A 121,896-nucleotide genomic window follows, 5' to 3' on the forward strand; every position below is an offset into this window, starting at 1 on the left:
AAGAGCTGGTTGAAGGGCAAGTTTGTTTACTGCTAGTCTGCCTTTTAGTAAACAGGAAAACGTACGCTCTGTCAAGCCAACATGTTCATTAAGCTAAAATCCCGTCTGGGGGATTTCCTGCTCTTGCTTTGCCAAGTAGCAAAGCGAGACAACGCTGGGAGGAAAGGAGGGAAGGACGGAGTGGGCCGCAAGCCCAGCATCAGATTCGTCCAACTTAGTGCCATACAGGTCCCCGAGCCCCTGTCACTCCCTCACCCAGACTGGATGCTCCGGCCAAGTTTCCGCCTCGGCCCCAAAAACCAAGAGCCTCAATTTGGCACTTAAACTGAAATAGAAATGTCATTTCCTCAATCATTCGTACAGAAATGTGGTTTTCAAACAGACATAAGGGTGCCACTGCTGTCATTTGAATGAATGAACATTCAAAGTCCAACGTCCAAGCTTTAAAGTGTCAAGAGACTTCTCTGTAGATGATATGTAAAAAAGCCCAGACTCATAAATGTTGACAGCTAGTGCATGATGCAATGGTTAAAGTGTAGCCTTCACTTTTTCATACGGACTGGAAAGTGACAAGCAGGGGGGCTGTGGAACTTCATGGAGGTACTTTTAATATTGCTAGACTAGTATTCAAATATGGGTTTCTGCATTAAAAGAGAATCTGTAATATGTCTGCAACGAATAAACACTTTTGTTGACTTAATACCTTCCAGAGCCGTGTGATTAAATCAAATTTCTTAATCAGCTTGCAAACCTTCAGTTTTGTCAGGGCGCCATCTATGACGTACGCCACCCGCCATGGCCTGTGATCGTTAATCTTCCTCACATTGCTCATTCAAACATCGTGGCACGTGTTGTCCAATAAAGAATGAAGTGTGGTGTAGTTAATCCCGGATCATTGCATCCACGGTTTGTGTTGAGTCAGAGAGCAGCTGTGCGAGTGCAAACAATACTTCTGTCTCAGCCCTGCTCCATCCATGTCAGTCATGTTATGAACATGATTAGATTTTTGGTGCATTATAAGTCTTAAGGTGACATATAGCTCGAGGGGAAAAAACTTCAATATACAATATCAATATATCAAAAGGCCATTGATCATACCTTGGAACATTCCAACCTTTATAGAGTGGAGCCTCTTCAAAACAAGTCTTGCATTAATAGTTTAGCAAACAACATTAAGACTGATACTGTATTGCAAAAAATGGATGAGCTTCAACAAAGCTTTTTTTTTTTTTTTTTGCTTTATGACTTCATGTACGCCCATGTCTGAAAGTAGCAGCTGCTCTTATCATGTTTGGTGGTGGGTGGGTGCGGGGGGTTTGGTGATAAAGTCTTTACTGTGAGGTGCTACTGAGCTTCTGCAGTTCCAGCAGCCAACTGAACACATCCCCTTGTCTAGCCTCTCCTTCCCCTCATGGACCAACATTACAATCATTTACCTTTGGCTAGCCTACATGACATCCTCTTGATCTTGTCTACGTTCAGCCTCTGTCGTCTCTGTACCTTACCTACTGCTCACAGTCGACTCATCTGTTTATATTGAATACAGAGTAGAGGCTATATTGTTATTGTGTATTTGTTCACAGTGGGGACAAAAGATGAATTGTTGGATGTGTCTGCCTGACTTCCTGTTGATGTCTTCTCTCGGTCCACAGTCTAATTTACCATTGAACGGCCAAGTTGGAATGATTAGCAATGGCATTTTTGGCATTTTCATCTTGGGGGCATTTATAGTAAAATGGAATTATAATAGAATACAAAGCATTCATTGCCATTTTTGGGCATAACTATTTACATTTTTTTGTAAATTTAATCAGTCAGCATGTTTAGAAAGTAAGTGAAAAAAATGAAGCAAGATGAAAGTGAACACATTTACTCACCAGCACAGAATTACTGTAGTGCAGGAAAAGTAAAACCATGGCTTATAAAGTGTATCCCCGAACCCACTCTGCCTCACTACACTGATGAACGCATAGTTTAAAGATCTGCCTGGAATGCATATGTATGCAAAACAGTCCATTATAAAGTCTCTTGCTACATCTTGTTCTTCAGCACATATATCATACTCACCTCCTAAATGAAGGCTTCAGCTTTTGACATGACAGATAGAGTGCTACAAGTGGAACTGATACCAGAAGAAGAGGGCTTTGCACGGATGTGTCATATAGAGAGGGAAAAAAAATGTTTTTTTCTTGGTCGGAAGACCATATCCTGGAAATCCATTTCAGGCACATGACCGAATGCCTACTGAAACAGCTGCTGCGGCCTCTGAACCAATAAAAGAGGAGAGCAGCGAGAGAAGCAAAATCTCCACAAGAATGGCCTCATCGCGGCAAAGCAAAATGCAGACCTCTGCGACAATGCCAAGAAGAGATGATAGGCCTCAGTAAAACCAATCTGAGGCATCTTATTTAAGGGACTGTGATGGCTCGCTAAATACTGAGAGGGAACAAAGAGGACCTCTGCATCCTGACATGGAAACTGTCTATTGGGAGTCACAGCCAGTGAAAACAAACATGAAAATAACCCATCTTGCATCGTTGTGCGATGGCTATCATTACTATTTGTATCGCAATGATGAAAGTGTTTGAGTGGCACTGCATGAGGCAAGCTGTCATATAAGCCCCGCCTCTAATGACAAGAGTTGAGCCAAGTCACTATCATTATTATTCACTCTCCCGTGTCCCCAAAACACAGGGGACTGTGTTTGATAATTTCAAAACACATTAAGGTAGGACGGAGCAGCATGGCTCATCATTGGTGGAGTGGCCTGGAAATGTTTTTCCATATTTCTGTATATATCTTGAGTCCCATAATGACCCCATTTTTATATGCCTAGCTGGAAATGGACCAAACAAACTTACTCTTCCCTACTCTGGCTCCCTGTAGTGTGCAAGTCGATTTTCTTGGCGACCTGGCTTGCAGAGGACAATGATAGGAAAGAAAATGAGGTAGAAAAGTGGTTGACCAGGTGATCGTGTTGGGTGATTTTTTGTTTTTTTTTAAACAAGACAACCGTTAAGAGTTGTGGTTCTGACAAGTTCAGCTGCAGGGCTAGGTCAGCTCAAAGACCCACGTAAAATAAGGGCCAAAGCATTTCTGTGTGTGTGTTTGAGTGTGGAAAGTTCCAACTGTTATTTGTCAGGCTGGAAGAAAATCTGAAAAAAAAAAAGAGTTTCACTGGCGACACAGCATAAGAGGTATTCATCATCATTATAGGACTGTTTCATATTATTGAAGTATTTTCAGACACACAAATTTCCTGCTGCTTCTCTGCCTCTGTCGTAGTGGGTGCTTATTTATCGACCTATGAATGAGCCCATGAGGTGACTTCCTCTTCCTGGTTGCTCTCTGTCTTGGGCCATGGCTCCATTAGCACCTAGTTTGTCTTTCAGACATCCTCATGGGATTAGCACATTCTTGTGGGGGTGTTTATGATTGCGCCCATGAAATCTACCAAGCAATAATCAGCCAGTGTGCTAAAGAACAAGGTATGTCTTTTGGGGTTTCTCTATTTTCCTTGCAGTCTTTCAGTTTTACACAAATATTAATTTAGGATATTTCTACAGGGTGAACTGTCTGTGGATTGCACCACATTCAGATAACCGTAAAAGCCAAATCCCCTCCTCGCGTTTTTAACATGATCATTTGGGAGTCTAACCTTGGTGCCAGAGTGTGTTGACCTGATTCTGCACTTACTCGGTGTATCTAATCTGCAAGCCTTCTCTATCTGCAGGCTATCGTTGAACGGTGGGCTGCTTAAGTATTGGCTCCATGCTCATATTTAGACTTGATTAGATTTGCATACACTGCCCGTATTGTTGCTGTCAGGATTCTTGGAACAGGATCACACTACGTTAATAATCACAGTCTGGATATGGCAATTATACATATGCACGCACATTTCTCTCATTAAAGAACAAAGCTTTGGCACAGCTTGTCATTTCTTCATCATGAGTGATTCATGTTTTTCTTGCTCAAACCATGAATGAAAGGCAAGCAGCAGTTTTCAGAAGTGAATGTGTTGGTGTTAATGGCCTGTTGTAAATGTCAGCAGAGTAAATGTTGCTGTATAAAGTGGAATGTGGGTCAATGAGATGATGGCCTTTATGTCACCCTCACTCTCTTGCTGACCACTGAAGCAGTGCAAGGCTTTATTAGATCACTGCTTTCTGGTCACGGGTTGAGGCTTATGGGTCACAGAAGCAGCCAATGTGTCTGTGAATGTGTGTGTTGTGGTGGCACACTGGATAGTCTACAAACACTATAGAGTACGTTCGAACTATAGCGACAGTAAGATATATTACATAAGCGAATTATTTTTTATTTTTATTTAAACTGCCTACCCTACCCACCGCAACATGTGGCGGCCAGCCGGCTAACCGGCTACTAGTCACGTGTATAGGTTCCCGTGTTCCCGTCTCCAAGTGGCTCCCTTTTGCAGTTATGACATAAAACTTCATTTTGTCCTTTTCTAGTTTAAAATGACCCCATATATATTCATGACATTGAAGTCACCATTGACTGGTCTGAGTCTGTCTGCAACAAATGTGGTAAACGCCGGAATACGGTTAGAAAATGATATATTATAGTTTTGAGGCAGAAATTTGTGTCGATCAACACAGTTATCCGACACTTTTTCGCCAGCCCTAAATCAAATTTAAGTATCTCTCATGTAGTTTAGCTACTTTTGTCATTTTATTGTAGCTTAGCTCGCTACACTTCCCAAGCAGCTTGCTGGGATGGCTTACCCACACATACGCACACACACACATGCACACATGCTCCCCCTTCAAGTTTCCTTTGAGGAGTGTAGTGATGGGAAAGATAAAATGCCTCGTTTGGATGATGAAGACGCCACTGACAACTGGCCAACTGGACAGGCCTTGACATGCTATTTGAGGGCATAACACAACCTAACACACTACTTTATCTCACATTCACCCCACCCCCTCAAAAAAGTAAAAAAAAATGTTACTGAATAGGACAATGGAATATGATACGTATATATTACATTCTAAAAATAGATACATTTTACTGGGTAGAATTTGTTAATGAATTAACGCTAAATTTCCCAAAGTGCTTGGTAGAGTTTATTAAAACCTTTTTTGAGCCACTCCACGCCAGCGTGCTCACTGTTTATCCGCATTTGTCACTTGCCATTGGTGCTCCGAGCGCTGATTTGCTAGCTAGCAGCCAATCAGAGTGACCAAATGTGACGACTGGCGACGCCGATTCAACATGCGTCAACGCCCCCAAGATGCTTACTGACGGGTTACGACACTACGACGGTGGTCACTACACCAATCAGACAACGCATTCGGACGCCACGGCGCTTCACGACCTCCGACGTCGGTTTGATCTATCTACTCCTTTACACACAGCAAGCTATTTTTATCGCAGCTCCATCTGCAGAATCTGTTGGGTTACTTCCTCACTTGGCCCCAATGCAAGTAGACCGTAACACAAAATTAAGAATATAAATGGCTTTATCCACACCACTATACAGATCAGGACTGAAATGGGTTATTTGTTTCCCATGGACCACTCCGCGACAAAATTACGCAGAAATTGTAAATTGTAAAATTGAAATTGGAGGTTTTGCCTAATTCTCCTAGCCAGTTAACACTAAAGAGGGATCAGAACATTACATCTTTCCTTGGCATCAGTGACAACTGATTGAAACTGATACTTGATGTTGAGTTTGTTAATGACAGACAAGTGGCACTGCTTGGAGGCTGTTGCCAGTGCAAATTCTTCTTTTCCCTGGAGCAGCCTGTGGTTGTCTGGTGGGTAGAGGAGGGGAAACGGTTGTAGGATGTACACAAGCCCAAACCAAGGACCCCTGGAGGAACAGTGGCTCTTTCTGTTCATGGAAGAGGAGTCGAAAAGGGGCGTCTTCCAGAACCCATTCGCCTCCCTCACCCCCTTACTATTGGCTGTAACTCTACCTCAGAGATAACTATCTCACCTTGGGCTCTTGATGTGCCCCACCTGCCCCTCGTGGCCTCCCTCGGCTCAAGGGTCACTGAAAGGGGTGGGGGCAACAGTTTCACATCAACGCAGGCCTGTCTGGAGGCCTCGCATAGCTGTGCTGGAGCCGATAACTGACTCACAACTTTACACCGCCTTTGTTTTAAAGCCATGTCTGCCACGCCTGATTCGTGTCTAAAGCCGGATACTGCCGCATCTGTTAATATGAGGAATTAATAGCTTGCTCAGACAGCGTTCATCAATGTAATTGTACGACTGCAATGTAGATATAGAAATCTGAAGACAATTTTTAATGCAGTTTTCAGTTATGTGTTTGTGACATTAAAGGATGGAGTTTATTGGGCTGTTGTCGGTATTAGGACAGTGGATGTTTGCATCAACTGGGGACTTTGTGGCTCCAAATCTAAACATTTGCCTGATCTGGCCCTCGGTATACATCAGAGAGGAGCTTTTTTCCAAAAGTAACACACTGTCTAAATATATATTAGGTGCATTAATGTGGTTGGTAGAGCACTTTAGAGTTGAGTGGTTCTCTACTCACGCTGAGCTAAGCTGAGTGTGACAATGCTGCTCCCTGCAAAAATATAAACATCAAATGAAACACTGACTGGCAAGCAGAGAGGCGTCCTCAGCACAAGGAATCCTGATGTTTATCTCGGTAAAAGGCCAGAGACAAACCTACAACCGCCACACAGTAGGATATGGCCCACACTCTGAAGTAATTTTTCATTTTAGATTCTTTGATAAATGATTGCTTGTGTATTGCACTCTGTGATCACAGCAAAATAGTGGTTTATTGCTTAATTCGATGACTCAAATCATTTGCCAAAATATCGTTATGGAAGTCTGAGCCTTTAAATTCAGTCATATGATCATATTAATTCTCCAATTGGCATAAAATGGCATTTGAAAAGTATTAAACGGACTGCAGGCAGACAGAGGCAGACAAAAAAAAAAGCCAAAAATGGACCTCCCACAACACACAGCACAGATATAGTATACAGTACAACCATATCATAATGTTCTGATGAAAAAAGTCAAAGCTACGTACCGGTAGGTAATGGAGAAGCAAGTACAGTACATACCGAATGTTTGACTTCCCACAACATTCGTTTTGCATTTGCATGGACACACACACATGCAGGCACCATGTTGTTTATTCTACAACTACTAATTATTTTAGTTCCCTACCATAAAGGCAATAAAGTCTTATCTCTAGTTGAATACAGGTGACACTTTGATAATGAGAAGTGCTGTAAATATTTCCCAATTATCTATAATCCGGCGGGGTGGTGTCCTTCATGGCCTATTTGCACATGGCATCATAAAGCTAAATTGTAGTTGCTCAGAAACAATAGATAGTGGCCTGGCATATCAATGGCATACATTTGAGAATTACACAATTTTGTATTACAACAAATGTGATGTGCAGCCGGAGAATAAAACTGTGTATTTAGTTGAATTTAATGTCAGGTATACCAACGGCCATCCATGGTACTACGACTCATTAAAAAAAAAATCTACTTCAGCCTCTATAAACTCTGTAAGTGCTTATTAGGATGTCAGTCACTGCTTAAAAGTTCCTGGCAATGAGAAAATGTTAGCGACCTCTTTTTCCATATGTTCTGATGTATTCTGCTTTGGTTACATTGAAGTGAGGTAAAGATCAACGTGCCACAGGGGGCCTATACAAATCATGTCCAAAATGATGGAATATGTCAAAAAGTAATCACAAAAATGTGTCTGTTGTTGTTTTACCTCCTCACAAATGTGCTGTATAAACACAAGGTAATGAGGGAAAATGCATGAATTTGCTCTCAAATGCTTTTAAAACATTGTCAGACATTTGGAGCCTGGATTTGTATTGCGACTCCCACAATTACTGGCTAAAGCAAACAGAAAGCAATTATTATTGAGGCATATCTGGCCTCCACCTTCTCATAAAAGCCGGTGAAGACAATTTGTGCTGATAAAAACACCTTTTTGTTTTTGCATTAAACTTGACTTCATGCATCATTGACTCCTTGAAGGTCCTGCTGCAGTTTGAGATCCATTCGCTCATACAAGCAGGATAGTGGTTTACAGTAATTGCTTTGTGATTCACGCTTGTTTTACATTCCCATTAGAGAAGTCAAGTGAGCGTTACTTTCCAAGCCTATAACCCCTTAGGCATCACTTGTGATGTCTACCTCAGGAACAACATCATTGGAAGTGTTTTTATTCTATTCTCACCATACAAGAGAAGGTGTCAAGCAACTGCCATTGGTAATTACAGATAATTACCCCAACCGGTAGTCAGAGGTAATCATCAACTGTGGCGTTTGTCTGCCAGTTGTGGCATGTTCTTATGTTATTCACGGTGCCCGCCTCATGAAGAAAAAAGCAACTGTGTGAAAAATGGCATTGTTTTCAAAACTAAGACACCTGCACAATTAAGCGACACGCAAAATACTGTAAGCGTCATAATAAATGTCACCTTTACAAAGATAATACAGTCAGTCTGTTTTTATTCAGGAAGAAAAATTGTCCAGATCTTCTAAACCCCTGTAGATCATGACTAGAATTATGAATATATTGCTGAATTCTTTCCAAAAGCTCACATTTTTAGACGTTTGCTTTTCGATCCCTCAAATCCAATTCAGTAAGTAAGATGTGTATAAATAAGTTAACCACTGTGTAATAAAACTCAATTAAAATAAAATGACTCACCCTCAGCATATTTAACCTCTTTAACTATATGTTTAAAAAGATTAGCTTTTCACGTGGAAGCCAAGCATATATATATATATATATATATATATATATATATATATATATATATATATATATATATATATATACACACATATATATATATATATATATATATATACACATATATATTGAGAACGGACTTATCGGTAGCACGTCACACGCAGATGCCACACTCCTGATACGCAGCCCAAAAAAATAAAAAAAATAAAAATAAAACTGTGTTGTATATCTTTCCCACTGGTTTTTATAACGTGCCCCATATTGTTTTTATTTCATCGGTCACCACGCTGTGCATGTGTGTGTGTGTGTGTGTGTCTGTTGTTATTATTTGGTATTTTACTTTAGTTGACGGTGTGTCTAATTGGCTGTCGCCAACGAGGGGTGGACTGGGACCACATTGGTTGGCCGTAAATACAGACAGGAACTTAGTGACGTATAGACGATGCCTCCTCTGTATGTATGTACACACACACATATATATATATTTATACACACACACACACACACACACACCAATGCATCTCCTGCACAGACAGTTGAACAATGAATGACAATGAACAATGAGCAACATAATGAGGCTCACGCAGACATCCAGCTGACTCCAGCAACAGACTGAGGGGCCAGGGCCCGTGGTTGTGTTGGTGCCTGGAGGCCTGCTGGGTGTGTTTGTGGTTTGTTTGCAGGCGGGGTGTGGGCACGAGAGGTTTACCCTCGCAGCACTCCCTGGCACCAGTCTGTCCCAGAGGAAAGGACGGGAGAAAAAAAAAAAAAAAACTCTGTTCATGTTGCCACTTTGGGATGTGGCGGCAAAGATATGTGAGAGGAATATTGCAAGGGTTAATGAGTTGATGTGTTGGTTCATTAGAAAAAGGACCTTTTCTTCTAAAAATACGTTATATGAATATTTTATTGGGATATTGTTGAATACGTGACTGAAGTACAATGTCTGCTTTTGTTTAAGATACTTTATTATTTTTAACATTTTTTTAGGCAACACGGTGGAAGGGTGGTCAGCTTCTTGTGTGGAGTTTTCATGTTCTCCTTAAATGGGATTTTCTCCAGCAACTCCAACCTCACTACCAAAAACATGCAGTGTGAATGCAAGAGTGATTGTTCTGTGCTCTGCGAGTGACTGGCAACTAGGGCGGGGTGTAGCTATCTCTTAGGCAAAGTCAACTGGGATGGACTCCAACAACATAATGTGTGAATGTTAAGAACGTTCAATATTTACACAGAAAAATCAGGTTGCGTTTGATCACGTAAGAATTCCGGTTTTGGGGATGAGAGTATTAATGTTATACTGTAGGTTGTTAAATATCTGGCACCTTGTGTTGGTGATATTGAGTTGAGAGCGGTAATAAATGTTTTATTGTCATGTCCAGACTCCAGAGTCTCTTATGTTTGAAAATCATTTGCCATGTACATTCTATACCGCAATATTTACATTTGGCGTTCCAGCTTTGCACGCAAGCATTATGTTGTTTCAACTTCACACAATTCCCTTTCATGGTCATGATGAGAGGAAAACTTCAGTGTGCACAAATACGAGGTTTATTTACCCTAAAACACGATCTCAAGTGGGCTTGTTAAAGGGGTAAACAAAATGATGTGAACAAAAGGCACATATAGAAAACTGTGAAATGCAACACTGCTGAACAAGGGATCCAAACTCAGTTGGTAGTTCTATGCAGACAAAAGTAAAGCTCACAAAGTAGAGGGGACATTTTTTTTTTTTTAAATGACTTATGAGGTGCACAGAAGGCAGGAAAAGCTGCTTCCTTCCTCTGCTCCATCAGGATCACACAGGGTCCACTGGACCTCGAGCAGTGTCAGTATTTTTAGCTCTCACAGCAGAGGAAATGCCACCTTGGGGTCCTTAGGGGTCACCAGAGAAACAGTCTTGTGATTCCTGACCCGTCCAGACTGTGACATAGTGGAAAACGAACGAAAAAAACATTTCTGAAGCATACACTAAATACTTACTGTAACTCTGAGGAATAGTTCATAATCTTACTCAACTATCCATCTCGGCCTACATTTTAAACCATGATTTCCAATGTGCATGGAATCTCACTTTAACTATGAGCAGCCAAATTATGCCTCATCAATCTGTTTACGGGTTGAATAAACTTTAATTCAGATATGTAAAATTAGAGACAGACTGCCTATCTTGGTCAGTTGCCCCTAACAAAAGAATCCCACTTCCAGTTCCCCTGGTAAGAAAAAATGTTCAGTGGTCAAGCCTTACTTCCTTTCATTATTCTTATCCCACTAGTGGTGGAGACAGTAGGATCGGGAACATGCAGACTTTGCCCGCAGTGCTATGGGGGGATTATGAATATACACATTGTGCAGGTGCAAACAAAATACCAGAGCATGTTAAATACTGCTGGCTTGTTTTACTGTATGCGCTATTCTAATGCTGGGATGCGAGGCTCAGCTGTGAAATTAATCTGGTTAGGTGGGATGTCCGGAGCATCTCACACATTCATGCACACATAGTGGTCATGACTTCAGATATTAGTATCAAGCCTCAAAGATCCCGCTGTCTAGCATCACCAGCTAATTAGATTGACGTGTGTAGGGTTGTTTGCCATCTGTGGCCTGTGCATTGCATGGCCCGCCACTTGCCCAAAACAAGCCAAGACAGGCTCCAGCTCACCAAGATGAGAAAAAAAAAAAATGGTACGGCACCATTATCTTGGGTGTTTGCCATGAAACAGGTCTGCTTGTAAGTTATGTATTACTGAAGTTGCGCAGGGTATAATATATTGCAGAATAAGTATTGATTTATATTACTGTATTACAGTTGAAAGCGATAATTTCTGTAATAGGGTCGCTTTTGTAAAATATGACTACTTATGCTGGTGATAAGACGGCTTTGCAAAGAGAAACTCTTAAATCCCTCACAGTCTTGTTTTAAGTTGAAAGAGGTATTAAAACCGATGAGATACGTTGTTTGGACATTATAGATCAGAGAGGGCAATCCAAAAGATAAACAGTCTGGAATGTCTCATCCAAATGTGGAGTGGAGGCAAAAAAAGCAAGTTAACGTAATCAAAGTGGACTTATAAATTAGTAAGCACTCACCAGAACTGTTAACCTCCAGTTGACATCGTGAGCATTATAAAATGTCTCGCATTTAACCAGAAGAGCTTTCTTCATTTTATGTGTTTATGTTGGGTGTTGGTGTACGCATGTCTGTGTAAACACACAAGTCTACTTCAGTGAGCTTTAAAACTGGCTTAAGGGGTCACAGTGACTCTTCCTTGTCGCCTGTAATTTTTTATTTTTTTTTATTTGTGTGTGTCAAATGGTGCCTAGTAAAAACCTACAAAAGATCTGTGACCACTCACGTAATGAAGTATCTCTCACTGCAGCTTTTGTGCTGTCGCACAATGCTTCGTGTGATATGGATCGCACGAAATGGTCACCTTTTGTGAGAGCAGGACACGCTGAATCTGAGGCGTCTCTCTCCTCAGTGTAGCGAGAGCAATTATGAGATATGTTTTCTTCAGCATTTCAGCAAGTCTTCTCACTTTACTCAAAGGGGCTGGAATTGGGTAGGAGGTAGTTTCTGAATACAATCTCCTGAGGCTTGCGTCAAAACGTTTCCTAGAAATTCCATATATGAATATAACTTGATGTTAATACACTCTAATTAGTGTATATCGTCGCTGTCCTGTGAAAAACACTTATCTCCTTTTTTTTTTTTTTCATTTTTCTTATGTTTACATGAATGGTGGTTCCGTGTTACAGACATTGCATTAATGTGAAAATTTAAAAAAAAATTCCTAAATTGGACATACGTGTTTTTCACAGGACAGCGACGATATGTGCATTATAAATGTACGTCCTCTTCTGTCCGGTTGCATTTTCAATAAACAGCACAATATACTGCACACAAACACAGAGGTAGTATTTCCAGCATAAAAAAAGCCTACAGGTCCACCAATATTATTTCATGTAGTCGGGGACTCCCCGTCGTCATTTCTGCGCATACTGATGCACAATGGGAGAATAAGAAACCTGATATGTTTATAGAAGAAAGCGTCCAAGCGTTAGCAACATCATACAGTCGCAGATATGAGTTAAGTCACAGTGGGTGGGAAAATGTGTTTCATAAATCAGCCCCCAACTACAGCAGGAGGCAATTGTTTGGTCCCCAATGGCAGCTGCTGTCATTTACAGCCAATAAAGAGTCTTTCAGCTGCGTTTGGCTGCTGGGAATGTTGTTTGCTTGCATAGAATGTCACCTAATCTGACCGCAAGTAAAGATATGACTCACACAAACGTGACACCATACCACGATTGAGACATGATCTGAGATGACTGTTAGCTACTGTTTCCACGCAAAGTTGAGTGTTATAAATAACAGAGACCGTGAGACAACAGACGGCTGTTAATTTTAAGTTTGTGTTGTTATTGTAACCATGAAAACTAAACCACAGTGATCCTGTAAGACCCCTCAATTTCTTACAAATGTAATAACTTATTTGACGTTAGATGGAAACCCTTTATACTGCAGTGGTCCCTAACCTTTCTCGTACCATGGACCAGTGGCAACTCACCATCAAATGTACAAATCCATAAGCATGGAAAAACATTTAAAGACATGAAATTTCATGATTCAGGTGTAACTTGAAATACTGGGAAATTGAAACCTTCAAATGCGAAACATTAATTGGTTTTATTAAAACTACTTTTTTGACTTTTAAAATGAATTCCCGCAAGGTGGTGTTCATTTGCCGGACTCCCACACATGCGGCGTTGGTTCAGCTACCACTCAGTGATAGTGTGAATGTGAGTGTCAATTGTTGTCTGTTGCTATGTGCCCAGTGATTGACTGGCAAACAGCCCAGAGTGTATTCTGCCTTCTGCCGGAAGTCAGCTGGAATAAGCTCCAGATCACTGCAACATTTACACACGCGAACAAACACACGTTCACATATACATACATATATGTACACGTATACCTGCTTACATACAGTATATATGTACACTTCATACATATGCACGTACATACAGTATATACACGCACGAGCAGTATATACATACTGTATATACATACATATTGTATACATAGCTATACATATACATAAACACGCGTACATATCGTCGCTGTCCTGTGAAAAACACGAATGTCAATTTTTACAATTTTTTTTATTTTTACTTCATAGTGTTTCCGCGTTACGGACATACCATTAACATGAACATTTTTTTAAATGATGAAATTGGACCCACATGTTTTTAACAGGACAGCACCGATATTCTATATATACATATATATAGATATACATGCACATATATACATATTGGATTTAAAGATTGCATTTAAATATCGATGCTGGAAGAAAAAATGCATACTTTTTAAAGCGAGGTATGTGGTATCTATTTTCACTCACTTTAAATAAACAAATATGGTTCCAGACAGTACGAGACAACAACACTCTTTCTCCAATAAATTGTGCTTAATCCCCAAATAAAATACAGAAATAACCGCACTAAGATATAACTTGCATCAGAGTAAAAAATGTGTATTGCTAAATATCCTGGTGTATTTCAGTTGTGTCAATATTGCTGTTATTAAATAAACAGTCGAACTGTTCCCAGAAGTTGCATGAACTAGAAATATAGCGAACCATTGTGCTTCATAAGATGTTATTAATGGCTCTGGTGTGCAAACTGATCCCGTCCAAAATACTTTTCCCAACAGTGACTAAAAATAATATCATTAGCGTGCCTTGTTGACACCCACATGCGCTGCTGGTCACACAGTTTCGACACAAGAGCGAGAACAAGCCGCCTGCAGCCAACACACTGTTTAGACTGTTTACACAATAGTTGATCTTTGTGATGGACTGATAACCAGGATGCCGTCCTGTCTCCATCGCGTTCCCCACCAGACAGAAAACTGTGTCACAGCGTTTTGCATAAAACAGAGTAATGTGTTGTTACATCAAAAGCAGCCACATCTCAGGCCCATGTGACCTCCCTATTGGGTGCGTGCGTGCATGCGTGCGTGTGCGTGTGTGTGTGCAATGACGAAATCGTGGAGACGTGTTTACCCAAAGCAGGCGGGCGACAGTGCACATGATAGCCGTTCTCTGAAGTTTTGCGTCAACACGGAACGCGAGAGCGCCAGTCTATTGATCGCATCCGCGGGTAGAGATAAGCTGCCGCCACTCATGAAGTCATTTCATAGGTTACAATCGGGGACTTGAAGGGAGTCCAGGTGGACTTGTTCTCTGACAAAAAGGCGAATGGCAAAATTCACAACAGGTGTTGTTTTTGTTATATATTACATTGTGCAAAAAGCACAGAAAAGTATTGAAACATTGAGCAGTTTGCATGCGTTTAAAAGCTTTGGTACGGTGGTCGACTGGTTAGCACATCCGCCTCCCCTTCAGAGGTCGTGGGTTCGATCCCGGCCCCGGCCTTCCTGTGTGGAGTTTCTTCGGGGACTCCGGTTACCTCCTACATTCCAAAAAACATGCATGGTAGGTTGATTGGACGCTCTAAATTGCTTTGTTTGATTCAACAATTTGTCTTTTCAGACAGGCAGATGGCAAAAAAAGAAGATACTGGATCAGTAAACTGAGCAATATTATATGGAATTTATAACACTTAAGGTAAGGTTTAGAATATTTTAGCTCAAAATTGGACTACATTAGGTTTGCACGGTTTTAAAAATATAGGTCAATTCAAACAACAACAAAAAAACATAAGTATTTCAATTTAAGTACGGGTAAAAAGAGATGACAAATGTTATATAATTTTTACGTCCATGCGGCCATGGTCTGTAATCACCAGTCGAGTTGAGTCAGTGGCGAGTGAAAATCCATCTATGGATTTCGGAGTCCCGTTGCTTGGCCCCCATAACGCTGTCCCCACTCCTGTATCTTTGCTTGCCAAATCAATGCTTTGTAGGGACTTTATTGACTCAGGTAAAAGGTTGTGATCCAGCAGTCAATGTGTGCGTCTGCACATTTAGAAAAGACCTCCACCACACATTTACACACACGCCCAACATAGTGGATTCATGTCATGTCCGTGAACATTATGTGACTTCAATCAGCCTACATGCACATACGTTTATGTTTAGTGTGTCAGGCATCTTTACGGGAGCTGAAGAGGCAGATTTGAGCCTCAGGGTGCAAGGGGGCTGCAGACATCGATTATCAGTGGAGACACTGGTCTGTCTCCACTGGTGGGAGCAAAGCTTGCTGTATGAAACCGTGGCGCTTGTGAAGCTGGAGGCTACGCGGGGAGCCAGACCGGGGGGTTAAATGGTGACGGGGCTTGAGAAGTGGCAGTCACTTTGGCAGGGGGGGGCTTCCTGCTTCTTTAATGATTAAAGGAGGATGCGACACCCTCCCTGGGGTCACACGAGTCAAGAATCCACCCTTAGGTGCTTTACTGCCACTGTTCTCCATTGTCACTGTGCTGATATGCTGTTAGACTTCTGGTGCCGTGAAGAATGTCTTGATCACACCTGAAGAGACGAGAGTATGTCTGGACTGAATATCAAAGTGCTCTTTCACTTCTTTTATGGAAAGACGTCCCGAATCTTGTGGGAACTACAGGTCCACTAATGTTACTGGAGTTTCTCTCATTCACATTCAACTTCCTGTTTATGTTTCCCACATTTGATGTACAGATCACCAGCCCTATCCACGTAAACCTGCAAAATAAATAAATAAATTCAATAAATTGTGGAAAATATTGCAATATTCATGCCAGATGCCAAAATACATGCGAGTGCCCACTTGAGACTGTATTTTTTTCAGATTTGAATTGGTAGATGCTGTCTTGAAGGGTAACTGGAATTATGGATTGAAATTCTGGTGATCAATCACAGTCGGCTTGTAAAGAAGCAGCCAACTACTTTTACCTGTTTTCATTAAGTCGTGTCATTTTAATTAATTATGCCCCATTTTTTTAACTGCAACTTATTGATACAAGAACACAATACCCCATCATGCTAAATTTTTCTCTACCTATCATGTTATGCCTATTTCGAGAATGAATTATTGCATCTCTATTAAGATGTTTCAATCTGGAGGGGTGAATGCTCAGCATCTAGCATCCATCAAATGAGTCAAAATATATTTAAAATAAAATTTAAAGGGCAAGATAGTTCTAAAAATGTCTTAGTTGATTTCTCTCCTTCGAATTTTAACGGATCGCAAAAAAATAAAAAAAATTCTATTACAAATGCCGCAAGTGATCTGCTTGATGAAACCCGTTGAAGTCAACCAAATGTGATTAAATGTGTGTTTCCTCTATAAAGTCATGGTATAAGGCTGCTGTGAAGAAGGAGTAGTCCTAATAGGAAGCTGATGACAGGAAGTGAGGCTGTACTGGCTGAGCCTGCCTGTGGCCTGGTCTTGGTGCCAGCCTCCCACCATTTGTCCTATGATCAATAGTGGCCCGACTGCCTCCCATAACCATTTTGTATTCTGCTCTAACCCCTTGCAGAACTGGTGCCTCATTAAAAATACATCACATCCAAATTACATTGATTCCCTTTATGTACTTTTCATTTATGTGCACTAAATATCGGACTCCGTCTCCTCTGATTCTCCTATTCTACCGTGTCATCATGAGAATTAACGGAGCAGATGTCTTAGTCGCAATCAATGCATGGCATCGCTTTAATTTTGTGGTGCTTCAGCCTAACCCAACAATTAAAAAAACAATTATTTGTAATCATTCAATTAATAGGTAAATAAAAATATTATGCATTACCGATCATGTAAGTGGCTTCGTCATTTTCCTAAAAAAACATCTCAAAAGGCAGTTTTTTAAACATGTTTATATAATGAGGTAGTGCTCAGGGCTATTTTTGTTATAAAATTGATAGTGTTATGACTGGTGTGTGTCCCTGCCAAGCAATTGGATGAAAAACATCGAGTAAATATGACGTACTGACACCCAGCAACCCCAAAGCTCGGAACGAGGTAGACATGCCAACCACTATTTTACCATGCTGTTCCATCTTAATAATTATGTAAAAAAACGAAATAATAATAACAAATATTTGATTGTGACTATTAACTTATTTTTGTCAGGACTGTCTCTTCACCTACAAAACGAATAATAGCTTGCTGCTGTTGTAAGCCATGTTTTGGGGTTAACTGTTGACATTTGATTGTTCTACATTGATACCATTTATGGTGACGTTTAAATAGTTATGACTGTAGGGTCTGGTTGCTTTGGGAACCCGTCAGTCAGTTGAACTATATCAGTACTAGCCTCGCTTCCAATTATGGCTTCCTCTGGCCAAAACACCCAACCTGGTGCTAAAAAAAGACAGTCTGCCACCATTCACTTGCTTCTGTCACTATTTATGTCCAAAAGAGCCCAAAGGAAATGTTTTGCATACAGTTTTTTTCAGATTAGACTTAACTAAGCAAATATGTGTTTTGGGCCAAGTACAAAGAAAATGGAGGCACTGGCAGCTGAGCTATCAGACCTTTAGCGAGCCCTGCAAGAAAAAAAAACAGTATTTGACTCTGAAATAAGTCATCCCAAAGGGATCAATAAAGTCAAGTCTAAGTCTAAATTCATGTGGCATTGAAAATATTATTCGCAATGTATGACATTTTTCAATCAATATCTAAAATTAAAATTAAATTAGAAACATTGGGATTTTCTTGAAGTATGGCTGGAAGCTATGAACTCACAACTCAGCAGAGGGAGCCCTTGGGTGTGTGCGTGTGGGTGTGTGTGTGTGTGTGGGTGTGTGCGAGCGTGTGTCTAAATGATGGCTGTCCCCAGATGGTCATGAAATTATTGGAGTGGGTTTGAAGTACTTGAAAAAAGTGTCTGTTTACACACTGGAGCACATTTTTTAATTGTGCAATTTTTGCGTCTGTATTTATTTGACTCTGCCCCACTGCGGTTGGATGAGTTTGAAACTTGAAATCCCTGACCTCAACACCCGTCAAATTCCTTTGGGTTGAACCAGAACAGATATTGCGAGCCAGGCCCTTTTCGTCCATCGTGAATGACACACACGATTCATAAAGTCAGCCTCGCTCACTGTGGGAGGGTTCGTCAGGAGGTGATGAGGGGAGGGGGTTTCCATGGCGACAGTAATGAGTGAATGAGGTCGAGTTCAAGGACCCGGGGCTGCGATGCGCTTTGTGCCTCTCTTTGTCCCCATAACAGTGGAAATTAAGGGATGCAGGAGCAAACGGTTTGAGTACACATGAGCTAATGAGGGTCCAGTGAGGGAATGTGGGTGGGAGGAGGTGGGCAGACGTCCGATGCAGTGAGCAGAGAGTTTGAACGTTTTCATATTTTAAAGATGTGGCAAGACACTATAAAAAAAACACAACTCGTATTTTTGTTTTTGTTTTTACCTCAAACACTCATTTCACTCATTCACTTCCTTTGACGAATTTACTTGTCTTTTCACAGTCCAGCCATTCAATCCCAGGAACATATGTATATTCTTTTCAAATTCTTTCAAACGTTAGTGTAAAAGAGGGTCTGAAAATGTCTGGCAGTGAATTTAGAAATTTAGAAGATAAATTATTGACATTTATGGTGACAATTTTAGCCGTGTAACGAAGCAAGCAAGTTGTGAAATGCAGGATAGAATAGCCCAATTTAAAACGTTATCAAAGCTTGCTGCCTTGAAATTTTGAGTTCACCCAACATTTTTTCACACTGCAGCTTACTTTCTATCAGTTTAAATTGCTCGATAAATAAAGTTTCGTCCATTTATAATGTGGTCAACCTTTTTATTGTTTGAATATCTTGTCGCGCTCCCTTGTTCCCTAGCTCTCCCTTCACTCCTCCTCTTTTCTCTTTGCTTTCTACGCTGACTGCCTTGACTCGATGTGACAGCGGCTCTCATTAAATACGAAACACCGGTCACATGCAAAATTGACCCTGCAAGTGTTTTGGCTCACCCCAACCTTCCCTGTGCACCGTGCATGACTCCCTGGTGTAGAACGACCGAAGCCCTTGAGGTGTCAGGTGTAGAGAGCGCTGTGGATTCTTTTTATCGTTTTGTCAAATAAGATTATCCGCATGTACTTTTTTTAAAATAGCAATCTGCATTGAAGGGGTAAATCGATGTTCTTAGTCTTGAAGGTAGTTTTCAAGACGTTTTAATAATTGATTGCTAATGTGCAGCGTGGGAGACGCCAGGTCAGATGAGGTATGACAGGCATGGTAGTTTTGAATGGATTTGATGTGAAAAATACAATTGACATGAACATTGACGGAAAAGTGGTAATTAATATTGTGCCATTAATCCTCTGGAAAATTGCATAGGGGTGAAGTTTTGGCATATTTTACATTGACCCATTTAAGATTCCTGTTACCTTTGCTTCTCAGGAACAGCAATCATATCCCTGAAGCAAGTTGACGTGGGACAGGTTTAATTATTCAAAATGGCAGAAAATTGAAAATATGGGATGATTTTATTGTATATGTGGATGTTGGCATATTCATTGTATTGTTTTAACTTTAAAATTGGTCACTTTTAACTGTACCATAAAACTATAGTTAAAGGGTATTACACAGACTCTTTTCTATACTAGGATAGAATAAATGCTCGTGCATATTCTCAATGCTTCCATGTGCTAATCGGCGTATTTTATGGAGCACTGACTTTTATGAATTTTGAAGGCCAAACTAATCATTGGTTCATATACACTTTGTCTGCGTGGAGACTTAATCGCTGGCATGTGCTTGCATGCAATTCTGTGGGCCTGCTTCGGTCTTATCTTCCAAGATTATATCTGTCAGAAAGCAGTAAATTACAGTCGTCTGTCCCAGGGCCTGTTTTTATTGTGTGTTCCACAGCACCATACAAATCTAGGTAAAAAGGCATGTAAATATATCTCTGGAATAGCCAGTCTCTTTGGAAGCTTTTGAAAGCATTTTAAATGGCTGTGAGCAAAGTTCCTCGGTCTGTGGATATTCTAACTGGGTTTACATATTTATTTTTGCCTGTTTTTTGAAAATCTTGCAGATTATTTCTGTCAATAAAGAAAGCAATTGTGTTTTTGATGGTTTGTTTGTTGTTAGTTAGCAGGATTAGACAAAAACTATGCAAACAATATTCTAAAAACGGTGTTGGGGATTAGTGCACAGGCAGAGAAAAAAAACTATTCATCTTAGTCAAGGATTTGGATGTTCTCCAGGAAACAGAACATTACGAATATATGTCAGGTTGTTGAGGGTTTTTGTAATGATGGTTGTAAAAAGGTGGAACCAAGTACAGGGAAAGCAGGGAGTTAAGAAAGAAGACTTCCGCTTTAATGAACGTGCAAGTGTGTCTGCTGTAATTGCTGCTGCTACTGCTGCTATAATAGTTCAACAATACAATATAACAATTAATGCATGTGGTGGAAGTTGGGAAATTTTGTCAAATGCTGACCTCTATTTTGTATGAAAATGTTTTAAATGTCTATCTTTCTTAGTCTATACATTTTTTGAAGAGATTATTAATCTAAATGTGTAAATTTCCCCTGATTTTTTCTTTATGAAAGCAGTCGTTTTAAACCCGATTGGCCAGTGACACTGTGGACCTTTGCAGCTCAACAAGGAGTACAGTGTGTATGTCCATCTGTCTCCTTCACTCACATCGGACAGACGAGGGGCAGCTGCTGTGTTATTGCATTTGGCCGTCTCTGACAACTTAATGGGATGTTTGATTTCCATGTTCGACTTCCTGCGCGACCGGTGCTTGACTCTTGGGCCTTTGATATTTTGGCTTCCCCTACTCACTTCTTCAAACTCAAAACAAACACGCACACACACACACGCTCACGCACATACACACGCATTCATACATATCCAAACACACAAACACAACCTTTCGTCGCCCGTGAAACTCGTAAAATTGCGTTTGCTCAACCATAAGCACGCAACTTGTTAATGGTGGTCATTCACTTGTCAGGAGGTCATTCGCATAGTCCAATTAAAGGTTACGTTTCAGGTTGAAAAAAAAAAAAAAGTGGCAAAAATGTCATCACTTGCAGGCCACAAGGACAGCTCAGCAGTATCACTTCAAGCCACTGATGGCTATCTCGCTTTCAGCCGTGTCTGCTCTCTATCTCCACGACATACGATGATAAAAGACGCTTCTTATGAAGTAATGACTTAAGGTTAGGGGCCGGACTGACCTTTCTGATGTATCTTTTTTGGATGGAATGTTGTGTGTAGGAGGTACAGAATGGGAATGTTTCCATATCACGGAACAACCAGCATCTGTATTTGTGGTTCACCGAGAGTGCTTTATATTTTGCGATATTTTGTATAAATAGCGGCGCAAGCCACGTGATGATGGCCAACCAGGTGGGACTAAAGAGAAGTTGGCTGGAAATACAAAATAAACACGGTTGTTACCTGGAGGATCGTGCACTGACATATAAATAGAAGAACAGATATAAATAGAAACTCATAATATTATGAAGTGCAGATATCTCAAATTGATCCTACCTTATCTGAATTATTTGCACTCACCGGTCAATCAAACGATTTAAAAAATCTTAACAAAGGTGGCATTGCTTGAACAGTTTTGTATATACGCTATGTACAATGTACATATTACATAAATCGACAAACAGTGGTGTTTCAACAAAATCTCAGAAATGTCAGAAAAAGGATAGTGAAGTCTGACTTAGTAAGAAAACAGCCACTGGAGGTCATTTTGAATTGATTGGATGTACATAACGAGATCTGACATGGCTGTTGGCGGATGCCTGCTAATTACATCTTGTTGTGTCACTGGTCCTATGGAACAATCTGCTGATTGTTGTGCGAGAAAACTGGTCGGACAAGCGGCAGATAGTTTTACCCCCAATTATCTCCATTTAGTCACTCTTCTACGAGCTACCAGGAAGAAGAAAACGGGGGGAAAGGGGAGAAAACAAAGGACGGTAAGATGATAAAAAAAAGAATATACCGCACACATGCTAACAGGTTCATGCACTGCAAAAAGCGTCATTTTGAGTGAAGTAAGCGATGGTGCTAATGAGCTCTACCGACAACAACTTCACCGCTACCCCTCTTCCGCAGAAGGGGTGGGGGGTGGGGGGGCGAGAGCAAAAGGGGTGATTATGAATTGAGTTAATGAGCCTGGATGGGTGGGGGTGGGCAGACAAGGACGGCCTTAGAGTTCACCCTCTTGTCCTTTCCTTGTAGAAACAAACCAACATTGCCGGTCTAAAAGTAAATGCTTCACAATGATGGATTTCTTGGATCCCCGTTCCTCATGACTTCCTTTTGTGACATTTCATCACGATGTTGAATACATACAGAATGTGAAATGCCCTCTTGCGTAAGAACAGTAAGTTTTATTTTTAGTCCGATACCGGGCGGATGGGCAATTTCCCATTTCCCAATTTTCATCGCGAGTGGGGTAATGCCAATCTGTGTATAATGTTTATTTGTTTACGTCTGTGTTGTTGCCGTCCATGTTTCTGTACAGGCTTGTAATGTGCGTGTTCATGCAGATCATTCCAGGTGTTCATTGTATGTAAGCAAAGTTCATATCAGATATGACCGTAAATAGAAGAGCACTGGATCCGAAACCCAACCAGCATAAGACGTGTGGGTATGAATGGAGCTGTCACAAAGTTGAACCAGAACTGTTTGTTGCTGCTTATCGGACTCCTTCCGTCCATCCATCCGTGCTGGTGTGATGAGGGGGGGAAGGCTGAAGGTCGCGGCAAACTAGAGGGACGGTGGAAGGGCAGAGGTGGGTCATAGTGGGGGGTGAGGTGTGTTTATGTATGAAGGCTTGGCCTACTTAGACTCATTTCAGCCCAGCCTGAGCTCCTGCGCGTCGCCCGCAGAGTTCGCCTCAACACCCCTGACTTGATCAGTCAACCATGTGACTCGAGCCTGGAGCCAACGACAGACGGACAGACAGGAAGACGCGATGCATGGGAGACAGCGGGAAAAACACAGACATGAGCCACAATATTGCACTCATTTATTAATTTGATTTCCAGTCAAATAGAAGGCTAGAGATCTGTATCAAAGCACTTATCTGCACAATTTATCAGGCGCCCTCAAAGGTTACGCTTATTACTTTGGCCCATGGCGATGACGAAGGGTCAACAGCAACAGACAAAAACACTCCTTTTTTGAATTTGACCTTTTCTAAACCAGGCTCAACTTTTCCATGACAGATAATGGCAAACTGCTGATCTGCAGCTCGGTATCAAGAGAAAGTCGCTTCCCACACTGAGGCCTGTCTCTTTCCCACAGACGACTCGAAATGTTCAGAGATAGCTGTCAGTATTAGCCACAGCAAAGTTTATCAGCCCGTTTCTGATGCAGCTCTCACAGGGCTCCTTTCATTTCGTGGTTTTCGCTCTCCTTCGCCCCAGATGATATGTGAACTGTTGCTGCAACGACGGGGCAAAAGACACTCTGAACAAAAGCGCTTTTTGTGTGTTATTCGGTCCCTGATTTCAGTAAACAAAGTATATTCATAAAAGGCCTACTGTGCTTTCGATTCACTGCAGTCATTTACAAATCCCCTCGCATTGCTGTTGTCTGGAATGACATAAACAGGAACTTTGTCCAAAATCTGCGCACCTCTGCTTGTTGCATGTGGGCTTTCATGCACCTCAGGGGCCACACTGTGGCTTTATTGTTCCGAGGAAATGAACATGAGCGACAAATGGGCGGAAGAGGGTCTTCCCAAACTGGAGACAGCAGCAACACACTGTGACCTTTCAGCTTTAGATAGGACTCTGTGTGCCTGTTTGCGTGTGTTGTTTATGTCACAAAAGACCAAACACTGATGGCCGCTGATGTCTCCTCATCCGTCTGTCTCCATGGCTGTGCTGATCCACGACCATGACTGCATGAAGGCTGGCGCTCAAACGGTTATTAATCCCTTGGCGCATTGTTTTTCACGGACATTGAATTTGAAATGACGAAGTGGCTGAAAAGAACACAATAAATGTGTCTTTGATTTCTTTTCCCAGTTTTCAAGGATAGAGCAGTTTTTGAATGAAAGTCAAAGTAATCCCCGCATCGTTGGCTTGCTGACATTTCATCATCAAACACTTTTGGCACCGCGCTGCTTATGTTTTTGTATAAGTTATCAGTATAGGTTTTACATAATAATAATAGTATAGACTGAATAATGTACAGAAACATTGGATGACTTTAAAATCAGGGCTGGATACTTTTTATTAGCCCTAAAAAGTGACCAGGTTGAAAGGAGGATAACTGGGCAGAAGTTAACTTTTTGTTTAGTTCTGGCTACTTTTTACTTGTATCGATCAGTGTGAGCCCGCTGTAAGAGAATGGTATTGATAAAATTATTTTATCATTGACTGACATAATCATCAAAATCAATAGGCATGAAGGTAAAGCATGCGCAGTCCTTCACTAATCATCAAAACTTTGTACTAAATTATTGATCAGCATTGGGTTTTATCTCTGAGGGCAAAGGTCGGTTGCTGCTTCGTGATGTGTCAGAACAAAGTTCATTGTTCAGGTAATCGCTCAAAGGCTAGACCTCAATCAAATGATGGGATTGCAAAAATCACCTTGCACAGTAGAAGTTGCTGTGTGGCGTTGAGTAATGAATTGATGGCAGACTTAAATGTGCCAAACCCTCAATGCTTATGGAAGAGGCAGGAAAATGCGCCATGTCTAACACAACTTAAATGTCATGGTAGCAGACTTCTGTCTTTTTGCAAAGCAATCAATGTTCTCAGATTGATATACATTTTCCTGAGCCACTTCCCACATGCAGACAGTGGCCAATCTTTTGGTTTTAGCAATTCATCAAAAACATGATCATTCCTATTTTTCTTCACCATAAACCATTCGTGAGACGGGAGGAAAGAAACTGCTGTGCTGCCAAAAACGACAAATGAATTAATTCGGACCGTTTCAGGTTTTGTAACTTTGCTCACAAAATGTCGGACAAAACTTATACATAACATGAGGTGGGGGACCACTCTAGTTTTCCTTTCCACAAACAATTTATTGTTTGCTTAATTGTGAGCACTGGATTGCGACTGCAAAAAAGAGTGAGGTGAGGCTGTTATCCCGGTTTTAGACTGGGTCAAGCCTTGCCCTTGTTTCAACTTGTCCACACGTCATCGCCTTGTGCCCAACCAATTCTCAATAATTATTCCTGGCATTTAGCAACACTGACAAAAGAACTGCCACCTTCAGCTCTTTATTTGAAAGCCAACACGACGGGTAGAACAACGGAAATTCATGCACAGCGCAAAAAAAAATTATTTGTTTTTAACATCCGAGCTCATATACTTACAGTAGGGATATATTGAAACCTTTAGACTACCATGAATTATTTTTACTCAAAAGTAGCATATTCTTTTTTTCCTTCCAAAAAAAACTCCATAGGCTTGTCTTGTGTTGCCGACTGGGAATGTGATTGAAGCAGAATCTCACCTCGCAGTTATGAGTGAGTATCATAGATGAACAGCAAAGCAAGTCCACTATTGTTGATATAATCTGACAATAAATATCATGCCTAAAATACTGTAATAGCCAACTCACAGCACAACACAATACAGCATATATTTTGTAATGTAATTTATGTTGTTAACTGTATATGTTAGCAACTTGTGTATAACAATTAACAAATCAACTTTTTAGGTTGTTGTTTGTTTTCCGAAATGTATTTAAAACAAGATTTAATGGAGTTTTTCATATCAAATACATGAACATACATGTTGGTTTGTCGTTTACTGGACAGCTTTCCACATTGTGTCCTGTTCTATATTACATTTTTTTTTGACCGACGACAACTCACATCATATTATTTTTTGCTCGTCATATGTTTGCATAGCTGTGGGGGTAACGTGTAAAATTTGCAATGTACAACATACATGTAGTGTATATCTTAAATCATTCACTACGAGACCCATTATGCGGGACGGTGCAGATGTTTCTGTTCCCCTTGTTATCACAGATCTATGAGTCCGCCTGCTACTGGTTATCCAAAAAGGGGGGTTTAATCATTACAAAGATTCCAGACACATTCCCATGCTGTAACTTACCTAACTGTCATTTTTTATCCACGAGTGACTGGAACGAACTTTACGGCCACAGCTACTTCACTTAATCATGTTTTATGGCTCCTCTGACTCTCCTCTTGCAGAGAGGGGATGGCAAAGCATGGCGACCAGGGGCCTTGCACTAATAATTATAAACCGCCCTGCACTGTTTAGCAGACAGCCACTTCCTGGCAAAATGTACAAAAGTGAGGTTGGTTGCTTTCGAGCGCACACTATTTAGCATGATTAGAAAATAAAGTCAACTGATAACAGCAATTTCTGTTGACTTAGCCATTTTCCCCAGTAAAACGGAATTTGTTTACAAAGATGGAAACTTCGTGATGCAAATCAAAACTCAAGGTCAGCAAATAGGCAAACATGTATAATTTTAACTGATGTTTCTAATGTAATGTGTAAGACTATGACTCCTCCGTCACTGATGTAATGTGTCCTGGAAGGCCTTCATGTTGTCCTGACCTGGTGGATTTCCTCACCACATTTAATTGCATTTTGGGCTATGCCCACCTCAGAATTCTGTCACTCAAAGTGGATTTGGCTCTTTGCTGCGGTTTGCTTCAATTTGTTTTGCATAGAGCTAAATGGCAATGACAAAACCCATTGGTATGACTTCCCAAAAAGAGTTTTCATGCACAATTCATGCACGAATAAAACCACATAAATTCATTGGCATCTACATTTTTCCACGGTATTAGGTAAGGTGCATTTAAATGATATAAATCCGATATAAATATAGAATATACATTTTGAGCTCAATGTTTCTTTTAAGCATTTTAAGGGTGTAAATAAAACTCCGTGATATGCATAATTGCCCTAAGATATAAAACATTTCATTGGCATTGTAGTTGCTACACCGTTGGTAGGTGTCATACTTTGATTAATATTGACAGCACAATGACAACGATATATTTAAATCTGTAACAGCATTTCAGCTCCTATTTGAAATGCATGTTTGGGACTGTGAAACAAAGCAGGAGTGTGCAGAGAATCCCCAGATTAAAAAAAAGAAATAAACATATTACTTCCTATTAGAGTGATATATCATACATGTATTGAATTGAAACTGACATATATGTGACCCAAATCAGAGGTGACACACTTGCCCCTGAACTACACTCAGCTCCCACAGTCTAACCGAGGAGCCATTTTATGATCTGTTTATGTTGGTTAAAGAAGTTGCCATTTTCCAGCCCTCTTTCAATTCTCCTGCTTTAACCTCTCCCATCGGACACATCAGGAAAGTCTTTATCCAGCAGCGTGGGAACCGTGAAACGGACAAGGGAGGCTGGAAAGAAAATGTTTCGCTCACACGTACTCATCCGCCATAAGGTTATACATCGGCAGACACGCGGTTACACAAAAACCCTCACACAACCATGCTACTCCCTACGCTGTCCTCACCTGCAGAAGCAACTTTGACACATCATTAAAAGAAGTCGGGAAAAATGGGCGCCGTTTCTATATTCGCCTCAGGACTGAGGAAACACCTCTTGCCATCTTTTTAGTATTTGGCTTTGAGGCCCGCATACTACACCAGACCAGCACAACCACTTCTTTGTTCACGCGTTTCTAATGTTTCAGCACTCCGATTCCACAGTACACGTATTATTGTCTCATACATTATGCAAGGTGGAAAAGGCTCTCAGACCTCGGTCAAACACTTGTTATGAAGATAAAAATGAGTCAAAGGGCATGTCATAGCCAATCTGGAATGAGGGAAAGCAGTGGTGGCCACGGTTCCCTTGCACATGAAAACAGTGCTGTCTTTGTAATCATTTCATTTAGTTTACCTTTCGTGTCGTATTCCCAAGTAGCTCGAGGGTGGATACATGGGTTAAAACCAAACTTTCCGAGGTTCATGGTTAGTGAGCTATCACTATAACTTCTATGACTTACTTTTGTTCCATGTAGAGCGCTTTGTATACAGCGGCGGTTGTCTTAAGGGGTTTATAAATACAGTCGAGTTGAGTAAATGTACATGTACATGGTTTGCCAGACAAAATTGTCCTGGCATACAGTGCGCAGCCTTCAAACTGTCATTATTAAGTAAGTAGTAACATTGCAGGTTGGGACCGGGTTCAAAAGGTAGCATTCATGCCTGTAATTACGATCTGTTCTTTGCCGCTACCTGTTCTCGTTTAAATGCCGTCTTTAATGTGTTCTACTTCAATTTCCAGTTACATCCTTAAATGATGAAGGAGGCCAAATTAAGCAGCCACGGTGACAATCTGTTTCGTATTTGAGGATGTTAAAAGATTGAAAATGAAAAAGCAAAAGAACAGAGGGAGAGAAGCGAGTGGGCTGCTGCCTACCACCATGGAGATGCTAAACATTTCCATGTGTCTGTGTGTCTTTGGTCAATCCCCCACCCTGACTTCGCTTTATGTTTCTTTCCAGGCCGTCCTACTGCTTCTTCCTCCCATAATACCAGCTATAAAGAGCGTACAATTATAGTGGGTTGGACTAAACTGGGTGCAGGCACTTCAGGCAGCCAACCACACTCTTCCTCCCCGAACTGCAGCAACCCTCTGATTGGCCACAATGGTTGCACAGATGTTCCGTCTTTAATGATTTTTGCAACCATTAAGTTAATAGTTGTTTATGGCAGAGAGATGCTGGAATGCGGGGGAAGTGGAGGAAGCTGATGGATAAGAAATGCAGGGCGGGCACTGCGAGGGGAAGGCAAGACTGTGGGCCAACTGTGGTGGAGACTGTGGGCTAACACTACTGGTCGGATGGAGACAGGGGCTTCACACGCCATGCAAAGACACACTCACGCACTTAAACGCAACCACATTAAAGCTCCAATGTGAGTAAGTCTGGTCATGATTTTGATGATTTGCAACTTACCTGAAAATAAATGATAACTTGAACATTTTGTTTTATTTCTTGCCTTTCCGACGTCTCCTGGACTACAGACTGAGTAGAAATTAATGAAATGTTCTGCGCTGTCCGCAGACCATTCCTCGCTATAAAGTCATGAATGGTGGTGGTTGGTTTTACCTCCTCGACAGCTGAGTGTCCCTCCCCCCCGTTTCTATCCACACACCAGCCCGTCCGTCATCGGGAAATTAACCCCGGTTTACCTGTAATTTGAAACAGCCTTTGGCCTCCACCAACAGCAATTCTCATTCACACACAAGTCACACACGCACACACTTGTTCTCGTGTTGTTTAAAAATATGCCCTAATGCTTGGGATGGGAGTGAGGATGAAGTCATCAACACACATGCAAGAACTTGGATAGGGATGCACGTACATTCCCGCACATGAGCCCCCCCCCACACACACACAGGCAGTATTTTCACCACTAACTGGCTGCTGGAGACAGCAGTGTTATGGCTTCATTCTGGGCAGACATACAGCTGGGAATGTGGAGCATGCAGGCTTGAATACCTTGAAGAGTCAGAGAGAAATGCAGCATTGACAGGAAGGTATGGCTAGGAAACAGCAAGTATACGTGTGTGTAAGAGAGTGTTTGGGGGTATATGTTGGCATGATCGTTTTTTCAAAAAAAAAAAAAAAGATCAATTGCGCTGTATTACTCCATTGTATGTCCTCAAGAAATGCAAATCCTGTTGGTCCAAGTCAGTCCCTGTCGATCAATCATTTAATTAACACACCCTTAAGATTCAAATTGATTACCGCCACCAAGAAGGTTTTGTATGTCTTGGCGTGATTTGTTCCGTGGGGCCGGGTTTATTTGATTTGGTGCAACGCCCTGTCTTAAATCAAATCTAATCCCGATTGGAGCCAGGCTGTGTATTTGGCAGCAATTAAATATTGAAATATGTGCAATAAATGTCAAATCTCCTCAGATGCAGGAAGTCATTTCATTTTATGACAAATTATAACATCATTACAAATTCTTATCACCCAAGATTTATTTGCAAGTTTTAAAGCATAATGATTGCATTTACTGTTTAACATAGGATCAATATTGGAATGCCGATACATGAAAAGCAGAGAAAACACATGCTAGCCTATCATTCATTTTTGAGACCACATGCAAACCCACCCATCATGATATTTTCTAAGTCTTTAGAATATTAAGGTAAAGTGTCATTTCAAAGTGACCGCAGAGTTTCATTAATCTAGTTTTGATTCCAATCACCACTCACCAAGTCATTAGTGACCTAACGTAATCAAAAATTGTAGTCTGAAATGTAGCCAAACAATTATTGTGGGGTTAATTTTTTTTAAAACATAGACTGACAAGATTCCTTCCTTTTAAACACATTCAACACATTAAAAAAAAAAAAACTTGGGTACTTGTTCATTCAGGCAGAATTGAATGCGAACTGGCTCTATTGGCTATTAAGCTCAGAGCACTTCAAACGAAGGAGCAGAGAAGGAGCAGATGTTGCTGATTTACTAACACAACAAGGAAACTGCTAATGGTATCTACTTTATTTATTTTGGCTAATTACAAAGGTTCATTCTTGGAAAGCCTCTTCCAGCAGTGACAGTTCAGCTTTTTGGCTCCTGTTCTGTTCTCACATTGGCCACCACAGTGCCACACATTCTATATTCAGGTATATTTTGTCCATGGATTAAAAAAAAAAAAAAAAAATCCTGTTCCACACTCTCAAGCTTGTTAAAACCGTGGGTAGAAACCTCTGAAAAAAAGAAAACCATTTTCCAGTATAACTTATTTATTTTATAAAGGATTTTTCGACACTGAATTAAACATTTCTATATTTTGCGCTACAGGCACTATTACATCATCTCATTCGTTTTTCCCTGGTCTATAGGAACTTTTTGACAAACACTTTGCCGTCTGTAGGAAGAGCCATTTCTACTGGATTGTTGTTGTGTAAACGTCCCCTACCCGGTGGCTCAGATTCCAAGTCAACCACAGACACATGAATGAAAGAGAAGTGACCACCGCATTAAAGGTGGAGCCTAATTAATTCCTTTGAAAGTCTCTTCAAGACACACGCAGCCGCAGAAGATCTACTTCTGGGTCGCATCATCATCTTTGCCACAACCACTCCAGAATTTCCGAATTAAACGCCACATCCTGACCACTCACATAAACAACTTCAACAAAACGTTTAATCCAATATGTAGTCAAACTCCGATGACAATGCAATGTGTCCCTTGCATCTCTTTAGTGCTGAAAGCCTGTTGAAAAGGTGTTTTTGCATTTAACGAGTTCCATTCATTCATTTTCTGTAACAGCCGCGGACGACTGTGGCGCATTACGTGCTACGCTAGGAATAGCATTACAATTTATATGGTTGGTTGAACATTTGACTGTATTATTTCGGTTTGTAGCACTTATCTATTTTTTCATGTGTCACTAAAATATATTCAAAGTGTTTGGAAGGAGTGAAACTATTTAAAAAGTCTTGTGTCAATATCCCAGGTTTTCATCGCTGATGGTCTCCCGCTCTGGTCACCGTACATTATACATGATGAGTCCAATGATGCAAAAATGTTACAAACAGGTCAGTGCATGCAGTGATGGACGGACGGTAAATGTCTCAAGGGGAAAGGGTGCATCGGGTAGGAGGAGGCAAAAAGATGTTGGGTGAAAATTGCAAGAGCGGGATTATGGAGGATTACCGCACAGGAGCAGGATGTAGGGGAGCCAGAGGGAGTTAGCTTTCATCTGGTGGTACAAGACAAAGGAGCTGCCAGTAACAAACCCTAATTCCCCTACAGCCATGCTAAAAGTTGGAATAAAAGTGAGTGTGTTTGGTGGGTGTGAGGTTCAAATGGGGATTTTGCTGCATGGATGAACTAATGGAAGAGATGCAATTTAAATACATCCCCAAAATGCGAAGATTTACTGAGATTATTGCTCTTGAGAAAATATGTCCGAAATTCTTTTTAGAAGGTTCACAAACAAAAGCAGATTATATGATGTTTCCTTATGAGTGAGTCACATGGCAGTTGAGTTGTGTTGAAGTCAAAACGGATGCAAACAATGTTGTTTCGATCCACCGTTTCAATGGCAACCACAGTTTAGAACCTGTAAACCCTTATAAAATTAGCTTCACGTACACTATAGTGTATTCAGCGTTGCTCTCTTGTGGTGCTTACATTCAGTATGCATACATTTCAGTACAATTTGGCTTTTTTTTTGGTGCATCGTAACTACTGTACATCTCAAAATTATTGCAGTTTTACTCTCTAAACTGTCTGGTCAGGCAGGCATCTGCACACAAATATAAATGGTGGATTTGTTTTCACATCCGTACACTGAAATTCTGCAAGAATTTGTGGCCCTAATTTAAGTGCTGTTCTTGGCTAACCTCATCCACTGGCGGAGCTAGGGGACACCCCACGTGCCAGACCAGGTTTTGGGGTATTTTCAGATTTTTTTACAGGATTTATTTCACATGTCCCCCTGTCCCCAATAGGGAACATATCATGGATTTATTTCTCCACCTTTCCTGAATATTTTTGGGGCTTTGTAAAAAAAATATAGAGCGATATCCTTGGTGGCCTTATGGTCATCCCAAGGGAAAGAATCCTACTGCCCTCGTGACATGTATAGCTTCCATAAATGAAAATATACTGTGCATAAAACATTTCAATACAATGTATTCTGAACCCATGCTGACTGTACCAAAGTCATGCCACTAAACTATCAGTGATACTATTGGTATTGGCACCACCCATGATAATAATATGGATTCATGTTGTTTGTTTGGTATTGAAATGGGAAATTCAGGCAGTGATGAGTAATGTGAAGATATCCATACAGATGCCGTCCCACCCTCAGGCCCATTCCCTTCCATGCAATGCAGACTTAGTGCTGTTGCTCAGGTATCTCTCAGTTAAGACTTTAATCTCAGCCAGAAACCAGAGCCACACATCTCACTAATGGCCCATTATGCCTGACAAAAACACGTGGAACTACCTGTAGGGCCTCTCCGGTTTTTCGCAATCTTTTAATTCCCTTGTCCCAGGCCGTGCCCTCAGTCGGCCTTCCTTGAGCAATTTTCTTCTTTTTGGTAACGTTCTCCATCTCCTTTACTCCTGTGGTCTTACATCCTCCCTTGAGCATGTCTGTCAACAACATTGAATTCTATGGGCGCATATAGCCTTGTGTGTGTCTGGAGCGTTGTTTTGAGACCTGTTGACCCCTCCACTTAACAGATGTATCAAGTGTGTGGCAAGGTTATAACCCAGGTGTGTGGAACTGTCACTGTGACTAATTGGGTGGGTTTTATAATGCCTGCAATCATAAATCTGAAGGCCTTTCTGTCCTGGCTTCCATCAGCGTCAAGGAGAATCTCTATTTCTCCCCCCCCCCTATTGCAGAAGCACGGGAATTCAAGGGGAAAAGATTCTAGGGTTTCATAAACCTGGACTGGTAGGAAGCCACATCAGAAGGAAGCCACTCCTCCTTTGAAAAGAAAATCACTCAACAATCTCCAAAAACATAAGCCAGAAGAAGTGTGAGACTGTTCATTCGTGTGTTTATTTTCTTAGTTCTGCAGCTTCCATTGCTGTGTGCAATTGTGGACCAGGAATTTGCAGATCGTGGGACCGAGTGCCCTCACAGAGCAAACATTATTCAAGCATTCCTTGACAACGCTCACTTGACACCATCTCATTTTAGGCCAGTGTGGAGAAATCATTTACATTCTCAAGCCACAGCCTAAATCTCTCCGACAGGATATTTTATGCCAAAATAGAGGGAGCGGAAATAACGAAGGGCTGCAGATTAATTGAAGGCAAATGATATTTTTTAAATCTCTTGTGCTTTGTAACCCTCAACCTTCCATTCTTTCATTTCCACCCTCGCTCCCTCTGTCCCTCTAAACTATAATCTTAGTTTGGGCTCCAGCATCTACCTCCTACCCTTCAATCTCACGCAGCCATAATTATGGCCACACCAAGATGGAGCGACTTCTAAATCATTCAGAAAGGGGTTTGGCTTCCTGACTGTTATTCCCCATCACCCCCCTTATTCAGCTTCGTAAATAAAGCGGGGCTTGTTCTGAAGGCTAAATTATAACTGTGTGGATGTGTTTCTCTTTTGCTTTTGATATTTTATCTTGCACTATTTGGAGAGAGGGGGGATTATGGGCCGGGGCGGCTTCAGTTTGATATATCAAGCTGCAACATGATCTTAGGAGAATTGAGTAGAAATTGTATGAAAAGTAAAAGGAATGACATCCGTTTTAATGTATTGTATGTACATACTCTCACCCTTTTTGGGTAACGACTTGCTGGATGATTTTTTTTCATATTATCTGTTATTAAATGACTAAAATAAATGTAATCATATTTAAAAGTAAAGGTTTTGTTAAGTATCCCCAAGTCTATGCTCATTTACAATAAAAGTGATGCATATACTACCCTAATTAATACATTAATTAATTATGTTATTAACACCGATTGTTAATCATTACATTTTCAAATTAATATTTAAGTTAGCCCCCGAAAATTATGTACAATATTATATTCTATGCAACCCCACTAGTCTAACCACGGCCTTCTGATTGATATTGTGTTTGTGGATTATGAGTTAAGTAGTAACGGTCAGCGGCCATTTTGTCACTTGCTGTCAACTAAAAATGACATCACAGTTGCTCAGGGCTCAGGTGATGACCAATCGTGGCTCACCTTCAGAAAACAGGTGAACGATAATGACATTTAATTCACGTATACACACGTGAGTTGAAATTTTGAAGGAGAATCAATTTGACTAAAATGTCTCCCAGAAAAATGGAAGCGAAATCCTGCTGTGAACTTCACACATTCAAAACAGCAAAGGAAAGAAAGATGGAGGCGGACTGATTGAATAAAGAGAGGAATGGAAAGAGGCAAAGTAGGCGGAGGTGGGCGGCTGACATGAAACAAATCCTCCCTGTTTTCCATCCTTTGTCTATCAGTTTGTCATCTTCTGTAAATATATTTCATAGAAGTTTATTTGCCTAGAGTGATTCCCTGCAAAGGGAAGAAAAACAAAGTTCAAACGCCACTAATGTGATTATGGTGAGATCAGAGAGCCTATCTCTCCCCCCACCGCTTCAAAAACACAGTCGCTCCACGAACTCCACAATGCAACGCTGACGTACAACAGCAAAGCATTCGACGCCATGGTGTAAGGAATCCAGACACGACCAAGAGAGATAGTGTGTGTGTGCTGATTGGGTCAAAGGTAACGGATCTTTATTTTTTTTCTGCAATGCAAAGGACAGTGGAACACTCTCACAATTTGATTTTGCATGGAAACTGATCAGCCACGTCCTTAATGCTGTCCGGTTTAGATTCACGCATTCATATATAAAGCCCTCCATTAACATGGTTTCTTGTAAATGTCACTCAATGAGAGGAACATCAACACTGCATCATCAAATATCGAATGGAAATGTCTAAGAAGACGAGGCTTTATGGAGCTCTTCCGGCCGCTGGCACACGCTTGGCTCCCTCACACGTCTGCCATTCAGAAGTCAGCACAGCATGTGAAGGGGAGGAAAGCGAACGGGATGAGAGTAAAGGGAGGCTTGTTTCGAAGTCTTTTTTATTCAATTAGTGTCCATTCATGAGTCGGAAGGGAGGAACGTGCCAACAGTTGGCAGAAAGGTTTTCGCGCTAGATTGCTAGCCAGCGTTTATGGCCTGTGTTAATGCTTTAACAGGGTATATGACCTTGGGAACACAATACGGGTAAAAAAAATGTGGAAAACATCAAAACATAACTCCAGTAGAACGGTTATGTAAACGCATCCTGCTCACACAGTTGGATAATGGTTACAGGTTGTAGGTGAACACCATGTCATGTTACACGGGAAGTGGAACAACTCCGATTGACCTGTCCAGAAGAATTATGAGTAGTATTTTAGCACAAGTCTTTAAAAAGTTGGATGATCTCTATTACTTGACCTCGTCTGGGTTGTAGGGGAACTGGAGCCTGTTCCATTTGGAACGTTTTTTTTGTTTGTTTTTTTTTTTTGCTGAACTGAAATTTGTGAGGTACACTTTTGGTCAAAATTCGAATTATGACCTAAGGGTCGTTGGAATTTAAGGCTACATTGACACCGCAGGGAATGATCCCCAATTCATTTTTTTTTGTTAAAACCAATTAGGGGAGCAACAATTTATTTAACTAATAGATTATTAATCGATCATTGTTTTTGATAATCAGTTGATCATAATTGTCCAAATCATCTCAACAGGAAATATTCTCTGATTTCTGTAGTCCTTGATGAAGCAGATGATTATCTTTGTGTTGCATGCAATGATCTGAATTTTTGCCAACATGTTGTGGACCCAACTAGTAACTAAATCATAAATAATATATGTTTATATAATATATTGTCGCTGTCCTGTGAAAAACACTTATGTCCAATTTTGGAAAAAAAATGTAATTTTCACATTAATGCGGAAACACCATTCACGTAAAAAAAAGACATTTGAAAAAAATGGACATAACAGTTTTTCACATGACAGCGACGATATATAATGCAAAACATGACGCCGCGTTTCCGAAAGTAAATATGGCCAGCATGTCGGGCCTCATCTCATTTCCCTATTTACAACTTTCAAGGTCCTCGCTCCTCTGCGTACATGCTAACACACACTTAAATATAACACCATATTGGATGTTTGCGCTTTGGCTGACTACTTCTAAAATTGTGTTGTGCCATGTCTTATCTTATCTTAACTTATCTACTCATCCACTCATCTGAATGTCAAAAATGTTCAATGCTTGTTTATGTTGACACAAAACATTATACATGCCTTCTTCCTGTCACACACATGCATACACACATATAAACACACACGAGAGTTAATGAATGAATAAATAGTGTGGCCACTGCTATATCCTCAGCAGTGCAGGTGCATTGGGGTTAAGGTCAAAGGGAGGGAGATAGGATGCCTGTCTGCATCTGACCAAGGTTACTGATGATAGATGGTGTGTGTGTGTGCGTGAGCGCAAACAGATAGGAGCCCAGTGTGCGCAGACGTGCACCACCTGCTGCATGCAGCCGCTTATCTCTCATCTGGCCTCTGGAGGACAGACAGACAACAGGAGGCACCTGACTCGCGCAGACATCCCAGAGAAAAGGTTGGGAGGGGGTCAGGTGATGGAGGGCTGGATGGTGCAGACAGTGAGACTGACTCCGGACACATGGAGCCAGTTTGCCTCACTAAAAGCTAGTGTCATGTCTGCAGCCTCGCTGTACCTTGTCATTATCTGTCCCCGAATGCACTCATTTCAGTCCCCACGGCTTCACGCATCGAGTATACCTATAATGATGGCATAGAGGAGGGACGATGTCAGTGGAATATGCCCTGGGGCCAACAATGAGGGTTAGTCACCGTCCAAAAACGAGGGCTGAACATGCAACCCTAGCTGGACTTTAGGATAGAAAAGTGGCATGAAATGACACAAATACAGACTCTTCGAGAAGTCTACTGTGCTCTAATTGGCCAAGGATGGTGCCTGTTGTGTTTGAGGCCTCGCAGCCCACTTGCGGAGGTAAGTCGGGATGTGGTAGCGAGCGGTGCGTGTGTGAAACGAGCTTCTGAAGCTTGTGTAACTGCCGCACTAATTCAAAGCTCTGCTGGACCGAGCATCCCGCCAGGCACTGCACTTTAATGTCAAGGGGGCATGAACAGAGCCGAGGGTGCCCTTTGCAATTATCAAGCATGATGGGACACTGAGAGACGAGAACATCTGGCACGAGTGGAAGTTGGGGAAGAGGGGGGGGGGGGTACCTCCAACCTCCTTCCTCCTCCTCTTCTGCACAGGAGACGCTGCGCTTTGATCTCCAGCTGGAGCTGTCTGCTGTGCCTCTCCAGATCAATCACGCCGGCTTGAGTTCTGTTTTGCCATCAGTGTCGTCAAACTGTAACTACAGTCGCTATCTCGGAACAGAAACCGCACATTCAGGGTTCAGCCAAAAGGTTTTCTTTGCTTGAGGGTAAAGGTTGGGTTGCGTGTTCAACACACACCCACGCACACTGTGCACTTATCATAATCAATAATGACATAGCTATTAGATTTAGCGAATGTCAAAGCATGAGCGGACCCACAAAAATATCTCACTGTCTGTTTACATGGCAAATCACAGATGGTTACTGGGTGTGAAACAGGCTCAAAGCATGACAGCTGGGCAATGATCGCCATCTTGTCACGTTTAGGACAACATGTGGCCTCATATTCCTGACTCGCGGGCACACTGTCTTTTGTCCAATTAGAGATGTTGCGGAGAGTAAGTAATGCAATGCACATGTCCTTTTTAAAAAGGAACAAAAAAAAAATAAACCAACAACAAAAAATGGCTTGATTAGAAAGCTAAACAAAAAAGGATTTGTACCAAACTGGGATGTCGAGTCTAGACAAGTGACAACATTAAATGAAACAAGAAGAGACCTTTTTGTTCCAAACAGCCACAACTATGTTCACGTCTCTGTTTCTTGTTTTCTAAATATGGCTTTGGAATACTCTCGGCTGTCATCAACTCGCTTGAGGCATATTAAAAGATTGTTACATGCTGCCGTCACTCCCCACCTGGAAGTAAATCTCCAAAGAACACCGTTTATGTCATCTCTTAGCCCGGTGATACGGAGGTGAGAGGCTTGCCGGGTCTTGAAGGAGGAAATGTGCTTTAACTCTGTGGCGTGTGGTGAGTTTTGGACCTGGGACGTTTCAGCTCCTTCCACAGATGCTCAATAGGATTCTCAAGACTAACGTACTAGCGAACTTTAAGGTGCATCTCAATCGTGAGATCATCACTCATACAGAAAATAAAGTAACTTAAATCTTGTTAATTCCCGTCGAACGATTTGGAAAAACATGTTGGTAAAATGACAAATTGTCAAATGTGTTTAAAAAATAGACTGTAACCCGATATATTTTTCCCCACAAACTAGAGATCATTTGTGCGTTGCATTGTTGTTAGGTCATATCAGTCTGCATAGTTGTTTTTCGACAGTGGCTAAGACTAATTACACACCTACAGGGCAGTTGGGCGGAGAGGCGCCAAGTTGAGTTTTGAGTCAGTTTATGTAATGAAGAAGAATGCAAAGAATGACAAAACTCTGCGACAGACAATACAAAGAAGGTAACCTCATCATTATTGGCAGGAACAGGTTGAGTGAAGTGAAAAATGGTTTCTATCAACAGTAGCGGCTCATCCCCAAGGTCCGGACCGGGGACACCAGCCTGGTAAAGCTCAGTCCAGTTACAGTGCTGTCCATCGGACCCCAACATGCAAACAAAGCATTCATTGAAAGACCGCAAGCGAGGGAAGACAGTTTCTCAGGAGGAGGACAATGGGCGTTCTCCTCCATTTGGCTCACCCTTTCATCCTCGGACACCCACAAGGGACACAATTGTTTGGACACAATGCGATATGGGACATAGCTTTAGAAGACGCATCGTTTCTAATTAACTGTTGGTAATGATCTCATTATCGGGAGTGAGTGGGCCCAGCGTTGCGCGCAGAGAGGTGAGTCTGAGGTCATCGTTCTCAAGGGTTAACCGACAAAACATGGGCGGGTTTCCCATGCCAACACGTGACGATGGATGAATTCGCTTTTAGTTTTGAAAAGAAAGCCAATTGTGCCTTGTATCCCGTAAACATTTCATCGTTTACTGGAAAAATATGGAAGAGACTAAAGTTATTAAATGAAACGTGTCTGTTGGGGAACGTATATGGCATTTAAATGTCCTAATATAAAAATACACCATGTGATGCATTTATGGTTCTTCTCTTACCTTATGAGACGTCAGAAATTTGGTGTAACCTTCTGTGAACTACTAATCTAGAAAAGTCAAAACTTCAATGTTGTTTTGGTTACCATGAGCTTCTCCAGGTATATGGTTAACGTAATGACCAGGCTAACGTGTGGTAGCTAACTTCGCCCCGACACAAATCTACAATTATACCACTGAAGTATATTAAATATATCAAATCAAAACAGATCGGGGAAAAAAAACACATTCAAAACTCTAACCACTAACTTTTTGAATACTTTCATAAATAATCCATGCACTCATCATCCATTCATCTTCTTCCACTTAGCAGGAAAGTCCAGACATTGATATTTCAATAAAAAATCATATTATAATGGCAACAATATTTAGACATTCCGTTTGCATATGACCACTGCTCCATCGCTCTTAAAATGCAACTACTTCCAGAGAGTTCCAATACGTCATCACCGTCGCTATCATACCATATAATTACACCGTTGATATATTTTTTTTTTTTCAATGTGACTCACCCTCACACTCCTGAAAATTATTGGTTGTCCTGTGAGAACACTCTAGAATCCCACCTCCATCTCTCTCCTTCATGCTCTCTCTGTATCTGCTCTCTCTCTCTCTTCTCGTAAAGTTATATTATGTTGTCTGAGCCAACGAGCACAAATGAAAATGGGAATTTTTTGAAGAGCGTGAGAGCCCTTATCTTCAGACGGAGACAAGGGATTAACCGTCAAACCCTCCTAACAGATAAAAAAAAACCAATTAAACAATATAAGACTGAGTTGCAGTATGCGCTTGTGTATTATTTCCAGCGTCACTAAATTTACATGACAATGTATTGACTTTTTGGGTAATTTTATCACATAAACTTGGTCTACACTGGACAAACGTACTGGGACAGACACGCACAAAGAAACCGAAGGCAATATATGTAGTTGGGTGCCCATTTTCAAGTGTGTTTTCATCCATTTGTCCATAATACCTGTGGATCAATTAAGAGTTAAAACCTAAACTATTCTCAATATATCTAGTATTGTTTCATCTATATTAAGATATCAAATTATAGTAAAGACAGAAAGCTACTTCCTTCTGTTTCAAACTGTCTGAATGAAGCAGACAAATGCCTTGGGCTTGACACAACTAATCCACTTCAAGGCACTTACGTGATTCTTTCAGCCCACACAGCGCTTTCTATTAGGGCAACGGAGATGAGTAGCTTCATCACTTGTTTGTACGTGGATATACAGGGGCGACTACCATGGTTGATTTGTGGCGCATTCTTGACATAAACGGTATGTTGCACATGACTGTAAAGACTAAATATGAGCATTGCAACAGTGAGGCTCTAAGTGGATCCATATAGGAAACAGCGGCAATAAAGTCAGAGCAGAAGAAGCGCTGGAAGGCATACTCGGGCTTCAAAGAAAGGGTGTGTCCTGCACTTTTTAAGACTAAACACATTGAGAGCACGCAACATGCCGCATGTGTGTTTAGAGTACCTGAGGGCTTCAGATTGCGTTTTTCAATGTGTATTTGTGTGTGTGTTTGTGAGCCGATGAGTCAGTCGCTTTAACAAAAACATCAAAATCCAAACACGGTGCAGTCGGCCCCCTTCCGATTCAGGGAGGAAGCAAGAAGATTTCCTGATGTCGGTAAGATTAAAACTAATTGAGCCCAGTGTCCATCTAAGTAAGTAAGTAAAACTTTATACATCACAATTCCAAAACGGCTGATCAACAATGCGTTCCAAGAATGTGAAGAATACTGGAGTGTTTTAAAAAAAAAAACAACAACAACAACCTATCAATGAAACATCCATAAAATTGTCAGTTTCAAAAGTCTCACCACCTCATCCAATAATGTGAGGCTATTCCCTTCTAGCTCCGTTCTCAATAGCAGCAGCTGATTGTTGCCTGTTTTGTCGTGCCAACAACAACAGCAACAACTGCTGGAATTATAACCAGAGCATACAAAGAGAAAAAACTGCACTCTGATGTCAAAATGTGCCCTGAGGCGATGACATGACTCGTCCTTGAGCCTCTTTGTTCCTGTTTTTCCTCAAACGTTGGCTCCCGTTCACTCGTTCATTGGCCGCTTCCGGCTTCAGGGTGCCTTTGGTTACACACTGAACATTGTTTGTCTTATTGTGTCAATTGCTAGGTTGTGTTTTTGCGCACTTGAAGGTAATGACAGTTGAGTGTAAATGCAGTAGGAGGTTCGAACACAACAAGCCCTGACAGTTAGTCACACCTCAACAATCTCATGAGATGCAAGACCAAATTCCACCATACTCCAAATTGTGCCTCTCATGCTTCATTTTGATTTCATTATTGAGGTTTTGGTTTGCTTTGCCCCCACCTCTCAGGTCAGCTGGAATAGTCTCTATGGAACTTTATCAGCAAACACATTTGTAAACCATGTCAATAAAAAAACAAGGTCGAAGAATAGAAAAAAGAAGACATAGCCAAGTTAGGCTAACTGTTAGCTTATCTGGTAACAACAATATGGTGGCGAATGACTACAAACGCTCAACACGAACTGTTTGAAAATTATCTTGGACAGTCACCCAATACCCTTTGCTTACTTTGATTGAGGCAGGGAATCGGGCTCACATTTGGCCCAATTAGCTCTGTGTTTACATAGTTTAAGAATGTTGCATAAGAAATGCTGGCTCTACTGTTAAGTCAATGACGACCAAGGTCTAAACCTCCCTTTTAGTGCTCTAAATGGACAACGCAGTTATTGTTTCACCTGAAAACATCATTCACAGACACAATAATATGAAAGACGACATACATCTCAACACCTCCGTCCACCCAGCAACTGCACCCCCAACCGCCTCGTCATTAGCTGAGCGTTTGTACACAAGCTACTGTCTGCTAATTGAGCGCCCTCACCCTACTCCAAACATCCCTCACCTTTCATTAAGCACACTTCCTGGGGAGTCAACACTGGTAAATATTTGTTCCTTATCTCCTTGTGTCTTCTCACAAGCTGATGCTGGTCTTTTTTTTTCTGTTGTACCCCTCCACCCCACGCCGGCCCCACCGACCAAAACGATTTCAGTCTGTTTCTTCCCTTCTGCAAACAGAGAATGAAGGCGAGGGGGCGGCATGGACAAACAAAACGCTGTAGTTAACATTTAAAGAGCTGCTAGTTAAGCGGACATACATGTCACGCACGCAGATGTACTGTCAGTGACACACACACAAACACACACTGAGCATTGTCAACAGCTGCACGACATTTGTTTATGACATAAGAACACTCACTTATTGTCTGACTCAGGCTTTTTTTAAAGGCCAAAACATCAAAAACAGGCTTTTCTCGCATCAGAGTTGAAAAATGAATGACGCTTAAAAGCATCACGATTGTTCAATAAAATGGCTAAATGCTGTTAGTTCATTTACTTTTTGCTGGTTGTTAAAATCTGGTTGGATTGCACACACTTTTTTTCGGAGATATATTGCTGCTCTTTGCAGTGGTGACCTGTCAGTCGAAAGTCTATGAACCCTAAAGAGACGCGTTTTTTTTTTTTTTTTTGCTGGATTGTCTCTATCGACCTCTGAAGTTGAATGCCCCACAGCTTGAACGACTCGGGATTTCAGCCACAATTTTCCTGTGAGAGAATTCTCTCTACAGTCATTCAAAATGTCAGAGTTTGAACTGCCATTGTGTGACACCATGCAAGATCTCAGTGTCCACACTAGATTAAATTTCAGTAACCACAGGATTTACTCAGCGTGTTTAGCTTTTAGTTCCTTTTTTGCAACCATTCCAAAAGAAGGATCAGCCTCAACAAGGGTGTTAAGAAAAGAACTATTCATGCATGTCATGTGATGTTTTTATTTATACTCTTTACTAGTATTAACTGTGGTTAACAGTGACCACTATGTGACTACGACCCGTATGCACAGCTATTATAATATTATTTTTTCCTTTCCATTCCTCAGTAGGAAATAAGTCAACACTGATGAGATGGCTATCTGAAAAGCAATTCAATATTTCTACTGCACATTGCTACATCACTTGACCAGCATCGCATTCACTTTCTGCAGCATGAATCGAACGTCCCAACTAAATATGAAGTCACATGTCACCCATCAGGAAGTGTTAATGTGACTCTGTGTTTAAGTGTCAGATCCAACATGTGCTTCAGGGGGTATAATTGATTTCAAAGATTTAATGCTTCTGCTTCGCACCTCAGGGTGACATCATCCCCACTCTGCTGGAATGGAAAGAGTGAGTTTATATGGGCACACGTCAGCGGCCGCAACACACCAACATGTCCTACGGAGTGACTAACTGGCATCTACATGGCATGTCACTCTCTGACGTGACATTAATGCGTTATGCAGCGGAATTGTGGCTTTGGTAATCGAGAAAACAGAGCCCCGTGCCTGAAGGAATCAAAGAGTCAACATAGCCTGTAGTCATGATGCATTGCCAGAGCCCCTGAGAGAGAGGTCAAGAAGTAGTTGGACAATGACAGTTTTTTTATCAAAAAAAAAAAAGCCTCCAATGTTCTTCAGATTCTTTGCACATATTGATCTAACATCAATTTGTGATGGAATGATGGGATGATCAGTGTACTTGCTACATTGAACTTAATGATGTGCTCTTATCCTGACACTTTAAATATCAAGGCTATCTTTAGTGGCACACAGAAGCATTGGGATGAATCTTGGAAAGAATGAGTGATGTATAAAGGAAGAAAGATGAGAGGTTTGCAGGGGTAGAAGGAGCACAAATGACAGGGTGACGCCACACGCAAATGCTCGCCCTGACACACTCAAAGTCGGCAAGCAGTCGCAGAGGAGAAATGTGAGTCTTTGTTATTCTATTTTGAAGTTTTGTATTCAACAATCACCACTGCGGGGATAGAAAAAATATTTCTGTTGGTTTTCCACAGATATTTTTCCAATCTGACACATCTGCCTTAAATTCCCGACACAAGCGACCTGATGCTTGGTGAAAAGTACATTTTTACTGTTGCCCCTCATCAGACTCATTCAAATTTGTATAGAGGCACCAGTTGGCTCCAGACATGAAGTGATGCCACAAATCCAGGTTGTAAAGCAATCATTTAAAAATGTATTCCTCCTTCAACAGAGGAATGGGAGGGCTAAAAACGTTTGAATGTTCAACTCTGCTCATTCATCATTCTGTAGTCAGACTCGCGGGTCAAAGTGAACTAACAAGCAAAACGTGTTTTGACTAGACTCGATGGTGACTTGACAAGTTTAAAAATATATGAACTAAGATACTACCATAGTAGTAAAATAGTTTTAGCTGAAAATAGACAAAGTCCAACTTGCCCAATGCGACCCAGCAGTTCGACCCTACGCTACAAGCACATTTTAGCATGTGATATGATATGTTAAGATATTTTTGGATGGATGGATGAAAACAAACCATTACAACCTATATAATCCACTCTTATCACACTTGAATTTTGTTTGAAAGGGTCTTGGGTGTCAAACATTGGACTCTAGCTACTCTTCCTTTAAAGTGGAAATCAACCCAGACATATTTTTTTCAAGAATATGTTCTATGCAGGCCCACTAGTTGAAACAAGGCATCTTGATAAATATTTCATTTGCGGAATAAGAGTTAATCCACTCGTTTTTAACCATTTCTCGGGGCGGCCATTTTGCCACTTCCGTCGACTGAAAATGACATCGCAGTTGCTCAAGGCTCAATGCGCAATGAGCCCTGAGCATCTGTGATGTCATTTTTAGTCGACAGAAGTGACAACATGGCCGTCCTCTGAGATGGCTAAAAACGGGTGGATTTTGCTGCTTAAATCATATTCCACAAACGCGATATTAATCAGAATGCCGTTTTTCCAATAGTGGGCCTGATGGGAACATATTCTTGAAAAAAATATGTTTGGGTTGATTTCCTCTTTAAGCATCGCCATTAAAACAAGAGCCAAGGCGACCTTCCTTGTGCAACATTCTCTTTAACCCTTTGAGTTGTAGCAGCATATTGCATGTAAAACAACAGAAAAGTCAAAACAGAAATAAGAACGTGTTAAAATAATGGTGTGACAAGTCAGGATGTTGGAATTCCCATCATGACAAGAGTCATACAAGAATCAAGAAAATGAGGCCACAAATGTATTTACTGTTACGGCGTCCATAAGCAACAGCTTGAGTTTTCTTTTCTCTGTAAGAACTTTTCCAGCAAGTACCATTTAAGGAGTTCGCTTAAGAGGATGTTGAGCCAGATGATCTATTGTAGATATTCAGACAGAACGCAAACACGCTTTGCAATTTGCCTGACTTATTATACATGCTGCAGTAAATCATATCAAAAATGAGCACTATTTGTGTAAATGGCGCTCAAGGGCTGTTCATAAAACACTGCTGCTATGCCTGAAAACATCATCATCAAAGAAAAAAAAAACTTTTCTAAAGAAAATAATTTTTTTATTCAGAAAGGTCATTTTTTTAATGTTTTCACATGCTGGACATTCCATTTTATTCAAAAACCCAAACCGGACTTTACTGAAGTATATATTATATATTATAAAAAGACAATATAAGAGCTTCATTAAATGCGAGGGAGCTTGCGTGTGCGTGTGTGTGTGTGTGTGTGCGTGTACTTATATACTGTCTTTGTGTGATGAGAATCATTTATATTCCTGTCGCCAAATCATCCACTGTGCCAATTATTCTCATAAACGAGAGCGCTTTTATACTTCAGCATGGCGTCTGTGGTAACAAATGAGGGGAGGAGGAATGGAATTTATTCTAATTCCAAATAAGTGCACGGACCAACACACACTATAAAAGTTCCTTCCCAACGTATGGTTTGTCATAAAGTTGTTGGGGTTTTAGCCTTTGAACAGTTCTTGCTTTAAATGTTTTGAAAGGAGCAGAAAGAGTGATGCTTTCTTTGACTCACTGCTTTAGGCCATTCTAGCTATTAATATGTCAGTTTAAGTTTCTATGCACATGTTTTTGTCCATAGTCAGTGTTTTTTTTTTTTTTTTTTTTTTTTTTTTTTTCAAAACGAAAGATGGCGTGTCTGCTGCTTAAAAAAAAAAAACAAAAAAAAACGCTGCATCTGGTTTAGGCTTTTTTACTGCATTCTTTGACCAGCCATTTTGCATGTCATGTCTGGAAAACACTGCCTTTTATCATTTGGTCAGAAAAAAAAACAAACAAAAAAAAAAAACAGCTTTCCTGTGGCTCGCTTCCTCTGCAGCAGGAAGTTGAGCAAACTGCAACCAAACCGATGCGTCTGTCCCCAAGTGCGCCCATCTTTGATGAGCATTGCTGAGTTGCAAGGGAAACCGACAGGTCAGGCTCCGACTGTGATGTCCAATCATCACGCGGGGGGGGGGGGGGGGGGGGGGGCGAAAAGAAAAAAGGAGAAAGAAAAACATACCCTTTTAAACCTTTAATCTGTTTCTCATCATATTTTCTTTGAATGTTTGCAGGGCTGCATGCGTCCCTTGTAGAAGGAAGCACAGGGAGGGGAAAGGAGTGAGATTGTAATGTTAACTAAACTGTAAGTGGTAGGCTGCTTCGGGCGGTAACAGGATATCATAATGAGTGAGCCCTCCCACTGGGCATCTCTTCCTGTCTCTGCTCTGCCTCAGAGAGGCTACCACAAGCACTTTGTTTGCCTTCCTCTTACTTTATTTCAACATTTTGCTTGGTATGTAATTCATTTTCTGTATTTTATTTCAGTGTAACCAAGCACATGGCGTAAAAAGATGTCACAGACAAACTGGTACAGTAACGATACATTTCTGTGGCGTCATCTACGCTAATGTACCCCGCGCGACTGATGAATTGACTCTTAAGTAACTTTTATAGGTCCAAAAAGGTGGACATATTCCTGAAATGTACAATCTGCACAAAACAAGATACAAGTGTGAGACTACTATTTGAATGGACAAAACATTTTAGCCTTGGAGAAAGGACAAACGAAAAGTAATTGAACAAAATTTAGGGTAAAGCACTTCGTTTTCTATGCTAATGTTTCCAACACTTGTATTGCTCCAAATAAATTGATATTATGTATAAAGTACAGTGACTATAAGGTGAAGACATGTACGAATGCATATCATAAGCGATACATATATTAATCCCTTTGCAGGGCTCAAAGTATCCTCAGCCAAGGCAAAAACATTGACCAGGCCTTGATGAAAACAGAGATTGAACATTAATGTTACTTTCTTCTCGTAAGATTTTACGCCACTGGCCAAGGGACAAAAAATCACTCAGTAAAATAAAAAATAACTAAATCAGTTGTTTAGTACAGTTTATCTTTGAGACATAATAGAAGTGAATAAAATTGTTTTGAGTGATGCAATGGGAAGAGCAGTGTAATGCTAAAACATTTTTTTTTACGCATCAACAATGACAACAATGTTGTCAAAAACAATCCCTGTCCACACATACATCCCAAAATGGCTGCAACATACATGCCTTCCATGTTGATGTATACTATATTTTAAAGTATACGGATTGATGGATTGAAGACAAATGGCCCAAATGGTTTATCTGTTTGTGTATACGGCCATTAAAGTTGTGCATGCAACATTATATCACTCCACTTGGAGCAAAAATGAAAATATATGCATATGAGAAAGCCAGTAGAAGCTGTGACGTGTTGTTTGGCGGTCGACCTGGGGGTTGAGTCTCGCCGGGGTGTTTGGGGGGGGGGGGGTTCTCTGGTGGATTGGTGGGGCTAATGCTACCGTGGAGACAGACATGCAGGGGAATGAGTTTCATTAGCTGAGCACTCAGCAGGCCCCTTGTCAGTTACTCTGCTACTGGTGCAGAACGAGACGTAGCGGACAAACACGGGGGAGCCTAATCAACAACGCAGCAAGAAAAACAAGCTTCAAAGTCAACGTGCACATTCACCACTTTCAGCCACTTCAGTGGGAGACTTGCGGAGGAGCTACATGGAGTCGCATTAGACAGAAAGTCCTCTGTCCTCTTAGCGTCCAATTTTCTGCCGAACCCCCATTGACATGAATTAGATCTTAAATCAGCAAACGACCTTTGCTGATTATGCGCCATAAGATCTGAGCGGCAGGTCATGAGAGTCATCATATCCTGGCTGAGCTCACGCTTGCATCTCAAAATCGAACGAATTGGGAGCCGGCTCTGCGGGAGCAGCCGGCCGGCGGACCGGCCGGCCAAGCACTTTGGACCACACTCCTGCGCCCCTCTTTGTGAAACTGCTGCACCATTCAGAGAATGCAGCAACCTCGCTGTAACAAGGTCATGGGAACTGCGCGGAAAAAAGTGGAAATTGATCCAGAATGTGGTCATGAATGCGATGTTTCATTTTGGCAATTTGCTGACGCTCGTATAGTGAGCTCAAATGAAGGGAAACACCATTGGCTTTAGGATACTACTTCGTAGAATATACTTCCCTTCCGATCGAAAGACTTCCTCATTTCTCCGAATATGATCCTCATTGTGGAGATCAGATACAGATGAAGTCTTTTAAGGGGTAGCTCAGATCTGAGGTGAGACCGCATAGCACTTCCTCTCTCCTTGGAAACACAGAAGGAAGCCTGTCTGTCAGCTTGTCCGTGTTAATCACACCTCATCTGGTTCCTGTTTGCAGCTTTATAGAGCTGCTACAATGTCCCACGCACTTTTCCTCCCACACCCCTCACCCCCATACACACATTAATTTGCCTGCACACCCATGCATTCTCATTAGAACGCCACAAGAGGACGCGGGGCCGTCACGGAGTTAAAGCTTTCCACCATCTTGCAGCCAAAGCAAACGCGCACAGACAACCTCAAGACAATGCGGTCTCCATCGAGTTCAAATGCAAACAGATGAGATGTTAATGACGCTCATTATGGAGTTCATCACACACATCTAAAGTCCAGAGGCAAAAAAACAAAGACAAGTTTTTAGAAGTGTATTGTTTCTCTCAAGAAGCTAAAATGAAGTGAACACAATATTTGGAAAGCTTCTTTCAGCTGTTTATTGACCGATACAGACAAACACCCAAATGCAATATGAGAAAAATGGACAATAAGCAAAATTCATCGACAAAAGTTTACATGTTCATGACATCACTTGCTTGGGCACGCCTCCTGAAATGCACACAGCGCCAGTGCATATCTGTTGTGACTTACCAACATACCGTAATTACTCGGGCTATGATCAAATTGGATTTTTCATTTTTTTGGACTATGACATGTTTATCAGCAAAAATACTATTAGTAACCTATTTCAGTTGATTCGGAACCTGTACACTATTTTTAATACAAATAGCGAACGCGGATTTTGGGTGTGCGTCCGTGCTCTATTTATTAGGCCTGCGCACAAATCGGTGGCGATTCGAATGGGAATTTGAGTGGGCATGAAAAAGCGAGCATTGAATTCAAATTTTTGGGGTGTTTTTCCAGGGGTAAGCCAGTTTGTCAATCATGTCATCCAGAAATTAGTTAGCCAGCTCATGAGCTTTAAATCAGCGGGTCTGCACTCAACCAAGTACAAATTTTGTTATCTAGCTAGTAAGGGTGGGGACGATAATGTTTTTTTTTCGATTCTGAACCGATTCATAGGTATTAATAATCGATATTTAAAGTTTAACTAAAAAAACTAAAAGCATGCGCAAGCGATTGCAAATATAAATCTTTGCCCTTCCTTGAGTTTTTGTTTTAAGGTACCAGTGTTTTACATGGACTATAAAATGTAAGCCAATGTAGTGATGCATCGGAATCGCAATCGAATCGAATCATAGGCCTCTGAATCGGAATTAAATCGAATCGTGGGCCTCTAAATCGGGATTGGATCGAATCTTGAGGTACCCATAGATTCCCACCCCAACTTGCTAGGATGGAATTTTTTGACGCAGCTTTTTGTATTGGCTAGCACTGAACTGTACAAGTCTAGCAGATGTGTGTACAAGAAATATCATAGTGTTGAAAATGTATGAACGTGACCGCAATCTGTCAGTCATAATAACTGAGAAGCAGGTGACTGAAAATTCCTGGACTGTTGCTGAGCGAAATGTATTACGTATGGAGTGTGAAAAGGCACACTTGTCTTTTTCATATGCTCACAAGTTTTCCCTTGCAGAGTGCTCAAACGCACACTGTATGAGCTGACTGAATGATGAATGTGCTTCTTCAGTTTTTAGGCCCTTTGTGCATTTTCTATACTTCCATTGATAAACATAAAATCACCAAGCAAGGAAGTTAAAGAGGAGGAAACATCACATCACGCTTAAGGTTGTCAACTGGGAAGCATTTATACGAACCTCCATTAACAAAGCTCCACTTACATTCACAAACCGGGTTTTATACAACCTCAGTGCCCCTGACGCCGAAATGACCCCCGAGTCTTTGGATTGGATTCACCTCAGGTTGTAATAGCAGTATTTTAATTTAGTGGGACTGTATTCTCCCCTACACGCCATATTAAACACAGAGGTGGTTTAATAGGCTTTACTTTTTTCTGTCACAGAATTAAAAAAAAAAAAAAAAAAAAAACTTACAGACTCCAGCCTGTTCGACATCCAGATCACATGGTCCTAAAGTATGAACAAGAACTTCACTGATAAAATCCCCCACCCACCACAACACTAAGTCAACCTTAAAGAAAACATTATCTGGCATTGCACATGTTCAGAAAATATAAGGATATCGTGGGGGGGGGGGGATATTAGTGAGGAGTTAAGTCCCATTAGGTCTGAGCTATAAGCTATGCCATTCCAGGCTAGGCCATGCGGGCCTCCTGTCATCTAAATGGAACGGGATTTAATCCAGTGCTTCCTGTCAGACTGCAGGGCTCTCAGGTTCCACCTCTGGTCCAAATTACGTCTGTCCGTCCCAGACTGCCACACCAACCGTCACCCTCTCACTCACCCCCCTTCCCAACGTTGCCTTCATCCCCAACCAGTTACAATGCCCCTAAAGAGTACCAGATACCCCACTCACTGAGATACTGAAACATTTGGGATAATTTCCCACAGTGGAGGTAAAAAGATAAACATCGACGAACAACCATTCATATATGACAACATAACTATATACTCAGTATTGTAGTACATATTTATAATCTAAAAACAGTTGAGTTAAAATAACACCATTTTGGGTCAGAGAGGGACAGATTCACTACTTGGGTCATTTTGACCCAACTTTCTGAAATGGGTAGTTTTGTATTAAACGTCCCCCCAAAAATGGGCTGTTTTGTACAAAACGACACAAGAAGGTGGGTCAAATTGACCCAATTAATGGATCGGTCCATTTTCGACCCCAAATTGTATAAGTATACTCTAAAAACTTTTGGGTTAAAAATAACTCAATTTTGGGTAAAAAATGAACCAATCTGCAAATTGGGTCAATTTGACCCACCTTCTTGCATTGTTTTGTACAAACCCCATTTCGGTGGGTTGTTTTGTACAAAATTACCCATTTTATGCTGTTGTTTTTGCAGAAAACAAACCAGAACGTTGGGCCAAATTGACCCAAGTAGTGGATCCGTCCTTTTTTGACCCAAAATTGTGTTATTTTGAACACAACTGTTTTTAGAGTGAATTACATGTTATATTGTGTTATATACAATACACGTATGTATATTTTGTATTGTAGTGCATTGTGCCTTTTTAGACCCTTAGAGGATTATAGATTACGATGCTGTATTTCACCAAAACATCAACATATGGTCTCATTTACAATAATTATTTAAATGTGTTAACACAATCCATCCTTTTTTCACATAAATGTGTGCAAAAACCATAGGTTACGACACATTGAAGTTTTCAGCTTACAGGGCAGAAAAATGTTTAACATAGAGAATTTATGTCAAGTGTTAAAAAAATATCCTTGGTCAAAGGAGGAATGTAAATGTCGTTTCTTCTACCATGGCCTCAACCCCCCCCCCCCCCCCCCCACCCCGGTCCTGACTGCAGACAGCAGAGGTCTGCCCAACGTTGAGGAGACAGCTTTAATTTGCTTCTCGTTCTAATGCTCCACAGATGAAGGACGCCACAGTCGCCTTAACCACACAGGACGTTCCTGGCTCCTGAAATGAGCGAGTCTGCGGTGCAAAAAAAAAGTTTCAATTTGACAATGTTGAGAGGACAAAAGTGACGGCTTGAGAAACTATAAGTAGAGGCCGCAGTAAAAGCATTTTCCTGTCCACAGGGGAGTTAAGCGAGTAGAGAGTTGGGGGGAAATTATCACAAAGATCTCTTTAATGGGGGAGCGAGGAGAATTAAAAAAAAAATGAAAAAATAAAAAGTCGTCAGAGCGGCCACAAAAACCCCACAGTGGGGGGAAAAAAACAACAAATCAAACCCAAAGCTGTCTTCCCCAACTCACATGTTAAAGAATGGTACAAAATAGCCACTATGTGATGCTTGCTTAATCATATCTAGAGGGCAAATGAAGTGACATTTAAGCTACATTCAGCATAAACAAGCCCAAAGAGCTCAAACAGCTACACGAGATGGATAACAAAGCATGGCGTATGTCTTATCTGAAAGCTCTTAAGGACTTTAAATGCGCTTTTGTGGCTTGAACTTCACAATCTGATAAAGGCGCTGTTTTTTTTTTTAGTCCGAGGGGCCCAGTTCGAGATGATCACCGTACACGTGGTGTGTGTGTGTGTGTGTGCGTTGGAACAACAATGGCTCTTCTTAGAGAGCCTGTAACCACGTGTCTGAGACCTTGACCCCCGGCAGTAAACAATGTTGCCACCTGATGACGAATAGCAGATCAAGCCCCCGCCTGGATCTATTTCTCGCGGGCTTCTAACTCCATAGTGTTAAAGAGTTGACTGGAACTGCTCCAAAATGATCACATGCCAGTTAGTAAAATGTCCTAGTTGTAAACAAGACAGAATTGACTCCTCTTTTTTGGGGCTTTTTTTGTCTGCCGCCCAAGTAAGAGACGATTTATTGCCATGGCATCATTTACTAATTTGACCTGTCATACAGTACGTTCATTGTTTGTTAAGATCACGTTGCCATTTCCAGTTCAGCGGGGCCACAGCAAAGAGCGCGGAGAGGAAGCACTCTGTTTGTTTTCGCTCGACCTGCTCAGATGAAATCATCCGAGATAAGTCTTCGCCTTAACATATTTACATCTGGAAGTCAACTTGCAAACGTCTCAGGACAGGAGAAGAGGCTCTCCGGGGATTTCATTCAAGAGCTTTTTAATATGATTGGCCCCTCATCCAGTCGGTCTCTATCATCCACTCCTTTCCTTTCCTCTTTTTGGGCGAGGTTTACATTTTTACATTTTAACTCGTGTTTTTCACGCCTCTCGCCTAAAGTCAGCTGGGATAAGCTCCAGCTCACCCGTGATTCAAATGAGGACAAGTGATTTTAAAAATAGTACATTTTCAAAACAAAGTTTCATTTGATGGCAATAAAGTTGGGAAAGTATCAGATGTTAATTTAGGCCCACTGCTTTATGATTATTGGTATTTTTGGCAAAGAAAAAAAAAAAAATCACCACTGTCGGTAGTCACTTAGCAGACTAGCATCCCTTCAACAATTACTTTTCGGACTGTAAATCACACTTTTGTCATAGTTTTCCTTCTCCTGTTCTTGGTCTCGTTTTTTTTTTTTTCTTGTTTAAATTTTTCATTCATGATGCATTTTTTGACAGGTGTGACTTATACAGTAGTTGCAATTTGTCATTTGCCTGCTGCAAGACCGGCCCTTCTGTTCCAAAGCTCGAGTCCTTACACTTGAGCTAGCGCTGCGCCCCAAAATATCTTTGCAACTATGTGAGGAACAAACTCACAAACTTCAGATTATGAGACCTACTGCAATAACAACTTTGCACCCAACAGTAGTTGTTTATGTCCATTTTGAAATTTGTGCATGGAGAATAAATAAATGTGCATGTACAATATTTCAATTGGGGGAATACTGTGTGTGGTAGTAATTTTTTTTTTTTTTTTTTGTGACACCATGTCTTGTGGCGTGCTGTGCGCGTAGGACGATGTTAATACGTATCAGGTAGTTCCCAAAGGGAGCCATGTTTATCCTGACAGACAGTTGGCTGACGCTGTTGTCTGTATCTCTTATTTCCCGGTGAAATACACATTCAACAGAAGCGCACATCTAACATACAAAAATAAAACCTAATAAACCTAATAAAACACGTCTGTTTATTTTCCACGCATTCTGCTTCGGTTATTTGTCACGAGAAACTAGAAAATCCTCCCCAATTTCTCATGGCCATCGAGACATTTTCCCCAAAACATTCCCAGGGAAATGTCATAAACTGCTCCGAGGAGTAATTACCAAACGTTGCCTAACATACAGCAGCTCCTACATGCGATTTGACAAAGGCCCTGGGCACTACACTGAACATGTGGTTGCTGTGTCACTAAACGAAGGCTTGAACATAAACAAATAGATCCATTCATTTTGTCAGGAGGAGGGAACTTTAGTGCTCCGCTTGCTTTTATCAAATACAAACTCCTTTGGCAGCATGAAGTAATAGGTCTTCTCTGGCAAAATACGTCAACATGGTGTATGGCTTGATTCGACAAAGCCAGAATAAACACCAGATGAAGCGGGGGCTATAAAGTACGTAGAAACTGCAGTCAGGCTTTACTATTTAGTCTGTGGGGTTCTTTTAGTCAAATTTACCAGAGTTGCACTGCAGGAGATAACCGGGGCTCGTAAATACTCGGCTGTCGTCATCTCTGCTCTTGGAAATTGGATCTGTTGCTACCTTCTGACCTCTTTAGATGAAAAATTAGTAAGGCAAGAACATGGCATAGAAATACATGCGGCAATGAATTACGCCATTTTTAACTCAAACCATACTCAACCTCCTCAACGCTTTCAGTGACGACTGACAAGCTTTTTTTTTTCAAGAATATGTTCTATGCAAGCCCACTAGTTGAAACAGGGCATTCTGATAAATATTGCATTTGTGGAATAAGTGTTAATCCACTTGTTTTTAGCCATCTCTGGGGGTGGCCATTTTGTCTTCTGTCGACTGAAAATGACATCACAACTCCTCACAATGACCAATCGCGGCTCAGATTCAGAAAACAGGTCCGTCGGGATTGGTCGTTGTGAGCAGTTGTGATGTCATTTTCAGTCGACAGAAGACAAAATGGCCGCCCCCGGAGATGGCTAAAAAATGAGTGCATTTTGCTGCTTAACTTATGTTCCGCAAATGCAAAATTAATCAGAATGCCCTGTTTCAACTAGTGGGCCTGCTGGGACCATATTCTTGAAAACAATATGTTTGGGTTGACTTCCACTTTAATCACATTGTTCTTTTTGAACTAAACGGATATCTGTTTCATTGTAAAACGTCATTAAATTTACAGTGAAATTTCATCATCTCAATTATCCTACGAATGGAAAAATAAGTTACGTTTATTTTCATCCCACTAAAAACAGCATAAAGTGGAAATTTGTAGTGTTTGAACTCTCTCCCGTCTCAGCAGGGTTGCACGTCACTGACGTAATCATCACGCGTCGCATGAAATGATAAAATTGACCAAAACATTACATTATATACATAAATTTATTACATTATAACATACGAGGCATTGCAATGAAAAACATTTTCACTAAGATATTTTGTGGGAAACTCTTTCATTGCATGCATATGCAGATTCATCACTCTAAACCGGTGGGAGGTGCCTCCACTTACATGGCGTGTAAACAGTGGAGCGTTAACGCCCTCGTGATCGTGACATTACTTGTTGTGCATTAAATTAAAACAACAACAACAATAAAAGACTCATTAAAGAAAGCGGGCATGTAACTGACGATTCATTTTGGATTGCCAACATTCGCCGGTGTCCGGGTCATGACGTCATGCGCTTCTGCTGATTGTGCTGAGGTAAGGTTAAATACCGACCACTCGTACATCCGTCTTTTGTTTGATTTCGTTCTGGGGCCACATCATGGTGTATTTCGACTTGTATTGCTTGCCATGACCATTTATATAAATGATACGTGACGTTAGAGGCAGCTGGGTTCCCAAGACGCGCTACGACTAAAAACAAGCGCAAGAGTCCTACAACGCACATCGTCTACTAATCACTCATTTTCATAAACTTCGACTACAAATGTCACCTTTTGGCTGACGGGAAATAAAAATAAAGGCCTCAAGAAAGGTATTTTTTGGAAAATTCTCAAAATCGATTTTTCGAACAATTTTTCAATAACTCTTAATTAACCTCTGTTTTGCTTGTAAAATGGGAAAAACAACAAAACAACATGTCTTAACTAAACTCAATATATGATCCTTAGCATTAACATAACTAAATTCAAATGGACCGCACTTTAGTATTGGAAGTAATCCCCACAAACCAAACGGTGTTTTATCATGCATCAAAATGTATCTTGAGGCTTGTGTATGGAGGGATAAGAGCCTCTTTGCTTCAGGCCCAGTAATCCCGGGGATCTACAGCCACAATGAACACACATCAGAGTGAACAGGCAAGTATCCAGTCCCAAGGCTAGGCTGTCAGCTCAAGGTGCATATCTCCATTCCATAGAAAGACACACTGGCCTTCTGCCAAGCCAAATGGCTTTGTGCAAGCTATTACCATCGGCCTCCAGCACGCACACCAGCTTTGGGAGGTCACCACACCTCTGGGTGCCCTTCATACTGCTCGTGATGTATGTTTATCAAATTTACAGCATTCGGTCGCCATGGTACCTTTTAGTTTGTAGATGTTGTTGCTAAGTATCAGGCAGAAAAATGTGCTTAAAATCTTAACTATGTTCTCACTAGATCATTCTCCCAGAATAACAAAGCCATTTTACACTTGTAAATGCATGTATTCCTCTACTTACAACTTTTCGGTTTAGAAACATATTGTTGAATTAACAGGTTTCTGACAGCGCCAATTAAACCTGAGTACAATGAAGCCATCCATTTTCTATGCTGCTTATCAGGGGTGCAGGGGGAGGTGGAGCCTTTTCCGGCTGGTTTGGATCGCAAGGCGGACAGCAACCCTGGACCGGTCGCAGGTCAATGACAGTGCACGTATAGAACACACACATTCACACTCACATTTGGACATTAGCAGCGTGGGAACAAAACTCACGCTGTCAGATGAGTTGGCCACAAGTTCAGTATTAGTATCTTTAGAAATGTAAAATGTTTGATACAGCTTGTATTGGATGTCATTATACTGAAACGTTTTGCTTGAAGAGTTTACTTGACCAGTAAACATTCCCAATATTTTTCTTTTTCTTTTGGGGCATAATTTATATCTCACTGCTAACAGCATTCTGGGGTAAATGTTTAGATGAGGGGGATGAGGTAAATGAGGATGTGCACTGAAGAGTCACTTTTATCCATTGGAAGGAAGTGAATTAGCTAAATATTTAGAACACATCCTCTTTTAGTGGGTGTCTTTTTTGGGCAGGGGAAGATTTATTTCTGCAGGCATGCAATTTTGACAAAAGAATAAGTACTTTTTGTTCCCTAGAATTACAATCTGTTTATTTCCATGAATTCTTTATTTGTTTGTAACTCGGAATGGCTAAACAGCCCTCGAGTATCCGTGATATTATTTATGCCACAGATACTTCACACGAAGGCCTCAATAGAACACAACTATTGTACCAAATTAGTTTGGAGGTTTATAAATGATATGTCAAAAGCTGGAAAGAATGCACAAACGACCTCTCCCAGTTCCGTTGAACTCAACAACCCCAACTTACTTAAGATATGAAAACAACAACAGTTTTACACACTAATGTAGGATGGGTAATGCAACCATGACAGCGGTTGTAAACTGGCATACAATTTCTCATGAATTTTTTTGGAAAGCCTTCAGGAAAATCGCCATGTGAAGCAGTGGGGAGATTTTGCTAATTATTGACTTTTTATGCCATTTTTACTTCAGAAGGGATACACGGTGCTTCTGGATTTGCATGGACTGAGGGTACACACAATGTCCATTTCTGTTTTACAAGATAGAAGAGACTCTAATATACCATATTGTAGAAATCACTATATGCTAAGGTAACTGTTTGTATTTTTGAAACTTTCAGGTCAGGTCAAAAGAAGAATGGCTGCGCCTACAGTGGGCGGTGTCCACCCATATGTAAGTGTTAACTGCTTCCATGTGTGTTTACACCTCATATACTCTTCCAACATGGAACTGCAGTCAAAGTGGGTATACGGCCTCTCCTTGGCTCCAAATGCAAACTGCTGCATGATGTTCATGAAATATACAGTAGTTTAATGAAACACTACCCTTGTGAGCTAAAAGGACACCCCCAAAGGTGGAGACAAATTGAGTCACTGAAAGCTATAGAGCGGGTTGTCTCCATTTTAATCATTTTAAAGTACTAAAAAGAATAGAGAAAAAGCAAATCTTCCAGATGAATATTTGTCAATTCAATGCAAAAATTGGGGTAACTCCCATTTCCAAGATGGCCGCAACCATGAAACCAGGCTTCACCTCCTGCAAAAAACATCCCAGACAGTGAGTTTGACAGAAGAGTCAGAAAGTAAGTCGTGCTTTAGCCTGGGTGCCAATGCATCTGGATGTTAGTAGAAGTGAATGTTATTTATAATCGTTCCTGAAATATTGATAGATCTGACAGATGTTTGGAATCAGCTAAAATCTGAGGGAAACCACAGTTTCTGGAGAAAAAAACATCCAAGAAGTAATCATTGCCATATAAATCAGCAAGATATAAATAGCCGAGATCTTAATGCAGCCGTTAGGCCTCTTTGGCACATAACTAGATAGCTCACTTGAGCTAGGTTACCCGTTACCTTTCTACTTGGTTCTACTTGGCCTTCCCTGTCTGTGGTACTCTTTGGCACAGTTAATTGTTGAATCCAGTTAAGACGGTGGAGTAATACGGTTCTTATATGGCCTAGACGAAATCACCCCACTGCCTGTGTGTGGGAGCAACTAAGATTATAACAACTACCAGGGCTGGGCATTTTATTGAAAATTGAGCGTCCGTTATTCGTCGTCCGTCTGCAGCGTGGGTATCTTTCCGTCGTCCGTCATTCGCCTTTTTTTCCGGGGGGAAAAACAACCGTCCGTCAGCATCCAATAAATGGTTCAACAGTCTTCTGTTTTCAGTTTCCAAAGATACAGTCTTGTGGTAGTTAATATTGCGAGCATTAAAGATGAAATGACTGGCAGAACTTTTCACATCCGTAACACTGAAAATTACTCTCTCGCAAAATGACAATTGAGTTGGCTCGGTTGGAGTTTGGAGTTTGAAATCTACATCAATGCAAATCCAGTAAGCAGTAAGTGACGTGCTGCTAGTGGTGGGGCGCAGCAGTGTCGCTTCGAAACAAATTGGGGCTCTTTTGACCGCAGCCGGTCGGCTACCTCATTAAATTTGCATGTGAATACAAACAGCTTGACTGCCTAGTGTTGCACAAAATGGCCGATGCTAATGACCTTGCTGTGGCTGCTGGCTTCGGCAATTGTCACGACCCAAATGACTGCTGGAAGTCGGTGGGAGAAGGGTGTGTGTGCGTGCGTGTGTGTGCGTCTAGTGATCTATGTGGAGGGTGTAACTAACACAAAACCAAGTGTATGTCAATATCATCGGATATTAGGGATGAAACGATATCCAAACATTCCGATACGCTAGTATCACGATATGAACCTCACGATACAATATTAGCACGATAAAGTGGATAGGTTCGCGATATAACAAATCTCACGATATTGTATAAAAATGTACGATATTAAAAAAAAAAAAAAAAAAAGAAGTGGTTGACCCTTTGAGCTGCACACAAATTATTTAACAGCACAAGGATTTTCCCCAGAAATTAACTGAAGAAAAACTTTTTAAGATTGTCGGCTGTAAGTGAAACTTTTCAAATACACAAAAAGAAAAATACGTTTGTTTTAATTGTTATGTAAATACCGCCCCCCCCCCACCCCCCCCCCAAGGTAGACACGCTCATTGTCTCGTCTCAGTGCCACCTAACTTTGAGCCAGCAAAGTGGACTGAGCCTAAAGCAAACAGCAGTCACATTAGGCAGGCCGAGCAGAGGACATTGTTATGATTGCATGTGTAATAGTCCTGGGGGAGGCCCCCGACTATAGCCTGAGCCCCCTGCTAATGCAAGCTGCCGCTAAGTGGTTAGCTGCTAATAGAGTTTTCCTGTCCTAATGGAAAGAAACAAGGATCAGCTCAGCGCTTAGAAAAACTATTCAGTGAGACACAACACTAAATGACCGACGAACTTTCTATTGTGAACGACAGATCCTTAGGTTTTTTTTTTTCCAATTAATTAAACTACTCTGTATAGTACATTGACAGAAATAAAGTCAATTTCTGTTCGTCATGGTACATGGACGATGGCTAGACTTAAAGTTAGGATTTTTAACAGTTTTTCCGGCAGATATTGCAATAGCAGGGACAGTGCTGCCTGTCTGGCCAGTAGACAGGCCAACACATATCTACCAACACCAGGAGAACTCTTAAGCAGTGCGCAAGGAAAAACTAATGATCTCTGAGAAGAAGCAAAGAGACTGTAGTAGGAGTAGCTCAACCACAACACAAGGCCTTACTGTTCAGTTACCCCCCCCCCCCCCCCACACACATACAGATGATCCTGCTAGGCACACCTTTGCATCCTGCATTACACACATCTTGACCTGCCAAAATATGTCCAAAGCTACAAGAATACACTTTAAGGAATAAGCTACAAGACAAAAAAACTCCATTAAGTCAAATAAATAAAAAGTCACTTTTAATGAAGTCTTTCACGCTCACAATCAAGCTTATAGTCTGATCACACAGAGCAATGCAAACATTCATCTAAAACAAGACACACGGGTCAGTTTTGAATCAGACAAAAATATATATATTTTTTAAATCTTTACAATAAGCTTGAATGTACACAGAGGAGTGTGCGCACCTACAGTCATTTTTTTTAACTCCTCAAACAAGTTCTTGTACCCTGGTGTCAGTGTAAAAGTTGTTTTTTTTTTCAGCAACAACATTTTTTTTTTTTTCATACAAATGTGCAAAATTCGGATTGATGTGGAATCCTTCAGCGCTCAGTGTACAAGTCCAGGATCCTCGGGTGCTCTCACTGCACCTCACAGTCCCGCCCGTTTAAACACGGCTCCTCGCTGCTTTGCCTTTTCATTTTTCAAGTAAAGTGCTCCTCTAGCAAAAACCACACGGCATGAGATCAGTCTCGTATTTTTTTTGCCACTGGTAAAAATAAATGAAAACACAGACGCAACAGTCCAATGGCAGAAAAATATGGGAATGTTTTTTTCCAGAGTAAAAAAAAAAAAAATAAAAAAACAAGTCTGCAACACTTGAGGGCCACTCCTGGACAGGAAGTCATACAAACTCCAGTTTGCCGTGGCCACTGTACATCCCCCAGTGGACAAGGGATAATATCTTATCATTGCTCAGGTCCGCCTGTCTCATCTTATCACATGTCAGACAGCAGTTTTCATGACCTGTGACTGGCACCATGCATTCCAGGTCCAGCTTGGCCACGTGGCCCTTCTTGGTGTGGTGGCCGTGGAAGCTGTAGTGAAGCCGCGACAGCATCTGCTGCCGCTGGTCCTGCAGCCGCTTGTTCTCGCTGCGCAGCATACGGAGCGCCAACATGATGAGCAGCACCAATATGAGGCCACCCGCGATGGGCACTGCGATGACGGCGGCTCGGAACCACACTTCCTTGGCCGAAGCTAGCTCCTGAACTCGCGTCACCAGGTTTCTGTTGTTGCTCTCTGGCTGGTACCGGTTATGATCTGCATACAGAGATTGAAAATTAGTAAGGTAAACACCCATTTCCTACTCGATTAAAGCTTTTATGGGGACATCTCTGCTTTCCAATACTTAAGCCAGTGGCGAACAACCCCCACCCCCCCATTTACACAGGGACATTTATGAAATCAATCCTATTACATATTACAATCATTTGTGTAAATGTTTGTTTTTAGATTTGCACGGTGGGCTGGGTCAAATGCACTCGACAGGCTTCGCGTTACCCACCCCTTGAGGGGGAAAAAAAACAGGAGCAGGGGCAAAAACAAATGAGTCACCTTGTCCCTACTAACAGCCAAAATTAATTCGACTTGATACAAATGGGTCAAAAAAAAAAAAGAAAAATCCTACATGCAGACCGTCTCAGTGGGAAAATTACAACAAGAACATGAGTTGAAAAATCCAAGTGCTTGAACTGATCATTTCCCTCCTCCTCACATGCAAAGGTTTATTCTGTCAAAAAACAAAGTTCTGTAAAGCTTGGGAGCAGAGAAATAGTAAGAGGGGAGGGCAAAGCTGGGCAATGAGAACATAAACAAAAAAATGTTTGAAGAAACCAACAGTTTAACTTACTGCTTCGGGCACAGGAAGGCAGAAAAAAAGAAATCATAAAATTCCCCCAGAGAGATCACGTTCGAATTCACTTGGAGAGCTTTTTAAATGTTTAATTCCCCCTGAAAGGCAAATAAACATTTTCTAACAGTGAGTGTTTCTACTCCTCTTACCTGTAGAGTCCCTTGTGTGTGCCAGGTCATGCAGGCCCCTGTAGTTACACATGTCGTCATGGCAACAGTCCAGCGTGGCGGCACCAGCGAGGGCGTCTGCGCCCCTCTGGTTGCTACAGATGTCGCCGGCATTGGCGATGGGCTCTAAACACCCGTGTGTGAGGGGAGAGTTTGAGCTGAGTGGGTCCAACACCTTGGTGAAGCAGGCGTTCAGCTCAGACTTGCACATGTAGCCTGTGGCCACACAGTGCGGCGCGTCACAGTAACACCTTATTTCTCCTGGTGGGTGACAGAAAAGTGAGAGGATGGTTAGTTGAGGATGGATATGTCGCCACTTTAACACTTGTCAGGATTCTTGAGCCATATGGTCCTCCAAAATCATATCATTTCAAGTTGTGCCTGTCGGGCGCCTTTTGTGAGATTTTTGTTTGGTCGTCTCTCTTGACACTTTCTCAAATGTAAAATATGTGCCTTGGCGCAATAAAGATTTGGAAACACTGCTCTAATACAATCCTATTGACATCACTCCATCTTATATCGCATTTCTGCATCAGTTAAGCTTCATGTGCCATTTTTACTAAACAGGAACTTGGTAGCATATAATTAGTGGTTTGTCCACTAAAGTCAATTTCTTTCAACTCAAATGGAAACTCATAAAGCGGGAGTTGGGGGGTTCTGAGTGGCGGCAGAGGCTCCTTTTCCCATTTGCACGCAACCAAGCTTCAGTTGTGGCTTCCTTGCCGACGAGGAGGCGGGGGGCGTGGGGGGTTAGACTGACACACCGATGTCCCGACTTCAAGAGTGTGCAGCTACCTTATCATTACGACTGCCTGCTGCTTCAAAACCAGACCCAGTCATTACTTCATCCGTGACCTCTTCTCTTTTACAGCATAGGCTCGCAAGTCACATTAGTGTTTCTACACCAGTGTTTTTCAAACTTTATTGATCTAAGGCACATTTTTCTATTAGAAAAAAATCTCATAGCACATAACCATACAGATATGTCACAAAAAGTGTATACATAGTTTAATTATGTAATGCCTGCAATCTAGTGTATCAGCATCTGCCTGTCACAGTTAGTGATGTAAGATCTTTACTACATAGCTATTTTTTTTTTTATTGGATCATTTCCCTATGCTAAACCTACACTATTTACACTACACTATTAAATGAAATACTATACTGTAGATATGCCACTGCACCAATGTTAGCGATAACTTCTTAGCAGAAGTTTACACTGTAATAAATCTGACAGTGTTTTTGCATTTTTTGATAGTTCTTGTATTTAACCTCAACGGATTATTACAGATTGTGATCTTCTGTTGTTAACAAGGGAGGGAGAAAAAAAATAATCATTGTATCTCCGTGCCAGTTCTCTCCTCTTTGAATGCAACAAATTTCAGTGCAGGAGCACATTCATTAGATCAGTGTTTTGCCTGGGAATGATTGGAGCAGCAGGGCCCGGCAGGTCATTTGGAGAATATTTCATTAGAGAGGAGAGGCCCCTTTGTGGGCTGAAGCGGGGTGAGAGAGGAGGGGGGGTCGACCTGAGCACGGAAGCTTTTTGGCTCCGTTCACTTTTTATTTGAATGGCAGCTTTAAAATTGAGTTACACTGACAGTATCCTTGGGGAGACAATGCAACTAAATACGTCATTGACTCTTTATTATGAAACACAATGCGTTAACGTAGAAAAGTGCACGGAATTAAGAGTGCAACAACTATCTTTTAGACTATGAAAATAACATTAGGACGACACATTTTAAAGACCATTTGCTGTAATGTTTTGTTAGTGTTTGTATTCGGGAGAATGCTGCAATTTGTCAACATTTAAGCATTTGTGGATTTCTGACATTTTTTGTCGGAAACGGCAACTAAGTAACGTGGCACAGAGACCCAGCGCAAAATGTATACCTTTCGTGAGAAGAATAGCCATGGCGCAGAGTTCCAGTTGCAGCCAAATCGAAATTAGACTGAAGTGACGATCCATTGACGCCAACGTTGATGCGCAACACGCGCTTGTGTGTCCACAACTAGACGCACTGACGTCCCTGAGCCAAGAGCTGGCCGTGAAAAAAAAGAAAAAACGAACACGCTTTACATGGAGCTACGGAGAAAAATTGGCCATTCCTACTCAAAAACAAAAAGTAGACATAAGTAGAAAAAGACTCCGCGATGCTTCCTCAAAGCATACAAAAGTTGCTTTTAAAAACGGCCCCACATTACAAGAGAGTCAAAAAGCACTGTGTCTACTTCAAGTCCAAAGAGGGGGGAAAAAAAGAAGATATAGTCCTGTTGTGAAGCGTGTCAAATTATACAGCTGAAACACTGGTCCGTCGTTTAGGCTTTCTTTCTCTGTTACCGATTATGTTGAAGCATCATCTAAGTATTCCTGGAAGGAGAATTTGTTGAAAATGAGGGACAATTCCGTTTTGTCAGACAGTACGAGCGTACTCGAAGTAGTCAAGATATAACAGAAGAAATAGCTGTGGTCTGCTAGAACTCCGCCCCTTCCAGCTGATTGGTCAGCCTGTCTGGAAAGTTTGTGACAATCATCTACCCGATGTCCTTCATTTCAAAATAAAGTAATTTTATTAATGAATGTGGGTGGGTCCTATACCGAGATGCTCAATACCCGCCCCCCTCTAACAACACCAATAGTAATCATAATAATAATAAAAATAAAATATGATTTCATTGTATTGAAAAAACACCCAGAGTCAGGACACCTGGAACGTTTGTGAATATCTTGTTGCCGGTTCATTCCTTTCAAAATAAAGTCATTTATTTGATTCTGGTACTGTGCTGTGTGTTTTCTATTCAATTGATGACAAAACCTCGCTTTAAAAAATTGCAGGGTCCATAAAATTACGTGATAAAAAGAAATTGATAATCTGATGTAAAGATTTATTCAAGGGGCTGTACAGTGTTGCCTGTATGAGGTTATATATTCAAATTTCGGCTTTGGTCTTCCTTTATGTTTCCACATTCTCTCCTTGCTTGCTTTGGTTCTCTCTGGATACACCACCTTGATCCCACATTCCACAAACATACATGTTAAGTTCATGAAGACTATAAATTGTCCATGAAAGTGAGTGTGAATGGCTTTTTGTCTCAAAGTGCCCCTGTTTGAAATGAAATGACTGTATTTAATATATCTTGTCACCCCTGACAACAATAACAAAAGATGTAATTTCACTTTGTTTTTGTCTTTGTGGACATTTTATTCAAACAATGCATGCTGGCATGTTTTTTTTTTCAAGGGCAAGCTGTGAAACCAATTGCTGAATTGAATAGTTACAATTTCCTTGACTGCATATTCCCTATGGTAGGGAGATGTGGTTAATGCTCAGTTTACGACTTCATTTCCATAGTTGATTAAAGAATAAAACTTTAAGTGATAGTTGAAGTAAACACATGTTAAAATGCTACATTAATTTCAATTATTTGCCAGTGTTTATGCATCAATGATGGCCCTCTACCATAAATACTGACATCCCTCTGTGAACAAACATTCTCCGTAGAGCATTTTTCATCATTGGTGTACTTATTTAATTGCAAAGGAAAACCTTGGCTCTTTTGGGATGTATGTTTTAGGTCATCACTGGGTTGAGTCACTTTACTTTACTCTACCTTGTCACGAAAGTGTGGCCAGTGTTTGTACCTGCAGCGTCATCCCTATTTCGGTAGCCAGGTTGACGCCGGACTGAACCTTCAAGCCTTCAGGCGACTATGGCTGCTATTGCCACTTTAGGGAGGAGCGGACAGTCGTTAAAAGAAATTAGCAATCCAAAAAGGCTCATGGCGCCACTGAGACGACAGCACACACGCGCGCGCGCACGCATTCGCACTGACATGTCACAATCTGCAATGCAAAAATCGAAGACACGGATTTAGCAGTAAAAATGCATTCTAATTTCTTTAAAATATTTGTTCAACTTCAAATGAGTTAAAAGTGATTTACATGCACTATGACTAAAGCAAGTTAAATGGCTGCAATAAGTGAAGCCTTGACGCGTTTCTGCATGAAGCCAACCGCCATCTGAAAATGAGGATGCAACTTTAGTGAAAAAATACACATGACAATTACAGCAATTATCTGCAATTCAGAGAGGCGCCAGTCCGGGGCTGTGTCAGCTATGCAAGGAAACTGCTGCATATAGAAATGTCTGGAGTCCACCAAGTACTGCTTTCTGTCTTAAAACTGTCATTTCAAGTGTATTATTCCTTCTTATAATTGATCTTAACGTAGTAGAACGTGCTCATTTGCACAACGTGGACAGCGAATTCGCTGTATTGTAGTTGCTTTCTGTTTTAGTCTGCAATGTTATTTTGCCATCTAGTGGTGAGAAGTGGTAGAAGCACCATCAGTGTGCGTAACCACTAATTTGATTCACTAATTCAACTGTACTACATATTATCTATGTACCTTAAATAATTTGACACTAAATCTGTCGATGCTGTCACATAAATAATGTTTAAAAATAGTTGTAGTGATTAGTAGTGTCGGCAGCATGGCAGCCTCTTAGGTTGCATGTTCTCCTCGTGCTTGTATGGATTTTCTCCGAGCAATCCGACTTACTTCGACAATCCAAAAAGATGCTTCTTGGGTTAATTGAAGATTCTAAATTCAATTGTCAATAGATGTGAATGTGTGCCCCGCCTTTGGGCCAAAGCCAGCTGGAATAGACGACAGCTCAGTTTATTTGCAGGATGACGCTACATCAGCGCTAGGGGGTGCTATGGCCCCGTCAGCTCCAGCATATTATTTTCTCTTTTATCGCTATAGTTGGGTGGCATGACTACAATTGTAGCACTTTGAAGCATAAAATAAACAACAACAGCTTACTCACAAAGTGTATCTGTTTTTTTTCCCCAGCTGAGAGGATGAGTGTTAACAAGCTTTAGGCACTGGGGGGTTATTGATGCATTGCAAATGACCTTTTCTGTGCCTAGTTTCACACATGGTGGGGGGCGGGGGGGTGGCTTTGTTCGACAAAAGCCACCCCTGCTGCTTAGTGTCTGTTGACATGATGGGTGTGGGTCTGCAGGTAACATCTACCTATGAGCAAAGCAAAAACACACCCCAAAACAACCCCCTAAAGAAACCCCTTGGCTTACATAAATCATAATGGACTAAAAGTGGCCATATTTTGATTAATATCTCCACTTTGAAAATGTGGAGACACACCAGAGCAGACAAACATCCTCTAACACCTCTTTGGCTTCCACTCCTCGCTTTGATGTGAGCCATATCAAGGATGGAGCAGGAGACAGGCAGACTGTCTCCACGCTCCTCGTGATAATGGACTGAATATTCCTTGCATTAGACCCCACACTCCATGCAAACAGTTTGAGGTGCAGGAAGATGGTTCACAGCAGCTTTGATGATAAAGACTGACTTTTAGGTTCCGCATCCCAAAGCCTTGATGCAGACTTTATCTTGAGTCAGCTTTGAGAGAGAGGTAACTGATGGCATTCACTGCTGTGTTTACGTTTATGGAAGGAAGGGAGGCTTTTGTAGGTAGCTGTGTTGGATCGTCGGGAGGGAGTGAGCTGTTAAAGTGGCACGGTATATTGAGATTGTGTCATTTGTGATCTCTATCTTTGAAATTGAATGAAATGTCCGCATTGTAAAATTCAATGCAAGTTGGAAGGTACTTCAACGTCTTCCTCTCAATAAGTGCGCACTGAAGCTCCCATTGAACGGTATACAACAGTGACACTTTTTTGACCATGTATATAGTAATGTGTTTTTTGGGGTGGGAAATGACCACGTATAGTTAGGCGTAAAAATGTCTTACCATACATTGTCTTTTTTTTTTTTTTTTTAGAAAAACACCTTCTTAGAATACAATTCAACCCTTACCATCAAAGCATCTTAAAACAACTGAATTTAAAATGTGTGACTGTGTGTGTGTATGTTTTGTTTTTGACTGAAGCAGACAAGAAGTCACTTTCTTTATTAAAGCACTTTATTCACAATCACCAATAAAGCAACGTAACAAACGTACACTGACTCTTTGTCGTTTTCCTCTTCAATTTCAAACCAAGTTGACATAGCTAACTTCATGATGTCATCCATCAGGAATGAGTTTGCAATTTGCAAACACTGGTGGGATGGGATTATTTGTTTTATTTGAGTGTTGTCAATTTAGTTCACGGGGGACGTTAGCGGTGTAAATGACCGCGTCAAGACGGATGCCAAACATTTCAACTGTTTGGATGTCTGCAAATACGCACCAAAAAAAATTCGAGATTTCTCCATCAAGATGGCAAAATGGTATAAGATTCGGCATGTGGTTCCGGCGATACGGGTTCGATCCTCACTTTGGGTTCCATTTACAAATTAAATGGTGAACGAAGCAAGAATCGAACCGGAGTCTCCAGAACACCAACTAACGTCATTATCCATTGGGCCAAATCGGATGTTAACGAACTCTTTGATTGTTCTTATTTAAGGTTTGACGCATGGGTGTCACCATAAATACAACCCAAAATTTCGAAATTCCTCCGTCGAGATGGTAAAATGGTATAAGTCGTGGCATGTGGTTCCGGCGACCCGGGTTCGATCCTCATTCAGTGTTCCACTTACAAATTAAATGGAGAATGAAGTGAGATTCGAACCCGAGTGTCCAGATCACCAAACGTTGTCATTATCCATTGGACCAAATCGGATATTTGGGAACTCTTTGATTGTTTGTATTCAAGGTTTGACGCATGGGCATTACCATAAATACACACCAAAATTTCGAAATTTCTCCGTCAAGATGGTAAAATGGTATAAGGCATGGCATGTGCTTCCGGCGACCCGGGTTCGATCCTCATTCAGCGTTCCACTTACAAATTAAATGGAGCATGAAGTGAGATTCGAACCCGAGTATCCAGATCACCAAACTTTGTCATTATCCATTGGACCAAATCGGATATTTGGGAACTCTTTGATTGTTTGTATTTAAGGTTTGACGCATGGGCATTACCATAAAAACACCCCAAAATTTCGAAATTTCTCCGTCAAGATGGTAAAATGGTATAAGACATGGCATGTGCTTCCGGCGACCCGGGTTCGATCCTCATTCAGCGTTCCACTTACAAATTAAATGGAGAATGAAGTGAGATTCGAACCCGAGTATCCAGATCACCAAACATTGTCATTATCCATTGGACCAAATCGGATATTCGGGAAATCTTTGATTGTTTGTATTTAAGGTTTGACGCATGGGCATTACGATAAATACACCCCAAAATTTCGAAATTTCTCCGTCAGGATGGTAAAATGGTACAAGACTTGGCGTGTGGTTCCGGCGACGCGGGTTCGATCCTCACTCAGTGTTCCGTTTACAAATTAAATGGCGAACAAAGAAAGAATCGAACCAGAGTCTCCAGAACACTACGTATTGTCAGTAACCACTTGGCCAAATTGGATTCTGAGCACCACTTTCTTTGGGTGTATATATATCTACATATTTTGAACATTCCCACTAAAATATTTGATGAATATGACTAAGAGACCCGGTGTTTGCACATGAGCAATGGTAGAGTGGTAAGCGAGTTGACGTGTCATCCGTTGCGAAGCGGGTTCGAATCCCGTTGGTGTGAGGTTGCTCATCCCGAAACATACTGTTCCCGTTTTTTTTTTCCATGTCATGTTACTCCTTTGCAATCTGCTTTCTGTGTTAAGTGATTTTTTTTTTTTTCAGGAAATGACGTCATCATCGGAAACCTATTTAAGTAAGGGCAAACGGGCTAATCATTCTTTCTCACCTCCGACAGGCTCTGGTCGTCCACGTCCTTCTGCTCCTCCGCACGCAGCTCCACAAGATCATCCAAAACTGAGACAAGGTGAGTGTGTCATGCATTAAAAGCCTTTTAAAACGCCCACACCCTGAACGTAAAGTAACACTTTTGGCTTTGTTTTTTAAGCAGTAACATGCTAAGGTAAAACGTTTGCTCTGGCGTTGGCAATTAACGTCTTCTATGCGTGCATGCTGATTACATTGATGAACGCAATAATTTCAGCATTTAACCAAAGGTAAGTTCACTTTTGTTCAACAGTAATGCAGGCACTTTGTGGGACGATGACTAACCAAGCATTTGCAACTTTTTTTTCCCCCCCAGCATCGATCTGGACGAAAGCGCCGTTTTGGGCTGTCCACGGGTCCAAAAAATAAAATGGACCCTAAAACGCCCGACTTCCAGTGCGTTCTCATCTGGATTCAGAAGTAAGCAATTTTAATCAAGTGTATCTAATTGTTTCGTTTTTTTGTCCACAGAACAGAACTGCCAGATTGCCAGCATCCCCTATTTTTAATGTAAGATATCATTATTAAACAGACGAAATCGAGTATTTTTTTTTTAATTTTTTTAACAGTCTCACATCTTGAATACATTGGCTCACTTAAAGTCAGGTTGCTCAGCCACTAGCTTGCAAGGCTGAACATTTAACAGTAGCATGCTTGTTACCATGTCTTTCAGGCCACCGTGCTGTTGAAGAGACGTCCAGCTTTGCTCTCCTCACTGGTAAAACACGTGCAGAAATTTTGACTAATTAATTCAGCAGGTGCTGGCCAGGGGGCCTCCTCTGACACAATCAGCAGAGGTGTGTCAAATGCAGGTACAGAAAGTAAAAACCCTACCACAGTTTGGATTTAGCCACAGGTGCTTCTACTTAACCAGGTCCGGGGAGCTCGTTACCTGCTGGTTGAGTAGAAACACCTGTGGCTAAAGCCAAACTGTGGCAGGGTTTTTGCTTTCTAGGCCTGGATTTGATACACCTGAGTCATGCACTCAATGACAACACTAATTGTTTATTTGTTTTTTTTTAAACGCGTTTCGCTGCAGGAAGAAGGCCGAGCCAAAATTCTGGATCAGACTGAGGGAGGGTGAGGAGACCTGGTGACTTTCCAGAAGCATCCATTGCCAACTTTTTTTTTTTCCCCTCCTTTTTCTGCAGTCATGGAGCTTCACTGAGAGCTGTGATGTATGAACAGTCCTGTCCACCTGGTGGCGCTGAAGAACCTGATCCATTCAGCATGGATCAACTTGTGACCTCCTCTTTAAGGTTCGGACCTGTTGCCAAAACTTGATGAATCCAAGTAGTTGACTTGGTCTCGGTGGTGCTGGTGCAGGCCATCAGGAAACATGGCATCATGATCAACATGCTGACAGGTGAGACAAGCTACCAAAAACTCTGTTTTAAGAGGATTCATCTGCTCTTTCTTTGACTTTGCATGCAGTGTAGCTTCCAGTAAGAGTGCCGCCAGGGACTCTGCCAGTGAGGCCCTCGACCTGCCGGGCGAAGAGACAAATGCTACATAAACATGTGGAAGGTCCTCAAATATGCCTACATTTTCAGTGTTGAGACATGCAAATAAAAATTCTAAATAGCAGCTTGACTGGTCTCGTTTTTTTATCCATCCTGGAGAAGTCTCCTCACCAGTCCAGTTTCAGGAGCTCTGCCTGTTCAATGTTCATCGCGCTCGACCAGCTGCTGCAGGAGAAAGTTCAAGTCTACAGTGAAGTCAACCAAAATGAGTCGCCATGTTCCTTGTCATTACAGGTACAACACTACATTCATGCCATGACAGTTGCTGATGCTACAAGCTTTGACTCACGTGTCTTTGTCCACATGCTGGTCGGTGCGCTCCTTGCTGGCCAACTGTCAACTTCACATCATCCAACTTGAATGGTGCGCAGCAAGAATCTTGCCATGGTGTTCACGATGACTGCATTAATGAAGAGCTCCTGCAGAAGCGTACAGTCAGACGTAACTGCGTTTCTGGTAAGTCATAATTGGTGTCTACTCACATGTTGTCATGCAGATGGAGCCACTGGAGTGCTCCAAGGTGAAACGTGACCCAGTGCGTCTGCATGAGGATGAGCCCACTGCTGGTAAGAAAAAGGTAGTGTTCCAGTTGTCTCGACAAAGTTGAATTTTTGTTCTTGTGTCCAGTGTGGCGCACGATCAAGTACCTCCTCACAGCCCGAGACCAGCGCAGAGCTGCATTCCAGCAACACTTTAGCTTTTCTTGTTGCTTCCTCATCCACAAGGTGCTGAAGCCAAACTTTGGGGCAGCCTGTGAAGTGGGAGACATTTACACTTAGACGTTATGCTCTTTAAATGCTTTCCATTGCACAATCCTCATGACAACTTTTTTCTTCCCCTTTCTAGGCAGCGAGGAACATGATCAGCTTCCACCATAAAGCAGCTGTGAACACTTGTCTGGATTGCTGGTAGGCTACAAGCCCAAAACGTATTTTTCTGCACCATACGTTGACTTAACTTTTGACTGACGGATGTCTTTTTGTCTTAGGTCCACACGCTTGTCCAGGTTCCTCTCGCTGGCCGACCACTTCACCAAGCAAGGTCCCGACGCTTGTCTTCGTTCTTCTGGCTGGCCGACCACTTCACCAAGCGGCAACAAGCAGACTGTCATCCAACTTGCAACTTGTTTTTTATGCTTTGTGATTGTCTACTCTGCAAAATAAATAAAGCTTGATTTACAAACAACACTTTAACTCTCAACTCCATTCTTAAACACATCATAAAAATCTAACTTTATGAATCTTAAATTAAAAAAACAAAAACCTAAAAAAAAAAAAAATCCAGAAATTTTTTTTTTCTAAATTTTTTTTTTTTCTAAATTTTTTTTTCGTAGGTTTTTTTGGAAAGAAAGACTGGAAAGTGGGCGTGGCCAGGCGGGCATGAAGCTCCCTGATTCGCTGATGGCTCTGGAAGTGGGTGGAGCAATTGAGATACAACGCTCTGATTGGTCGAAAAGTGGGCGTGGTTATGCAAATGAGCAGCGGCGTGATTGGTGGGATTCGGAGTGGGCGTGGCCATGTGCATTTTGAAGCGCTGTGATTGGTCGGTTTTGTAAAAGTGGGCGTGGCTATGCAAATTAATGCATTCTGATTGGTTATGCAAATTCGAGCTGCTCCACGATTGGTTGAAGCAAAATTGGACGGAGTTGGGAGGCGGTCCTAGCAGCAGATAGGTTTTCGGTGGCACTTTTGAGTCTTCAGGTCAAAGTTGCACTTCAGTCACTACATGGGACACAAGTCTTTTACTGTTCCCCTCCATCTCACATGACTCAAAGCTCGATGAATTTAAAGATTTCTCGAGTTTTGAGTCATGAGGAGACAAACAGGAGTAGTAATGTTACACTTGGGTCCACAGTAGCAGTGACTGATGTGCAACTCTCACCTCAAGACTTCAAGCAGCCTTTGAAGAGTTTTCCACCGCAGTGACCAGCATGCATGAAAGGCTTTAAATGAGGACAGATTTACAAGTAAAAAACAAAGACTCATATTCAAGTTGAACAATTTATTGTGCACAAAAGCTAACATAATTTAAAAGCATTTTACAGTCAATGTTTGTGTGGGCTAACTCAGGTTGCACACACAAACATTGACGACAAGCAGTTTAAGTTTTGTGTGCTCGACAAGCTCATGTGTGATGTCACTTACTTCTAACGACACACGCAAACTTAGTAGATGTGGCGCCAAGGGGGACGGGAGCACATCTGACATCTCTCACAGGGACAAAAACTAAGTGCCAGCTACTGCACAACATTATCATCACACACTTCTGGACATGTTTTAAAATGACACTCATATGAACCAGGTTAGTTAAAAAAAAAAAAAATTACATTATTCTTTCAACTGACTTGGCCCACATCATTGTCATTTAAAAACATGTCCAGAAGTGTCTGACGATGTTCGACATAGACAACCTATGTGTGGGCAGAAGCTTAAGTTGAGTGAGAGAGAGGTCGGCGCACTCACATCCACCTTGTGGTGCAAGGTGACATCACACATTAGCTCCTCAAGCACACAACACTGCTTAATACTCACACGGGCCGAAATGCAGGTTGATGTCCCTTCCGCATGTCCCACAAGTCTGTCGGCTGCACCTTTGAGCCCCAAGCCTCCTCCATCCGGTCAGCCTGAAAACAAAAGCAGTGAGTAACACTCTTCTGCACAGAAAAAAAGATTTAAAAAAAATAATAATCTTAAGATTAAAGTCGTACTATTAGGAAAATAAAGTGGTGTAGTTTCACTTTGAACACATACATTTTCAAATGTGCCCACACAAGTAATGCATCTGTGTGAGCAATCAGCAGCTGGCTTTCTCTCCTCACCTGACTTCCAATGAGCAATTCATGCTCCTTTCAATCAACTGGTCAACCAGGGCTTCAAAGTCCACCCACTGAAAAAACTCAGTTTACATGCTAAAATATTGAGTAGTTCAATATTGTTCAACTGTACACAAAAAGTCAAATTACTACAACCGCCAACAAACTGCTCCTCTATCATATCCTTGACCTCCCCTTGTGAAGATATCACTTTACTCTTGTCATTTTACAACACTACATTATCTAAAAAGTCTATGACTTTCTATTTTATCAAAAGTATACAATTTCTTAAGTTGACAATGTAAAATGACAACTTCAAATCTCGTAGCACAATTATTTTGTTTGTATTCAAATGTGGAACTATTCATTTAGGAAATAACAGATTCAATTGTCCGTGAATACAGTCTTGGACTCTAATGTTTGATTTTTTTTCAGGATCAATGTATACATTTCATGACATTCTGAATAATTTAAAGTTGTTTTATTTATTTTATCTTTTCTTTTATATATATATATATATATATATATATATATTTTTTTTTTTTAATGTAATGGCTTTTCTATTTAATGACAAGGCCAAATAAAGAGCCTCCATACCCCAGCACAAAAAAAACTACCATTGGTCACCAACCTATCATCAAGGCACCTCTCAGTGAAGATGCACTTCTACACCACATACTCGAAGGTTTGGCACATTTGTTTTATACAGATAAAACAAATTTGAAGTTCGGCTGTCAGCTCTCCTTTCACTGCTTTTTAATGATGTTTTAAGTTTTTGCCATGGTATCGCTTCCTTATTTTGTCTCCTTTTAAAGTTTTATAAAATAATTGACCTGATTTGTCAGCCCTTGCTTGTTACCAGTGCAAAGGTTACTGTCGAGCCCTGCAATTGAAGGGAGGAGAAAGGTGGTGACAATAAGTCATTCAAAAAGTTGTTCAATTAATTAGTAAAAGGCAAGTTGTTGTTTTTTTTACTATGGTACTGGACGGGATGGGAGGGGAGTGAAAATATACTCCCGTGTCACCCTCTAATGCAGGGGTGTCAAAGTCAATGGACGGAGGGCCAAATAAATTTAGCTACAAGCCCAGGACCGGACTGATCGAATGTTCATTGAAATTTTTTTAAATGTCCAGATTGGATCGGGTCCTCCATGCCTGCTGATGAAGGCCTTCATGATATATTTCTGTAATATATTTCTTTGCCTAAAATTGAATATCCACAAATCCAAATTTAGTCACGCAAAACCTCTCCGAAATTTTCGATGCAGAAACCAGACAGTATATAAATTCTATCCTGGATTCTAAAAATATGAAAGATTAAGACTGTTGCTTTATGTTATTTATTTAGAATTTTTGTTTAAAATCCCCCTAACTTGCTACTCGATTATTATTTTTACTCAGTTTAAGTTTTATTTTATTTTGCAAAAAAGTTGCCAAATTGGCAACACTGAGTAACCTTAGATATAGTCACAAAGCTGTCAAGGTAACTAAAAACCTTTTTGACACCTGAGAATGCGTTTGAATTGAAGAAAATTCATGTTTCCTTTAATACGGCTAAACCACATTTATTAAATTTTAAACGTTAAATTTTTGTAAATTAGTGTAAATATTTACATGATAACAAATATACTCTATAATTTGAGTAACTTAAATATTTTCTCAAAAAGGTCTTAATAGACACGATTTACTAAAGGCATATTTAGAAAATAACATTGCGTCTCATTAGACCGTGCTGTTGTACCTCATGTTTTGACCGGCTGAAGAAATGGAAGAAAAAGCAGCATGCAGTACCTTTGAAGAAGATGTTGACGGTGACATGTGCAGGTAGACTCCCAGCAGCAGGTTGGGAAGCCATCAGTCTTCCATTGTGGACATCAGCTTTGGTGTGGAAAACATATACAACCAGATCCAAGTCAAACGCTTTCCTTGATTGACAGCTAAGTGCTACTGGTGGGCGTCCTAGCTACCTGGCCACCTTTGTTGATATTGTTGTGCTAGGGAACTTCCAGTGACGTAGCGAGCAACAATAAACAAACTAGAGGGCCTAAGTGACGTAATTATGCTCCTTAATGGTGTACATATACATTTATATTAAAACGGCAAATAGACTGTCTAAAATTTTTAAATTACTCACTGAAACAGCTAGTAGTCACTGGAATATCTTCTCATTGAACCGGATGTATAGCCTTCTTCTTCTTCTTCTACTAATTCTTCTTCAAAGTTTTTGGCGGATTACATCTTCTTGGTGCGTGTCGCCACCTACTGTACAAGAGATCGCAAAGGCATTTGGCAAGCAGACGTTATCCTCTGATGTTATCTACCGTAGGTAGGTCAAAGACAAAGTGATGTGTGTCGTAACTGAGAAAGATCAACTCCAATAGAAACAAAAGGGAATGTTTGAGAAAAATTGCCTTAATTGCAACGTCTCTTGCTTTCCAACACTGCATCGTGTATACAACATTAACACAGTTATGAATAATAATAATTTTCTGCGCCTTTTGGTGTTGGAAGATTAAACAAAAACAAAAAACAAAAACAAACAAAACAAATAATAATAATAATAATGATAATAATAATAATAATAATAATAATAATAATACATACATACATACATACATACATACCTGGAGCCTATACACCTCCATAGTTTGTTCTAGTGTCCAATGTTTTGTCAAAATTGGCATCACTTTGAGACTTCCACTTGCCATTCTCACTTCAGTGAGAGATAAGTGGTTGTGTTTCATTATTTCTTCTCATTTAAAACAAGCAAAACCTGTTGTTTTCTCAAACATTTTGGTCATTTTTATTTTTGTTTAGTTGTCTTGTTTTGTTTTTCAATCCACTATATCTGTTTTGAGGTTTAACCTTGACACATCAGATGCCGCTCCTTACCTTTCCACTCTAAATATCTTTTTTCTTTTTTCTTTTTTTTTAACGGACAGCCGCAGAATGGGTGTTATATATTTAAATGTAACATCTCTTGAATTAAAAATGGCTGTCATTACTCACGTTAAATTACATGAAGTTCCGGTCACGCCCATTCAGCGAATCACAGATGCCAGCAGGCAGGCGTGTTGTTTGTTCGAACAAGCTCGGTTGTTGACAGACGCACTCAACATTAGCAACGAAGATACAAGATATACTGTGGTCATGCCTAATGTGAGTTGAGTTATTCTCGCGACGCGTTAAGTCAATACAGTTTGCGAATCTGTACATTTCCACCGGAGCCAAACGGCTTCGAGATAAAAATAATAATCGACCCCAAAAACCCTGATCGCTTAAAGTTATGGTGCAGCTGTCTGAAGCTATGAATACAAAATCCAAGGAGACGTCGTCGGTTGGGCGTTCTGGAGTCATGCAATTGTCAAAAATTGGATCAGGATGAAAATGACTTTAACACTTAAATTGTCTCACCCAAGCAAATCGCATAAAAGCCTACTTGCATGACAAAAAGACTAACACAAGTAGTTTGTTGTTGTTGTTGTTGTTTTTTTTTCATTTTTAGCAAGAAAGGGGTTAAAGGAGGTTTTTCGGGTTTTCGCGAAGTTGTTCTTTTAGTTTTAAAGACGAGTTGTTGTTATCCTTTCGGCTTTTCCACTAGACTATGGGTAATATTTTTTTATGTTTTGAGTTTGGAGATATTGTTTGAAAATTCGACCCCCTAGCACCAACTATGAATAATATGGATAGTACATGTTGCGGAACATTTCTGTTTGGAGTGATATACTTGACAGTTTAGAATGGCCATGTAGAGTAAGGCATTTTGGGGGGAAAAAAACGACCATGTATACTAAGGTGTTTTTTTTGGAAAAGAAATGACCATGTATAGTAAGGCGTTTTTGTGGCAAAAAGCGACGATGTATAGTAAGGGTAAGGCGTTTTTTTTGCTAAAAAAAAAAACGACCATGTATAGTAACGGTATAGTAAATTTTTGGGGGGCCGGGGGGAACGACCATGTATATAGTAAGGAGTTTTTTTGGGTGGGAAATGACCATGTATAGTAAGGCGTAAAAATGTCTTATCACAGCATCTTAAAATAACTGAATTTAACATTTGTGACTGTGTGTGTGGATGTTTTGTTTTTGACTGAAGCAGACAAGAAGACACTTGATTTATTCAAGCACTTTATTCACAATCACCAATAAAGCAAAGTAACAATCATTCGATGACTCTTTGTCATTTTTGTCTTCAATTCCAAACCAAGTTGAATTTGCTAAATCTTTCCTGATGGGTGACATCATGAATTTAGCAATTTGCAAACACTGGTGGGATTATTTTTAGATTTTAGTGGTGTGATTTAGTCCAGCAGGGGACAGTGCAAATGACCACTTCAAGAGGGATGCCAACCATCTCTCCAAATGTATTTCCTTTTTTCGAAACTGCTTGGAGACCTGCAAGGAATTTGCTGTTGAGCATTGTACGATAAATACGATCAAAATTTTTGAAAGTCCTCCGTCAAGATGGCAAAATGGTCTAAGACTTGGAGTGGGACTCGGGCGACACGGGTTCGATCCTCACTCTGTGTTCCATTTACGATTTAAACGGAGAACAAAGTAAGATTCGAACCCGAGTCTCCCGAAGACTAATCCTTGTCATTAACCATTGGACCAAGCTGGATACTTTGTAATGCGTTGGTTAGTCGTAATTATTAGTTCGAACATTGGGCATATACGATGAATACATCCCAAAATTTTGCAATTTTTCCATCGGAATGGCAAAACGGTATAAGACTTGCGCTGTGGTTCCGGCGACTCGGGTTCGATCCTCACTCTGTGTTCCATTTACGAATTAAACGGAGAACATAGTAAGATTCGAATCCGAGTCTCCCGAAGACTAATCCTTGTCATTAACCATTGGACCAAACTGGATACTTTGGAATTTGGTGGTTAGTTGTAATTATTGGCACGAACAGTGGGCATATACGATAAATACATCCAAAAATTTTGCAATTTTTCCATCAGAATGGCAAAATGGTATAAGACTTGCACTGTGGTTCCGGGGACTCGGGTTCGATCCTCACTCTGTGGTCCATTTACAAATTAAATTACGGGCTGCACAAGGACCGAATCCGGGTCTCCAGAACACTACGTGTTGTCACTAACCATTGTACCAAATTGGATATTGAACGTAGCCTCGGTTTTCTGTATTTATACCTTAATCTGAACATTATTCTCCCACTGCTTGAACTCGTTGATGACTATGACTAAGAGACCAAACGAGTGCAAGGGTGCGATAGTAGAGTGGTAAACGACTTGACGTCTCCTACATTGCAAAGTGGGTTCGAATCCCTTTGATGTCAGGTTACTTGAATTGTGTTATGTCCTCCCGTTTTTTTCATGTCAAACTCCTCCTTGGCAATCTGCTTTCTGCATAAAGTAAAAGTTTTCTTTTTCATTTTTTTTTTCGGGAAGTGACGTAATCACCGGAAACCTATTTAAGTCAGGACAAACGCGCTAATCATTCTTTCTCACCTCTGACAGGCTCCGGTTGTGCTTGTCCTTCTGCTCCTCCGCACGCATCTCCACAAGATCATCGAAAACTTAAGACAAGGTGAGTGTACTGTTCATGCATTAAAAGCCTTTTCAAACGGCTTCACTGCTTTTGCACACCTTGGACGTAAAGTAACACTTTTGGCTTTTTTTTTTAAGCACTAACATGCTAAGCTAAAACGTCTAGCGTTGGCAATTATCGTCTTCTACGACCCTAAATAAATTGCACTAAAACTCATTTTATGGGCGTACATGCTGATTAAATTATTGAACGCAATAATTTACGTTTTTAACCGTGGTTAAGTTCATGTTTGTTCAACAGCATTGCAGGCACTTCGTGGGACGATGACTATCGAAGCATTTGCAAACATTTTTTCCCCCAGCATCGATCTGGATGAAAGCGCCGTTTTGGGCTGTCCACTGGTGCAAAAAATAAAATAAAATGGACCGTAAAAAGGCCGACTTCCTGTACGTTTTTATGTGGATTCAGAAGTAACCCATTTTAATCAAGTGTATCTAATTGTCTCGTTTTTTTTTGTCCACAGGTTTGCATTTCAAACAGAACGGCCAGATTGACAGCAGAATGGCAGAATCCTGTGTTTTTAATATACAAGATATCATTTTTAAACAGACGAAATTGAGTATCTGTGAGTATTTCTTTCTACGAGCTCACATCTTTAACACAGTGGCCCTAATTAATAACACTTAGAATGGCTCACTTGAAAAGGCAGGTTGCTAAGCCACTAGCTTACAAGCCTGAACATTTAAAAGTAGCATGCTTGTTACCATGTCTTTCAGGCCACCATGCTGTTGAAGAGACGTCCAGCTCTGCTCTCCTCACTGGTAAAACACACATGCTTTTATACATGTACGAATGTTTATTTCAGCAGGCGCTAACCATGATTGATACAATCAATCAGCAGAGGTGTGTCAAATCCAGGTACAGAAAGTCAAAACCCTACCACAGTTTGGATTTAGCCACATGTGCTTCTACTCAACCAGTTCCGGGGAGCTCGTTACCTGCTGGTTGAGTAGAAACACCTGTGGCTAAAGCCAAACTGTGGCAGGGGTTTTGCTTTCTAGACCTGGATTTGATACACCCGAGTCATGCACTCAATGACACTTTGTTTTTTGGGGGGGGGGGACTTGTATTGCTGCAGGAAGAAGCCCCAGCCAAGATTCTGGATGAGGCTGAAGGAGGGTGAGGAGACCTGGTGACTTTCCAGCAGCATCAATTGCCAACTTTTTTTCACTCTTTTTCTGCAGTCATGGTGGAGCTTCACTGAGAGCTGTGAATCAAGACTGTGATGTATGAACTGTCCTGCTCCTGTCCGCCTGGTGGCGCTGAAGAACCTGATCCATTCAGCATGGATCAACTTGTGACCTCCTCTTATAAGGTTCGGACGTGTTGCCAAAACTGAATCACAGTACTTGGTCTCGGTGGTGCTGCTGCAGGCAATCAGGAAACATAGCATCAAGATCAACATGCTACAAAAAACTGATGTTTTAAGAGGATTCACCTGCTTTTTCTTTGACTTTGCATGCAGTGCAGCTTGCAGTAAGAGTGCCACCTGGGACTCTCGACCTGCTGGGCAAAGAGACAAATGCTACAGAAACGTGTGGAAGCTCCTCAAAGCTGCCTACATTGTCAGTGTTGAGACGTGCAAATAAATATTCTAAATGGCAGCTTGACTGGTCTCGTTTTTTTTATCCATCCTGGAGAAGTCTCCTCACCAGTCCAGTTTCAGGAGCTCTGCCTGCTCTTCAATGTTCATCGCGCTCGACCAGCTGCTGCAGGAGAAAGGTGAAGTCAACCAAAATGAGTCGCCATGTTCCTTGTCATTACAGGTACAACACTACATTCATGCCATGGCAGTTGCTGATGCTACAAGCTTTGACTCTCATGTCTTTTGGCTTAGGGCCACACACTAGCCGGTGCGCTCCTTGCTGGCCAACTGTCGACTTCACATCATCCAACTTGAATGGTGCGCAGCAAGAATCTTGCCATGGTGTTCACGATGACTGCATTAATGAAGAGCTCCTGCAGAAGCGTACAGTCAGACGTAACTGCGTTTCTGGTAAGTCATAATTGGTGTCTACTCACATGTTGTCATGCAGATGGAGCCACTGGAGTGCTCCAAGGTGAAACGTGACCCAGTGCGTCTGCATGAGGATGAGCCCACTGCTGGTAAGAAAAAGGTAGTGTTCCAGTTGTCTCGACAAAGTTGAATTTTTGTTCTTGTGTCCAGTGTGGCGCACGATCAAGTACCTCCTCACAGCCCGAGACCAGCGCAGAGCTGCATTCCAGCAACACTTTAGCTTTTCTTGTTGCTTCCTCATCCACAAGGTGCTGAAGCCAAACTTTGGGGCAGCCTGTGAAGTGGGAGACATTTACACTTAGACGGTATGCTCTTTAAATGCTTTCCATTGCACAATCCTCATGACAACTTTTTTGATCAAATTGTTTTTTTTTCTTCCCCTTTCTAGGCAGCGAGGAACATGATCAGCTTCCACCATAAAGCAGCTGTGAACACTTGTCTGGATTGCTGGTAGGCTACAAGCCCAAAACGTATTTTTCTGCACCATACGTTGACTTAACTTTTGACTGACGGATGTCTTTTTGTCTTAGGTCCACACGCTTGTCCAGGTTCCTCTCGCTGGCCGACCACTTCACCAAGCAAGGTCCCGACGCTTGTCTTCGTTCTTCTGGCTGGCCGACCACTTCACCAAGCGGCAACAAGCAGATTGTCATCCAACTTGCAACTTGTTTTTTATGCTTTGTGATTGTCTACTCTGCAAAATAAATAAAGCTTGATTTACAAACAACACTTTAACTCTCAACTCCATTCTTAAACACATCATAAAAATCTAACTTTATGAATCTTAAATTAAAAAAACAAAAACCTAAAAAAAAAATTCTACATTTTTTTTTTCCAGAATTTTTTTGCCCCAGAATTTTTTTGCCCCAGAATTTTTTTTCTGTAAATTTTTTTTCAAAAGATTTTGGGGGAAGAAATACTAGAAAGTGGGCGCGGCTAGGCTGGAATGAAGCTCCCTGATTCGCTGATGGCTCTTGAAGTGGGTGGAGCAATGGGGATCAAATGCTGTGATTGGTTGAAAAGTGGGCGTGTGTATGCAAATGAGAAGCGCTGTGATTGGATGGATCCAAAGTGGGCGTGGCCATGTATGTTACGGAGCTCTCTGATTGGTCGGTTTAGCAAAAGTGGGCGTGGCTATGCAAATTACTACATTCTGATTGGTTATGCAAATTTGAGCCACACCACGATTGGTGGGAGCAAAATTGGGCGGAGTTGGGAGGCGGTCCTAGCAGCAGATAGGTTTTCGGCGGCACTTTTGAGTCTTCAGGTCAAAGTTGCACTTCAGTCACTACATGGGACACAAGTCTTTTACTGTTCCCCTCCATCTCACATGACTCAAAGCTCGATGAATTTAAAGATTTCTCGAGTTTTGAGTCATGAGGAGACAAACAGGAATAGTGATGTTACACTTGTGTCCACAGTAGCAGTGACTGATGTGCAACTCTCACCTCAAGACTTCAAGCAGCCTTTGAAGAGTTTTCCACTGCAGTGACCAGCATGCATGAAAGGCTTCAAATGAGGGCAGATTTACCAATAAAACCCAAAGACTCATATTCAAATTGAACAATTTATTGTACTGAAAAGCTAACATGGCAATTTAAAAGCATTTTACAGTCAATGTTTGTGTGGGCTAACTCAAGTTGCACACACAAACATTGACAACAGGCCGTTGATGGAAGCAGTTTAAGTGTTGTGTGCTTGACGAGCTCATGTGTGATGTCACTTACTTCGAATGACACGCAAATTTAGTAGATGTGGCACCAAGGGGGACGGGAGCACATCTGACATCTCTCACTGTGACAAAAACTAAGTGCCGCCTACTGCACATCATCATCATCACACATTTCTGGGCATGTTTTGAAATAACACTCATGTCAACCAAGTTAGTAAAAAATATACTTTTAGAAAAATATTCCATTATTTTTTCAACTGACTTGGCCCACACCATTGTCATTTAAAAACATGTCCAGAAGTGTCTGACGATGTTCGTGTTGTCTATGTGTGAGGCATAAGCTTAAGTTGAGTGAGAGAGAGGTCGGCGCACTCACATCCACCTTGTGGTGCAATGTGACATAACACATCAGCTCCTCAAGCACACAACACTGCTTAATACTCACACGGGCCGAAATGCAGGTTGATGTCCCTTCCGCATGTCCCACAAGTCTGTCGGCTGCACCTCTGAGCCCCAAGCCTCCTCCATCTGGTCAGCCTGAAAACAAATACAAAAGCGGGGTACATAAAAAGTTGACCTTTTTTTAAGATCCAAGTCATATTATGATTAAAATAAAGTGGTATAGTTTCACTTTTAACACGTACATTTCCAAATGTGCCCACACAAGTCATGCATCTGTGTGAGTAGTCAGCTGGTGGCTTTCTCTCCACACCCGACTTCCAATGAACAATTCATGCTGCATTCAATCAACTGGTCAACCAGGGCTTCAAAGTCCTCCCACTGAAAATACTGCGTTTACGTGCTAAAATATTGAGTAGCTCAACAATGTTCAACCGTGCACAAAAAGTAAAAATACTACAACCGGCAACAACTGCTCTTCATGTCATTCCTTTCCTTATACATTTGTGCATCCGAAAACGCGAAAATCACGGATATATTTATGTGAATAATTTTGAGACAAATTTCTCCCCATATGAGAAGCCATCACCCCTCTATTGTGGACATCAGCTTTAGTGTAGAAAACATACAAAACAGCATTGAAACCAAACGTTGTCCTTGATTGAGCAACCTTTGTTATTGTTTTACGATAGCTAGCGTGCTTCCAGTGACGTAGCGAGTAATAATAAACAAACTAGGGCCTAAATGTCGTAGCTATGCTCCATACGTGCATACATACATTTATATATAAACAGCAAATACAGTTTTAAAATGTTTAAATTACTCACCTAAAACACGGCTGGTAGTCACTGGAAGACCTGCTAATTGAACCGGATATGTACCCTGCTTCTTCGTTTTTGTATATCGCCACCTACTGTACAGGAACTCGCAAGGGCATTTAGCAAGCATTGTTATCTTATACTGTATTGTCTTCCGTCGGTCAAACACAAAGTAATGTGCATCTTAACTGAGAGGAAAAAAATTAAAATGGAAACACATATATGAGACAATAAAGTCTGTACACGAGTTTTTGTGGCCACCCTGCATTTTGCAAGTGATCATAATGTGGCTTGCTGGCCTATTGATAAATGAAGCTCATCAAGAAGGCAAGACGCCATGACCCTTGAGAGACATATTTTATTACATCTGTCATATACTTCAGGAAACAATATACAAAGCAAGGATGTAGTCACCTTTACTGAATGTGTGGTGGAGTGGAGTTCTAGGCTTGAAGATGACAGCATGGTGGAATAAAATTTTGCAGCTTGGGGACCCTGTGATTTAACAGTGGAGGGCAAACAATAACAAAGATGGGACATGCTTGTTGAATATCTTACTTTATTTTCTTGTCGTTTTATTTAGTCAAACAGAAGGTCAAAAAAGCCAACAGGAGAGGGATGTGTAGGCGAATGAGACTTTCAACAAGGCACTAGCATCATATCAAACCAAACCCAACACTCCAATAAAATAATCCGGGCTCTCTTTAGTTTAACATGTTAACTATCATACATACAATTCACATTTTAACCTTGTGACCATACATACACCTCTGCCCAAACCTGCCTGTTTGCTTCTTGTCCCTTCCTACAGAGTGCAAATCAAAAGTGTAAATCTCTACAACTCTTTATAAATAAACCCTTTGAATGTTGTCCACTTTGTTGACTGTACAATGGAATGAACCTGCATCTCGAAAGGGAAAAAAAAAAAAATATATATATATATATAAACAAAACAAAAACCTATGGAACTTGAGGATGTGGCAGGACCAGGCTGAAGCCAGTCAATGGGTGTGGGAATGATTCAAAGCCAACTTCCCATCTATTATTTTTATCGTTTGGAATCACACGCAACCACACCACCAGGCACTAGTTTATCAAGACTGGGAGATGCAGGGCCACCAGAAGCTGCAAATACAGCACCCAACCATTAGGAGCAGTTGTGTTGGGACCTTTGCTGGAAGGGTGATGCTTCATCATGCCTGAGTGCACTTCACCCCAAGAGGGCTAAGAAGGGAAGAGTTGAGAGTTTGTTGAGGTTTGTGGAGGAAAAGACAGATTATACCAGTGTTCTTCTGTATAGCTAGGCTTCTGTGTACGTCATTGACTAAAAAAAAAAAAAAAAAAAAACAACCTTGTGTGATCTATGAACTGACAACAGGAAGCTGCAAACGAGCGCACATGAAGGAAAAGGCTAGCTAAAGGGTGTAGCCGCCTCGGCGCTGATTAGTTTGGATGTCAAAAGCTTTGATAGACATGGCTTTCCATGGCTTCATTCTACAAAACATATTTACAACAGATAACATCTACAAGAAATCTACATTTATTTTTTTGAAATCTTTTTTTTTTTTTTTTTTTTTTTTTTACAAAGCAGAATTGTAAATCACCCCTCCTCTCTAAACAGCTCTTCCTTCTTTCTTGGCTCTTTGCCGCCCAAACGGTCCAAAGCTAAACAAACAACCGCTCCTGTGTGCGTGTTTAAAGAAGGGGCTCGAGAGAAACTCAACAACTGCTCTGCCTCTGGCTTCCAGCTATGTGCAATGGGTTTCCCTCCACCTGTACCCTTTTTTTTCTTTTTCTTTAACCCTCCTCGAACGCCCGCTTCGACTTGAGACAAGAAGTTCTCAGACCATGAAAGAATTCTGGTTCTTCAACTTTTCAAGTTCTTTGATTTGCTGTCTTAGAAACAGTATCCTGTGGGGGAAAATAAATCAAGAAGAGAAAATATTGTCTCTCTATTTGGACGACAACAGACTCGTTGCTTGTGTGCGAAAGCATTCTTACCTTTGCTCGCGCAATGTGGCTTGTATTTCACTGACTCGGACCAAAGAACGCAGGTTTTTCAGCTCGGTGCAGTTCTCCGACATGCAAATGCTGCCCATCGTGTGAGCCTCTTCGCGTAATCTTGAAGCCTGTACCACAAATGGTTTGACAAATGCATAAAATACACTAATTGTCGTAATTCGGAGATAGGGCCAGTCTTTAGACCACAGAGGGCTTCCTCTTGCATAAACACACGCACCTGACCTAGGTGTGTTGTTAACTGACAAAAGTGACTGTTTTGCCTACCAATTAACTGATAATCCTAGCAGAACATAAATAAATGGAATGAGTAGAAATAAGACGCACATCCACTGTTCAAATGCCAGGTTTCTGTCATATATTAATTACAAATAATGTACCTTTTAAAAATTATAATTGCTAAGGAAGATTGTTCGATAGAAGTTCAGATCATGACTTATGGTTGCAGAAGCCCTGTGTCACAAGACCGATGTTTCTAGGTACTCAATGACATTCTTCTTCCTAATATCAATTTAATTAATGCTATTTACGCAACTGGTACAAACCTGTTTCTCTGCGTGCTCAGCAGGCCAACCTTGGACATGCTTGATAAGATTCTCGTTGAAGTGAGCAGCAAGGGTGGGTGTGAAGGAGCAGGAGGGCCGAGATGTCGAGGAGGTGGGCGTGGCAGAGGCAGATGTTGGGGCATTGCTGCTGCTGCCAGGTGCGACGTGGTTGGGACCTGGGGAGGGACTCCTCTGACTGCTGCGGTCGACAACAGAAGCACAGCAAAGTGCATGAGGTTAGAACAGCCTCAAAGTAGGTGCAGTTTTGAATGCTCTGTTCTGTATTTAGAATTATCTGCCACCTTTTGCCAAGATTTTAGGGTAAAAATGTAAAATATATTTTGGGGGGGAAATCTATATACCGACTCAAAGTAAAAGCAACAGTAGCTGTAAAAAGTAAAAAAAAAAAAAAAAAAAAAAAGACAAGGTCACAGGGATTATGTAAACTGTTCAACAATGTCCAATATGGCGGGGTGCAGGGTACGTCATTATTTTGATAATTAATCGGCTAAAAATATTTTTTTCAGGGAATCAGATGTCAATGATATTCACACTACCTCTATTTACTCACACTGCCTAATATGGAAAATAAATCTTCAGGGGCGTGTTACTTTAAATTTTTGACTACTTTCTTTTGCTAGCCACTTGATATTGTCTACACCCAATTATGTCAAAATATGTCTACAAACCCAGGACACTGGCCAAGTTAACCATACATTACTATGCATCAGTCCGCAATTTAAATACGCTGCACACATATATTTTCACTTATGAATGAGCCGTAGTGAGTTCATAACTTCATTTCAAAACTTTTATCTCATGTTCAGAAAATGAGCCACAAAATACAGACTAAATTAATGAGTCCAATACATTTCCTCTATTGACCAGCAGATGGCGACATAACCCCGCATTGTCTTACGACAATCAGCATCTTTATGAGCCAACAGTATTCACAAAATGTGAAAACCAGGGCCTTCTCACGTTTCCATAATGGTCATAACAGAACAGATTACAGTTCACATGACTGTGACATCAAAAACGTACTGTTTCTGTCATAACATTTTAACATGCGTGCCTCTTACATCACAGGCAACAAAAGAACACGGCTACAATTACTCTGTATGGCATCTGCGAGTGTTTCTGTCGATTTGCTCTTACCCTTGGCGCTGGAGGGTCCGCGGTGACGCTGTGGTGGCATCATGAGTGTGCTGCTTATCGCTGGGGAGGGGCTGATGGGACGTCTGCTGGGGATGAGATGACTGCTTGACCGCTGGCGTGCTCGCCTATAAAAGAATCACCAGCCATGCAGCGATGATAGAATCCTCGTGTGTCATTTTAAAAATCGGGGCTTTAACATAGATAGAGACCATCGTGGGACTCCCCGTTCAACACGGCAGCCACTCAGAGCGAAGGCTATGTGTACAGGTATCCATGCAGAGGCCACCTGCTTGAAACATACATGTTTTTGCTTCCTTTTTCTACACGATCTTGAGCCCCTTGTAACATTTCAAAATCGTCGCCGTCATGTGAAAAACACTTATGTCCATTTTTTAAAATGTTCTTATTTTTACGTGAATGGTGTTCCCGCGTTAGACATCGCATTAACGTGAAAATTATTTTTTTCTCTCCAAAATTCGACAAAAGTGTTTTTCACAGGACAGCGCCAAAATGTTTTGTGCAGCTTGGCAAATTGTTGTGTTGTTGGGTGTTTGAACAAACAAACATGGGGGAAAAAAGCCCTTGGATCAACACGGATGAATGGGATGAAGTGTGGAACACAAGTATGTCAGCAATAAAAAATATTCAAGAATAGTAATTGAAAAAAAAAATCTGCTCATTTACTGACCGCACAGGCATGAGTAGATGAAAAATTTACTTGCACTGTCTCAAATTTTAGGAGCAAAACGCTGCCATTTAGCCCTTCATCAGTATTTCCCAAAAGAGTTGACCAAGGTAGGAACAAATAGCGCAAGAGCTGAGTGAAGTATCAAGTCCATAAGTAATTTAGTTCACTAGTGTAGTTGTTAGTACCATTACCACTCACTTGGGTTATCAAAATCTGAATTCTCACATATCTTACTTGCCTACCTTTGACAGTGAGATGACCGGCTGTGTGCTGAGTAGAGGTTTGAGTGGACCAGCATTGGCTTGCGGTGTGCTGATGCGAGGAGAAACATATGATCTGGGTGATGATGCATCTGACGTTAAGGACATTGGTGACTGGTTTGACTGCTGAGCTGCGAACGCCAAAACAAAAAAAAGAAGACGATATGAAGACCAAGTATAATATACGAACGATATTAAGTGGCAGAAAAAGCTATGTTATTTGTACAGCTTTCTCTTACCTTGGCTGGAGAGTTGAGCCGCTTGAGAGAGAATAGTCGTAATATTGAAAGCTGATGGTCCAGCAGTAAGGATCTTATGAAGCATCGACTGTAATGAAGCTTGTGTGACGGCAGCGGTCAGAACTAAACAAAGGAAAGCAAGCTAAAACAAGCGGCCTGCTAGCACACACAGCTTGACATGCAGCATTTGTGTACGTACTGTCTACTACCAAAAAAAATAAATAAATAAATAAAAAAAAAACATGTACAAGTGACCCAGTTTACGACAGTTATGTTCAATCGCTGAAAGTACATACATCGAGTGCACGCACCTTCGTTGATTTTTGCCATGTCCATACTGGCATTATTGAGCTGCAGGGCCGTCTGAAGTGCAGGGAGAAGCTGGCGAAGCAAAGTGGGGTCTTGGAGAAGTGGAGGGGCAGGGGACTGCAGGACTGGGGAGACGGGGACGGTAGAGGATGAGGACGATCCCGGGGTGCCCGATGAGGGGTTCAAGCTCCCTGGGCCAGAAGATGATGACTGGGTCGCATGAGTCGTCGTGGGTTTCTCCACCTGTGCTGACTCTAAAGTAAACAAAGGAGGTCGGCGTTGTAGCTGCTGGGTGTCCATTTGTTAAGATCATGTCTTTTAATTCCATAATAATCCACAGCATTCGTACTTGTTGCAGAAAAACCAGGCGGCACCGATGTCTGCATCGCCTCCCTTCTGTAGTCCCTGTCCTTGGGGAAACTGTTGACAACTGCGGTCTGTTTTGTTGCCTCTTTTTGTCGCTGCTCTCTGTCAAATATGAGTGCATACGTTCATAACAGTATGGAGCCAACCATGTACACAATCAAGTGCTTTGAATGGATAACTGCTACCTCTCCAGCCATTCCTTGGGTTTCTCCCACTGGGACACTTCTGTTCGGCAGTTGTAATAGTATTTCTTCCCAGATGAGCTGATGTGCTCCGACCAGTCGTCACCTGGTTCGTGAGTCTGGGAAAAAGAACAGAATCAGTCCGGCAACAGACGCGAGTGCAATTAACGATGATAAAGGGTCTGATGCAAGAGGTTGTAATGTCATGTGGGATGCAGCCAAAGCTGGGTAGCTTTCACAGATGCTTTTTGAATTTAAGTAACGGCTCTTCCAAAGAGCTGTATGCCCATTTTACCAATCAATACTCAGAGCTGCCAACCCCTATCGTCGCCTCTCAGGAACACTCTGGATATTTTGTCAAGAACATTTTGATTTTGTCGGGAACATTTGCATCTCAGCCAAACACAGACCATAGACGATCCAATCACAGTTCATTTGCCGGAAGAGATTTGCACATGGCATGACTTGTTTCAAAGTTCAGATGTTGACTCAGAAAAGACAGAATGAAAGCTGTTCTACTCTTTTGGAAGCTGTCTCAAAGCGAGGTGGGGGAGTCGTTAGAAAGCGGGAAGGTTGAGCAGCACTTCCAACCACCAAGTGAGAACAACAAGGTGACACACTCAACAGCAATGGTAAAGAAACAATCCAAGCAGTTGTACTGAAGCACATATATCAGAGACAACTTACTGTGTCTGAGGGTTTGTTGGGGTTTGAATGTGAGTTGGAGCTTTGAAGCGTACTGTGGTTGTGAGAATTTTCATGTGGCGAATAACTGGTCCCTGCAACACAAAAATCCACATTCCTTCATGGCTGTATTCAAAAGTTCATGCGCGGCTTTCTCTCTAGTTGATATTTCACGCTAGTTCAGGGGTCTAAAACTTGCGGCCCGGGGGCCATTTGCAACCCACAGGATGATATTTTGCGGCCCCCATGTTTTTTTGCCATGTCGTTGCCCTAGGTGTGTTGTGTGATATATTTTTATTTTCATAATCACTTATAGGCTACCCGAGCGCAGGCTCATGACAGCTTTCGGCCAAACGTATTTCTGAAGTGACACCAAGTGGAAGGAAAAGATATCCTGTCACCCAGTCCCAGTCATGTCTTATTTAAAACCTGACATGAAGATGTCGTAATGTTTTTTTGTTGTTGTTGAGCACAGGGGTACCCCGACGTGTGTCCGAGGCACATAGAAAGTTGCAGTGCTCAAAAAATCAGATGCTATTACACAACTAGACTTGCTGAGAAGTATGCAATGTACTAGGGAGATGACAGAGTAGACTCGGTCACCAATCTTCTTCACGTTCCGAAGAAGTGTTAATGTTAAAATGTTATGAACTGTTTATTAAAAAAGATTCTGAAGATTGGATAAGTTGTACTTTTTTTTTTTTTTTTTTGTTTAATATTGAAGCCATTTTTTGTGGAACACTTGATTTGGCCCAGACTATCTCCTGCATATCTCCAGTTGATTATGAGATCCTGTCTTTGTTGGTAAACACACACTTGCTTGATAACGTTTAGCAAATAAAATGGTAATGACATCTGTGAATTGTCTTGCTGTTAATCTTCATCACAGAACCTTTCGCATCTCTCAGCTGAGGTGGGCTGACTCACATGCGATCAAAAGCATGCAAGAAATTAGCATATTCACATGCAATCAAAAGCATGCCAGAAATTAGCATATAAAATGACTAAACAGAGCAGTATTGGCTTACTTAACAGCTAACAGGGAGGCCCAGCTTGCATGAGCAGCTGTGTGTGTGTGTGTGTGTGTGTGTGTGTGTGTGTGCGTGTGTGTCTGTGCTCTCAGCTGTAGACTTTCTTAGTTACTGTGATTATTTTACTTAAAACTGAGACACCTTTGGCATTCCCTGTCAGTTTATGTGTTTGTAAACGATGCCCACTTCCCAGCAGCAGTTTTAACTGGAAATCTACCAGGCTACAAAACACCAGTAAATCATCAGGTGCACTTTAAAAGAGCGACTCAAGCAAATTATCCTCATTCTCCTGGCAAAAAGACATGCTTGCTATTAAGATGTCCGAACAGAGCTAACAATTCTAAACCAAAGCCGTACCGCATGTTGTTTACATGGCCCCTCTACTTGTATCACTATTAAGACGTTCAAATCACTTTCACACCGTTATTTTCACATCTTTCTTCATGCATTTTCAGGTGCATTTGGAATCACACAAGCAAAACACATCAAGTCATATTGTTAGATGTCAAATTTATCTATAAGGTTGTTGCACTACTGCGTATATGTCACGTCTCCGAATGCCAAAGAGGTGGCACAGACATACACTGATTGTAGCGGACTGAGCTTGTTTTTTTTTTCCAAATGTAGTTACTGTTAACAGTGTGTAATATGTATTTTTCGTTCAAAACATTGCTTGTGCACATAATATGCACTGATTCCCTATAAAGAGCTTTATTACAATACATACATTCCAGTTGTTGGTAATGTTCTAGCTTTGTAGTGAGCACATAGACATGACACAAATGTGTAACTCATTTTTATCTAGTCATGTAGCACCAATTTAGAAACAAGAAGTGATTTTCTGTCATTACCACAAACTGTCCTATAAGGCAGGGAAAACAGGTGTAAACACAGCAACAATTTACTAATGTTCTCCACCAGATAATCTATAACCTGGCTGCTTGAACATTATGGCTGTCACACAACAAAACATGCAGCATTTTCGCTAGCTCTGTAATCCAAAATTCTCCATGACAAACAAAAATACCAACTAAATCCACTTGGCATGATGTTTAAAATCTAAACTGTTTATTAATTCCTCACCTCCATCGCGATCCCTGGCCCTGTGTACATGCACAGCCTTCGCTCTGTTGTGCCCTGTGCTGTCAGTGTGTTTGTTTTCTGGGCTGTCAGACCTCCGGAGCATTTTGCAGGGAGGGGTGACATCGGAGTGATCTCGCATCTTTTCATGTCGGTGATCTCCTCCTGGATGGCTCTTGGATGAGTATTTGAGAGTCTAGAATAAAATTGAAAAAATAACTCATTACTGACATGCATCACACAATGTCAGTAGGTCTCATCATCATCGGGTGCTAAGTAGAAACCTTCATGATCGTGTGTATCCAAAAAAAAAACACTGCCTGTCTCATTATGCAACGCTTATATCGCATTACTTATTTTGTAGATAATGACAACGTGAAAGGACAAAAAAAACCTATTCGAATTGCGACGTAATGTGACGTATAGAGTATGGTGTTGATTAAAATCACTGCTGCATTAAATGCATTTCAACGTTACCACTCGCATACTAATGTTTATCCGGACATGTTTGGAATTCTGAAACGTTTCAAATCGCTTGCTAGATTAAAAATTACGGTTAGGCCTTAATCAGACTGGCTAGCAGCGAGCTAACGGTAACAAGCTAATATCTTGAACTGCAGAAAAACTCGCCTGAATCTTCAATGAGCGACAGGCTCCTGTTAATACACTAGTTATACACTATGTTTATCCGTCAGCTGGATCCAGATGGGCTAATGTTGCAGCGTTGAGTCGCAATTTCAAACAAATATCTACTTTTCACTTTTCCGCACTGACTGCGGCCTGTTGAGCCCCCAAGAAGCCTGAAACGGAGTTTCCATTTTAATCTGATTTGCTGCTAGCAAGCTACGTTTAGCTTCCAAGTACCTGATAGGGCTGAGAATCTCTTCGGTCGCACCTGCAATCAGAAAGAAAAAAAAACATGTGAATAGAAGGCAACGTTGAGAAATGGCTCAAAGTGAACGCGCAACTTTCCGGACACTTATTTTGGTTTCAGTCAAAAAAAATGGCGGATTGTCAAGCGTAGCTATAGGCGAGAGGAAAATGTGAAGAAGTAACGTCAAAAGGATGTTTACCCATCGCCGAGTCTCGGTTGTTTCCTCGCATACATTACCATCAATGCCGTGTTAGTGTGTTTAGAGTGGGATGTGAAAGACTAATGACGGCACTGTATTTTTTTTCTTGCGAATTAGACGACCTGAAATCAGCAAATTGAGCCTAGCTGGTAGGTATTTCGATGCTATTGGCAGCAGTGGTGGAAAGAGCGCCCTCCCTCACTCAGTCCATTTCCCGCACAGCGGTCGTGGTTCTCCCGATCACACGACAAAACGTAGCAGTGCGGTGCTAGCCGGGTTGCCAGGTAATACAAATTGACGAACTTCACGGTGATCGGATATGAAGTAACAGACGCTCAGAACGAGCATTTGCCAACGTGTTAAATATCGCAAAAAGTACGTTTACAGTGTGAGTATATATTTAATCGATGAATCATATTGAACAGAGCACAATTTAAACGTCACAATGAGGATACAATTGTCGAAACTTGGCAACCACACCATGAAGCGTCCCTCACCCCCCCTCGACTCGAAAGCTGCATGACTCACACACTCCAGTCAAACCCGTCAAAAAGTTGCAACTTTTCATGTGTTTTGGTAACCAAAGCGAGAATATACTATTGGCACGCTTGCAACATAAAAATAATTCCATGAGATACAGCTACACCTGCCTATGTTGAGCAGTTACTTGTTGTACACTGCTCTCTTGTGGCCAATGTTTGACATTGCTGCAAGAGTTCCTTGAATACCTGTCATTCCACTTTACGAAGACAACGACTACATATTATCTTATATTAATAGAAAAGGTTAAAAAGTGATATGCATTTTATTTAAAAATAGAAGACTTCTTCTATTGCCTACATTTCTTACACCCCACGCGTCCTCTACTTACATGGCCTTTAGGGGGAGGCATCTTACCGCTTTTACACCGGTTTGAAACTAAAACTAGTCACAGATCTATATTTATTTAGAGCACGAGTTATGTTAAGTACCAACAAATAATTAATTGTGGGAGCAGAAAGTTGATACTCAATTGGCATAAATGAAAAAGTTGTATTTGTGTCATAAAACATTTTTATGAATGTAATACATCACAGTGCGCTCGCGTACAAATGTCAAAAATGCTTGCCTGTGATTGGCCATACCACACACCAATGAAAACAAAGCATTTCAGTAAACAGTCCGCCTTTTAAAGGCACATGCCAATGAACGAACGGATGGGGGCGGTCCCTATTGTCAGTGCTCTGTACAAACAGACTGCAGATCAGCGTATATTTCTCCGTGTTCAATGCACACCATAGTATCTAAACCAACAAACTGCTTCGAAATCAGCAACCGAAACAATTGTATTCTTGGAGTGCCACAGCCAAGACCGAACGATTTGGAAGATAATTGTAGTAGCTACTCGCGTCGCACTGTTGCGGGAAAAGGAATTATGAAGGACCAAAGCAATTTTTAAAAAAGTGAAAACTAAAAACTTTTGGATTTTATATCAAAGGAATGGTTGGACTCTACCGAGGCTAGCGAGAACCCATTCGACTCAGATCTCAAATGCAAAGTAAGTATAACAGCATTGTGCATTGCACTATGATCTTCCCACTCCCAATATCTCCCTAATAGCCAAAGTCCGGGAGAGAATAACGTTGTCGTTGGTTTTGTTTTTCAAGTGCAATCATTTGATACGGATTTAATTGCTTTAAAGGAAATAGCTGTTCATGTTTACAATTTTTTGCCATTCTTTTAAAATGGAAAAACATTAGTAAGATCACAAGACGAACTTCCACTCACAAGCATTCGTGCCTTTATTTATATAAACTTTTAATGCGAATTGACCTATAAAGTCAGGTGACCATATGCTGTCGGCCCTAAAATACAAACACATGACATTACATTGTAACACACCCCTTAACTCACATGCATATACAACAAACTGTAACAATGTAGAAGGAAAAGGTACTTTCACAAAGTTACTGTGCCCAGTAAAGTCGTAGTGACTGGAGTGACACGCCAAACCACAAGTGCTGAAAACGCAGCACTTGGTCAGCCTCCCCCACATCCCAACTCAGTCATTTACATACTTTGAGTTCGTATGTAATAATTAAACAGAATACATGTGGGTTTGTCTTACACCATTTTTACAATTTTGTCTGATAGTGCAAAATGGAATCCTCCCTTTAATCTGTCACCCTATACGCTATTTTCCTTAGATGTTTTTTCCCCGTTTGTTACACGCTGTTTTGAGTATTTAGTTAGAATGCACACGTGGCTATTATTTATTATTATAATTTTTAGAGGGTGAATCAAATTATCTTATTAACAAGTAAAATTATGCGATTAAATGACATGAAGAGGTTTGTGGTTGTGAGATAAAGAAAACGATATCCAGCTGACATTCTTCTGTCATATCTTGTGGATGGTTTGTTTGTAGTGTTGGCCAACTCTGACTGGGATTTTCAGAACTGGTGTATGAAGACATGGATTAAAAAAATAAATAACTGGACTATAGTTTGCATTCTCTTCAGAAACGGGAAACTATTATGGCAAGCAATTGGCTCAGACCATTTAAAAATAATTTAAAACGCTATCTCTGTTTATGCAAGGAGGACCAATTTCCATAATTTGGTCCTTGGGCTTGAATTAACATTCTCTGGTACAAGCCAAGCCAGCCCCCGCAATTATTTTCTCCATGCTTGTTGTTTTGAATACCTGACAGGAGTGATATTGTCTCATTAGCGTTAATGATGGGAACCAGACAGAAGCAGGGGCTGTCAAGTTTAGGAAGGAGGTCATATAGTGGCTCAGACGATGCCTAAGTTTTGCCTAATGTTTTGGTTGTCTCTACAGGTGTCTCCTAAGATCCCGACATTGCTCACATTCCAGAGATTTTATTCCCGGGTTGGAGGGTCACTTACTTGGCCGAGTGATGTGTGGGAATGCAGAATTCTATGAGATTTTAGCTTCTGCTGGAATGCGGTCGTTCAGGTACACAAGTGAGGAAAAAGACTAGAATACGGTGAAGTGGGTTTGTTAGATGGCGGCTTTGGTCTCTCTCCAAGCCTTATTTGCACCGTACTGTACAGTAAGTATTTTATTTCATTTCCATCGTAAACAGTCCTAAAATAGGCTGCCTGAACTGCCGCACTTATCAGTACCCCGTCTGTGTTTTTTCCTGGTTGGAGTTATACGCTTGATGAGCTAAATTTGGGACGCCTTTGTTCAAGTCATAATTAGGTTGTGTCCACCTCTCCAATAAAAAATGATTTGAAACATATATTGATAAATGGGGCGCAATATGATTCACTTTAAAGTGGAACGATTCGAATCAGTATCGATTCGATTCAATATGGTACAGCTCAGTTCGAGAGGGCGTGATGCTGCGAGTTTCTTGTTGCCATTTTATGAATGAACTTTTTCAGTACCCTGTAAATGTGGCATTTCGTTCAAAACTATATACCTCCAATAAAAGACGAATCAAATACGTATGTTGACATATGTTGAAGTGCAACGATTCGGTTCAACTCAATTCAAATCAAACCGATTTTCCGATTCAAATGTTAGTTTTTTTGTTACACCCCTAGTTATAATGAAGAACTGATGCAGATATAATGATCGGGCTTACATACATTGTAGTGGAAGCACAAACCAAAAGCAAAGCAAAACGGATTATCATTATCATTATGATTGTATATTATGATTAAATGACTAGAGCAGCATACACAAGAGGGATATGGACAGTAGAATGATGTTCTATCCTCACACTCTCCCATTCATAGAACATTTCATGAATTCATTCCTTCATTCACTAGTTTCCTGTGTTAAGCGTGTTTCATGACCATTCTGTTACCCATCCTGCTTAATCACTTATTACTCCGTGGTATCACTAATCCCTGGTGCGAGTCCACAATGACATTGTGAGCCTACTCCCACTGAGGGACAGAGAGATTAATACATGGTAATGTTCTTGGCGCGGTCACAGTGAATGAACAACACTGGTAGTGATGCCCTTGCCAGCCCCAAAGAGGTGGAAGCTTTCTGTCAGCACACACTATGCCTCCACTTTGTTTAGAATGAGCTCACAGACAACATTATTTTTGTTTTATGCTCACAAATACATTGTTCCTGAGACAGTCAGTGTATGGATAAAAAGCTGTGGTATCATTTTCTGTTAAGTATAAGGTCTGGGTTGGGAAATTGGTTATAGTATCCCGAGGCAGATCAGTAGAATTGACTTATTTATTTATTTATTTTTTTTTTTTTAAATGTTTAAATGTTTGGAACAACTCTAATCCGGCTTTAAATGTTAACCATTTGGCTAATAACAAATAGCTGCAGTATCTGATTGTGAACTATGCCACTTTGTTATGTCTGTGACTGATTTGTTTTTGGAAGCTTTTACAAAATGATAAAATGAAAAAAAATTAATAAATACAACTTTTACAATGAAAATAAACAATCCAAAATAAATGATCCAATCCTGCAAGTAATGGACTTACTTTGATAGTTTGTTGATGGTGCACCTGCAGTAATAAAGAAGTTTGGTCACGAAAACCCGTACTTCCGACTAATGTTCTTTTGCTGACTTTTTAAATCAATTTCATTGACAGTATGTCCATCCTAGAAAAGGCTGTCATTAATCTCAGAGTTAAACAGTGTTATTCCTCTTGTCATTTGCTCCTTGTTTGATTTGGTTAAAAAAAGAAAATGCTGATAAAAGACATCTGATTGCGTCCTCTAGTACTGTTTCAGGCATTCTGCAGATCTGATACTGTGAGTAGACCCCCCCCCCCGCTTGCGAATCTGCCTCTGGTACTGTCTTGGATAACCTCTGATCTGTGTGCCTGTCGATCATATGATACTGTCCGTAGACCTTTGATGCTCTTTGACCTTTAATGAATGAAGACCGTACGATAATGTTCCTCCGTCCAATAATCTCGGAAGACCTGGTAATGTCTGTCTATACCTTCGGCGCTGTCTGTTGACGCTCTGTCATTAAGATGCATCGAACATGCGTCACACAGTCGTGAGTACAAGTACTTTTTTTTTTTTTTTTACTGCAAGCATCGTATTTTTTTGGGTGTGACTGGAAGCATTTGAAATTGCAAGTATGTGTGTACTGAGAATGTGTGTGTTTGCACGGACAGGCCTTCATTTACCTCAAGCCTCCCCTGTTGTCTAGTCCTTCGCTTCCCATTGAATGCAAGCTAGCAAAGTTGAAAAAAAAAATGCAATGCTAACAATATTAATCCATTGTTCTCAGAACAGTTTTTTTCGATTGATGCACAATTGTTGAGCAGAAGCCTCAATACGACCTCCCAACATATAATGACTAGGATTCATTCTCTGTTACCCGTTATGCAGTGCCTATATTTATAAAACAGCTGGCTCCTCTTTTAAATTGTCTTTACCTCACCACTAATTATGAGTTTGCCCTATGGATGTACAGTACCTTCAAGTTGAGTTTTTCTGGCTGCGATAAAATTAAAGTGTGATATTTTTAAGTTAGTCAGATAAATTTGGGTTGTCTGTAATAATACAATGTTTGATCATGTCATGAAATGTTAAAGGTTTGGATATAATCAGCAGGGTGGAAAGGAGTTCATTTATGGTACATCGCGTGTTCAAAGACACAAATGACAAAGTGTCGTAATTCCCATTTTACACTTGGGTGACTCTTGACATACGTATTTTGGGTCCATTTTAAGGCCTGTCTTCAGCAACTCACCACTATTTTCAGTTGTGACCATCAGCAGGATTTTATAGTCAGGGAGGATTTCATTGAGACAGCAAAGAATCTTGAGAATTTAGGTGATGGTGATGCTGACTGAGACAGTGAACAGGAGTGTAGAAAATACAGAAAAGGTATGCAAAGTTGCAAACCTTTGGATTTAATAACTGGTCGAGTCTCCTATGGCAGCAGCAACTTCAACCACACGTTTCCCGTAGCTGCAAATCAGACCTGTACATTAGTCAGTAGGAATTTTGGATGAGTCCTCTTTACAAAACCGGGTTTCCCAATACTTTTTCTTGCAACTGTCTTTGCAGTCTGCTATGGTGTATCTCCTTTTTGTGAAAATGTTTACACAGGTTCCTTGACACCATCATGCATCACCAACAATACATTTAAGGCTCGCACAGTTTTTGTTCAGAATGAGAAAAAAAAAGAAAAAAGATCCAGAGATTCAGAGACTAAACAATTGGTTTGGAATTAAAATCTCTGACTTGGAATGTCACTGCCTTGTAAAACCTTAAGGCAGTTTCCCACCACAGGAATGCAAGTGTTCCAAAATTCTGCCTTCATATGCGCAATGTTTTTTTTTTTGTTTTTTTTTACATGCTATTTTGACAAGTTGATGTCTAGTCTTTTTTGGACTAATCTCTATCAAGCCCTATCTGGCAGCTTTTGAATCGCGTATAACTGAAACCAGTATTTATTTAAATACGTACATCATCACATACTGTTTTCTTACAGTGCACAAATATAATGTTATATAAAAGATGATACCTCAATACTGAGTATCTATGTTCTATCTCTGTGCGCACCTTCAGGCATCAGCACAGTGTGTGTGTCAATCACCGAGCATTTGAAATCTTTCTGTCAGCACCAAAGGTTGCGTCTAGGTCAAATTAATAGAGTGTGGAAAATGTATCAGTAGTTCAGAGTGATGTAGCCAGCTGCAGCCATAAACTTCACCAGTGAATGAGCGGTTGTGTAATGAAGTATTCAGTGGCTTAGTGCTAGTCGTCAGTTACCGTTCACAGAAATAAACAAGTATCGCTGGTAGAGCTGCGTTACCCTCAGTTGCTTCCATGTCACGGAGTGTTTCGCTCACATAAGGTCACAGTAAAGTCTGAGCAAATGTTCTGTACTCTATGCTGCATTAGAATTCCAAAGTTGAAATTGCTTTGACCATCACTTATTTGCACCATAGAATATTTTCCAAACAACAGAGGCTATATACCGGAATGAAGGGGACAGAAATCACAGCGCTGTTCAACAATAATGATGATAGCACGATAATGTGATAATATATTAAGGGAAGCGGCATCTATAGTTAATATAATTGTAACTGAAGATGGGAAAACTTTCGCTGCCTTATTGCACATTAAGCACTCCTGACAGTTAGGTGACTACTAAAAAGACATTTTCTCTCATAATTAGTGCTGTCAAACGATTACATTTTTTAGAATGAATTAATCGCACAATTTTCCATAATTAATCGCGATTAATCGTATTTTTCCACTACAATTTTTTTTTTACAAAGCTTGGAACCGATATTTAATTCAGTAAAATCTTAGAATTAATATGGAAAAAAATTGAAAGTATATTTTGATTCAAAGACTGTTAAAAGTATTTCTTCATTATGTCTCAACATAGACTTGCAATTGGTTGCCTAAAGTGTCTGGGTGTATTGTTGTGTCTTGTGAGTCCCCCTTAACATGTATTTAGCTGCTGACTCATAATTCGACACAATAGTCCCAAATAGCCTTCCACTAAGATCGGATGAATTTGGGTGACTGACTGTGTCATTCAAACTGCTTGTGGTTCAGCTCCGCCCCCTGATGGCCCTTTCCAGCTCATTGTTAGACCTTCGTCAACCGAAGACCTATGGCATTCAACTAATGTTAGTCATTTCGATTTTGGGGCATAATTCAGGGATGCACAATTGTCGCATTGTTCTTTTCCGCCCCCTCTTCGTGCCAATTCTCAATTTCCTAGCAACCCATGCAAAGCCCATGCAAATAATTAGGGATACCAGGAAATGGGGTTACACACACACACACGCACACACAACCTTGCTTTCAGTTTATCATGTCCACTTCATGGAAAGGTGGTGGAATGTGTTAATTGGTGCGCTAACAGACAGAGGCCTTCTGTTTCAGACATTGAGCAGATAAACGTTCCCTTTCCTGCCTTTTATGCCAGTGCTTCATCCTGTTTCTTTTTTTTTTTTTAACTACCCTTGTTCCTGCTGTGTCTTTGCTAATACTCTTATCATGTTTTGACCTGTTCCAAACAGGTTATCATCAGGTTGAAGTTCAACTATCGTGGACTTGAAGGACCATAAAAGAATATGCTTGTCTATTGCGTCACAAATCTTGAGAGTTGAATGCCAGTGTTGTGAAGGTCTCCATAAGGGTGAGAAGTGACACAATGACCTAGTGAAAACAGATTTTTTTTTTTTCTCTTTGCTTTTCCAAAACGATTCACCACAACGACCGCATTGTTCAACTTCAAACAATTGTTGTTGACACAGACTTGTAAAAATGACCCCGAATTGGTGTAATATGCATGCCAGTCGCAGTTGGAAAAAAACAATTTGGCAACCTTTCCACACTTTTTAGCAAATTACTGGATTTTGTCACATCCATTTCCACGTTTACACCAAGCAGGTTATTTAACACGGGGGTTGTCGAACCTTTTATATCCATTTTTCTTTTCCCAAGGACCCCCTAATAATCCTAACAGCAATTAACACATGTATGTGATAATTCCCAATCATCTTTGCTTTTAATTGGCCCAAAATTAATGTAAGTAATTGGTTTATTGTTTGTGTCATTAGGTACGTCTGACCCATTCAGTACTTTATATTGTCAATTTTTTTAACTGATACAAGATAATATATTGCAAATTGGGACTTCAAGGACCTCAGCTGGTGAACCATTGGTCTAGTTAGTATATACAAGAGCTGGCAAACTAATAAATGCAGTTAATATTTTGGTCCTGCACTATCAGTTATAGCAGAGTATCTTGTGTATTTACTGAAACGGCCTCGCAAGGGTAAGCGGTTCAGATTATGGATGGATAGTATGGAGTGGGTTGTTATGGTCATATATTAGCTTCCTATATGCTGCGTGTAAGAGTGCCGCAGCTGCCCTCTGTTGCAGCCAATCTGTGTCAGGGTGTCTTGAAAGGGTCACGTCTGGGTCATTATGACTTGCTTTCGTCATAATTCCCTTGAGGATCAGATGTCCAAAGGCAGTGGTGGGTTAAGAATGCAGAAGGCATGGGGTGAAACAAAGCAGCACTTTTGGTTTTTGTTTATAGGTCAGGAGGCATGATTCTGGAATGGGCCAACTGCTGGTTTGTATTTGTTTTCTGCAAGCTTATCTCGCTTCGTTTATAAACACTGTACTGCAGTTTTATCAATCCAGTTGAAATACCCATTTTAGTGGAACAAAGAAGCAAGTGTGAGGAAAATTCCCTAAAATTGTGCATTGCTCATCTACTTTCTACTTTTTTAACCAAACTTCTACACTGAAGCAAAATATATCTGTTTCTTGCTTTTTCTATTGTATTATGTCAGAGGTTTATTATGTGACTGTGACTGCTAAGCCCTTAACCTAACTCAAGCACATCAGTTATACCCACCGCTTTCACTTGTGATTCTCAAGAGGCCTCCTTTGGCTTTCGGTTGTGCAAAGGAGTTTGAATGAGAACAAAGTTGCATTGAGGATCATCAGCAGTTTGGAATGCTTTTGGTAACGGCGAATGGTAGAGCTGTCACTGATTTACATCTGGCTTTCTCCCCAGTAAAGATGGGTGTGATAGGAGGCAGGACTGTGCTTGTGTGTGGATTTATGAGAACCTTTAAATAGATGAAGACAATTCTAATGTTTGAAGTACTGGAATGAAGATGGCATCATTGGATAATGCCACAACACAAGATTGGTGGATTATTATCTATTACTATTGTTTGTCTTAAGCATCTTAAAGGGGAAGTCAACCCAAACATATTTTTTTCAAGAATATGTTCTATGCAAGCCCACTAGTTGAAACAAGGCATTCTGATATATATTGCGTTCGTAGAATAAGAGTTAAGTCGCAAAATGCACCCGCTTTTAGCCATCTCAGGTGGCGGCCATTTTGTCACTTCTGTCGACCGAACATGACATCACAACTGCTCAGGGCTCAGGTAACGACCAATCATGGCTGACCCGTTTTCTGAAGCTGAGACGTGATTGGTTGCACTGCTATTTGATCCACCCACTTTTATTTACATTAAACAAATCATCCAGTTATTTCATGAGAGAAAAGAATACAAAATAAATCGAAACAAATAAATACCTTTCATGAACCCATTTTAGACTAAACGATATGTACAGTAGTTAAATACATATCTTGCATCCCATCCCAACCTGTACATTCCACAGGTAGTATAATTCACTCTATTAATAGGTTGACAGCATGAAGGTTACCAAGCAACACTGACATTTTATAGACCAGCAGATTAGTGAGGCTTATGACTACCTGCTGCTCGCTCCGTGTCCCGCAATGCTGCAGAAATCCACTATCCTCTGATTAATGTCACGATGCGTACAGTAGACAGACAAGTGTCTGGGTGTGCTTATCTCTCTAAATAAAAGAGCAAAGCACAGCACCATCATCAAAATATTGTTTCATTCACTGCATCACCATCCATGCTTGTTTGCCTTTATGATAACGAGTCACCCTCATTTTATTTCTGGGATGAATGAAATTGCCCATGAATTCTCCCGCAAGCCGGCATGCTACGAATGCGTGTGAGAGAGGAATGTGTGAGTGGTGACTGACACTGACTGTGGCCTCCTCTCCGTGTTAGTGAGAGACAAAGAGCTGCTGTTGTCCTGTGAAAAGCAGAAGAGGGACATGGGCCAGGGGAGTAGGTGTAAAACAAGGATGCTGCGAGTCATAAACGCATTTCTTTTTGAACGGCACATTTGTTGCTTGCTCTACTGTTTGCATTTCCTCCCTGCGGGTTCAAAAGGCCACAAATGACTCCCATCGACTCTGTAATGAATGTCAATGTGACATTGGACACAAACTATTTTCCTATTTACCATTTCATATCAGATTTGATATACTTTACATTCTATATGCATTTTTTTTAATTAACGTTATTCAAAACATGTTTACAAAAGCAGGTACCCGGCACTACTACTACTACTAGTACCCCCTCATGGCAGCTCAGAGCACACTCATTCTTTATAGCGCTTCGATAGCTCTTCCTGTTGTGACACCGCCATCTTGTGGTCATTTTACATACTAAACACAGTTTACACAGTAACTCTAGTTACTGTGCACACAGTGTCATAGTTACTCTTGTTTGGATTTTAACTCTGTTAGCTCAGAATTTTCCTTTAAGGAACACATGTGAAAAGATTCATGACTCTACCCTCCCCAATACGGGGTTTGTTAACTACAGAATCTAACATTTGGTGTCAATTTCCAAGTAGTTAATTCTATATTTGTGATAATAGTTGAAATTTTGATAAAAGTAAAGAGAAGGTGGAGATCTGCTGGCCTTTTGTGAGAGTAACTTGCCTTTCAGGTTTGATCAGGTAAGTAGTTACAGTATACCTGGTGGGCAGACCACTTCCTGTATGGGAGGATTTTGTTTTCATGCACTGTAAGTTGAGTGGGAGTGCCCGCACATGCGTGTCGACTCGAGCTGTATTTCAGTTGCAGGAAGAACATGATCGGGTAGGTGTTCTTTTGTGCCTCCCAATGTTGTTTTCCTGATTGTTATCATGTTTGTATTTGCACATTTCCCCAATCTAATATCTGAGATGATCTTTTTGTGACTGAAGCCTCACTTGTTTTGTGTTCTCACAATTGACCTGATTGATCTTGCGTTAGATTATTGTAACACACCTCTTTCTGTGACTACAGAATCTTGTTCCACCAGTGTATCATTGATACATTATTTATTACTGTGTGTTGTCAGACTTTGTAACAGATTAGTTCATTATATGTGTCCAGCTAACAGGAAAATCATACTTCTGAAAACATAGTTTAATACATCTTACTTTTTTTTAACATGCTTGCTTGTAAAGTGTGAAAAGAAGGGAATTTCTGTAGCTTAATTTCTGTTGAGCAGGCAGGCCAAAATCATCACTCAATCTAACCGTATCGAATCGTTACACTCTAAAATCAAACCGCCCTTGAATCGTATCGCACCCCATTTATCAAGGTACGTATCGAATCGTCTTTTGTCGGAGAGACAATTTGAAGGTAAAGCAAAACACATGCAATTAACCGTTGATGCTTACTTCTCCGAGGAACTTTAAAAAAAAAAAAAAAAAAAAAAAGTTCCAAATCGAATGACTTGAGATATTCTTAGTGACCCGCATCTGACTACATGTGCTTATTGACTGGATAAGTGGAAGGATTAGTCGCACGTGAGAATACTTTACTACTGTAATTGATAAGGTGCACCTTGGTTCCATGTGTAAACCTCATGATAAACGTCGCACATAAGGTTTCATAATTGTGACTGAGCAACTGTATTCCATGATGTAGGTTATCATCTCAGTTGGGATTAGTGGAGATAAACCAATTAGAGTTTGGTGAATCTGCAGATCCTGAAGATGATGGATTACTTAAAGCCAACTACTCCTTTGAGATGTTACGAGTGAGATAGTGGTGCCCTTTAACAGGCCTCTGTCATGTGATAAGGATATCACTTTCATCCATGGTCTCCCTCTCAGAATACAAGGCAATTTAGGACAGAAAACCCAACGCCTAGATGTCAGAAGTAGAGCTACCTGTCTGTTATGGTTTTGTTGCTCTCAGTTTTTTTTTTTTTTTTTTTTTTTTTTTAAATGAACCTGAGCAGTCCAATAAATCACAGTTTTGAGGTTTCGGTGTTGATTTTTAATTGTATTTTTATTCACTTAGTTTGATATTATTGATATTATCTTGTGGGCTGGATGAACATACATAGTCCACTGGTAACAGTGAGATGTTAAAAAAAGGCAACTGGTACTGCTGGTGTTTCAAGGGGTGCGAAAATGTAAATGTTGGAAATATTGGGCCTTTGTCCAAGTTGTCCTAGCAGTCGCCTTGTTGTTATAAATCCACTAGATGGCGCTAGAGCCCTTTTAAGACCGAGAAGAGCATGTCAGACTAGTGAGTCACATGGAACATCCATAAAAATGTACAATCTGAACTGAATTTCTTTTTTTTACGGAGTCATGCATCTTTATGTCTGTATTAAATTATTCTTCGTGGCCTTTTTAAATTTCCCAGTTGTTTTTGTGCTGTACCATCGCTGGCTTGAAAGCTTCCTCAATGGAAAAAGACCATTTATAATATTAGACAATATAGTCATTCCTCCTTCCATGCAACAAAAGGCACACTGCTCATGTTACCTTGCGGTGTACCTTTTAGACTAGACAGAGCATGCCTTCATTTCAACCCCTTCTATTGCCTGTTATTGAATTTGCAAAGTTTGTATAATACCTTACCCATTGCCTTCTATCTGAAACACAAATGGGTTTCTGGTTTACGCCTCAAATCCTATTTTTAGAAAAATATTTCATTTACCTCAGGCATTGACTGGAATTTACAGTACTGCAATAAACCAGACATGCAACATGCTTCAATCAAGTTGAGTACAGTATGTTTGTACACACATTACCCGACCATTGATAGAAATACCAATGATACCAATACCAGTGAGGCACATAGTTATAAGATCCAATAACTCTGACCAAACACGCAAACGATACGCTATCGGTATTTAAAACATGTTAGCGGCTATTGCGCCCTGTGATTATGCTCGAAAATCTTCTGTTGCAGGTTTCCATGGCATAAAACCTGTCCGTAAATGCAGTTGGTCTTTGGGAAGAGCTGCTGAGGAGCTCACATCCCTGTCGCCTCACTGTCATTTTCCACAGCCTGAGGGGAGGTAATTGGCAGGAGCCATGCCTGCCCTGACCACCGGATTGGGCCACGAGCCAGGTATCAACCCTCCGATACAGAAAAATCTCAAAGATTCTCAAATATTTTCTGGCTCTGTGGTTCCTCTTGAGTTAAAAAAAAAAAAAAAATCACCTCTGCTTCTCTTACTTCCAGGGCTGTATGAGTTGTTAGCAGCGTTACCTTCAAAATTGAAGCCCCATGCCAGCCGCCCAGAGGAGAGCAACTTCCTCCAGGGCATGTTTGGGGAGAAAAGCCTCCATTCACTGTTCATGGTAAAATAAGTCATTAAAGGGAAGTCAATGCAAACATTTTTTTTCAAGACTCTGTTCTATGCAAGCCCATTAGTTGAAACAGGGCATTCTGATAAATATTGCATTTGTGGAATATGTGTTTATCCACTCGTTTTTAGCCATCTCTGGGGGCGGCCATTTTGTCTTCTGTCGACTGAAAATGACATCACAACTGTTCAGAATGACCAATCACGGATCAGATTCAGATAACAGGTCAGCCGTGATTGGTCGTTGCGAGCAGTTGTGGTGTCATTTGCAGTCAACTGACGACAAAATGGCCGCCCCTGGAGATGGCCTAAAACGAGTGCATTTTGCTGCTTAACTTATATTCCACAAACGCAAAATTAATCAGAATGCAGTGTTTCAACTAGTGGGCCTGCTGGGAACATATTCTTGAAAAAAATATGTTTGGGTAGACTTCTTCTTGAAGTAATATGCTTGTTTTCGTGTTAGATATACAACTAATAAACACAATCTGTCCTTTCAGATTCATGAACGACTGCAACATTACGACGAGAGCAAACCCGCTCCTGTCTTGAACGATGCCGCAAGTCTGTGCAGTCAAGTAAGTGGTTGAACATCAAGATAAGTGGATGCAAGTGTTATTTTAGCACAATACACAAGTGCATGCCTTTAAAATGTTAGTCCAGACATCTCGCACAAAAAACACAGACTCATTTGTTGAGTAGCTAAATCGATATGTAAAACGAATATAAAGTACTCAAATTGAATGTATGTTTTCAAAAGGCTATAAATGAAGAAACGCTTTCTTTTCAGTTGTCCGAGGAGCTTCAAGGGAAATCTGCTTCAAGAGAAATAGATGAGCTTCTCAAGCTATTGGCCAAGCCCCATTTGAAGGTGAGGATTGGGACACTTTTCCCTTCCCATTGTTGCTCCAACTCTCACTGAAAAGAAATGTGTACAAATCATTGCTAGCACCACGTCAAACACTATTATTGTCATTGCTAAAAAATGTATTATTCATCACGCTATGTTCCTGTGCTATTTATGTACCCCTTCTAGAGCCTTCTGTCAGTTCATGATATAGTTGCACAGAAAAGCTACGACCCTGAACTACCTCCAATGCCCGACAACCTCAACGATGATGAGGACTCTGTGAAGATCATAAGACTAGTGAAAAACAAGGAGCCCCTTGTAATTTACTCTTTATGTCAAATTAAACATTGCATTATTTATTTTTTCATTTTATTTCACATATTAATGAGATTTTCATAGGGAGCGACGATAAAGCAAGATGATCTCACGGGAGCCATCCTTGTGGCCCGAATCATGAAAGGAGGCGCAGCAGACAGAAGTGGTTGGTTTCAACGCTTATATTTTCCTGTACTTCTCAAAATTTGATGGATTGTGATACGGCATTGTCAGTAGCACTTACAGCTTTTTTTTTTTACTCATGCATATTGTGGAAACAAATATGCACTTGGTGTATTCTATAATTGCACCGTGTCAGGTGTAGGTAACCTAAAACGGTTGTCTGACATTTTCTCTTTTTTATGGCTAACAAGACAAAATGGTCAATTTTGTTTATTCAAAAATTACAGTAAATAAGGTACTCAAATTTCAGTGTGTTATTTTGTGTAACAGGCCTTATTCATGTTGGAGATGAGCTGAAGGAGGTTAATGGAATCCCTGTGGATGACAAGAAACCAGAGGAAATTATTCGTATTCTGGTATGACTTTTTTTTTTTTTTTTTTTACTTCTCCTTTTCCTTTGTCAAAATAGGTCTTCTCATTTGTGAGGCAAATACTTCCTTCCACTCATCCAGGAATCTGTGACTTCCATATCTGTTCACTTGCCTCCCTCTCAGTTATTTTTCTTGGCGCTTTGAACACTTGCTTGGATTTACATAAGTGACACCATGTCCTTTTGGATTTTCCAGTTGTCCAGTCCTCAAATTAGTTTTGTATTAGTCACATAACCCACTGTATTTATTTCTTCTCTCCTACTATTCAGGCTCAGTCACAAGGGGCCATCACCTTTAAAGTTGTTCCTGGGGTCAAGGAGGATGTATTGATCAAAGAGCCAAAGGTGGGCCATGACTGATACATTGACTGACATTTAAATGATCATTTGAATCGTTGCTTGCACATTAGGTCCTGTCATTTCATAACTGTGTTTGTGTTTGATTAGTTTCCGTATGGATGGATGGGTTTTATGATTTTTTTTAAAATTTGATTTCAGATGTACTAAAAATGCATTTGAATACAGAGCAACAAACTGAAATCATAATGAGGACGCTGATAGAAATGTCATTGTTGATAGGCATCTTAATATTTTGCAAGAAGAGATTTTTCCATCCCTGCTAAACGAGGATGGTATCTTCCCAGTTTTGTTTCAGCTAGATGGAGTTCCATCTCATTATATTGAATTATTGGTTACGGACTGGAATGACCTTTCTCGAATACTTTTTCGGCTTTGTGGAAAGTAACAAGGCATGTTTTTCTGTCCTTTTCCTCTTCTCTTCTCACCTCTATCTTCAGATGGTTGTGAAGGCACTCTTTGACTATGACCCCAAAGACGACAAGACCATCCCATGTAAAGAGGCCGGACTGGCCTTTAAAAAGGGCTCCATTCTTCACATCATGAGCCAAGATGATGCAACCTGGTGGCAAGCCAAACATGAAGGGGATGCCAACCCCCGTGCTGGCTTAATCCCGTCCAAACAGTTTCAAGAGAGGTAAGAATTCCGCTCTCCACACCTCTGCCCTAACAATAACCTATTTTTTGAGTCTATGGAAAATTGTCCTCAGGTGGCCGCACGTAATATTAAAAATTCAAAGTAGAACTGCATGTTGTGCTTTTGTTTCACTTCCACATCCCATCACATCTATATCCTTTTTTTTTTTTTTTTTAATCGCTACTCCCAACACTCTCTCCCTTTTGTGGCTAGCAATGTTTATTCGCCCTCTCCGACCATGAAATTGTCTATTCTACAGGCGACTTGCTTTGCGAAGTCCTGCTGCAATTCTTCCAATCCAGAGGTCTTCAATTCGACGATCCCGTAAGTTTTTATGGCATATGGTCAAAAAATGGGTGACTTAAAGCTTTCAATTGCCCAATGACCTTTTCTATAACGTTTCTCATGATTACATGAAACACAAAACGTCAGCTTTGTTGACAATGATTTTTATCTACACAGAGGTTCCACATAACTTTTGGTTCTTTAGACGAACATTGGCCGAGACCTGCCATTCAGATATCAATGGAACAAACCAACTGTTTGTTTAAAAAAAGACTCGGCAACTCCGCCCCAAACATAATTATTCATGCGCTTTGAATGTTCTGAACTGCTCTTTCAATATTTGTGTTGAGTAGAATAAAAATGCATGGAAGAGTTAGAATAGCTGAGGTCTGTGTGAATGTAGTTGCTGGTTGTAGAAATGTAGTGCACTTGGTTTGGCTCAAAAAAAAAAATATATATATGTATATATATATAAATTCACATAACCGACCATATTTTAAATAATTTATTAATCGTTAAGTTTGCCCATCTCAGCTTTCTTGCTACCAATGTTGGACTGTGAGTCTTTGTCTGTTCTCTTGTGTGCAACATTTGTAGAAACAATTATTTTGGGATTAGGTGTATGATCTTTTTTTGGGGTTAGTAAAATGACTCTTTATATAGGAAATTAATAGTATGTTTTGCTTTTTCAAGATGATGTGGCTGTAGATTGTGGTAGGTGTTTTCCTCTTTCTTTTTCTCTTAAATCTTATATGTTAAATTTGTAATCCAACTTTTTCACTAACATACAAAATTTTCATTTCTTGCTTCATTTGCTGTTTCTCGCAGTTGAGGAAATTGAAGGTATAACTCAACTAACACCTCTCATTGAATGCAGTTTGAATTATGATCATTTATGGTGGTCATGCAATAGGAAAAACATAACAGATGAAAATTACTATTAACAGAGAAATACCCAATTTTAGTTTGGATAATAATGTTGCCCCTTGTATTGCGCAAACCTTCATATTTCATGAAGAATTTTTACTGGACATTATAGAATCTCTCTGGTCCACTTTGATCACGTGGCATTTTTACATGCAGTCGTCTTGTGATTTCATTCACATGCTAAATGCATTGTTTGATCATTTTAGTAAGACATATCACATTATCAACTAATCAGATCAACGAGTATCACTTTTTAGTTCTTGAAATGAAGTTTTTGACATTTTCTATGTTTTGAGTTGTCATAGTTCTTGGTAATTCTGATGCCTTGTTCGATCAGAACCTCTGATGGTAATGTAGTCTGAGACCTTGGAACGAAACGATAGATTTAATCGTTGCTTTTTTAATGAGATGCTTGATAGACTTTGAGCAGTAATCTCAACAATAAGCCTGGTATTTGTTGCATTCCTTCAAAAAAAGGTAAAACTGTTACACTTTTCTTTCAACAACCCAGTGGTCAGTTGGAGGGCTGGGCCCCTATTTCCTTTCCCTTCTGATTCTTCTCTTCCAATACGATAATACGCCTCTCTTCTGGGCCCTTTCTTCCTTTTCTTATCACCAGAGGATGCTGACTTTATTAGCGGATCCCGTCAAGGTGAGAGATTTATTCGTTTCTCTTGTTCTTTTCCCATACTCCTTTTTCTATTTGTCCCTCTAACTGTGAAAATAAAAAACGATTCCATGTTAGCTTTTGTCTTAATTTGCCTATTTGAAATGTTTTAGTTATATGACTCTGGAAGATATTGAAGTAGACCTTAGTTTTAACCTCATCGTGGAAATCATCTCTTTACGAATTGCAAAATTTTGAATTGTGTATCAGTTCAGAGGTCGTGGGTTCGATCCCGGCTCCGGCCTCCCTGTGTGGAGTTTGCATGTTCTCCCCGTGCCTGCGTGGGTTTTCTCCGGGCACTCCGGTTTCCTCCCACATTCCAAAAACATGCATGGTAAGTTGATTGGATACTCTAAATTGCCCCTAGGTTTGATTGTGAGTGCGATTGTTTGTCTCTGTGTGCCCTGCGATTGGCTGGCAACCAGTTCAGGGTGTCCCCCGCCTACTGCCCAAAGACAGCTGGGATAGGCTCCAGCACGCCCCGCGACCCTTGTGAGGAGAAGCGGTACAGATAATGGATAATGAATTGTGTATCGTTAGAGCTAGGTGCATTGGTTGAGTTAACTTTCACCTTGTTTGTCACCATAAGATTCCAATTTTTCACCAAGCCAATTTTAATAACTACCGTGTTTTTTCCGACTATAAGTTGCACCGGATTATAAGGCGCACTTTCCACGAACGGGTCTATATTGGGAATTTTCCATATATCGGGTGCACTGGGTTATAAGGTACACCTGCTTATAAGGGGCATTACTGCGCATTAAGGGAAACAAATCAGTACAGCAAACGATTCAAATTTCATTCAACTTCAATTCGACATCCATACATAAGACGTGCCTGATTATAACGCACACTGTAGACTTTTGAGAAAAGTAAAGGATTTTAAGTGCGCCTAATAGTCTGAAAAATACGGTACTATTTAGCTTTGAGTGGTTCCTTTTGGCATTTTGAAAGGAAGCTTCCATGAATGACTTCAAAGGCATGTGTGTGTGTGTGTGTGTGTGTGTGTATACAGTACAACTAACCCATAATGTACACAGACAGTGGAATCGCGAACATTGAACACAGTTTGCACGTTCATCATAAAATGTATAATCATCAACCCAACTGTGTTGACCAGTGACAGATACAGTTAGTGTTTTAAAGTTGTACAGTCATCACACGTGTCGTTTGTCTCTATGTGCCCTGTGATTGAATGACACCCAGTGTGTTTGCAACCCCAGATTCCAGAAAATCGATAAATGACATTCAAAGCATTTATGTCCTAATTGTCTTGAAACTGTTCACTTACCTCGTAACCATCTTTCTTGTCATCAGCAAATTCCTCTCCTAGCTGCTTTCTTTTCTTTTTACTTTGAACCTCAACTAATTTCTATTTCCTACATATTCATCTATTTTTATGACCAATCAAACTATTTGCTTTTTCTATCAACCCAAGGTGTTTGTATTTAATATTTTATAAAGCACTGTTCATGCTTTTATCCACTTTTGGACGGTATTGGTCACACATGACGAAGCCAAAGATAACAATTCCCAGCTGAGCTTTATATTACAATTTGTGGTATTGGACATTCAACCATGGATGCATTGGCCAGAATATTGAAACCACTTAGCTCCAGGCTTATGTCTGGTTGTATTTTTTGGCCCCCTAACAGGCATAGAGACATTTAAGTGTGTTCTCTGTACCTTACAGATAAGTACTTAGTTCATCCAGGATTTATAGTTCACATTTATTCAAATTCTCCTTCCCCTTTTCTTTTTTTTTTTGACGATGATAGTTGGGTTCAGAAGAAGCTTCCGTCTCAGCAGGAAAGACAAGAAGACCAACAAGTCCATGTACGAGTGTAAGAAGAGTGAAATTTACGATACCGCTGATGTTCCCACTTATGAAGAGGTCACTAAATACCAGAGGCAGAGTAGAGCTAAACACCGGCTGGTGGTCCTAGTTGGTAAGTAGTGTGCTGGTAGACAGAAATGTTTAAATTGGGAAGGTGGTCAACTGCGTGTTTGCCTTTCTGCAGGACCGACTGGAGTTGGCTTGAATGAGCTGAAGAGGAAACTTTTGATTTCGGATCCACAGCACTTCAGTGTGACCATCCCACGTGAGTTGAATTCATTCAGTTTTTTATTTTATAGACAATGTTCATTTTTCAAATGAAGCGCACACCCCCGCCTCAATATTTGATGTATCTTGCAACCAAATTACCTGTAGAGAGAAAATGAACGTCTAAGTCTATTTACGCTGCTATTACGCAATACTTGGACGTACAGCGAGTTACCGGGCCAACCATACTGAAGCCTTAATACTTTTAGAAATGCTAATAGTGACTTACTTCGCATGGTTTTCCTGCCCAACAGTGAGTCAGGGTCTGAAATTGAGGTCATCAACTCTCTCGCTCACTCTTGGCTCTCTCTGTCTCTCTCAGACACAAGTCGACCCAAGAAGAACCTGGAGAATGATGGTGTGGAATACCATTTCATCTCAAAACATCTTTTTGAGACGGATATTCACAACAATAAGTAAGCCAACTTGTAGCTGACCTCCCCAACAAATAAAAAAACATATACAAAAACAAATGGATTTGTAAACAAAGAAGCATGAAAAAGGTGGAGTCAATAGCGTTTTATGCTAAATTGCTTTTACTACCTTTTACGTAGAATTACGTTATATAGCAAAGACCGTCTGTTTGTTATTACTGAGATGTTCCCGGCAATATTCTTATCTTCCTCCTTTCCGTCTCACCTTTCAGGTTCATCGAGTTTGGTGAGTACAAAGGGAATTACTATGGGACAAGTTTAGACTCAATACGGTCGGTCCTTTCCAAGAACAAAGTGTGCCTATTGGACGTCCAACCTCATGTGAGTGGCCCAAAGAATTCCTCTCTATTTTCTCTTATGTTCCGCTCATCTTCTTTTTCGCCACACGAAACACATGTTTGCATCATTTCTGTGGCCTTGCACTTAAAGTAGATTTTCTTTGTCCTCCAGACATTAAAGCACCTACGGACAGCAGAGTTTAAACCGTTTGTCGTTTTCGTGAAGCCTCCTACGATTGAGAGACTGAGGGAGACGAGAATTAACGCAAAAGTCATTTCAGGCAAGGATGATAAGGGATCCGCTAAGTCTTTTACGGTGAGTGCTGAATACATGGACAGAATGGAGGAATGATTTCATTTCATTTTTTTCAAAAAAACAATTGAAAATCATTTATTGATTGTTTGTCAATCCTGTGAAATATGACCATGCTTTTCTTTGCATTAACAAGCTAGTACGTTAGTTTTCTCTTGAAAACATGGAATGAATGTGTTGCCTACATGAGCTTCTATAGGAATTAAAGGGAAGCCAAAGGGGAAGCAGAATTTTATGTGGAATTGTTTCAAACAAACCAAATAGTGATGTGTGTTTTTTTTTAAAAAAGGCATCTATCGTTGAATATTAAAAATGAGTGTTTGATTACCGGTAAGTTTATTTCCAGTAATAGTAATAGTATCTAATAGAATGTATCTTCCTTTGTTTTCACACCTGCCCCAGGAGGAGGACTTTCAGGAAATGGTGGCAGCGGCCCACACAATGGAGAATCAGTATGGACATCTATTTGAGAAGGTCATAGTAAACGATAACCTTTCGGAAGCCTTTGGCGAGCTGCGTGTGGCACTAAAGAAAGTGGAGATGGACACACAGTGGGTTCCTGTTAGTTGGACTCATTCCTGAGGATCTACACAGACTGTACAACGAGAACAAGAAACATGAAGGCTTTGGCAGTTTGTCTGCCCGAGCAGATATTTTTTGGTGGGATGTGTGGGAAGATAAGAAGACAACAGGCTGCTTTGCTATAAATGCAGTTTAATGCAATTTGTGGAATCTGCAATTTCAACCTCCAGTAAGGTCTCGATTCAGAGCTGAATGAGCTTGGACTGTCACGGTACCAGCAACCTTGCCAGCACATCAGCAGCACTGCCAAGCAGAAGCCTTTCTTCAGTATGTTTAAAAGATGAGACTTAGAAACCAAAGGAACTGTCCCATTTCTTCTTGGTTTGACAACTTACATGTACATGTCTGTAAATGTATGCAAATGGGAGGGAAATGGGAGGGGGGAGCTGTCTTACTATATTTTTATGCTTCTGAAATTATTTCCACTTCAAAACATTATAATTGGTACATTCTCATAAAGGGCAGTACATGTTGAATTTTTACAGAAAAAAGTAATATATTTTCTCATACTTTTTAGTTTTTTTTTTTTTTAACATTTTATATGCATATCAAAAATGTTTAGCGCAACATGATCTCAATTATTCAGTAACTATTATGGTAGATTATCTTTGCATTGTTGTCCTCACACAAGCCATTTTTCAGGGATTCTAGCCACTCCTGACTGCATTTAGTGTCCTGTTAATTTTCCTTCTTTCCATAGCCTCAATTACCCCCTTTTTTCAAAAATGTCGTACATATATTACCTTATACAACTAGAGCAGCATCAAGGACTTGCAGATTTCCCTTCCACGCATGAGGTTGATAGAGAAATCGACACAATTCTTACAGGCTAAAGTGAATGTTGTCGTACTACTTTTGTGCCTGGTTAAAGTCATCAGCTAATTTTCTAAGCAGAGGCCGTACTTATATGGGCTTCCCCTCAAAATCTCCAAATATGCATGTTCGTTAATTGAAGACTAATAAATGCCGATAGCTGTTTGTCAAGATGTGCCCTGCAATCGACTAGCGACCAGTCCAGGGTATACCCACCTCTTGCTCAAAATCAGCTGGGATAGGCCCAGCTCACCCGTGACCTTAATGATGAAAGAGGTGTGGAAAATGGATAGTTGTTGCAAATCTCATGGCTCCAAAGCTAAAAAATCACCGGGTTTTATATTCACTTATTTATTTAATTGCAAAAAAGTAATGCATTTTATGTGCCAGATCATGTTTTTACTGAATTTAAAACGTTCAACTAAACTTTGGTTGCATTATTAGCCTTTGTGCTAAGATAGCTAGCTTTTGATCATAGCTTAGAATTAACTGCACATTATCAGAGGTTTATAACAGCCTCAGCTGGAAGATGACATACATACGACCCCAACAAGGGTGTATAAGGGACTTTTTTGTACTTATTTATTATTTTCTTTCTGTTGTTCAGTAGGCCTAATAATCAAACAATTAAAAACTAAAGAAACATGTACCGGTAATTACATTTCCGTGTTGGACCTGGGTCACTTCTTCATATCCGTACATCTACATTCAAAACATTTCTTGCCATGGATATATTGCTCATTCTACATTTTATATTAAAAGAAAATCCAACCATTCAAAGCTTCTTGTCTTGACTTTGTGTGCCAGAGAACGACATATCAGGCGTTGCTGGTGTTGTCCACAACATATCACCTTAACTGTTTTTGCCACTTCAACAAATTCTAGCTTTGACCCTCTTACTCCTCGTCATCAGCCTCGTCAGTAGCCCAATCCCTCGTAAATCATCAGACATCTGTTAGTGAGAAGCAGCATGGCACGCGCCTGAAAACACAACCCTGTCCCCGCAGCCTTCCATTTAAGAGGAATGGACATGGTGACATTTTTGGCAGTGCCGTGTTGAGGCAGGAGGAAGACATTATTCAACAATGTGTTTTTCCAAAGGAGAACCCCCCCCCCCCAAATAGGCCAGCATTGGGGGGCATATTTCATTTGCTTTTCCCCTTGAAGCTTGTATTTCCATTTCAGAAATGTCATGTCAATGAACAGTGGCCTCGGCAAACCGCAGAAATGGAGTTCTACTGTTTGCTTATGTGCAAATTAATATTCCCCTTTACCACATTTTAATACACTGCAATTATATTCTTATTCTTGTGTGCATTTGGCTGTAATTGTAACTGTGTCTTTTTGTATGATGGAGCGCATTCATTTTGCGATTTAATGCCCGATGATACAAAGATTTTATACAGATGTTTTTCTTTTAAATATTCACATTTTGGTACAGTTATAAAAGTATAAAAATTTATAAAAGTATAAAAATTTTATCTCTGAGAGTCTTCAACATTTCTTTCACAATATTACATCAATTTTCGACTGATTGTACTTTTCAGGCTCACAGGTGAGTTGAAGCGTAAACTTCCCTCCTTACACTTAGCCAATAGCAGAAGCTTGCTTGACTTTTACCTTATGAAGAATGGAATTCCAATAGTGTCATCTGTCTGTGGATATTTTTTGCACAGTTTGTTTGTTTACATGTGTTTCTTATTCAGGCTCCCTGCCTTAATAAATATAGCCACTAGATGGTATTACAGCCTTTTTAAACGTTCCATTTTGCACCAGGCAACTGTATTGTTGCCACCTGACAAAGTGTCCCTACTGACCCATGACTATATTGTGTAATCTGAATTTGACATGGCCTTAGCATTTTACACAACCGGATGTTTCTTGAAGTTTGTCCCTTATAATCGCTATCGCCCTTGTAAAACATTCCAGGTATTCATAACTGGACATTGGGAAGCTTCCAGAGTGGAAAAATACCATTTATCACTCTGGGCATTACATAGCTATTCATTTTTGGATGCAACAAAAGGTGGAAATAGCTCGAATTACTGAACAGCAGATTTATGCGTAGCTTTCACAAAGCATTGTAACAATAAAGTGTCGTGCTTGAATTGCGACCTGGGCTTTCACCCAACTTCAGCTACCTCTTGATACCAGCACATGGCAGTACAATTATAGAAACAATCAATACTCTGTTAATCATCAATACAAAAACGCAGCATAACAGCATGCAACTGTTCCACATAAAATCATCTGGAGCAGTTCACATTATTTATCTAATAACATGACAAAAAGCCTTCATTGTGCAACATTTGGAGTTAAATTGATATGTCTACAAATCTAATCCAACTCATATTATGCCCATGTGATATACATTTATCGTACATTTTTTCCCCCTTCAGGGGTCTTCAGTATACCACAAGTTCCATTCCGACACTAAGGTCATATAAATATTGTAAATATGTGCATGAAAAACACTTTTAGACCATAAATATACGACAACAGTTATAATATAGTATATAGATAAATACTTTAGGTAAACAGACAGGATGAAATGTACAGGTGCTGTGTTTGATTGACACACACGTGCAGAGAAACTCACGATGCTCACACTCCACTGACATTTTCCACGGCATTACAGTGACTTGGAAGTGACTTGTCAGAATC

At 40.7% G+C, this 121,896-nt stretch overlaps 4 protein-coding genes and 5 long non-coding RNA genes across 45 annotated transcripts; 5 read left to right on the forward strand and 4 right to left on the reverse strand.

Annotated features, from left to right (window-relative positions):
- Positions 1-57,084: 57,084 nt before the first annotated feature.
- LOC147127463 (uncharacterized) lies at positions 57,085-63,257 on the forward strand. 2 transcript variants are annotated; one of them, XR_015084519.1, is made up of 5 exons: positions 57,085-57,304; positions 57,853-57,906; positions 58,369-58,443; positions 59,476-59,528; positions 62,917-63,257. It is a non-coding gene; the product is annotated as an uncharacterized LOC147127463 (long non-coding RNA). The 2 variants fall into 2 exon arrangements; XR_015084518.1 differs by lacking the exon at positions 57,853-57,906.
- Positions 62,148-66,437, reverse strand: bambia (BMP and activin membrane-bound inhibitor (Xenopus laevis) homolog a). Its single transcript, XM_086021491.1, has 3 exons — positions 65,844-66,437; positions 63,930-64,208; positions 62,148-63,188 (listed from the first exon to the last, which is right to left on the reverse strand). The coding sequence occupies exons 1-3, from the start codon at positions 65,917-65,919 to the stop codon at positions 62,770-62,772; spliced, it is 774 nt and encodes a 257-aa protein (XP_085877617.1). The 5' UTR covers positions 65,920-66,437; the 3' UTR covers positions 62,148-62,769.
- Positions 66,438-71,645: 5,208 nt separating this feature from the next.
- On the forward strand, positions 71,646-73,318 carry LOC147127465 (uncharacterized). 16 transcript variants are annotated; one of them, XR_015084540.1, is made up of 9 exons: positions 71,649-71,771; positions 71,853-71,961; positions 72,048-72,127; positions 72,203-72,241; positions 72,405-72,543; positions 72,771-72,811; positions 72,883-72,909; positions 72,991-73,097; positions 73,166-73,318. It is a non-coding gene; the product is annotated as an uncharacterized LOC147127465 (long non-coding RNA). The 16 variants fall into 16 exon arrangements; XR_015084531.1 differs by lacking the exon at positions 72,991-73,097 and having other exon boundaries at positions 71,646-71,771; positions 71,856-71,961; positions 72,883-72,990; XR_015084539.1 differs by having other exon boundaries at positions 72,771-72,909.
- LOC147127466 (uncharacterized) lies at positions 73,171-74,011 on the reverse strand. 3 transcript variants are annotated; one of them, XR_015084546.1, is made up of 5 exons: positions 73,902-74,009; positions 73,737-73,817; positions 73,544-73,673; positions 73,366-73,419; positions 73,171-73,217 (listed from the first exon to the last, which is right to left on the reverse strand). It is a non-coding gene; the product is annotated as an uncharacterized LOC147127466 (long non-coding RNA). The 3 variants fall into 3 exon arrangements; XR_015084547.1 differs by having other exon boundaries at positions 73,544-73,814; positions 73,902-74,011; XR_015084545.1 differs by having other exon boundaries at positions 73,544-73,817.
- Positions 74,012-74,080: 69 nt separating this feature from the next.
- Positions 74,081-74,441, forward strand: LOC147127467 (uncharacterized). The gene is made up of 2 exons (XR_015084548.1): positions 74,081-74,162; positions 74,243-74,441. It is a non-coding gene; the product is annotated as an uncharacterized LOC147127467 (long non-coding RNA).
- Positions 74,442-81,482: 7,041 nt separating this feature from the next.
- Positions 81,483-84,316, forward strand: LOC147127468 (uncharacterized). 3 transcript variants are annotated; one of them, XR_015084524.1, is made up of 8 exons: positions 81,483-81,616; positions 82,101-82,202; positions 82,354-82,398; positions 82,822-82,952; positions 83,103-83,633; positions 83,805-83,959; positions 84,043-84,104; positions 84,185-84,310. It is a non-coding gene; the product is annotated as an uncharacterized LOC147127468 (long non-coding RNA). The 3 variants fall into 3 exon arrangements; XR_015084523.1 differs by having other exon boundaries at positions 83,103-83,959; positions 84,185-84,316; XR_015084525.1 differs by having other exon boundaries at positions 83,108-83,959; positions 84,185-84,316.
- Positions 81,527-86,621, reverse strand: LOC147127469 (uncharacterized). Of its 10 annotated transcripts, none has more exons than XM_086021502.1 (8): positions 86,553-86,621; positions 85,772-85,863; positions 84,154-84,348; positions 83,825-83,928; positions 83,660-83,737; positions 83,290-83,346; positions 83,076-83,143; positions 81,527-83,004 (listed from the first exon to the last, which is right to left on the reverse strand). In XM_086021502.1, the coding sequence occupies exons 4-8, from the start codon at positions 83,893-83,895 to the stop codon at positions 82,946-82,948; spliced, it is 333 nt and encodes a 110-aa protein (XP_085877628.1). In that variant the 5' UTR covers positions 83,896-83,928; positions 84,154-84,348; positions 85,772-85,863; positions 86,553-86,621; the 3' UTR covers positions 81,527-82,945. The 10 variants fall into 10 exon arrangements, 8 of the variants coding, with proteins under 8 accessions (XP_085877628.1, XP_085877627.1, XP_085877625.1 ...); XM_086021501.1 differs by having other exon boundaries at positions 83,660-83,740; XR_015084522.1 differs by having other exon boundaries at positions 83,076-83,140; positions 83,290-83,596; positions 83,825-84,348.
- Positions 86,622-86,881: 260 nt separating this feature from the next.
- waca (WW domain containing adaptor with coiled-coil a) lies at positions 86,882-96,424 on the reverse strand. 3 transcript variants are annotated; one of them, XM_086021339.1, is made up of 13 exons: positions 96,178-96,424; positions 95,969-95,999; positions 95,108-95,300; positions 92,997-93,088; positions 92,313-92,428; positions 92,111-92,229; positions 91,764-92,015; positions 91,453-91,575; positions 91,196-91,344; positions 90,266-90,390; positions 89,108-89,306; positions 88,545-88,672; positions 86,882-88,454 (listed from the first exon to the last, which is right to left on the reverse strand). In XM_086021339.1, the coding sequence occupies exons 1-13, from the start codon at positions 96,216-96,218 to the stop codon at positions 88,385-88,387; spliced, it is 1,638 nt and encodes a 545-aa protein (XP_085877465.1). In that variant the 5' UTR covers positions 96,219-96,424; the 3' UTR covers positions 86,882-88,384. The 3 variants fall into 3 exon arrangements, with proteins under 3 accessions (XP_085877465.1, XP_085877464.1, XP_085877466.1); XM_086021338.1 differs by having other exon boundaries at positions 91,196-91,347; XM_086021340.1 differs by having other exon boundaries at positions 91,196-91,347; positions 96,300-96,423.
- A 999-nt stretch (positions 96,425-97,423) lies between these two features.
- Positions 97,424-120,012, forward strand: mpp7a (MAGUK p55 scaffold protein 7a). Of its 6 annotated transcripts, none has more exons than XM_086021307.1 (20): positions 97,424-97,714; positions 109,718-109,879; positions 109,994-110,112; positions 110,618-110,695; positions 110,908-110,988; positions 111,154-111,285; positions 111,367-111,448; positions 111,736-111,821; positions 112,106-112,180; positions 112,633-112,829; positions 113,089-113,153; positions 113,808-113,828; positions 113,943-113,957; positions 114,661-114,693; positions 116,487-116,657; positions 116,730-116,810; positions 117,135-117,228; positions 117,459-117,567; positions 117,697-117,840; positions 118,240-120,012. In XM_086021307.1, exons 2-20 carry the CDS (start codon positions 109,843-109,845, stop codon positions 118,417-118,419), a joined length of 1,800 nt encoding a protein of 599 aa, XP_085877433.1. In that variant the 5' UTR covers positions 97,424-97,714; positions 109,718-109,842; the 3' UTR covers positions 118,420-120,012. The 6 variants fall into 6 exon arrangements, with proteins under 6 accessions (XP_085877433.1, XP_085877435.1, XP_085877437.1 ...); XM_086021308.1 differs by lacking the exon at positions 97,424-97,714 and adding an exon at positions 107,558-107,617; XM_086021309.1 differs by lacking the exon at positions 113,943-113,957.
- Positions 120,013-121,896: the final 1,884 nt, after the last annotated feature.

The sequence above is a fragment of the Filicampus tigris genome, chromosome 21 (genome assembly GCF_054856515.1).
Source record: "Filicampus tigris isolate MCC_2025a chromosome 21, RoL_Ftig_1.0, whole genome shotgun sequence".
In the NCBI taxonomy this organism is placed as follows: Eukaryota; Metazoa; Chordata; class Actinopteri; order Syngnathiformes; family Syngnathidae; genus Filicampus; species Filicampus tigris.

What these genes read in the sequence shown, in the direction of transcription:
- bambia (XM_086021491.1), bottom strand. Translation starts at nt 65,919, where the DNA reads ATGGATCGTCACTTCAGTCTAATTTCGATTTGGCTGCAACTGGAACTC. An exon ending in GGCTATTCTTCTCACGAAAG is followed by an intron (nt 64,209 to 65,843) that starts GTATACATTTTG and finishes GTCACCCACCAG; the next exon opens with GAGAAATAAGGTGTTACTGT. An exon ending in ACACACAAGGGACTCTACAG is followed by an intron (nt 63,189 to 63,929) that starts GTAAGAGGAGTA and finishes CTCTGTATGCAG; the next exon opens with ATCATAACCGGTACCAGCCA.
- mpp7a (XM_086021307.1), top strand. Translation starts at nt 109,843, where the DNA reads ATGCCTGCCCTGACCACCGGATTGGGCCACGAGCCAG. An exon ending in GCCTCCATTCACTGTTCATG is followed by an intron (nt 110,113 to 110,617) that starts GTAAAATAAGTC and finishes CTGTCCTTTCAG; the next exon opens with ATTCATGAACGACTGCAACA. An exon ending in TATTGATCAAAGAGCCAAAG is followed by an intron (nt 112,181 to 112,632) that starts GTGGGCCATGAC and finishes CTCTATCTTCAG; the next exon opens with ATGGTTGTGAAGGCACTCTT.
- waca (XM_086021338.1), bottom strand. Translation starts at nt 96,218, where the DNA reads ATGGTAATGTATGCGAGGAAACAACCGAGACTCGGCGATGG. An exon ending in CTGAGCACGCAGAGAAACAG is followed by an intron (nt 88,673 to 89,107) that starts GTTTGTACCAGT and finishes TTTGTGGTACAG; the next exon opens with GCTTCAAGATTACGCGAAGA. An exon ending in GCCACATTGCGCGAGCAAAG is followed by an intron (nt 88,455 to 88,544) that starts GTAAGAATGCTT and finishes TTTCCCCCACAG; the next exon opens with GATACTGTTTCTAAGACAGC.
- LOC147127469 (XM_086021494.1), bottom strand. Translation starts at nt 83,946, where the DNA reads ATGTCTCCCACTTCACAGGCTGCCCCAAAGTTTGGCTTCAGCACCTTG. An exon ending in TGGTCTCGGGCTGTGAGGAG is followed by an intron (nt 83,741 to 83,824) that starts GTACTTGATCGT and finishes TTTTCTTACCAG; the next exon opens with CAGTGGGCTCATCCTCATGC. An exon ending in GAGCTCCTGAAACTGGACTG is followed by an intron (nt 83,144 to 83,289) that starts GTGAGGAGACTT and finishes CTCTTTGCCCAG; the next exon opens with CAGGTCGAGAGTCCCAGGTG.